The 129,585-nt window shown below is 41.1% G+C and overlaps 4 protein-coding genes across 7 annotated transcripts; 3 read left to right on the top strand and 1 right to left on the bottom strand.

Annotated features, from left to right (window-relative positions):
* Positions 1–15,735: 15,735 nt before the first annotated feature.
* On the top strand, positions 15,736–57,181 carry LOC147336498 (histidine N-acetyltransferase). 2 transcript variants are annotated; one of them, XM_086285420.1, is made up of 6 exons: positions 15,736–15,942; positions 42,622–42,797; positions 47,736–47,961; positions 48,346–48,570; positions 48,680–49,023; positions 49,545–57,181. In XM_086285420.1, exons 3-6 carry the CDS (start codon positions 47,746–47,748, stop codon positions 49,771–49,773), a joined length of 1,014 nt encoding a protein of 337 aa, XP_086141546.1. In that variant the 5' UTR covers positions 15,736–15,942; positions 42,622–42,797; positions 47,736–47,745; the 3' UTR covers positions 49,774–57,181. The 2 variants fall into 2 exon arrangements, with proteins under 2 accessions (XP_086141546.1, XP_086141545.1); XM_086285419.1 differs by lacking the exon at positions 42,622–42,797 and having other exon boundaries at positions 15,738–15,942.
* Positions 57,182–63,576: 6,395 nt separating this feature from the next.
* acox3 (acyl-CoA oxidase 3, pristanoyl) lies at positions 63,577–90,150 on the top strand. Of its 3 annotated transcripts, none has more exons than XM_086285416.1 (19): positions 63,577–63,699; positions 65,047–65,189; positions 66,988–67,085; positions 67,194–67,329; positions 67,756–67,830; positions 67,942–68,031; positions 70,646–70,789; positions 73,252–73,340; positions 76,619–76,715; positions 79,166–79,348; positions 81,850–81,969; positions 82,049–82,169; positions 84,659–84,781; positions 84,891–85,004; positions 85,678–85,793; positions 87,495–87,669; positions 87,749–87,816; positions 88,464–88,550; positions 88,744–90,150. In XM_086285416.1, exons 2-19 carry the CDS (start codon positions 65,067–65,069, stop codon positions 88,861–88,863), a joined length of 2,079 nt encoding a protein of 692 aa, XP_086141542.1. In that variant the 5' UTR covers positions 63,577–63,699; positions 65,047–65,066; the 3' UTR covers positions 88,864–90,150. The 3 variants fall into 3 exon arrangements, with proteins under 3 accessions (XP_086141542.1, XP_086141544.1, XP_086141543.1); XM_086285418.1 differs by lacking the exon at positions 63,577–63,699 and adding an exon at positions 63,729–63,938; XM_086285417.1 differs by lacking the exon at positions 63,577–63,699 and adding an exon at positions 63,729–64,046.
* Positions 90,151–91,805: 1,655 nt separating this feature from the next.
* Positions 91,806–96,462, top strand: LOC147336496 (uncharacterized). The gene is made up of 3 exons (XM_086286197.1): positions 91,806–91,824; positions 93,606–93,657; positions 93,774–96,462. The coding sequence occupies exons 1-3, from the start codon at positions 91,806–91,808 to the stop codon at positions 94,303–94,305; spliced, it is 603 nt and encodes a 200-aa protein (XP_086142323.1). The 3' UTR covers positions 94,306–96,462.
* A 2,161-nt stretch (positions 96,463–98,623) lies between these two features.
* On the bottom strand, positions 98,624–125,027 carry sh3tc1 (SH3 domain and tetratricopeptide repeats 1). The gene is made up of 19 exons (XM_086285415.1): positions 124,894–125,027; positions 123,377–123,451; positions 119,120–119,250; positions 116,626–116,731; positions 115,467–115,607; positions 114,350–114,548; positions 114,163–114,239; positions 113,397–113,592; positions 113,163–113,293; positions 110,305–110,343; positions 108,891–110,222; positions 107,521–107,661; positions 107,225–107,446; positions 106,961–107,141; positions 105,268–105,418; positions 104,708–104,830; positions 104,361–104,511; positions 103,083–103,279; positions 98,624–102,969 (listed from the first exon to the last, which is right to left on the bottom strand). The coding sequence occupies exons 1-19, from the start codon at positions 125,006–125,008 to the stop codon at positions 102,718–102,720; spliced, it is 3,960 nt and encodes a 1,319-aa protein (XP_086141541.1). The 5' UTR covers positions 125,009–125,027; the 3' UTR covers positions 98,624–102,717.
* Between the last annotated feature and the right edge of the window lie 4,558 nt (positions 125,028–129,585).

Here is a 129,585-nt window from a genome sequence, read left to right as displayed (position 1 = left end):
TAACTGCCACACGGGATCTTATCTTAAGCTTTTTAACCATAAATCATCCCTGAAATTTTAGCTATGACTTAAAAAGAGCTAAAAGTTCTATTGACTATAATTAAAGTTAAAGAAAAGTTACTTTTATTTACTGGGATTTAAGAAAATGTGAGGCAAACTTGCACACTATGAGTGAATATAAATGATGGAAAACCATCTTGGTCCTGGGTTTTTGGCCCAGTTTTTGAGGTTATTGTGGTTTTGTGGTTCAGTCTTTTGGAATTCAGGTCTCAGTGTGTGTTGTTTCCTGTTTTATTTTGATAGTCTCCTCTCTCCTGTGTATCATGCTGAGTTTGATTCCTTTGTCTCACTATTTGGATTAGTGTCAGGAGTGTGTGGTGCGAACTTTAGAAGTATTTGGAATTGGAGTATTTGATTAACTATAGCAAGTGGACTTGATCTGCATAACAGATACTGTATTTGATAAACTGTGTAGAAGGATAAGAGGAGTGGTGTGCAGGTTTCAGCCTGTACAGGCCCAGTAAGTTGAAAACTTGCAGACTACCTCTGGGCTTCTGTATTCCCCAAGAGAAAAACCATAAAAAGCAGCCACTGCCAGCATCATGTTAGGCTGGTTAATCACAAACTTCTGGGTGTACTATTGGAGCCAGACCCATCCGTGCAGGTGGAGAGTGTGATGGGGGAGGGTGGAATACAGCAGCGATGGGAATAATGGCGTTACAAGTAATGGCGTTACTAACGGTGTCACGTAAAACCAGAGTCATGATAAATAATATATACGCGTGTTTTTCCTCAATCGTTTCGTCACGTTTACTGTCTAAGGACAGCGCAACGAGCACTCTCTGCTTACAAGCAAACAAAATTCAGCCCTTTCGTGTTGGTGGAAAAATGCACCGTGTCGACCAATAAAAAATGATATGGCAACATGACATTTGGTTCTTTAGGAAGAGGGGGAAGTTTTAGGAGTGACGGTGAGTGACGGCGAGAGAGAGTTAGAGAGAGAGAGAGAGTTTTGAGATGTGAGAGATTTGTGACGTTTAGCGTGTTTGGAGTGTGTAGTTATTGTGTTGTCTTGTGTAGTTAGTGTGTAGTGTTGTGGATAGTTTTGTGTTGTGTGTCAGAACAATGAGGCGACTGCTGTCTCCAGGTAGAAACAGCAGTGACACACCTGCTGCTGTCAGACCTGCAGGTATCAGGCTGTGATGTTTCCTATATAGTGGACAGAAATATTTGTGTGGCATCATATTGAAGAACAGCTGATTGTTCTGTAAATAGTTTGAAATGGTTATTTAAAAAATCGAGGTAAAAGGTAAATGGATGCAAATAACTTTGTTGTTTGCAAAACTTGTGCATAGGATTTTAAAATTGACAATTTATTTTTGCATTTAAAGTTCTGAAATATGATCATTAAACATGTTTGTGGTTACAATAAAAAATGTAACTTTTTCTACTCGGATTTTATGTTTTCTGCCTGATTTTAGATCAATTGTGTTAATACAGTCTGTCAAAATGAAAACATGACTGTAAATTCAGACACGTGAGGTTGTGCTGAAAAGGATGAGACCAAACAAGACAAAGGAAATCATTTTTAACGGCGAAATGTGGAGGAAAATCAGAAGTAGTCAAAAATGGCCAATTATACCCTGGACCCCAGAGGGTTAAACGTTTTCTTCAAAGTAACACAATAGTTACTTTTCAAGTAATTAATTACTTTTAGAGTCTTGTAACTTAGTTACTAACTAAGTTACTTTTTTGAAGAACTAACTAGTAACTATAATTAATTACGTTTTCAAAGTAACTTGCCCAACACTGGAATACAGCCGGCAAAAGTAAAAGCAAAAGGAAAACTCATCCATGTCCTGAGATGGTGACATGGATGAGCTTTCCTTTTGGGACAGGACCAAAATAGAGAGGAGGGGTTTAACATGTTTGTTAAAGCACTGAAGATTAATAATTTGTTGGGTAAGAGTGTAAAAGTGTCCACACCAGTTAGTGGTTAAAGGAGTAAATTAAAAGGAGTAATATATAATGCATCACTTCCCGTGATGCATTGAGTTTTTCCTTTCCAGTCACCTTTCTCACTCACTATGTGTTAACAGACCTCTCTGCATTGAATCATATCTGTTATTAACCTCTGTCTCTCTTCCACAGCATGTCTTTATCCTGTCTTCCTTCTCTCACCCCAACCGGTCGCAGCAGATGGCCGCCCCTCCCTGAGCCTGGTTCTGCCGGAGGTTTCTTCCTGTTAAAAGGGAGTTTTTCCTTCCCACTGTCGCCAAAGTGCTTGCTCATAGGGGGTCATATGATTGTTGGGTTTTTCTCTGTAGCGCCTTGAGGCGACTTATGTTGTGATTTGGTGCTATATAAATAAAATTGAATTGAATTGAATTGAATCGAGTTATCAGAGTTATCAAACCCGTGGACAATGTGAATGGAGCCAGACAAGTTTATGCTGAACATATAAACATATAAACTGCTAGTGATGATTCAGTGGTGGTAAGTGGAAAGTAACTAATGGTGTTTATGGTTGAAGCAATGTGGAAATCAAAAATGGCCGCAAAAAATCAAATACCGGTAATAATAATTCAGATGTGGCAGGAAATCGCTTCTGCTGCAGAAAGGCTGCAAGGATGCAAGGAGATCAATCACAAAGGTTTGAATGAAAGTCACCATTTAGAATGAGACGACACAGACACAGAGGACTCGTTCTACAGAGGTTCTAATGATGACAACTAGCACTGTTTGCATAATGCTGTTTGTCAGAAATGGCCCTAACCAATCTGGCGCCCTAGGCAAGATTTTAGGTGGCGCCCCCCTACATCAGCAGTGTAGTGTAATGTTGTAACAAATAATATTTCTATTAAATAAGCTTTACTTTGCATTTTAATTAACGTGGGATTATTTTTTGTATTTAGAAATAATAGTACCAACTTTTTTTTTTTTTCAACATTTGTGGCACTGGCGTGGCGCCCCCCGATGGACGGCACCCTTAGCATTTGCCTATATGGCCTATGGCACGGGCCGGCCCTGCTGTTTGTTATGCAATGAATGCAGTAGCTGAGTGCCAGAAGGAGGACAGAAACAGTAGAGTTCTAGAGGAATCTATAGACTAACACAACTTGGTTGTTTTAAATGATGACCCATGCCCTCATGGTTCTGGACAAATCAAACAGTCTCATCATCTACTGACGTGACATTTGCATCAGCAGAACTGTTGATAAATGGGATGTACTGCATCAAAATACAAGATTCTGTTAAAAAATGTCAGCATGGTCAGCTGCAGCTCAGGTTATACCACAGAAGAAACCCGTCCAAACAACTATTACGATCCCGCAGTAGGATCTGAAATGTAATCTCGCTGTGAAAGCACGAAACATGGAACCTGGTGCCTTAGTTTAGCAGTTTCACAAGGTACACAGTAAAGAAAGGTAAGTGCAGAGAAAAGGAGGAGAGACTAGAGCAACAACAAGGAAACTCAGGTGCTATCAATGTGATCTTAATGTTAGATAAATAGAGCCATAACGAAAGGAAAAGACACATCTCCAGGCAGGGGTGGAAAAGGATTCCAGCTATTTAAACAGTCAGGAAAGCTACTCTTTAAAAAGTTGTTAGCTGTTTTTAATAATGTGTGGGGGAATGGGGGTCTTCCAAAAGAATGGAAACGTGCAATGATTATTCCTGTTGTAAAACCTGGAAAGGAGCCTAAGTCTAGCTTGTACAGGCCTATGGCCCTCACCTCTTTAATATGCAAGACAATAGAGTGAATGTTAACGGATTAGTAAAGAATTTGGAAAAGTGGGTTTTTGTACTGCACCAGAGCGGTTTGAGGTGGGGTCACTCAGCTATGGGTGCAAGTAGAAGTCTTCTTAGATACTGAAAAAGCAAATGACCGGCTGTGGAAGGAGGGCTTGCTAACAACATGTCATGATGCTGGAGGAGAAAGAACGCTACATGGGATCCAGAATTTCTTATGTAACCGGGCAACACAAATGAGAGCTGGCAGTGAACTGTGTGAGGAGCTGGAGGTGGAAAATGGTACTGCTCAAGGAAGTGCCATTAGTCCTTCTCTGTTCAACGTTCTGCTGAATGACATGTTGAATCGGCTGGGAAAAGAGTTTGGTGTCTCTCTGCTTGCAGATGATGGTGCCGTCTGGAAACAGGGAAGAAACCTTCCGTTTATTCTCTCTCAGATTCAGAGCATCCGAGCTTTGGAGGATGTGGTTACACGGGCTAATGATTCAGGCTTTAAAATATCTGTTGATAAAACTAAGTATGTGATATTTGGACATAAAAGGAAAGTAGCAACTAAATATCTGCAAGTATCAGGAAAGTACCTTGAGAGTCAAGCAGTTAAATTTTTGGAACGTGGTTGGATGAGAGAATGACTCGGAAAATATCTGCATAAGGTGTGAAAAGATCATTAATGTGTTTAAAGATAAAAAGTTTACTTTTCAATAAAGTACTGTTACATTACTCACGCAGTACTAACCTGTGTAAGAGAGCATAGAGGCCTGAGACTGACAGTGCTTGTGTCTGGCCTGTTTATTCTGAAGAAGACTTGTAAGTAACAAACAGCAGATGGCAGCATAGAGCATCGTTGCATCTAGCCTCCCAAACCCGAAGAAGAAGCTGTGTCCCACCTGTGGCCTGTGCCTTCACTTTCCCCTGTGTGTGTACACATGTCGCCAGAGTCTTGCTCTGTTCCTTATCAGGTTAGCCCTCCTTGTGCTTCCATCTAACTTACTGCACTTTTCTGCTCAACTTGAGAACTCAGAGCACTTTATACAACATGCCTCATTCACCCATTCATAAAATCCTTTTTTTCAATGCTTTTTCTACCTAAGTGCTTTCTCGGTTAATCTCACTCTCTTATGAACACTTCAGAGAGTAACTTGAAGTTCACTCTGTTGCCTAAAGATACTCTGGCAGACTGGAGCAGCCAAGGATTGAAACAGGGATCAAAATCATGTAAATCTAGTTGAAATTTAGTGACATAAAATAATATACCACGCATATAAAAAGTCCAAGTATTGTTGCAAAATTAGTAACAGGGTTTACAATTTTTAAAAAAGAGTACTGTTAATTTTTTCAAATCAAATGGGTTGTTTTACATGTAACTTTTGTGTACATTTCTTATACATTACTGATTTTATACTGATTATACTGATTTTCTAACACTGGAAAATAACAACATGTTAGAAATATTCCAGTGTTAGAAGATCAGCACTGCCCAGTGTTAGCCATTGTTAATCTTCAAAACTGACTAGGTTACTTCTAGACATATAACACTGTCAAAAGTGTTAATTTAACACTCAACAGTGTTGTATTTAACACTCAGAGGAGTGGCCCCATATAGACACGCTGTAGTGTTAATTTAACACTGGAGATCTTGCTGTGTAGAGAGGTTTTGGAAGTAGACTGTTACTCTGACACTAGCAGACACACGACTGGGAGCCTTCACAGGAATGGGGCCTCGGTCATAAATCTGCTCTTATGGAATGCACCCTTTATGCAGGTCCCAGGAGGGTCAGAGGTGGTTGCCATAGTGAAGTGGCCAGAAAGCTGGAGAAGAAGAAACCTGAGCTGACATCAGACTTGAGGTCACTCTAAACTGTTTTTGTGTTTATCGCACATAATATAAAGCACTTATTGTCTGGGTGTGGGCTTTCTGTTTGTTTGGGTCTCCTCCGTGAGCAGAGACACGGCAGCCTTTTTTTTTTTAACTTGAACCTTCAACTGCTTAATACATGTAAGAAAATGCACTTTGAGCATATTTGTCTTTCCTCTCTCATAAAATGAACCCAACATTATCCTCAGTTACGTTAACACAAAGGCATCTGCTGTGATGCTCACACCTCTGATGTTTGCTGATTGTTTTTATGCACAGATATAAAAATATGGATATGTACTGAGAATGATCATAATAATAATGATTCTGACTGACTGAGTAAAAACTGAATTGAACCGGGACCTTTTGAATCAGAAATGGAATCAAATTGATTATAGAAACTGAAATCAGTACCCAGCGCTAGTTGTTTAGCTCTGTATGCCAGCTTGATGCTTGAATAGAGCTGATCCGGTGTGTTAGCTCCTCTGTTAGCGTACTTGGTGTGCTGGTGAAGTTTAGGAGACGCTGCTTTTAATTCTTGCGTCAGTAAAGTCACCTGCAATGATGAGCACAGCGTCAGGATAGTGGTTCTGCTGGTTGCTAATGCTACTGCACAGGTGTCTAAGGCCCGAGTTAGCATTAGAGGAACGTAAACAACAGTGATCATCACTACAGTGGACTCCAAGTGTTGTTCAAGAAATGCACTTCATTATCTGAACATCTGCAAGTGGTGCGACACCACATCTATAAAAATAGGTTGTGGCAGTTTGTTGAATTATTCTATTGTGTGTTGGCACAATGCCCCAGTCAATTAGACTCAGAAAAAAGACTCCCAAGAGTTAATTTCAGACATTACAGGCCACATGAAGCAAATTAATTGTGAAAAATAATGACAGTACAATTAGAAAACGGCTGAAAAAGTATGGCTTGTTTAAAAGGGCTATCAAAGAAAGCCTTTTCTCTCCAAGAAGAGCGTGTTCACATGGCTTAGTCACACCTGAACAACCCACCAGCACGTGAACAAGGCAAATGTGGCTCTATTACACAGAAATGTCTATAAACATGCTCATTTACTCCAAATATCGATGCAGTTACTTCCGACCCTCCCGTCTTTGGACAGTCAACAATGAACCAGCTAAAGAACAACAACAGATAGATATAACATGATGTCAGCTAATGTTAGGCTAGAGTGTCCTAAAAACAGTCTCCTGCTGACAGTTTGTTTACATTCTCACATAATATGACAGCTTATCTGCAATTCAACAATTTTACATTTATTTAGGTATTTATTTTATTTATTGTCATTGTCAAAGAACAATGAAATTGCGTTTGGGGCTTCCGTACAACCCGTAAAAAAAAACAAAAAAAAAACAAATACCCCTTAAAACCCAAGTGTAAATATTTAACCCAGTGTGACTTCAGTGCAATGAGACAATCCTTAGCAACAACATGAGAACAAGACAGGTAATGTTCATAGGACATTCAGACAAAGACCTGAGAAACATGACAAACTGCAACAATGCAACCCGTTCAATATTATTGTACTGTGAGATATGATGGTTGTCTATTTAAGAAAGAGGGGGGGGGGCAGGGGGGGAAGAGAATAAAGATATAATGCACCAATGCAAACCAGTTCAGTGCTATTAAGAAGTTGGATATGGTTATTGTCCGTGAGAGGGGGGCAGAGAGGGGAGGGGGGCAGAATTCAGGAGCCTCACAGCCTGTGGCTGTTGGCCAGTCTGGATGTTCTGGCCTGTATAGACCTGTACCTGAAATCCCCTTCAAAGAAAGTCGTACTAATGCTCGCTAAGTTTGAGAGCCTGATCCAGAGTAAATACTGACAGCTGAGCCTTCACTCATCACAGATGAATGACGATCCGAGTTTCTGAGGTGACTCAGGGGTAAAAATTTAATTGCAACACATTTAATTTACACTTTTGATTGCTAAACTGATTGTTAAATGTTGATATCATTAAAACATTTTAAAATAAAGTGTGTACAAAATGGTTTTATACATAAACAGTGCTAGAACACACCATCCATAGCAGGGCCGCAGTCTTTGATGCATCTTGGTTGACTAAACTATGCGATCGTGGCTCAAGAGTTGGGAGTTCGCCTTGTAATCGGAAGGTTGCCGGTTCGAGCCCTGGCTTGGACAGTCTCTGTCGTTGTGTCCTTGGGCAAGACACTTCAGAGGGCCTGGTGGCGCCTCGCCTCTGTCAGTGCGCCCCAGGGCAGCCGTGGCTACAATGTAGCTGCCATCACCAGTGTGTGAATGTGTGAATGACTGAATGTGTAAAGCTCTTTGGGGTCCTTAGGAACTAGTAAAGCGCTATACAAATACAGGCCATTTACCATAAGCTTGTCCTACAGCAGCAACGTTATAAACTAGGAGGAGTAAGAAAACAGAATTCAGTTAACTGCAGTCTGCAATACAAATACCAAGGAATAAAATATCCATTGAGATTATAAAATGTCTTTTACATGGATGTTCTGATGAGAAGCAGCACAGAATCAAACCAAACAAACTGGGTGTGGTTAGTTAAGCTTTGACTGGCTGCACTTTCATGAACTTAGATTTAAATAATAACTGGACTTTGATTTTCTAACACCTGCAATGCTCATTTTAAGATTTGGAAGTCAGTTAGAAGGCTACAAAATCCATCTGCTTCCAGTCTTCCTCACAAGTTGAAATATGGTAACACTTTTATTGTTGATATAAAGGATATGTCAACTCTACTTAATGTCTAAGGAGCTTGGTAAGAAAAGTTTCTGGACTACTTTAAGTTTCCTTAAAGAAGCTGTTTCAGCTCTGTTGGAGGGATCAACTGTTGGAGAGTCCCAGATTAAAGCCCTGTGGGAGTGTCCCCTCAAGAGGGTCATGGACCCCCTGTTGATCCTCTACCTAATCACATGAGCCTAGGTGTGAAAACAGGTGTGGGTCCCAATCAGCAAAGCATTTGGGTGAGCTCACTGTGAGACCTAGCCCCACCCCCACCCACCCACTTGGTCATTTGTTGCTGAGAACAAATGACCAAGCATGTGAGTGGGCGCTAAAGCGTCTGGGAAGTGTCTCAAAACATGGATTATAGACAGTTGGTGTCGTAGGCTCTGTTCAAAGATGGTCGCTCACAGTGGACATAGATGCTTTTTTCACTCCTCTGTCCTCTCTGTCCAAAATGTGAACATTGGCATCCTCAAAGAGTGACCTTTGACCTTTAGATGCAGATGAACAGCAGAGTCTTGTCCTGTGGAGGTGGCTCTTCCATGTTGTGCGTTTATGAAGTGGCTGTTTGGTCTGAGCATTCCTCTACACTGTGCAGCAAACACCACATTGTTAAGTTTGTGTTCAGGAGTTTTGTCTTTGTGATGAACCAGTTTGTGTGTGAGTGTGTTGCTGGGATGTTTCTCTGATAAACCTGCTACATGGTGATAACAGTGTTGTTCTGTTTGTCCTTCTGATTCTCTGTAACACTTGAAAATAAACATTTTTGCTTGGCTGTTTATTGACCTAACAAGGTGTTTGGATCAATGTTATATTATCAGTATTATACAAAAGCTTGGTTTTAGTACAGATCAGATTAGTTGGATTAAAAGCTACTTAACTAACCACACCCAGTTTGTTTGGTTTGATTCTGTGCTGCTTCTCATCAGAACATCCATGTAAAAGACATTTTATAATCTCAATGGATATTTTATTCCTGGTTAAATAAAGATTAAAATAATTGAAATAACAAAAATAAAAATCTACTCAAAGTGATCTAATGTCATGGTCTGAGTGAGCAGACGGGCATTTCCATCAGTGCCGGAGCACCCTTGGCTCCGCCCGTGGGCAGGACTTCCTCAGCTTCACGCATCTGGAGCTAACTGGGACCATCAGGCCAAAGGGGATTTAAGCTCTGCGCTGCCATCTCCTCTCTGCCAGTTCGTCAGCTACCTGATGGTGGTAACCGGCTCTCACGGTCATGCTGCTATTCTCAAGTAGATTGACTCACGCTGTTTCTTGTGCTTCAGGACCTTTTCTCCAGTGTCGACTGCTGCTCACCACTTGGATCTCGGCTCCTGTCCACCTCACTGGGAAATATTTCCAAACCTGACCTGCCTGTCCTCCTGCTCACTCACCACTTTGGATCCAACAAACCCCAGGTCAGCCGTTTCACCTTTTTCAAATTCCGAGGAAGTGCCTCACCTCCCCCTCATTACCACACCTCCACCTCCTGCAAGTAAGCTGGAAAAACTGTTATACTTACCCTCTCTGGTTATCCACTTTAACCCAGCTCTAACCCTGCTCTCCCCATGTGATTTAACCAGTCAAGGACAAACGTACAGAAAATGCTGCATCAAGCCTTGTAATCATAGCTTTCCTAGTTTTGTTAAGCCTGGATTGACAGCTTGGTGTGATGGTTAGTGCTGTTGCCTCACAGCAAGAAGGGTCTGGGTTCAAATCCACAACCTGGCTGGTTTGCAGTGTGTAATTGTGTGGATGCCCTCAAAGGCATCCACACTATTGAGTTCCTGTTTCTCTTTATTATTCTTCATCTGCAAGTTGCTTCCGTACGTTTTTCGGCGCTTAACTACTCCCTCAGTTTTTGAGCTATTTTCACCATTCAAATCTTAAGAAATTCTGCTCTTTCCTGCTATGACTTTGGTGCTCATAACTTCTATGCTTTTTGAGATATTGAATTTTTTATGCAATATTTTTTGCCCATTTCTTCCACATTATCATTCTGGTCACTGGTTTTCCTTGCCCGGTTGAGCTGTGTTTTAGCTCAGTGAGATGAGCAGCCGTTCTCAGACTGGGAGGCCTGGGTTGAAATCCCGCTTATGGCAACATTTCTTTCAGTTAACAGTTAAACTTTTTTAACTCTTTTCAGCAAAATTTTCAGTTTTTTCTGCTGTTTTCAGAAAAAAAAAACTCTTTTCAGCAGAAATTCTGCTTATTCACCTCATTTCTGCAAAAATTTTCAGCCTTTTCACCTCTTATCAGCACACTTCTCAGCTGTTTTTAGAAAAACTCTTTTCTGCAGAATTTTCAGCCTGATTCACCTCATTTCTGTAGAATATTGAGCCATTTCACCTCTCATCAGCACACTTCTCAGCAGCTGTTGTGGATAGGCGTAGCTTTGGGTCACGTGTTGTCGGTAATAGTGATTGTTATATCACCTGTTCACGGCCCGAGGGGAATTTTTGTGAATGAGTGGGTGATGGGGGAAGTCGACTTTTGCTGACCGCTCAAGCTTAGGTTGTGTTTGATCACTGTTTTTCTACGGATTTTAAGGATTTGATAACAAATAAAGGAGTTTTAACCTGGAACTTTGACTTACGTTTTAAACAGCGGGCGCGTCAACATTATTCCCCTATTCAGCTGCTCGGCAACTCAAAGGCTTGACAGTCGCCAATAGCAGCTTCTGCTCATTTGAGCAGAATTGTCAGTCTCTCCACTTCTTTGTAAGAATGAGTTTGGCTCAGTGGAGGGCCAGGTTTGAATCTTGTACAGGGCAACATTTTTTTCACCTGTTTTCAGCAGAAATGTAAGTTTCTTCACCGCCATACAACTTTTTGCAAGTTTTCAACTTTTTCAGCTTTTTCAGCAGACAGCTTCAGCTTTAAAGCGTCTGAAGGAAACGGTTTCCAGGGCCTAATCCATGGATCGGCTTCCTTCGAGGCGTGGACGTCTATCAGCAGAGAATGTCCCTTAGTCTGTAACACAGTCAAATATATTCTCAAGTAATATTCAAGCATGCCATTCAGCGTGTTAGTACGAGCTCGGGAGCAGCTTGGGAGAACAAGAAAACAGAGACTGCTTCAGGTTGTCTTCCCAAATTGACTCAACTTTATTCCCAAGTAAAATTCATGAGACAGCAGATTATCAGTTTAAACCAGTACAGACCAAGATAAGGCAGCGTCTTCCTGCCCTTGGGTGAAGAAGCATTCTTTGTGTAGTTTATTAGTTCAGCTACAATTGTGATTATCTCAGCGACATATTTTCAAGGCACAAAACAAAGAGTTCTTTCATTAGTGAAATCTGAAACAAACCATTTGGCCTTCAACAGGCGTCTAAAAGATTAAGAAACGAATGTAGCTGAGGGAGTGATCTCTGTGGTATTTCAACCTTGTACCAGCCTGTGATTCTCACACATCAATTCTTGGGTCAAAGAGAAAAATAACTAAAACAAAGGGGCCTTATTGAATGACAGAGTTTTCCTGTATAATGTCACTATAAAACAATATCCAGTAAATGCTACCATGGTACTAAAATACCTAACAGCGTCCACACTGCATTTTCGCAGGAAATGCAATTTTTTTTCTAGTTAGAGTTAAGTTGGTCATTCTAAATTACCCATGAATATAAGTGCAAATGGTTGTTTGTCTCTATGAAATCATCAACCCCCATATTGGTTCATTAAGGAAGACCAGCAGTAATTGCCTTGATTAACAAAGTAGTTGTTCGAACAACAAGATTTCATTGTGTTTTCCTAAAGTTGTTAACTTGTGTAGAATGAATTAAAACAAATTTCACTCTGCATATTTAAATAAATCACTTCAAGTCAATGTATGTATACTACGTTGAGCCAACGTGATCTGATTACATCAAACCACCAAATGTGTTGGTTTTACATGGTCAGAAATCAGTTACTGTACTTGGTTAAAACACGTGGAAAAAGGTGCCATGATTAAATTGTGCTTATCCAACAACGGATGTAAATCGAAATGTGGTTTTCATTAAACTTTACCATCATTACAATCATTAGTTCTCAAATCAAATTAGTAGTTTGAACTCAGCTAATCTCATGTTAAGTGGTCATAACTGGCTATTTAAGATTCAGTAAGGAAGGAGCCGTTTATTTAACATTTTGCCAAGAAACAAGTTTGAAGTGGTTTGAGTTCAAACATGGGCTCATTTATGTGTCTGCTTCTTCTGGCTGTCTCCCCAAAAGCTGTCAGAAAGAAGCTTTATGCCAAGAGTAAAGGTAAGTGAAGGAAACGGTTTCCAGGGCCTAATCCATGGATCGACTTCCTTCGAGGCGTGGACGTCTATCAGCAGAGAATGTACCTTCACCTATCAGCAGAGAATGTCCCTTAGTCTGTAACACAGTCAAATATATTCTCAAGTAATATTCAAGCATGCCATTCAGCGTGTTAGTACGAGCTCGGGAGCAGCTTGGGAGAACAAGAAAACAGAGACTGCTTCAGGTTGTCTTCCCAAATTGACTCAACTTTATTCACAAGTACAACAGTTTATATAGAGGGTAAAATTCATGAGACAGCAGATTTATCAGTTTAAACCAGTACAGACCAAGATAAGGGAGCGTCTTCCTGCCCTTGGGTGAAGAAGCATCCTTTGTGTAGTTTATTAGTTCAGCTACAATTGTGATTATCTCAGCGACATATTTTCAAGGCACAAAACAAAGAGTTCTTTCATTAGTGAAATCTGAAACAAACCATTTGGCCTTCCACAGGCATCTAAAAGATTAAGAAACTAATGTAGCTGAGGGAGTGATCTCTGTGGTATTTCAACCTTGTACCAGCCTGTGATTCTCACACATCAATTCTTGGGTCAAAGAGAAAAATAACTAAAACAAAGGGGCCTTATTGAATGACAGAGTTTTCCTGCATAATGTCACTATAAAACAATATCCAGTAAATGCTACCATGGTACTAAAATACCTAACAGTAAGTGTGGTGTCTTTTTGGGAAAACGTATTACAACACACAAAGTGAGTTAAATAGTGGCTGTGCTTGTGATGCTAACACACTCTTATAACTGTTGGAAGACGTTAACTTAGAGATCAAAACTGTGTTTTTAAGGTCACACATGAGGGATTTGTTGCTTTTACAGCAGTAACTCGGTAAACTTTATAAAAGATGAGGTCGGTGGTCTTTAGCTGAGACTTCAGCCTCCTCTGATAGGACTGAGGCACAGAAGCTGCTGCTTTTTGTTTTCTTTTTCTCATTCAGAGTTTTAAAGAGAATACTGAGAAGTAAAAGCTGCACAACTGATCTACAGAAACACTTGAATCTCCAATCAGTCATATTATGGTACACAGCACAGATGCTGCTTCTAGGGTTAGGGCGAGGCAACGGGAATCACATTTTTATGAGTCGTTTGTATTTAGGTTGTTTCTGATAGTATCACTTCTATATATTGCATGTGTAAAAGAAAGCAACACCTTATCTTATAGTGAAGAACCATCATTAAACACTGGAATTCAAAGTTAAATCGAATAAATATTCTATAAATATTATTTTAAGAATTACTGTCATGTAGATGAAAAAAAGAGACAGCTCCATTCATTCATATCAGCACAGAGAGAGAGAGGTGCACTGTGCTGCATTAAAATTCAAACTGAGGGCAGATTTTTCAGCTCTGACACGGTTTGCTCTTCAGTTGAGTTGAGTTTTCTATTTTTAAAAGAAAACGTTATTTGCTGCACAAAGTGACTTCGTCCTTATTCATCCATCCACAGCTCTGACGTATAGAATATATTTATACTGCCAAAATAAAAGCTAGAAAAATACATCCAGTAATTACAAACAATATGATTCTTAACAAGTTTTTTAACATGTTTTTTCCTTTACGTTACCTTTTTTTTTTATTTCCTCAGAAATAAACCTGAACCTGTATCTGTGAGTGTTGTGACTGTCCTGCTAATCGGACCTTTTGTGTGTAGATCTTTCCTAAATCCTGGTTACGGACTACGAGAGGAGCTGGAGTTGTACAGAAAGTATGGAGCACCTCTTACCGACCCCTGTTCCCCCATGGACCTTGGAGACCCGGACCCCTTTCCCCTGCACATTGCATATATCCACTTGGTGTTTGTTGTTCACTGTAAATAAACGCACTGTCTTTCGCCTAAGCAAAGTCCCTTTAACAAACCTTATGAACAGTGTTCTTCATTTTCTTTCAATTTCACAATTATGCACCACTTTGTGTTGCATTGTGTTTGTATCACATAAAATCCTGTTGAAATACATATAATTTATGGTCTGATAGTTATGCTAATGTTGCTGTCACTACAATTATTACAGAGATTCAAAGAGTGAAGAACTCACATATGGCACGCACAGTCCTCAGCTGGTACAGGACTGCACTCAAAGGACTTATGATGCTTGAAGACAGAATAATAATAATACACAGAATAAAAATAAATATCAAACATAAAGAAAGAAAATCTTGGCTGCTTGTAAGTTATTTCATTCATACTGTTTGTGCATTCTTCTTCATAGCATGTAGGTAAACGCACACAGGACTGATTATTCAGTGACTTTGTCCTCAAACTGTGGAACCCGGTTTTATTCTAATCCAGTATTAATGTTCTCAAGGATATAATTTCTGGTTTTGTTGTTTTTCAATAACACATTTCGATGATACACTGAATGTTCTGTTAGAAATAAAAAGATTCTTTTAGTTTTGATATAGTGTTTTTAACACAGTCATTACTCAAAATTACAAAAAAAATACTAATTAGTAAATAATTTTTTTTATAATTAAGTGTTAAATAACCACAATGATTTTTTTTATATATATAATGAATGAAACTCCAGAAAATAAAAACTCGAAATAAATCAGCAAGTTATAAAAACTGAAACGGAAAATCGAATTGATTTGTTAACATTTGTGTGACTTTAATGATCCTTTGATGTCGCCTGTTTTCATGAATTGAATGAATGGCGGTGTTTTATTCCACGCTACAGGAGGCGAACATGACTGGATGTCCTGTCCGAGAAACTAAACAGTTCTTATGGCCGCCAACCGGATCCTTCCGGGTCACTGTCCTTAGTGAGGACCCTTCAGACCGGGAAAGGTCTGAAACACTAACAGACTTAAACATTTAAGGGGATCTGTAGTGATACACTGTTACAAAAGTCCTCTAATTGTCGCACACTGGGGAATGCGAACATTTCTGCAGCGTGAGAAGAGAAATCACAGCTCGCACCTGATTATCTGCAGCGCATCTTGACCTGAGTTCATTTTTGAGCCAGCAAAGGACAAACATGTCCGCTACACTGATGCAAAATGGCTCACTGCTGCTCCTGCTTGGAATTCTCTGCACGTCCCTGATGGTGTCAAACTCACGCAAACGGACACACAGAAATAGCGGAGGGGGAGGGGGATGCTGAGCCGCTCCAGTGAACCCAGTATGGATGCTGACGTAGGAAACTGGGATGGGCGGAGCTTGGGGTTCGTATTGAATCTCCGGGGACACCGGCTGGTCTGTGTCGTTCATTCATCGGTGGAATTATTCTGCTCCGAAATTAGCCGTTCCACCATCAGCCATCCTGACTCCTCCGAACACCGACTCTAAGGACGCTACTCCTGGCCATCCTCTGTGGTAAGACCCGAACAGCGTAGGGCTGGAGGCTCGGCAGCAGATGCTGGCTCAGCGCTGTCCTATATGTTGTCTAAAGGAAAATTACCAGCTTATACTACCATCCTATACGGGCTGCGGGGCGCGCGGTGCTCAGCAGGCCGGCTCGCTTCGTGATGACGTTTTGATGGATGCGAGTTATTTTAATGGGCAGTATTGCAGTATTCTATTTTTGGTAGTATTGTTGCAAAACAGACAACTGCATCGTGTTCTGCGTTATTATTCTTATTCTTATTGTTGTCCCTCCACGCATATGTCCTCCCGTTAATCGGTAATACCACTGTTATTACTCTGATTACGTTTTTCTCTTTTGGAATTTCGTAATAATTTGTCCGCATGATTTAAGGCCAGGGTTTACTTATTAATCCACAGCGTCACATAAGCAGAAAAATGTATTATGCTGTAACGCGCTGAACATTTCAAAATAAAAGCCCTTATAGTTAATTTTAGAAAATTCATCTGATTTTGAGAAATTGCCACATTTCAAACATAAAACGATCTTTAGGACTTCGTTAGTGTCAACCTGCTATCTCTACTCACATCTTTTAGACGACCTATTCAATTTTTTCACAGCGAGGAACAGAGAAGTTCTGACAGTAACACAATCTGCGTCCTTAAAAAGGACAGTGAGTGACTTCATGTAGACCTTTTTGGGCGTTTCTTGCTAATATTCTTGAACATTTTTTGTTTTATTACCTACCAGCTCATTAAGGTCTAGTCTAATTCTTCTGTGGTTTAATAGATGATTGATTCAAACTGAATCAATTCAACATTCATAAAAGGTGAAAGCCTTTCTACTCTTCATCACTCTGGAAAGGATGAAGAGTGGAAGGTGGTTGATCCAGATCGTGATGCCCAGGAGAGTGGGCATTGGACCTTTTGACCACATTGTTAAGCATAGTCTTAGAGAGGGTCAGGATGCCTGAGGAATGGAGAATATCTTTCCTGGTACCAATTTTCAAAAACAAGGATGTTGTACCGTGGGATAAAGCTTATCGCATCGAGGAAAAAGTTGTTGAGGCTATGCTAAGAAGAGAGGTGATGAGCAGTAATTAGCAGTGCGGCTTTATGCCCAGACAGAGCCCCACAAATGTGATAATTGCTTTGAGTGTTGAAGTGTAGAGATGGTCCGAAGGAGTTGCACGGTGTCTTTGTAGCTGTGAGAAATCACTCCAAGACACGCATGTGGGAACGAGAAGTGTCAGAGACATATGTCTGGCTGGTGCAGGACACGTATATGAGGACAAGGAGAAAGCGATGAGGTGTATGTAGAAGGGACAGTTGGGTTCAAGGCGGAGGTGGGATTACATCAAGGATCTGCTCTGAGCCCCTTCTGGTTCACAGTGGTGATACAGAAGAGGCCAGGCTGGACTCTTTGTGGACTAGGATGGTTTTTAGAGATGGTGGGACTAACATAAACCCGAGGCTGAACTGGAGCTGTCAGGGGTATGACCAATGGGAATGACCAGAATGGACAGGATTAGAAATGAGCATATCAGAGGGACAGCTCAGGTCAAGCATTTTGGAGAGGCAAGGCTGAGGTGGTTCGGACATGTGCAGAGACGTAGTGGACATGTAAGGATGCTGAAGATGGAGGCAGAAGAAAGAGAAGTTTATGATTCATAGATGCAGTGAAAGAGAATATGCAGAGGGCTGGTGTGACAGAAGAGGGTGGTAGGAATAGGATGAGATGGAGATGCAGATGATCTGCTCTGGGAACTCCTAAAGAGAGAAGCCAGAAGGAGGGGAAGTTTGAATAATTATAACAGAAGGACCTTAGTAAACAGCAGGATGAGGGCTCAGTCTGCATTTTCAACCCAGCTCATCTACCGTCACACATCTCAGAGAGGGATCCACGCTTAGTTTTTGGGATTGGGTTTTTCTCTTACCCAAATTAAGGCTTCCACTGAAAAGGTGTGGCCTTTCGTTACTGAGTAATATATAGCAGCACAGTTACTTCATGACTCAGTTACGTAGTATTGATTTGTCACCAGGTTTTGGTCATCTTTCAAAAGGTTTGTTTTCTTGCTTTTTCTATTCTTTCAGGAGTAAAGGAAGAGTGTTGATGTGATAACAGTGAACCAAACCACCGAAGTGTACATTTAACAAACATTCTTTTTTCCTCATTAAATATTTAAAAGCATTTTGCATACTGAGTCAAAACACCCTTAAAAAATAAATGAAATAAAACTGACCGAGTGTGCACAGCTCCACTGTTCCTCAAAATCAGCATTATGGCAGGTTGAAATTCATCATTAAATGTCATAGCATTTTTTTCTGTTCCTTTTTAATCTAGCACATTGTTAAGAATGATATGTTTACCATTCATTGAGTGTCTTGGTATTCAAACAATTTTCTAATGCTTAACTATAAATGAGTTGAAATTCTTGAGTAAACATGAAAAACATTCAGAGACTAGTACAAACAGCCATCACTTCACCCAGCATTCTCAGCCTGTTATAGGCCAATCTCCAACCTTCCTTTTATCAAACAAATCTCCAAAGAATTGTTAAACAGCTAACAGATCGTCTGCAGAGGAAGAGTTTCATCAGGATTCAGCTTTAGTGAAGGTTACTAATGATCTCGGCCTCTGACAGTGGACTCAGCTCTGCGCTTGTCCTGCTAGACTTCAGTGCATCGTTCGATACTGTCGACCAAAGTATGTTAGTATATAAAGTAGTGCATGCCATAGGAAGTAAAGGTGCAGTGGTTTGAATCATATGCAATAGACTCCTTTTAATTTTTCCAAGTAAAGTCACACACCAAGTTAAATTCCACAGGATCCCGTGATGGGACCAGTTCTGATTACATTATGCGTAAGAACTCGATGACCTCTAATTTCCTGCTTCTACATTTAGATAAACTGAGGTCATTGTGTCTGACCAGATACTTATTGTGCCTGGAATTAACTTCACTGCCAATAACACTGAGGAATCCTGGAGTCGTGTTCGGATCACCCTAGTGGAGCTAGGTTGCTCTAAGACTTACTTGTGGCCCCTTACTTGTGAGTTTTCAGCTTTCATGACACTGTTCTGTGAAATAAGCTTGGAGTTAAGAGATAAACACGTTCTCGAGTTTCACAATTAGGCTTAAAACGTTCCTTTTCGAGTTGGGGCTGGATCAGATGATCGAGAATCCTCCCGTTGTTACGCTGCAATGGGCCTAGGCTGCTGGCTTCCCAGGTGTTTGTTGCCCATACATTTTTGACTCTGCATTTAATCATTAGTGTTTAATCATCTTTGGCTCTCTTCTTCAGTTTGTCCACCAAAGATTTCTTCCAGTTAAAAAGGGAGTTTTTCCTTCCCACTGTTGCCAAGTCCTGTATTGTTGGTTTTCTCTGCATTATTGTAGGGTCGTCACATTACAATAGAAAGTGTCTTGAGGTATATAAGCTATATAAAGATAATTGAATTAAATTGAACTGAATACATTCCAGGGCTCCAAAATACAAGCTAGCTGAAAGGTTTATGTAATTATTCTGGACAGTAAAAATCACACGATGGTCATTAAAATGGGTTCAGACTTGATGATGATTCATCTCCCATATCATGACCGCATAAGATGGCTGAACAAGTATTGGTATCATCATCAGTATATTGATCCTGAATTTACATGGTATTAAATTAATACTAAAACGTCCATGATCACTAATGCTAATGCTCCCCACTTCAATCACAGATGATAATAATAAAATGGTAATAACTATTCAAAAACATAAAAAAGGGTAAAATCCGAAACAGCTGCACATGAGATTAATGCTGCAGAAAATCGTTTACTAGCACGATTTGTGAAATAAATATTTCAGTTAAATTAATTATTTTAACGCTGCCTGCGCTATCAGTGTTATTCCTAATGAGGGAGGCTCTACTTTAACTTTAAAATGCATGCTTTTAAAAATTAACGGTGTGTGTTCTGTGCTCCAGAGGCTGCACAAGCGCCAAAGAGACTGAAGGTTAGAAACATCTATAAAAACACTTTTACATTGTCTGCATCACCAAATACAAACGCACCCTGTGACGAATCAGCAGAGTGTGCATGTCATGCAGTGGTTTTAGTAAAATATGGCTCAACACTCGTACATATAAAACACCCATCAGCGATGACATGTTCCACTTAACACATGCAGAATAAAAGGATCAGTGACAACACGGCGCCTCCAGCTGATTTGAATAGAGAGAGAGCTTCTGATATGAGCTGATCTCTTTTGACAGTTTGGTATTTGGAGTTGAAAGAGAGGAGGCATTATTGTATTAATCATGCAAGTGAGAGAAAACACAACACGGACATCCTTCTCTGTCCACTTTTGTCAACAATCTTTTTAACACTGTTTCTCTGACAAAGGCAGTGGACGTCAACACGGGACGGTTATGTGGACAGAGATCCGCTCATAGTCTGCTACCCTGGGTTCAGATGGTTGAGCGTGAGCCTAACAGGTGATTAAGTCAGCGTGCACAGCTCGTTACAGTGATAGGCTTTATACTTCATGCTTGTGCTGCTTCCTCACCAACTCATCACCAATGATTCCAATCTAGTGTCTGATTGTGTGCTTGTTGTATGTTTCATAACGAATCATGTGACTATGTACATGGCTCTTGCGTAATTGGGCTAAGTGGATTTGTGCTTGTTTTAAAGGACTTTGAGACCTCTATAATATTAGCCGACAGAGACCTCACGCATAACAGTGTTTACACATTATTGATGTTCGAAGTCTTTATGTCTATACTGAGCTGAGCAGCTCACAAAGATGCAACTAAAAAGTGCAGGTGGAGGCTGCACTATACAGTGCTGTGAAAAAGCATTTCCCCCCTTACTTGCATTTTTCAGATCATCAAATAATTTGTAATTTTAAACAAAGATAACCAGAGCAAATACAAAATGCAGTTTATTAATGGAAAAAGCTAAAAACTGAACTGTGAGAAGTCATAAAGTAAACCTATAAACTGGTTGCATTGCTCTTGGCTGTCAAGCAGTTGCTATAACTGGCAATTGATATTTCACGTGTCTGAATGAATTTTGTCCCACTATAGTTATCACAGTTATTTTAATCCAGCTGCAGTGGATTCTACATCCTGTGTAAGGTGATGTCAAAACATCTCAATCAGATGTTTCTGGGTTTCGGATTTGACTAGGACTCTCCCCAACCTTTGTCCCTTTGGTTTTTTTTCGTTTTCAGTGGTTTTGAGTAGACTTACTGTTGGGTTTTGGATCATTGTCCTGCTGCAGGTGTTTAAGCAGAAAGACAGCCCAGGAAAACAAATAAACAAACAAAAACCCATCACAGAACATCCAGCCTGTTCTCACTCCCGAGGTGTTACATCCCGATGATTTGTCACATCCCGAGGCGTTCCTGAGAAACGCGAAAGGTGACCTTCCACGTTCTTATGCTACACGCCGGGTTATGGATGAAATCCAGTTGACTGATGCTCCCGTGGTAAAACACGTTCCAGCCATGTATTCCAGCCCAAACTCTAACCTTAACCAGCACATTAATGATGTTAGACAGTGTTTTCCCAAGACATTTAAGTAAAATGAACGTACATATTTAGATTCATTCCAAACAGTTCTCATGTTTCCTCGTTTTTCCGATCTCGTGATTGAGGGACGTGTTGGGTACCCAGAAGCGTAAGATGTTGACGGTTTGTCACCCAGCGTATGTAAATGTTACACTTTGGGAGACAGAACGTGTTGGAACATCACACGACGCCTGACTGTTGTATTTTGGCTGCTGTGTACTATTGGCTCTCTTCATTAGTTCCCTTTGTGTTGCTTGGTGTCCTAGTCTTTTCTGCGTTTGTCCATTGTTTTTCCATGTTCCCCTGTGTAGCAATGTTGGCTCATCAATAGAGGGCGCTAGGACGCCACTCCCATAAAAATATCGTGAGAAACAACTATAAAAATAAGTTTTCAATGGATGAGTTTGCTCGTATGTCATGTTGCCTGCCCTATTGGCCAAACATGATTACATTCTGATGATTATGTGACAGCCAAATGGGAGTCTGTGGACAGACTGCAGTTTTTTCCAGTCACAGGGGTCTGAGCCTGAGTGTCTGTTGGAGCTTTGAATTTGCCCCTCGGGCTGCAATTTTGTGCATCCCTGACCAGTTGGCATGGACTGCCTATCTTGTTTAAGAATTTGATTGGACAATTCAATGTTATTCACACATCATCACAGCAGGGGCACTCACTCGTTCGCTACTGCTTGCCTGAGGATGGCGACTTCAAGCGCTCCAGCAAGTGAAGTTGGTTAGCTGGATGTGGTGTGAGCAATGCCTTCTTTTGCATTATGTGTCTGCTGTTGATTTGTCCTGGTGCCAAATTGTTTTGGACCACTACAGGTGTACGGGGCTTAAAGCACTTAACAGAAAACTGCAAAAGACACAAAAGTAGCCACTTGGACAATTGCATAAGGCTACACCTCTTTGGCGGGTTTAGAACAGTCGAACAGCTGCATGAAAGCTGTTGAACTGGCAGAAGAAAGTACGATGAAGAGGTGACAAGAAATCAGCATATTTCTGTCTAGAGTCATAAGCTATGCAGAGCCTATGAGTTGTGTTAAGGTTCAAAATATTGGGGATGGAGACAAGAGAAAAACCACAATAACAACACTGGTCCGGTCGGGTTGAGTCAAACGATGATTTAATGATCACACACGTGGGAGATGGACACTGATGCAGACAGCCTCAAATCTCAAAGTGGTGGAGCATTGCTCAAACTCTTATAGCCTCTGGTTCTCCCATCTTATCATAAAAGCCTAAACATTCACATGCTTTCTCTCACAAGGCGCCTAAGCTACGACCTTGGCTCCCTGTTTATCTGCTCGTGCTGAGATGGGGCAGAAAACTCCAGCATGTTCTGTTCTCTTCTAATCAGACAAATAAGGCGATGACTTTCTGCGAACAGTATTCCTTATAACTCAACAGTATAATGCATCATAAACAATATCATTCATTCACAATAAATCAGCAGTCTAATGCAATGCAAATCAGTTTAAATACTGCAATAATTATCACCTTCTTCTAATTCAGGAGAATAATGCCAACTTAAACTACATAATAATTCACAATCTTTATTTCGGGGTCTAACATGGCATAAAATAATATCATAATTTTACAGTTGGCTTAGATATTAGTGTAGATATTTGTGTTTGCAAAACTGTGTTGATTTTAGATTTGTGTGTTTTCTCCTGACCTTTTGGCTGTTTTACACCTTTTGTTTCACCCGTCGGCGGGAATTGATTCGAGTTTAGTGATTCTGATTCCTTGTCGATTCTCTTGTCACCACCGTCGCTAATCAGCAATAAAGACATTACATTCATGCAAATTAAATGCATGCTGTGGGTCAAATTTTTGTGCATGATTGTTGAGGTGTTTCCCCTCTATGTTGTGATCACTGTTGGAGTCATTACTCACAATTATTACACGTATTGCACAGAACACGCTCCTTAAATGTAATGCAGTACTTTACTGAATTACTTAGAGACGCTGTCTCATAATCACCATTTAACAATATAAACCTGAGGCTACAACTCCACACAACAACACAAATCCTTAATGAGGACTCTAAGATATTTCTCTTAGTAGAATACAAAGCTGACCGCACAAAGCAAAGATAAAAGCTGTCGCCGCGGTGATTCTGCTTTAGAAAGGTGAACAGGTAGAAATGGAGGCTGCAGCCTGACTGGGTAAGGACCTGGCTGCTGGGGTCAGCTTTCACTCAGCTTTCACTCTGGGTTCTTGGCTAGCTTAGCGTTAGCATGCTGTCTTGGCAGATGCTTGCAAAGAACCAAAGTTGTGTCAGGAACATAATGCAGCTGTTTCTGCCCTGGATGCAGTTTTCCACCTTACCATGTATCTCGTTTTTTTTATGGAATAAAAATAAATGCCCTGCGACAGCCTGGGGACCTGTCCAGGGTGCACCCTGCCTTCACCCTGAGACAGCTGGGATGGGCTCCAGCACCCCCTGCGACCCTGTAAAGGATAAGCGGAAGTGAATGGATGGATGGATAAAAATAAATGTCCATATCCATGCTCTAGACTGCGTCGCTATATCCTCCTCTGACACGATAAGCGGGATTGATAGGCAGGCAGACTCATAATTCCAAGGAATTGGACTATCAGGAACCAGCTTTCTACAAGAACCAGTTCTTGATTCTCATCCCTAAGTTAGGTATGTTTCCTGTTCAGTTGTTTCTTCCTGTTTTATTGTTGTAATGTTGTTTTCTGCGTCTTGTGTTGTTACTTCCCCCCACTTCATTATGTCTATAGTTTCCAGCTGTGCTCCCACCTGCTTCCTCTTCCCGCATTATCTTATGTGTACTTATACCTATCTTTTCCCCGTTTTCTCATCTTGTTTCTGTGGTTCTTTTTTCCCTTTTCTCCTCAGCCTCCTCTGTGTATACCTGTGCATACTATTTCTTAGCTCCGTGTTCCCTACTGTACCTGTCAGGGCCATCGCACACGCAGTCACGCGCAGCGTTGTCCTTGGAAATTAATGACTGCACATGTGCTGCAGTGCAGCTTGGTCAAACAGAGAGGAAAGATGAGAGGGGGTGAAAGAGGAGAGAAGTAAAAAAAGAGAGTGGGGTAGGATTGCAAGAAGGAAGAGGAGTGGAGGTTCTTTTTTAAAGAAGCTAAACAGATGGTTCAGGGAAAGCTGAGGTTTGACAGAGTATGAACTTCAGATAAGCATTAAGACTTACACAGAAAGAAAAGAGGTTTTCATTGGTTGCAGATAGCCCTCAGTCGAGATGTACTACTGTGAAACAGTGCTTATTAAAACCGTGTGTAACTGAGCAAACTGCTTAACTCACGCCTTTACTCTTATCTGAAAATGGACAGAGCAGACCAGAAATACAAAACACAAAGCTGTCATTCCTGCAGTTTTCTCACCTTCTAGTGTTTCATCGTATTTATAACACCCACTGAAAGCTGCGGCAGTAATGACACAGATAATCCAAGCCCATCCCCCACACCAATCGCTGCCTCCCCTTGACCCTCATTCATTTTATAGACAGGCAGTTCTTCATTATTAGTCAAAAGGATTCGTTTTGTTCACGAGGTTTTCTGATTGCTTTGAAGGTTTTGCTAATGTAAGGTTATGGAGAGGTTATGATCACCCTCAAGACAAAGAATAGTGACAGAGGGATTTGCTTAGTGCTGTGTGTACATCAGACATATAATCCACTAAGGAAAGAGTAATACATTTGTTAGCAATATGGGTGGTGGTTTCCTCCATGCCAAAATATCCATGCATACTTCAGAAAACAGAAAACAATTCAAATGTAGCTAATTACTGTGACTCTGTGTAATAGCTTATCATAGGTACTTAATGGTGATGCCGGTCTTGTGCCAAAAAACGTTCTCAGTTTATAAAATTGTTCTTGAGTGGATTCTGTCGCTGGCTGATTCTGCAGGCATGTAATAAACTGAAGGGGTTAGTTAGGGGTGAGGTGAGAAGAAGAACGCACAGGAATATAGGACAAAAGATACACCGTGGAAGAGAGCCAGAGTTGAACAGTGAAGGTTTTAAGCCTAATCTTAAAAGCAGAGAGTCTGTCTCCCAAATCGAAACTGGAAACTGGTTCTACAGAAGAGAGCTGGTCTTCCTCTTCTTCTACTTTTAAATGTCCTGGGAACCACAAGTGAGCCTGCAGTCTGAGAGCCACGTGCTCTATTGGGGTGCAGGTAGCAGAGAAGAGAGGTCAATATGGGGAAATATCCTCTCCTTCTGTTACATTTGAGTCATTTGAGTCATAAAATGTTTCTTCCACTGAAAATGTCCAGACGAACATTTCTTCTTACCTGGATGACTAAACATTCATCCAGATGTATATAATGTAAATAGAATGAGTCTCAGCACTGGAACGCCATAATTAACCTCAGGGTGTGACGGCAACACTCAGCTGTTCATCTGCATCTAGAGGTCAAAGGTCACTCTTTCAAGGATGCCAATGTTCACATTTTGGACAGAGAAGACAGATGGTTTGAAAGAGGAGTGGAAGAAGCCATTTAGTGAGCGACCATCTTTGAACAGAGGGCGGGGCTTACGACACCAACTGTCTGCCATCTATAATCCAGATGCCTTAACGCCTGCTCTCATCCTGGGCCATTTGACCTCAGTAAATCACATGATAGGGTGAGTTCAAGTTTCACAGTGGGCTCACCCGAAACCTTGGCTGATCGAGACGTCTTCAAGGAAACTTAAAGAAGTCCAGACGCTTTTCTTTCAGAGCTTGATTGTTGTCATTGGTACTGAGGTGCAGAGACAGAACACTTCTGGGTGCCAACGAGGGCAGCAGGGGGCACCTTCTGGCGATTTGGCATTAGGCTGGTGTTGTTGAAGGTGACCCACAGAAAGATGACATAGACAGACTTTATTTAATCCCACACTGGGGAAATTTTACCCTTTATAGCAGCACAAGGAACAGGAGGAAATGGGGAATTAGAGATATGTTAGAAAAACAATAAACATAATAATAGTAGTATCCTGTGTTTGTATTATACAGCTTGATTGCTGTGGGATGAAGGATCTACGGTAGCGCTCAGTCCTACAATGGGGCTGTAACGATTTACTGCTGTAGGAGCGTCTCAGGGCCTCCACGGTCTCATGCAGAGGTTGAATGTTGTTGTCCATGACGGACATTAGCTTGGCTAACATCCCCCTCTCACCCACCTTCTCTATGGAGTCTAGGGGACTGTCCAGGACATAGCTGCTCCTCTTCATCAGTCTATTAAGCTGTTTCCTGTCCCTCTTCGTGCTACCACCTCCCTAACAGACAACCACATAAAAGATAGTAGAAGTAATCAAAGTGGCATTAAAGGTCCTTAGTGGTGTTCTTCACACCCCGAATGTCCTCAGCCTGCCCAGCAGATAGAGCCACGTTTGGCCCAGAGCATGAACATTGTGTAGCCAGTCCAGTTTATTGTTATGGTGAACAGCTGGGAATTTGTACATGTCGACTACCTCGATGTCCAAACCATGGATGGTCATCAGTGCGATGGGGGCTGGTTTTCAGTTAACCACCATCTCCTTTGTCTTATTGGTGTTTATGTGCAGGTGGCTGAGTTCATACCAGATGACGAGGTCGGTGATGACCTTCCTATACTCCAGGTTGTGCTGTATACCAGTTGGCAGACAGCATGGACTGTCAAATGTCCATGCAGTCATTTGACAGTCAACCCCTGCTGATTCCAGCTTCTCCCTCAGCAGTGCTGGTTGGATTGTATTGAAGGCACTGAAGAACTCCAAAATCATGGCCCTCACAGTGCTTCTAATAATCCAACGGTAAAAGTGGTCTGTGCAGGAGGAAGATGACTGCATCATCTACATGAAACAAACTGCAGGTGGTCCAGCAGCATGCGCACCAGAGGTTGGATGTGATCTTGAACAATCTTCTCCTGGGTCTTCTTCAGGTGGGAAGTTACGACCACAGGTCTGAAGTGGTTAGTCACCCTGGGGCATACAGTCTATGGCACTGGGACCACACAGGAAGTCTTCCACAGGACTGGGACTTTCTCCAGAATAAGGCTCAGCACCGTCAGGCCTGTTGCCTTTCTGGTTCTGAACTTCTTAAGTTTCTTCCTCACCTTGTCAGCACTCAAGGAGGGGGTGGGGTGCTATGGTGTGATTGGTCACAGGGAGAGGGGGAAAGTGTGTAGCAGCCTTGGGTGGTGTTAAGAGGGGGCAGAGCGGAGTCTCTGAGTCAAATGTATGAATGAATATCTCACAACTGACGGATTGTTAGGGCCCGGTCTGTGTTTGTGTAGTTGTTTGTCCTACCACACTCCAGTGAAAAAGGAAAGTTTAAAGTCCTGCAGGTATCTGTCCCACCATCAGAATCAGGGTCGTGTTTATTGGCCAAGTATATGTGCAGACACATACAAGGAATTTGGTTCCGGTAGATGGAGGCTCTCAAGCACAGCAATCACACACACACACACACACACACACACACACACACACACACACACACACACACACACACACACACACACACACACACACACACACGTCTATATATACATTACACATGCATAGACATACATACACAAAGCTGTGTAAACCAACTATAAATAACTAATCTAAACTTCTACATAGAGCTGGGCGATAGACCTCGCCGCTCTTGTCCTCTTAAAAAAAAAAAAAGAACAGCCAATCCAAATTAAGTACTGCAGAGCTGAACACGTCACGTGACTTGTTACGTACAGCACAAGTGCCAAGCCGCACCTGTATGTGTTTGGGAAGCAGCCAGTCACCGTGCCGCCCGGGTAATGGAGGAAATGAGTGTGCCGACTAGAGAAAAATCAACCGAGCGTGACCGAAGAGAAAACAGATGATGGTTCCAATGCCGGAGAGATTGTCGAACGGAAGAGCCACAGAAGCTCCGTAGTGTGAAGGTATTTCGGCTATTTCAAGTCTGACAAAAAGCAGAGTAGCGTGCACTGTAAATTGTGCCGAAAGCAAGTCTGGAAATACAATAAAGCGGTGCATGCTCAATCTCTGACTGGATGCGCTGATTCGTCATTCAGCTTTTGTCAGACTACAGTAACTGTTAAAACTGTTTGAAAAGCTCAGCTATACAACAAGGAGAGATTGAGAATTTCCTTTTAGTTCTCAGTTTATTTGATATTGACAAAAGTTAGTCAGTTTTGTCTGTTCTTCTGTAAAACAAACTAAGATTTATTTTTAGAATTAATATTTTGTTTCTAAGTGGAATTGACAATTTAGTCTGTTTCGTTTGTTCTATTTTGAAACTTAAACGCTTTAGCGGCTGCCTTTCTTTTGTAGTTTGCAATATTTGCCTTTATTTATCTGAAAAAGTCTCATGTTCCTTAAGTACATCTACCCTGTTGAACTTATTATGGGAAATAAATATTTAAATAAAAACAAGCTGCTGATTATTTCACATTTTACTTGTGAGCAACGGCACATTTAAATCTTACAAATATAGTTATTTGGCTTATATCGTGATAGATATAGTTATCGCCTGAAATGAAAAAAACATATCGTGATATGAAAAAATCTCATATCGCCCAGCTCTACTGTCATCTCTACAGTCTTAAGAGTGTTCAGCTCCAGATTGTGCTGACTGCACCAGAGTACCAGCCGCTCAACTTCCTGCCGGTATGCAGACTCATCACCATCCTGAATGAGGCCAATGACAGTGGTGTCATCTGCAAACTTTAGGAGTTTAACAGCCGAGTTCTTGGAGGTGCAGTCGTTAGTGTAGAGGGAGAACAGTAGTGGTGAGAGGACACATCCTTGAGGGGCACCAATACTGAGGGACCGGGTTTCAGAGGTGATCTCCCCCAGCCTCACTTGCTGCTTTCTGTCTGTCATGGAAACAAAGCTCTGCCTTCAATAAAGCAGTCTTACCCACTCTTGAAGTGGCTTGCCATGCAGTTAGCTGGACGTATGGAATCACTACTCTTCAGTGGAGGCCTGCTTCAGACTGCTTCATCCGTTGAGTCATTGTTTTACCAGATGGAAAAAAACCTGACCTATAAACAGGTCACAGGATCCATCTAGTCACATATACAGTTGTGATACAGTCTCACGTACTCAGAACATTCAGAGTGAACAATCAGTATCCGTGTAACCTTTATCTTAATTCAACTAGCTCTGCTGTACAACAAAATAAATCACTGCAGCATCATATCCTTCTATGTGAGCTGTAATTCTATCAACTTGAAGGCCTGACGATGTTCACAACTCCTAGATTTAACACTTAGCTGCATTTGGCAACTCACTGTAGCTCACTGGACTTGCACATTATGAAGATCTCAAAGAAAATAATGACTAACATGACTAAATTATTTTTCTGTTTTTCTAGCTGGGCTACAACCTCCACCATTGAACTCATGCATGCCATGTTGCATGGCAATGGTTGAGTAATTACTATCTGATGGGACTAAACATGCCAATCAAATGAATGATAACCTTCATCCAAAATATATGTAAAAACTGTGGTTAAACCCTGAAACAGAGACTATAACATTGCGGACCCCCATAACGCGCCAGCTGCAGGCCCAAGGCTGGAGCCGAACAATCACTCTCTGATAACGACTGTGTTACGGCTATTCTTCCCATCCCATGCAAGGACACCTGGGTTGGCTGGAGGACTGTTTACTTAGCCTGATAGGGCGAAGGACACTGTCTCAGCTGAACTATGGACACGCACACACACACACTTACACTGATAGGCACTCACTCATCCCCCTCCCCTTCCAACGCCTTCGATGCTTGTTTCCTGCGAGGGAACGCAGCGGCTGTGTGCCGCGCTGGAATGGTAGCGCTGTGCAGGGCGGCTGCTGTGTTCGCTTCGGATTACTCCTCACCCCCCACCCACCCCTGTGGCTTGTCATGTCTTCACAATGTTGTGCTGTGGACATTTATGTGCTTTTTGTGCAAAGGAGTTTTTTTGTTTCCTGTTCTCATGCTGTCCTACCATGGAAGCACAGCATGAGTAGGGGTCTCTTTTTTCCTCTTGCACTTTCCCCACTGTAGTGTACATTTCAATGTTTTTTTCTCTGATTCTACCAATCTCCGACCTGTATCCCCATGTAATGTTTGTGCTATATGTGTAAGGTCGGGGGGGGCAACCATTTCACTGCAGGGCAACCTGCATGTGACAAATAAAGCTTTGATTGATTGATTGATATACCACAGCTATTAGTGAGTGCCCAGGTTTCTCATACTGAACGCGTTTCGGCTGTTCTCAATCCCTAGTTGAACTCAAACTCCAGGCCTCAAGGGCCGGCTGCAGGTTTTAGATCTCATCCTGGGTCAACACACCTGAATCACACGATTAGTTCGATATCAGGCCTCTGGAGAACTTCAAGAAATCTTGAGGAGGTCATTTAACCATTTAAATCAGCTGTGTTGGATCAAGGACACATCTGAAACTTTAAAATACAACTCTTTCAGTCTGCAGCTCTGCTGGTGGATTTTGGTCTGCAATGACGATTTCTGTGTCACGACGATGGCTGTCAGATACTGGAAGAGTTACTAAATCTGGACTGTCAACAGGGAAGTTACATGACTGGTCAGTCTGTGAGATTTGGTCTGGATATTATTGATCAGAGTCTGAGACACGTTGCTGGCTTAAGTCCTTGTGTCTGCCTCACAGGCTTGTCACTACTCTCTGTGGATAGATAGCCTCAGGGGAGTAGTCCTGATGCAGTCTCAGGAGTGGAGTGGAGGTAACAACCAAAGATAAGTTTGCAAACCCAGTTATTTCAGTCTTGGTGGAATTGTATGTGCTGGGTTTTTGATTGTACGTTGCTATGGCAATTGCATACTTAGTAAAGTGATCAGCAATTAAAAGGATGTCTTTAGTTCCACTTTCGTCTGGTTTGAGAGAGATGAAATCCATACAGAGAGTTCAAGTGGCCTTGTAGTACTGATGTTGCCTAACAGTGTGGCTTTGTCAGGGAACGCCTTTCTGCGCACACATCTGCCACAGGTCTTTATTTCCCTCTCTGCATCATAGGCCATTCTGGCAACTAAAATGCCTGCTGGCAAGCTAATGTCCAGCGGATCCCAAAAAGCCCTTTGGGAGGGTGATATTGGTCTTGGCTGTCTCTTGATCTAAACCTTTTGGTAGATTGAGGATAACCATGAATCAGATCATTGAGGGACTTCACAATGCTGGAATAGTCTTTTAGAGACCTTCGATAATATCCAGCAAATCCAAGAAAAGATCACAATTCTCTGAGATCTCGAAGGACTTTCCAAGAACAAAGGGCAGAGATTTTCTCTGGATGTGTCAGCTCCATTTTGGGACACTACGTGCCCCTGGTACCGCACTGAGGTCTGGAGAAACACACACTTTTCAGGTGATAACTTTAATTTGAACTCTCTGAAATGAGTGAGGATCTCCAACAATCTTGCTTCATGATCTTCCAGGGTTTTAGAGAACACAATCAATTTGAGAAAAAAACTAGCACCCCTTTCAAATGCATATCCTTCATGCACTTCTCCATTAGTCTTCAGAATGTGTTTGGTGCATTTTATGAATGTGTGTGAATGTAGTTAGAAAGCACTACATACAGAGAAAGTGCTTGTGGGAATGGGTGTGATTGGGTAAATGAGTCATGTTGTATACAACGCTTTGAGTAGAAAAGCGCTGTATAAGAATCAGACAATTTACAATAAGTAGCCAGGGAGAGGGAGGTCTGGGCTCCTCTGCTTAGCCTGCTACCCGTGTGACCCAGTGCTGGATAAGAGGAAGAAAATGGGTGGAAGGGTGGATCATTTAGCCCAGAAAAAAGTTTGTTGCCCTATAAAAAAAGCCTCCGTAAAACCCATCACAGCACAGAAACAGCTTTAGTGAAGGTTCCAAATGATGTTGACCTCTGACAGTGGACTCATCTCTGTGCTTGTCCTGCTAGACCTCAGTGCAGCGCTCAGTACTATTGACTACGGATGTTCCCGGCGACTAACTTCTTAGCCGACTTATTGAGAAAAACAATTAGACTAACTGACTAATCTGAAGCTAAGAAACACTCAGATATTCTGTTACATTTAAGAACAATTAAATGGAAAATGTCTAAAATTAATAACAAAGGCATTTTATCCCATTCATCACATTCTTCAAAAATGAATCTTTCCAATTAATCGCGTGGCACCTCGCATCGTGCTAAATATAATTTGAAAGCATGTTACTGCACAAGATGTTCACGTGTTAGTAAAATATGACAATATGCTCAAAAATTGTAAATAAACAGTGTAGTACACTCTGCTGTGCATTATGAAGGATGCCGCTGTTTGAAAATCCATAACCACTTCAATAAAAGTTACAATTTAAAATAGCAAAACAAAAAGTCATGCAGCCAAGTCAGGTCACGGGTGCAGCAGCAGAGAAGCTCAGACCTGCCTCTCACCACCTACTCCTGAGATGTAATCTCTCCAACATGTCCCGGGGTTACTGTGCTTTCTGATACCAGCATTACATTTTGGGGGAATTTGAACCACAGTAGCACATCTGTTGAAATGGGCGACGCAGGCCAGCCTTTGTTCCCCACGTGAATAATTAAGCCGTATGCACCCACGACACTTTTAATAGTTCATCACTGCCCTTCTTTGGACTACTTTGGATTGCAAACCAGGAACATCCCACAGGAGCTGCAGTTTTGGAGAGTTTTGCATTCACAATGGGACATGTAAGGGGAGGGGGTGTGGCTATATGCTGCTGACACAGTGTTCACCATAGCATGTCTTATGTTTTATTATGCAGGTTTAATTGTGTGAAGATTATTCGGTGTTCTTGCCATGATGATCCTCTCATTTTTGGCACGTGGCGATCACATTAACCGGTCTCTGACACAGTTTATTACAAGAAAGCTAATCAGAGATTCCTTCTTATCAGGAGGCTTTGGAACCACAATGTGCTGGAAAGAGTTTAAGTGAGCTAGGTCAGAAGCATCCTTATGTTCAGTATTTCAGTCTGGTAACCCAACTGTGGCAAGTAAGAACTAAACAGGATTATCAGAGCTGCTGGAAAAATTACTGGCGGACAACAAACTTCGCTGGATAAGCTGCATCATAAGGCTGTTCTCAGGGAAGCTCGGTCTATTGTTGCTGACTGTGAACACCCTCTTTATTCTGACTTTGAATTAGCACCCACAGGATGACCTTATAGGGGTCAGTTGTGCAAAGAGCAATCGGTATACTGAATAATGAGATGCTGCGATGTGTTTTTATTGTTGTTGTATGTGTTGTATGTGTGCTTGTGTGGAAGTGTGAATGCAGGTTGATGTGAAGTTATTTGCTTGATTTGTTTATGGCTTCATGAACTGAAGACAATTTTCCACTGATGTGGATAATAAAGTTAATCTATTCAACTCTATTTTTTCTGTTTGATGAGAGATAAAAACAAAAAAAGTAAAACCCTACATATTCTGGTCTAATTAAATTACTTAACACTAGAACACCAATTGTCAATTTATCAGCACTTGAACAAATCATTTAATAAAAGTGAAGTTATGAAGCACAGAAACAAGAAGTAGAAAAATATTCTTTACTGTTGTGTTTTGTAACTCAGAAAAATAAGTGATGTTTCATCTAAACGAATCAGGTTGTAGAGCCCAAGAAAACCTTTTCTGAATTATCGATGCCATCTTAAATATCCCATTATTCATAACCAGTGCTTTGTTGTACAGGTAGTGGGCTTAAACTATTAATCGCACATGCTAGATGGATTCAGTGAAAGCTTAGAGGAATGGTGTTTTCTCTGATGCTGGTTAAAGGCTTCTGCAGTCCTTGCCCAGGTAAGGGAACATTCAGTAAAGTGCATGTTTTACTTTTATATGTGGTAACTACTTGATCACAAAAGTCAAAATTTGTAGCATAATATGTGTTTCTATATTTCCAGAAAAAAACAGGGGCAACTGCTTTTCCATTCAAGCATGGATCCAGATGACAGAGACAGCACGGCTGCATTGTTAATGAGCCCCTAAAACCTTGCACATAATAAAAGCTGCTGTTCTATTTTCTGTTACCAAAATCAATTAAAAAAAAAACCCTTTTAAACACAAAATGTTTTGGAGTCTTTTATACTTTTCTCACATTTATTTAAGCAATTCAAAAAGCATACATAACATTCATTCACCATTTCATTCATGGCCATTCATGGCCAGGAGCCCTCAGAGTCATTTACTCTGATTTTAAAAGAATAAATATGAGTCAACTATTGTAATTTGCCCTCTTTCTGCTAACAGGCTCCAAGCTATCCCATATGGAAAAGAAATAGTAAAAACTTATGTGATTTACTCATGAAAGCGGCCACTTTCTCATTACTTTCATATATTGTTTTAGGAAGTATCCAAAACATACAAGTTTCATTATATAATTTTTCAAGGGATCTTATATCTGTTTTCACTCTTGTATGCTTTTCATACAAGTTTCACACAAGACAGATACAAACTTTATAAGATTTATATATATCTTTTCCGTATGGGATGGCCCTGTGATAGTGTAAGGAACTACTGCCACTGGAACTCCAAGATGTAGTCCACCAGCATTTTAAACAATGTGTTGCAGACCAAATCGAATCTGTTAGAAAAATTACATTTATTTGAACTTTTTGAGGTTTCTTTTCAATTCTGTTTTATTTATAAAAAAAATAAATAAAATCACAATAAAAGTCGCCTCAAGGTATATTATATATTGTAAGGTAGACCCTACAATAATATGGACAAATATTAGGAATCATATGACCCATATGAGCAAACACTTGGCAACAGTGGGAAGGAAAAACTCTCTTTCAACAGGAAGAAACCTCCGGCAGAGCCAGGCTCAGGGAGGGGCGGGGCCATCTGCCTGAACCAGTTGGGTGAGGAAGAAAGAGCAAAAGATGTGTCTATTTGTTCTTACCACTGACCATCAGTGATATCCACATAAACATTAAAACGTTACCCAGCTGGAGGTGAAGCCCTAACTTTTGTCACATCAGCAAACAAATTAAGTTTGCTAAACGAAGTGTATTAGAGCCTAATCACTTTTAATAATGACCACTAGCCACAACATTAAAACCACCTGCTTAAAATTGCACAGACCTGCTTGTGTTGTCAAAGCAGTCAGAGCATGGGTGCAACAGATGTTGGGGGTGTTTGTTGTGTCTGGAACGTCTTCTGCTGTAGCCTGCAGATCCTTGATTAGATCAGGATCTGGGGAGTCTTTGTTGCATTTTCTTCCAGCGGAGGTGCATCGTGAATAAGCTGAATGAGACAGCTGCCATCAGGGGGCACTGTTGCTATGTGGAGGTGTGTTTGATCTGCAATAGTCTTAAGGTGCATTGTACATGTCAAAGTCACATCCACAACACTGCCAGAAACCAAGGTTTTTTAGCAGAACATAACAACATTACGGTGAGATGTTCAATTATTTTTTACTTTACCTCTCAGTGGTTTTAATATTGTGGCTAGTTTGTGTAACCCCAAACCACTGCATGGAAAGAGTGCTTCAGCGATGCGTGTGACATGGAACACACACAGACATATCTGAGCAGACTGAAGGACGAAGAATGCTCAAAGTTTTTGCATGTGTTCATATCAAACTGTTTTCCTGATCCTTTTGCATGAGGTTGCTGAATATTTAAATACGCTTTGCAAATTTGGGGCTTGTTTACTCCCCAGTCAAGCCTACAGAGCCTGCATGATTCTAAACTCTCCAAAGTTTTTTGGAACAAATAGCTTAAATTCATCAGATGCAATCTTTTTCAAAAGAATAATTTATTGGGTAAGTGTAAGAACTGCAATTTGGTTTTGATATTATGTTCATATAGGTAGTTATTTGAGGAAATTTCCAAATTAAAAAGACATTTTTTTAGGATTGGAGTAAACTTTTTTCTTGTTACAGTTGTTCAACCTCTGTGTGGTTAACATGAACAAAGTCACAGGCAGTGTGAGTACTTGTTTAATCAAGAGAACTATATTAAAAAAAAGACACTAAGCACATTCTGGTTAATTACAATTTGTCCATATATTGGTATGTCACCAGAATCAGAATCAGAATCAGAATCAGAATGGGGTTTATTGCCAAATGTTGAGCAGGTTTACAACATTAGGAAACTGATATGTTTCAGTGTACTTAATTTCTGCATTATATACAGTTGTGAATTTTACATACAATTATGATGGGCATGAATTTCATAGTAGTTGTGCTTTTAATGATTTCTTTGAACTTTTATATTTCCTTGCTGGAATGATTATAGCATACACCTTTAAAAGCTAAATTAAAAATTATTTAAAAAAAATAATTGGGGCAAAAGTTAGAATTTATTTAGTACATATATATATATTACTCAACACTCTGAAGAAATGGTGCTAAAGGTTTTACGATGTCTTTCTGTCAATCCATTCTCTTTCGCTTATCCTTGTCAGGGTGGCGGGGGGGGGGGGGGGGGGGGGGGGGGGGGCTCGAGCCTATCCCAGCTACTATAGGGCGAGAGAAAAAACCCTGTCCAGGTGCACCTTGGACAGGGTTTTTTAGAATTGCCAGTTAACCCAACTCCACTAACTGCATGTCTTTGGACTGTGGGAGGAAGCTGAACCCACACAAACATGGGGAGAACATGCAAACAACATGGAGAACACGCAAACTCCACACAGAAAGGCCCTGTCCAGGGCAACAGTGCTGTGAAGCAACAGTGCTAACCACCGTGCCACCGTGCTGCAACTTTATTTGGACTAGACAAGGCCAGTTAACTTCTCATTAGTGATCATGATTAACCACTACTGGTAGATTAACTACTGCTTCTCTTTGCCAACATAAAGAAGGATTTTTTGACAGTACTTACTGGTTGACCAATGCTCAGATCAAAGGGAAACTCCAAATAATTCAGTAAAGATGCAAGAAGCACGATTGTAGATGTACACAAGCTTTGAAGACCTCTTGGAGCCATTTCTAAACAACTGGAGATTCCAAGACCATAATTCCAAAATTAAAATAAAAAACTGTAGTAGTTATTCAGGTGTGTCACCACTTTGCTGGGTCTGGATGAAGACCCAGACTGCCACCATAAGATGTGAAGAAATGTTTGGATGGTTCGGAACAATCCAGGAAAAAAACAGGGCTCAACACTGCTATTAACTGGAAGCTGCTGGACAACCAGTGTCATTGTGTAGGGAAGCAGGTTTTAGATTCCCAGAGACTGAGAGGGTACCAACCAAGGAAGAAGATCCTGCTCCAAAAGACATCGACACATTCTTGATTGATTAAAATTTGAAGCTGCCAGTTTTTACCAGCTGTGTCAACCAGTCTCCTCTGGCAATGCCTTGGAACCACCTGCACCACCACACCTTGCCACAAACCCCATCGCCAGTGTGGGCATGATGAGCGAGCATCCGAGGAGTTAATAGCAAAGGAAGTCAACTACCCACTGGATTGTCTGTGACTGTACTGTGTTTCCCATTATGACAGTTTCTGGGTGAAACCCCCCTCACCTGCTGGGAGAAAATGTCCCATAGCCCAGGTGCTCGAGGGATTGATCTGCAGCACGAAAGGGAGGGAGCATCAGCATTAATCAACAGCTAGCTGGTGGGAACTCGGACACAGCTGGGAGTTCCAACAGGACAATGAATGGATAAAACAGACTAACATTGGGCTTATGGAATACCTGGAAAGCCCTGAGCTCAGCGTTGGTGAAAATTTGTGGACCATTCTTAAAAACCAAACCAGTGCTAGGAAACCAACCAACAAACTTCATGAGCTAGTCCACTGAAATAAACTGAAACTTCCAATTCTCCCATGAAGAGTCATCAAATATCCATCCAGAATTAAGCCAGAAGCTTCTTGATGACTACCAAAAACATCTGGTTGAACTAAGGGACATTTAACCAAATATTAGGTGTTTATATGAAACTGTATGTAAACTAACTCATTAAAGATGCACGCTGTACCATTCCATCCAAACAAAAAGAACAGTTCAAATAAATAATTAACAGATCTAATGCTACGATATTCATGCCAATGATAACTGCATGAAAACTTCTGACCGTATCTCTGGTCAGCACCTTGAGTGCTCTGTCTCTGCACACACACAGTGGTCCTCAGTGTCACTACAAAAAGAGGAGCATTAATTAATTGAATCCCCTCTACCTGGTCCTCAGCCTCCTTGGCACTGCAGCCCAGTGCACCACTGCAGCAGACCCAGAGAACACCCCCCCCTCACTGCCCGACTCATGTCAGAGCTGCATCGAGCCAAACCCGGGGGTGTCTGGCTTTACAACTAGATACCACCGGGCATTGAGACCCTCTAGCTCCATGAGGCACTGGAAAGTGGCCGGGGCTCTGAACAAGCCGAACAAAGTGTGACAAATTGGAACAAACCGTATGGAGTGGAGAAGACAGTGTTTTCCTTCGACTCTGGTTGGTTAAATCAAGTGTTGTGAAAAATCAAGCATTACCTAATCGGTCCAGGAGCTCATCGACCCAGGGCATGGGGTAGGCATCAAACCGTGACACTTTTTTCACCCTGTGGTAGTGACACAGAACTGTATAGACCCCTCTTTCTTCATACCAGAACTATGGGGCTACACTAAGTGCTGTGTGACTCTTCTCTCACTCCCATTTTCAGCATTTCAGCCAATTCTTTCTGAATTGGCTGAAATGTTGCTTATGTTCAGGCAACCTGAAGGGCTGTGAACTCCCGGTGACGCCAAGCTGCGTTTCAAAATGGTGCTCTATGAGCATCGTAAAGGCGGAGATCACATCTGCAAAACTCTGTTGCAATACAGCAACATCCGAACATCTGAATCACGGTCTTATTCAAGTCTTATTCAGCCGCTTCATCAGCCCATCAGTCTGATGATGGTAGACGCTGATTTAACACCCAATCATTCGTCCAGCTCTTTTAGTGTGCAAGACATGAACGACGTGAGCTGGTCTGTCAGTATCTCTTTTGCGATACCTGAAACAGCGCCTGCACCACTCTCTTTGCAGAAAAGGTGCACAGCGGCACTGCTTCTGGGTATTGGATTGCATAATCCACCAGAACTAGTACAAAGCGACAGCCATATACACTCTGGTGAAATGGCCCAATGAGGTCCATTCCAATGCGCTCAAATGGGACCTCCATTTTATTTTATATGCTGGAATATGAAGAATGGGATTATAGGATTACTTTCTTGGAAAAGTAATGAGTAACTAATTACTATTTTCAAGAAACTTGACCAACACTGGTCACATGACTGCTCCAGTGGGAAATCTCCCGTGGGGGTGAATCATTGACCCACAGCCCCAAAAGGTTCCCAAATTCAGGGATGCGATATAACTGCATTCTGCCCTTAAATTTAATCAGCAGCGGCACCATGAGATATTTGTGGACGTCCCCATGCACACATCTAACCTCCACCCACTCAGCCTCTAACAATACTCCCGGGCGAACCAGGGTTTGGTTGACCAGAGTCTGCGTGCAGCCTGTGTCTACCAAAGCCTGGTCTATACCCACTTGACACCTTAGCAGAATGCGGTAGTCCGTCTGGGACCGGGGGAGGGTGCCCGAGCCCCGGCGATGGGGAACACCTATCCCACTTCCATCAGCGGACCGTCAGGCCTCAGGTGTCCTGGCAGCCCACACTTCTAGCACTCCTCCCCCGGCATCTGTGATGCGCTCTGTTGCTCAGGAACAGTGCCGGCTGTTTCTGGACCCTGGGAAGGCAGATAGGACAGAAGTGGGTTAGTTGTCCGCCGTGGCCAGGTGATCCTCTGTGCAACAGCAGCAACAGAGCCAGAGATCACACACCCCCATTTGCCATATGTAGATACAAACGGAAGACATCAAATATATGAAGCAAGATATATGGGATTATGTAGTAAAGACAAAAGTGATAAATATGTTTTATATTTTAGGTTCCACCCTTTGCTTTGTTGGCAGCGCTGCAAACCCTCGGCCTTCTCTCAGTGAGCTTCATGATGGGGTCACCTGACGTGTTTCCCCTCACAGGTGAGCCTGTCAGGGCTCATTTGCTGAATTTCTTGCCTTCTTAATGAGGTTGGGACCATCAGGTGTGTTGTGCAGCAGTCAGGTTGGTGCACAGCTGACAGCCATATTTGACGACTGTTAGAATTCATATTATGGCAAGAACCAATCAGCTGAGAGAAACAACAGTCCGTCATTACTTTAAGAACTGAAGGTCAGTCAGGCTGTAAAACTGCTAAAACTTTGAATGTGTCCCCAAGTGCTGTCACAAAAACCATCAAGACCACGATGAAACTGTCTGACATGAGGACGCCCCAGGAAAGGAAGAGCAGGAGTCCCCTCTGCTGCTGAGGATACATTCATCCGAGTCACCAGCCTCAGAAATCACAAGTTAACAGCAGCTCAGATCAGAGCCCAGATAGATGCCACACAGAGCTCCAGTAGCAGACACATCTCTACATGTTCAGAGGAGACTGTGTGAATCAGGCCTTTATGGTCAAACAGCTGCTGAGAAACACAAGGAGTGGACATTAGACCAGAGGACATCTGTGCTTTGGTCTGATGGGTCCAAATCTGAGATCTTTGGTTCCACCTGCCGAGTCTTTGTGTGAGAGAGAAAAGGTCTCTACATGCATGGTTCCCAATGTGAAGCATGGAGGACGAGATGTGATGGTGTGGGGGGGTTTGCTGCTGACACAGTTGGAGATTTATTCAAAATTGAAGGCGCACTGAACCATCATGGCTTCCACAGCATCCTGCAGCCACATGCATCCCATCCAGTTTGTATTTAGTTGGACCATCATTTATTTTCCAACAGCACAATGACCCCAAACACACCTCCAGGCTGTGTCAGGGCTGTTTGACCAAAAAGGAGAGAGATGGAGTGCTGACCAGATGGCCTGGCCTCCACAGTCACCTGACCTAAACCCAGTGGAGATGGTTTGGGATGAGATGGAGCTCAGAGTGAAGGCAAAGGACCAACAAGTGCTCAGCATCTCTGGGAACTCCTTCAAGACTGTTGGAAACCGTTTCAGGAGACGACCTCATGAAGCTCATGGAGAGAACGCCAAGAGTGAGCAAAGCAGGACGCAAAGCAAAGGGTGGATATTACCAAGATATAATCTAAGATATAAAACACGAGTTATTTCACAGTTTTTTGTTTACTACATAATTCCACATGTGTTCATTCATAGTTTTGATGCCTTCAGTGAGAATTCTAAAAAAACACACACACACATACAAACACATATGTGTGTGTGCAAGGTATGCTCTTAAATATAGCAGAGGGGATTTTCTGTCTACTTCTACCTCACCAGCTTATCACCTACTTAGTGGGTTCATCAGACTTCTCTTCATTACCAGGAATTCTACTAAATATCCAGACACTTTCAAACAGCTCACTGTAAGAAAAAGCAAAAGTTTTCATGCCATCAATACACAATCATAATTAATAGTTAGTGGAAATGCTGAGGCTTTTACAAAGACTCTTTCATCTCCAAAAAAAAAAAAAAAAAATCTAACAGTTTCCATAACCCCATGTATGGATCCATCTTTATTGCACTGCAATTCATTTATCCTAAAAAACTGTACAGCTGCCCCCAGAAGGCTCTTAGATGCATTTTGGAATTCAGTTTTAGCCACTTTAGTATTTAAAAAGCTTTTCGATCATTTCATCTTTATTTACTTTATTAAACTTCATTTAATATAATTTGTGAAGGTGAAGTTTCAGGTCATCACTTCTCATAGTTTTACGATAGAAATCACTATTGATCTTTGAGACTGCTCAGTCACTGGCTGTGCTGTTGGAATGTTTTTCTTTATATAGTCACCCCACAACCACAAAAATGAGAGCACTAGTCATTTGTCTGTTGAGGGACAGGAACATCAGTGTCAATATAGAACTGCCTTTGTTAATAACTTTTGTTAAAATACATTAATCTCTGTAATCTTTACAAATTACAACTAGACCAGATTATGAGGCTCTCCACAGTTACACAACAACATCAGTTTAGCTGTGGCTATGATAGAAATGTGCAGTTACTTTATACATTTACTTGAATTGTTATTAATCCTACACAGAACCAGCCAGCGTAGGTGACATAGTTTGAGTGCAGGACACAGTTGTCTTAATGTCATCACAACAAGCACAGAATGATTATTGACAGATTTACAAACTAATGATTTTCTGGTGCCTTTGTGTCAATGGTGTGTTTCATGTATAGGCGGGGCTGCGTGGGAGAAACGGATCCTGCTATCATGCAACAGAGTGATATGCTAATGTCTTTGCATCAACATGGAGGCTACTGGCATGAAGCACTGGAGCCACAGATGCACCCAGGAGACATGAATCATTTTGGTGTCCATGTTGTCATCACTTGACCAACCAACTGAATCCATGGTGTGTTCCTTTGAGTTTTGTACTATTTGGGGTTTTTTTCAGTGTGATGGCCCAAACAATTCTGTGTTTAACTGGTGCAAAACACAAAAAAGACAGCTGGAAACATTCCAAATATATTTTCTTGCTTCTTAGCAGAGAAAAAAGATGGTATGTTCATTATGAATGTATGTGACATGTGACTTCACCAGAGTGTACTGACCATGTGAGCTAACGTTTTTCATAGGTTGTTAAAGAATGTCAGTGTACTTTCTCAGTTGAGTGCAATGAGGAGGCTGCATGTTTACAACATATAACAACAACAACGTGTGCTGAGCACATGGCTCGTTCTCTGCTTGTAAAGAGCAGAATATGTTCGTACATAGAAAATGTATAAAAATGTGTGCTGTCAGCGTTAATCTCGTTAAAATGACTTTAACACCATAACCGCAGTTTGAAACTGTTCTTCGTTTGTGAAATGCACAACGAGCTAACCGCGCTAACGCGTTGATGCCATGGTAACTCGCTAATGGAGATTTGTGGTTATGGCGTTAACGGCATTTTAATAAGCTTAGCGCTGACAGCACTAATAAAACTGAATGATAGCTATTGCTGTCCTTGCCTTTATGGAGGGCGATGTGCTTCGGTGGCATTTCAGCTTCCAGCATTTTCCAGTTTTTGCCACCTGTGCATGTGACAGCCTATACATGCTTTAAAATCGTGTATTGAGTGAATAACACATAGAGACTCCCAACAGTGGGTAAACCTCAGTACAGCTGCAGCTGTACACACTTCACTGTTAAGCATTACTGATGCATAAAAGCAAAAAGTTTGTTCACACTGTGGTTCACACCAAAGATGACCAGTGTAAGAAATTTAATACCAGGAACAGTCTTTTCAACTTATTGTCACCTTGGTTAAAATGCTGTGTATGTTTATTATAACCACTACTACTGCTCTGTGAGTGAAAGGCACACTGCCTACATTTCCAACAGCAGCCTTTTTTTTCTGAACTGAAATTACTGAATAATGCGTGTTCTTCATGACTCACCAATAAAGTCACATCATGGTCTGGTCCTTGTTTTTGTGAATCTTTTGGTTACATTTTTTCCCGCTGTGTTTTCATGCCACCAGTTCTAAAGCTCCTTTGGGCAGCTCGGACAAAAACTAGACGTAGGTCCGCACTGATAGTTGCACGTTAGATGGTCAGTCAGTGTTGCCCAATTCCATTTTGTCTGGAGAACACTGCCAGCCATTGAGAGAGAACCATTAGGAACACGAGAGAAGTGTTTGAGAGACAGAAAGGCAAAAATAAAATAGCATTCCTCTCACTGGTAGGACCAGGATACTCAGCCAAGCATGGCACCTCATCTCACAGCTTCAAAGGCATGGTGGAAAAATACCAGCGTCCCCAATGTGTACATTTCAATCTGTTGTGACCAGACAGTGTTTTCACTGCAAATGCCCTTGCAGCTCACATGGCCGATTAATAGATTGTAGGAACAAGTTTAGCATTTCTGTGTTAGCCTGCACTTCCCCAATGAACTGTCCACACTCCAGTGCTTCAGCACATCACAAACCCAGACAAACAGACTTATAATAACCCAGCTCAGCCACAATAACGAAAACAATAAATATATCATGCTTTACTAGTCTCAGTCTCTCTAGTCTGCCTTCCATTAAAGACATAATTATTTTGCATCAACCTTAATTAAAAATATCACCAACAACATGAATGTGTTTGGATTCATGGAAGAAACCAGAGAACACAAAGTTCTGAGGGGTTCAAATCTAGAACATTAATCCACAAACAAACATCCAGTTGTTACACAGAAATACGACCTAATGACGGTGCAACGTTTTACTACAGGCACTGTTTATTGTTAGCGTACAAATTAAGCATTCCTCTACTTTCCAGGATTCTCTCAGAGTTACGTCTTTATACATTTCATCCATATATTTTACTTTTCTTTAAATTTTCATCAAAGGTTATCTGATTCTCTTGGGCCATTTTTGTACATTTTTGACATTTTATAATTACAAGTGTTCAGTGTGAGCAATTCTAGTAGTACAGAATTATGTACTGCAGGTGTGTGGAGGCTGAAGACAAATGTATTGCTTAACATAGCAGCTTTGTGTTTGACAGATGCTGAAATATGTGGACAGGTTGTTGCTTCTCCTTAGTGCCCCTATGGCATTCTTATGTATTCACATTGAACAATAAATATTTGTTTTTGTAATGGTAGATATTGAATCAAATGTAATTTCTTTTTCTTTGTGTGTGATTTTGTCACTTTGAGCTTGAGGTTAATCTTACTGTGGAAAAGTTGTAGTCTACAATGGGTTGTTATGCAAAGTTTGCAACTGTTCTTCATTTGTAAACTGTACATTTCAGAATTTGTGATACTGCAAGACAAGTACAACAGAGTTTTAGGGCCACATTAAGAAAAAACATGTTATTGATCATTTTGAGAATAAAGTCGAAATTTATTCAATTTATTCAATATTTTGAAAAAAAAGTTGAAATACAATTTTGAGAAAAAAGTTGAAACATGCAGATTACAGTTGTTGTTTCAACACAGACCATCACAGTCGTTATGCAAAATGACTTGTTTACATGAGTCAGTGAAGCAAATCAGCCACTCGACCAGGTTTGTGTGGTTTCTCTGACCACATGTAGCTTCTCCACCATCTTTATACTTTTCAGCACCCTGTGTTTATGTGCTAAAAGAGAAACGACGTCCTTCCTTGTTACTAAAACCGATTCTGAAGAACAATTTCACAAACTCAGAGGGTACAGCAGCTGTCGAAACAACTGTATAATCTCCACATTTTGACTTTATTCTCAGAATGATCAATAATATTTTTTTCTTAATGTGACCCCAATACTCTGTCATACAAAAGTCTAATGTTTAAAAATAGACATAAATTAAAACATACCAAAGTAAAGCGATCTATCTCCTTTCATCTCAGACAGCGCTGGCAGTAATATTAATCTGTCAGTTAACATTACTGCCATGTTGTGGCCACAGTTGGTTGTTGCCACTGAAAACTGTGCTTCTTTCAATCTCATAGAAAACTGCAGCTCTCTGTGTTTTGACGGTTTTGTCCATCTCCTGTTAACAATGACTGGAGCTGTGCAAGCTGAGAGGCCAGCAGCTTTTTTCCTGGTGGCTTGCACATGATGGCATGCCTGGCAAGCTGCCGCTGAATCTGCTTTCACTGCTCTGAGATCAGTTAGGATCTATGCTTCAGATGGGAACACAGAGAGCATTAGCCAGTAAATGATCTTCACTAATTTAGATTCATAACAGACGAGTTTGCTTGGCCAACATGTGTGATGCAGATAAGATGAAGCTTGAAAAGGTTGTAGTAATGTGGTCCACACAGGACAGCCACTACAGACTTATGATGTTTAGAATATGATGTGACATTAAACAGTATTAAAAACGAGCCATCTTCTCTGCTTGCCCTTCTGTGATTCAGCCACAACTGTGGTTGAATTGGACTTGAGTTTTCAGAACCACAGGATTTCACCACTTCTGTGTCTGTAGTTGGGGTCATAACTCTGTGGCAACGATCTTTTCATTTTCTTCACTGTAGTTGCTCGTGGTTTGATGTGCAGTCTATGCCTCTGGCTGTACTCTGCTGCGAGTATGTTATTGTACTGTGAATCATCTTTTCCAGCTGAAAGTAAACTCTAAAACCCCGTTAACACTTCTTTCATGGCAACTGCTGGCAGATTGTTGACCAAGTTGCTCCAATCATGTTCTTTCAGAGGTTGCACAATCTGTGTCTTCTGAACATACGGCAAAATCCCTCTTTTTCCCTTTGTGGTTCAGTGTTTGAGGCCTTGTGGTTTGCTGTTGCCACAGTCTTGTATTTGCCACCCACTGCTACACAAATTGACATGCAATGGTATGTCTACCGAGGTGGTTGATGTCAGGTTGATGTAAGGTAAACGTCCCAATTCATGATCACCTCTCAAAGTGATGTGCAGCTATTGTTCTTCACATTCCTTGATGTTTCATTGGTAGTAAAAGAGAGATATTTCAGTCTTTGAAGTGGGGCTGTAATTTGAAGAGAAAGGCTTTATTGTCTTTAAGCTGAATTTTTTCTACTATGCATAGTAGGACATGTTCATCTTGGATTTTGTGCTGCAATGGCCAAAACCTTTCTTCCCCAAATCTGCACTTTTTGGGTTTCTTTATAATAATTTGATGCTATGCAGGCTCTTCCTTGAACTTTTCTTCGACTGGAGTTCTTTCTCCCGATCAACACCAAAATCTTGCTCAGCTTATTTCTGGGGTTCTCTCTCTAATATAAAGCACCTATAGTGGCTGTTTTTGTGAACTATTGCAATATAAGTAAAATTGGATTGAATTGAAAAATGTGTTACTTAACATCAGAGACGTGATCCGTAAAGCATTTGAGCACTGATTGTATTTGAATGGAACCAACGATAGACCCGGTCCAAACCAGGGGCTTTCCCACAGTGTTGTGAGAAAGAAAACATGTGCTGTTAAATAATTTGGTTAATGAACAAGGACTCTTCTGGACTCTGTCCGAGATAGAACCTCTTATTTTACATGCACGGCCTCTCCACTAATGCGAAAATCTGCAATCCAATTTGCAGAAGCAATCAGCTCCTAATTCTTCTTCTCATGTATGTTTGATTTCCTATTGGTTAGTGCCTTTGAATAATGAATGTGTGTCTCTTGGTGTGGTTAATACTAAAGTGTTTAATGTTTTGTCCCCTTTGCTAAGGATGGAATCGGTGAACTTGGTTCACCAGCCATACACCTTGAGGTCTGTTATATTCTGCTTTCAGAAAATGGTAAAATGATTTACTTATCTGTGGCTAATTATTTTTGATTACGCGAGAATGACATCCCGCTCTGAAGCACAAAATATGATTTAATATAGTCCACAATAATATCTCTTCCATTTTTATCTTATCAGTTGTTCCAAGATGAAGATTGATACCAGCCTGAATATGCCCCAGCTCCCAGAGGCCCTGTCCCAGGCAGGCCTTCAGTTTACTGTGGCAACTGAGGAGGACTTTGATGAAATCATGGCTATGAGCCAGGACATCTATGGAGGCCTTGACTATCTACCTACTAGATACACTAGCTGGCTGCAGGATACCAACCGTACAGTTATACTGGCACGCAAACATGGAAAAGTGGTAAGTTCACTCAGTAGTAAAAGTTCAGTTCACTGGATAAATGGCTGTAAAGCATCACCCTGATAAATGACCCAGCCAGCCTGAAACCTCAGCAGGTTGCATTCTACATATACATCTACTATACATATAAAACATTAAAAAAAAACATATATCTGAATGCTGTTTGTTGATTGGAGCACATAATTAAGTAAATTATCTCTCCTATTAATGGACCGCCAAACTTGCTACTATGAGCTTGAGTAAAACACCCGGCAACTAGATATGACTTCCTCACAAACTAGCAGAGTTGGCCCCTTAGATAAATAAGTAATTAAAGGTATCCATGTCAGCGTGATGGCTTGTAATTTCTTGTCTGTTATCTTCCTTTGTTTGATTGCTTGGTAGATTGCTCTGGAGTCTGTCTGTGTCATCGATGAGGGGGAGACCATGCTGGTGGAAGGTCTCCGTGTTGCCCCCCAGGAAAGGGGCAAGGGCGTGGCAGGTGTTCTGCTACGCTTTTGTGCTGAGCTGGTTAAATCTAGGTATCCAGAGGTCAAAGTATGCCGCTTGACCCGTGATGATAAGCTTGGACCAAAGGACTTTGAAAAGTACCGCATCATAACTAAGCAGGTAGAGTAAATAAATGCTTTGATCTGTCCTGATGTTAAATGGCTTCTTAGTCATCATGAGCCTTTTTGGGCTGTTTGCATGCTTTCAATGCTGCCTTTTCTCTCTCCAGGGAATCCTGCTGATGCGCTTCAGAGCTGAAGACCTCAAGCTGCATCTCTCTGAATTTGGTCTAGAAGGAGACAATGAATCCACTTTGTCCACCTTTTGCTCCAGTCCTCCTCCAGTGCATCTGGACCATACAGCAATCCAGCAGCTGTACTTAAACAGTGACCTGATGCACGGGGTCCTCCCTAACGCAACCATCATTCAAGACTGGCAGCCATTCAAGCTTTTGCCCAGTAACATGGCAATCCTACTAAAGAAGGAGATTGACTGGATGGTGGATGATGTGTCCAATCCTACTGTGGCCAGCCTCTGTACCTTCCCATTCAGGGTCCCCATTGGAGATGACTGGTAAATGTTCCTTCTTCATTTATTGATAGGACTAAATGGATGTTGCTGAAGCAAGTGTACTGACAGTAACACGAACCATTGTCTATAATAGCAACTTTTAATAGTATCACTAGGGAGCACAACAATTTCACTTTTTTCTACACGGTACAGATAGTTTCTATAGAGACCGTTCTTATTCCCAACGCGTAACATACTGACGATTTGTCACGTCCTGAGGCGTCCCATAGCACCTATGATATGCACCGTGTATTGCAGCCCTAACCTTAACCACAGTCTCAATTGTATTAGATAGTGTTTCCAAAGCGATTAATGATGAGAAAGCAAAATAAATTTACATGTTTCATTCCAAATGGTTCTCATGTGTCCGACTGCGTAACATACCGACGATTTGGCACATGGCGTCGAACGTTACGTTTTGGGATGAGAACGTGTTGTTTCTATAATGTGGTCATTGCATTTACAATCATACTGCTAAGAATGGGAAACTGTTTTCACACAGTCATGATGTTTTCTTTAACCAGGTATTACCTGAACATCGACATGTTTGGTAAAGACCTCGCCCTCGCTCGACAGCAGTTCTTGTACCACCTGCAGCGCCATACTGCCACCTTGAAGGGTCATGTGATGTGCCAGATGTTCCTAGACCCACCGCTTTGGAAGGCCATGGCTGAATTCTGCCACGACACCCTGAGTGTGGAGCTGGTGAAAGAGTATACTGAGCAATGCGTGGTGGAGTGTGATCTCATCTAGTTGCAGAAGGTGGATGCAAATAAGGAGAAGTTGTCGAGGCATGACAGGAAGGAAGACAAGGGTTTAAACAACAAGAAAGTAACACAAATACAAATAAACACAACACTCTGTACTGAGGAGCAAAATCAAGTAAACAAAATGTAGTTTTAGATACAAAACAAAACCTTGAAGAACTAACAATACACAGACACATGATGGGAACTTAAAATCATCTACATCATGTAATCAACTACAATAGGTCTATGATTAATGCCGAATTTATAAAGTTTATAGTAATTAACTGGTACACTGGACGCGTTGATTTTGCTACTGAGGTGTATTTAACATGTCGTTTCCTCAAAAAAACAAGAGAAGGAACAAAATAACACAAATACCTCTTTCCATGGATCTAAAATGGACTTGTGGAAAAGCACTAAAACACCCTGTTGTTTTTTTAAATGATTTTCAAAGAATGATCAAATCTGATAGAGTCCAACAGAGTCACATAGGATGCGAATACACGTGAGGATTATTGTCCTGACGAGAGGTCGTGAATTCAATCAGAAGTTAGAAAAGTTCTTTAATTTCACTGAATAAAAAGCAAACTGTTTTTGTCATTGCTATAAGTCTTGCGCGGACCCTATTGCAGTTGAGCTACAAAGATGTAAAAAAATTAAAAAGTGATGAACGTGAGGATACTTTTCCCACACACTGTCGTAAAGTAAAATTGTGCAAACAAAGTGCAACAGCTCATTTTCAATTCTGTTCTCTGTGTAAATATGGAAATTCTAAATATGTGTAATGCTGAATTGGGTTGTCAAATCTGCACATTTCTAAAGGCACTTTATTAAAACTACCCTTGAAGGTTGTGTCTACATTATATCGAGAATCAATCGTTTGGGATCAAAAACAGCGCCCTCCAGAATGTTCGGGGCAAAGACAGCACATTTTTGCAGCTTTGCCTCTAAACAGCACCACTGTGGAAATCACAAATCAATATGTTACTGAAGTGCAAGCTTTCAGGTTTAATTTAAGGGGTTTTACAAAAATTATGCATGAGCTGTATAGTATAAAATGGCGTAGTCCCCCTACCTTTCAGATGTTCAAAAATAAATGGAACAATTGACTGACAGATGCTTTTGTGGCAGGTGAGGCCTGCTTCACTGTTATTTAGTGAAAAAGAAAGCAGACATAATATTTGAAGGTTAATCATAATTCAAAGTGGTTCACTGTAAATTTACTGTAATTTTAAAACAAAATCTTGCAGGTGAAGAACGTCGACATTACCAAAGGTTGATTCTGTTCATCTGGACGTTTTCAGTGGGAGAAAAGTTTCGTCACTCATCCAGGTGACTCCTTCAGTCTCAGCTGACTGCAGGTTTCCCCAACCTTATAAATAGCAGGAAATTGGCTGGAAAGGTCCAGCCAATCCAGGAGAGAAGGACAACGGCTGACTAAGAGAAAACCTGTAGTGATCCCGTATGTGTCAGGAGTATCGGAGCAGTTGATTTTTTCTAAACACCGGGTCTCTGTGGCTTTTAAACCCCAAAACACGCTGCGCCAAAAACTGGTCCACCCCAAGGATCGGGTCCCCCGACACAAACAGAGTAACATAGTGTAGCTGTTAAGTGCAGGAGGATTGTCAGGATTTATTCATCGGGGAAACCAAACAACCTCTGGCTACAACACAGAAGAGCCACCTCGTCAGGCCAGGACTCTGCAGTCTGTTTACACCTACAGGCCAGTGACACTCTTTCAATGATGAGGATGTAACATCCTGGACAGGGAGGAACGCTGGTTTGAGGGCGGAGTCACGGAGGCCATTTACGTGAAAAGAGAAAGACCATCTCTGAATCGAGGAGGGGGCCTAAGGGTACATCTGTCACCATCTTACAATGCTGTGATTGCAGCCGTTCTCCAACTCTCTGTGAATGGTGCTCATGGTTATTGATCAGTGGTTGTTGATCAATGGTCATGAGAATCTGCATGATTAAGATTAAGGAACTGACCTCCCAGCCCATCGTTCCTTCAGTGGGCTGGTTTCAGTCATTATGCAAATGTCCTGTTTGACTGAAGGAGTCACCTGGTGATGACGAAACGTTTCTCCCACAAAACGCAAAAATCCACAGTGCTCATCCTTTAATAAACACACTCTTCACCAACCTTACAAGGTGAGTTGTGTTCATACAACCTGTAACGTTACTTTGAGTTAGGAGATAAAGATATGAGGTCCATCTCAGTCCATACGTCCATGTGCAAGCACACTTCTCCCACACTACAGAGAGCAGTGGCGCACACTTGTGACATCATTAACATTAACTTAAGTTGTCTTAAAGAGACACCACACAATTGTGACTGTTACACACAGCATCTGCCTAACATGGTGGAGCCAGCATCGTGCCAGTGAAACTGGGTCACTGACAACGTGACTGCTGATAGAAGCAGCAGAATTCATTGTGAAGTGTGCAGCGCTTTATTCTCTGCTCAGACCTAACCAAACGATGCTCAGACAGAAAATGATCAGACAGCACTAACAGTGCAAACAGATTAGGACCCAAATCATACTGAAAAAGCAACCCAACAGTTTCTCAAGGTAAAAGAAACGGGACGTTCTTCCATGCCCAAGTCTCACATGTCTCAACCCAGCAAGCACCAAATCACAACAGCCACCTCAAGGAGCTTTAGGTGTTAAGGTAAAGACCCTGAAACATAGAGAGCAAGCCCCAACAGTCAGCCAAGCAACCAGCAGGGGGTAGGAGAGAGAGCCAGAGCTCAGGACACACTGTGGAAGAGGGCCACAGTTTCATAATAACTGAGGATTAAATCCAAAGTGGTATGTCAGCACATAGAGGGAAATCTATTTTTGTCTTGAGTAAAGATCAAGCTGAGCAACTCAAAGGAAACAACATTTGCTGATGTCCATTGTTTCTAGACTTCAAGCAGACATTGGTTGAAAAATGCAGTCCTTCGTTTTTTAAAGTGTCTTAAAATTGATGTTAAGACATAAATTTATGTTATCCCAGAAATTTTGAACCTCTGAAAATGGGGCTTTGCAAAACAAGTCATTGAATTTTTCTGTTAAACCCTTTAAATTAGAGCTGACTGTCAGCTCATCAATCACAGTTTTTTTTTAATTTACAATCCACTGTGGAGTTGTCCAAAGGCAAAACTTTGTCCCAAACATTATGAAGGGCGCTTTAGTAATTTACTAATTTTGGGTAACATCATCTTTAACCAGCATTACCTTGGGAATGTCAACAGCAGGAATGGACAGGTCAAATATGGACAGGTTTATGTTTTTTCTTTTAAACACATGTTACTGAGTTCATATGTAACTGCTGCAATACCATTATTAACTTCTTAAAAGGTAAGACAAATTTAGGCTTGAGTACTTTCTTACAACAATGCCAAACAAAAATGCTAATGTTTCAAAAATACTTCGCTGATGACTGTGCAGCTTACTGGCTTTGTATAAAACAGAGACGAACGTTATGAAAGTAAAAGTTTGCGTTAACAAATGATTTAGTATATTGTTACATTTTTAATGTCAAGTAGCCTTCAAGGATTTTTTTCAAAGATAATATTAGTTTGTGTACAGCTAGACCTCGCCCAATAAAATCACAACACTTTAAACACAAACTCGACTGCTTTTTAATGCAAAATGTTTCGATCCACAATGAGAAACAGCTTTAGTGTTACTTTTATAGGCTATTTAAGTGTGCTCTGCTGGATGTGTTTGCATGATTGTCCTGAAAAGTGTTCTAAGGAAAAATCTTTGGCTTTTGAAATCAGCGCCATCATCATATAAAGTTTTTTTGGTCTATTTTGTCTAAAATGTTACTTTACCACCAAATTCCAGCACAAATGTGTTCAATTTGGTAGAGTCTCACCTGTCTGTACTGCATTAGTGCTTTATCTACAGCATATTTCATTTTTACGAGGAAGCTTTATGGCCTAACTGTTCTTTATAATTCTTCACCGAACAGAATTGAAATTACATCTGCATCTCCACGTATTATATCTCTATTTCTCTATTTAAATGACCAAATACAGAGAGAGAGTGAGACCAGGTAAATAGTGTGTATCTTTTTAGAAATACACTTTCATTTGTAAAAACTAGTTTCCTTGCCTTGGCAAGCTTTAATCTTGACTCTGACTACCTTCTTCTTCTGGTATGCAAATATACGTGAAAGGATGACTGTGTCTGTTTTATAAGAAAGATAAATCTTTAGTTTTACACAGAATTCATCCTGCTTTTTGAGTCGTCACATCCTCAGCACATTTCTAACAAGACAGGCAGTCAGCTTTTCACTCGATAGGTTGTAACCAAAGAAAGTATATCCTCAGCTAAGCCAGTGTGCCAGAAGAGAGTAACGTTGACAGTATCCCTCTGTCTCACACTGCTGTAAGCAATGCTTTCAGCCTGGCCAACCCTATAAACGTCTGCCTCTTCTGCTGCTTCTCAGTCTTACTCATAAACAAGACTCTTTGTTGTTTACTGGTGAACAAAATACTTTGTTACAATGTGACTGCTGACTGCCGGTTAATCCCGTATTCCATGTTTCCTCCACTTTTAAATCAAAATAACTGAAATTTGTTTCCCAGCTGTGACTCAACCAACCACTAGTTTTCATAATGTACCATAACTTTCTACTGCTGTTGTGTAATGAGAAGTCAGTTTGTTAGGTTGATTTTTGTAATCACAAGAAGTCATTGCAGGGAACAACTGAAAAAAACAACAATAAGTTCATTTTATAGTCTTAAATACACACTGAGACATTCAAATCTTTGAAGCATATATTAAATAAGTTGCTACGTATTTTAATCACAATCAAATAAACATTTTGATAAGCTTAAATGTATCTTTTAATAGCAACTAGGGCTAGCTTAGGCAAAGAAATGGATCAAGCTTAGTTACTTTTTGTCATAAAAAAAAAAATATGAACAAGGTGTTTGGCTCTGAAAAAAATCGTGTATTTATTGGAAAGCGACTGCAGAGAATGTGACCACATTCATTAGCAAACTGTGCATCTCTGCAACATGTTCCTCTCTACGTTGGTTAACAAGTTTATTAGGCCTCCTGTCAGAATAAGAACAAAACACAAATATTTATAAATCTGTCGAAACCTGTTTACAAATAAATTCATATTGTTATTTATAATAATAAACTAAATTAACATTTTTACACCCAAAATTAATCCAGCACATTGGACTTTCCTAAAAAGTCTAAAATGAATGAATCATAATATTCAACCAGTAAAACTTCTGTTCAGAAATGCAAGAAAAAAAATGTAATTTGGCAACTAAATAAAAAAGTGCATAACAATTATTACCATCATTATTATTATTTTGTTTTTTGTGTTAACCAGTAAATTTGAAAACCCATGGGTAACAACATTAATTATATTTTAACACTTAACATATAATTCTGATTACACAGCTTGTGCATACTGGTGGACTGACCAGCACAGAAACACAGAAAACAAATAATTACCAAGACTTTGGTATAAACGTGACATTTGGTGGTCTAACGAATTTGTTATACACTCAAACTCACAATTTGTTTAAATGCAAACGTTTGGGGTGTTAATTCACTGATACTTTTACAGATTTGGGCATAACATTAACATGTTTTCCATTTTGTGGTCCTCACACATAACTTCAAACTGCACATGTAGGAAATGCAAATGAAGCAGTTTTATCAATGCAAACACAAAAAGCTGCGTAGTGTTAGGCAAAGTTTGCAGATCTCCACCTAAAACTTATTTCCTTATTAACAAACTAAATCGACATAATCACAACAATTTGGTTGCTGTTGAGAAAACAGCCATGATTCTTCGGTATGCTAGCTTCTGTAAAAGACAGTGGTTGCACAGTCAATACACACGATTTTGTATTTAGTTATTTGCAGGATCCTGTGCTTGGAGGTTAGAAAACTACAGAAACATACACACAACCTAAGGGATTTTCATTGTCCATGTTCCAGTGGTTCATTGCTACTTTTGGACAATTAGATATTTAAAAAGCCGTTTGTCAGTTTAAGAATTACGACACTTTACAGCTGACACTGGCACAAATCACCAGCAAGCACAAATCAAATGACATATTTAATTGTTCGGACAATAATAACAAAATATTTTAATATCAATTCAGTCAGCTTAAGATTGGCTTCAGCACCTGTGCTGCTTTCAAGCCTGAGGATATGAATTGGGGACAGTATATTAAACGACTAAGTCATAGTTCAGACAGGCTTCCATCGTTTTCATGCCTTTTCTTTGCTTAGACTCATTTACGCAGTAAATACCACACAAAAAGAATATGTTCAGGCGATTTCGTGCTCATGACTGAGCCGTGTGTGCAACAGGAAAGCTGGAAAAAGTGCCAAATTTCATGCTGAACTGATTATCTGAATGAATTTATGAAAGAGCGGCAATTTTTGTTGTTGTTGTTGTTGTTGTTTTCAATGCAAGACTTGTTTGAAAATTCATTTAAACTTTGCCTGGTTTGTTAAATAACCTATAATAACCTATTTAATTTGAGGTCAGTTATATCACTTTGTCTTAAAGATGTGAGGATTGTTTACTTAGTATACAAGTAAATAAACAAAGACAAAGGCATTATAGGGCAAAGTATTATATTAATGTATGTTTTATGAATTGCTGTATATGCCATTAAGTTAGTGGGTAAGCAACATGCACTTTAATTGTCTTTGGCAATAATAGCTAAGCTCCCATCATATGTAAAGCAGTCTCAACCTCACGTTCTTGTCACACATCTCAATGTGCAAAAACAATGATGCAGCGTCATAATGTAAAACGTCAAAACTCTGTCAGTCTGTTCCTTCGAACGTGAACCACGTCACAGGAGACATGTAGAGCAGTTACACATGAAAATGAAATCATATATTTTATTCTCTAAACAGACTAACAGATTAACAGAACAAACATTGTTTAACGTGTGCTGAAACTATGATGCAGGTTTGGGTTTATTATAAAACCAGGAGATAACAAAATATACTCGTACATTTAGTGTTGTAGCTACTTTATGTGTGTGTGATTCCATTTTGTGAAACCCAATAAGTTTTCATTTCAGAGGAAAATATTATTCTTTTTACTCCCGTACATTAACAGCTGTGTTGTCATTAGAAACCTTGAAAACTAATAATGTTACATGCAAAATAGAAATAAGATACATTTTTAAGAAGTTAGATTAGCAATTGTGATGCAAAAATGTGTAGTATTCAAAAAACCTTTTCTTTTCATGTGTTCAGTGATGCAAATCTTGACTATATGTACTTTTCAGCCTTCCCTGTGCTTCATTTATATTGCTTGCTTAAACATGTCTTGAATGATAAGGCCAGGGACCTCTAGAATGACATGAACAAACCTTTCTCATTTGTTGTATTTTAAGTAAAGGCAAGTAACGAGTCTGTGTTTTCTTCGACATTATTTTTCTCTTTCTGTTTAAGATGTTTTTAAATACTCTGAGGATTAGCGAATAGCTGATATCTGTTAAGACATAGTTCCACATTTGAAGGAGTCGTGTTATTTCCTGTCTTTAGAGAGTGAGGTGACAGGAGTTTAAATTAAAACACAATTTAGCTGGCTTTATTTTAAGGCTACAAACATCAAGCACATCTATAAACGGAAAAGCTTTCTGAAGGTCATTTGCTGCTTTTTGTTTGTGTTTTCTCATTTTCAGTCTTATAAGCAGCTTGTTACAAAAACACATATTTTCCCTTCTTTAGTCAAATCTACAAAAAATACCAAAGATAAAAAGGTTTGATGGATGTAACATTGTATTTTTATACCTGCAAAGGGATTTCTACAGCGCTGGACAAAAACTTCTTAGAACCTAACTGGTGATGTGTTTATTAAAGTATGCTGGCATGTATACCAACACACAGAGGGTGGATCTGAGTAGATACACTAACCCAGAGCTATCTACAACAATGCTATTTATACAGGACACAAAAAGCAAGAGTGGAGCAACTTAGAAGAGTGGAAGGGACGCTAATTATATGCAAAGAACAAAAGGTAAGTGAAAAAATGTCCGGGCAATGACCATGAGGTATGCTGAGTGAGGTGGGATAGAAGTCCTCTCATTACATCTGAGAGAGAGACAACAGGACTTAATATCCAGGTAATAGAGCGCTATAACATCTATCTGCATGTGATCATGACAACAGTTAATCCTGCTCAAATCTAATCACAGTATTATTAAGAAATAAAGAATAAATATGATGAGTAAGAAAATTGGCACTGTTATGGCAACGATGTGTCCCTGTCTCTGTGTGTGTTTGGGAGCATGGTAGATATGGTGTGTGTGTGTGTGTGTGTGTGTGTGTGTGTGTGTGTGTGTGTGTGTGTGTGTGTGTGTGTGTGTGTGTGTGTGTTAGAGAGAGATTGTAAAAGACAGTAAGATGTAAGAATCCCTGACTTTTAACATGATTTTTAAAAATAAGTTGAGTCTACTGTGACTGACAGAGTAAGGTGAGGAAAAGCATTCCTGTGTAACTGAGCTAAAAAGAAATCATGTTAAAATGATTAAAGATGATTTTAATGAAGTAACCTCTGCTGTAGTTAAAGTGGTGAAAAGTCAGAGAGAGAGGATAATGTGTCTGGACACTGGGTGATTGTCATCTCAGGAGATGTGACTTTCAGAGAGAAAGAGGGGAGGAGGAAGACGAGGGTGCATGTGGGCGAGTATAAAAGAATATGCCTAGGAACATTTGGGGTTTCCTTACATGAGGAAGAGGACATAAGCGCTGCCCTGGGACTCCACAGCTGGAAATTACAGCAAGAATTGCTAGAGGAGCAGCCATCGCCCGAACACTGTGGACTCACACAGTAGTTTTATATCTGTGTCTGCTCATTGTTGCCATGTTGGCGTATAACCTCAAAGGAGTTTTCCACTGGATTACAGCTTCCAAGGATTTGCCTCCTTTCCTATTTCAGTGTATCTACAAGGAACAGAGATAACTGTGTCGTGGACAAAGCCCTTCTCTCCCCAACCTCCCTCCTCTCAGCATCAGATCAGACCTGGAGGGGCGTGACTGGGACCTGATCTGAACTGGAGCAGTGCTCTGTGTGCAGGGCGTGGTCTGCAGGGGAGGCAGACTCACCTGCACGGCATACAATACAATACAACTTTATTTATATAGCACATTTAAACAAAGTGCTTTACACTAGAAACAGCATCTGCACTCACACCTCGCCGGCCTAAAGTCTGTGCTGACTGACTGTTGTGGTTGTTGTTGGTATGTGTCCGGCAGTGAGCTGCAGAGATGTAGCTGTGTTGTGTGTAACAGCAACCGTGGTTTATAAAAGTATGCTGAAAAGCATGAGCGAGTGGTCGTGTCTGCCGTGCGTCTTTCACACTCTGTTATTGGACTTCTGTGGAAACTACAGTTTTTCCATAATGAACACCATGTTTGAACATAAGGGTGGCATCATATCATCAGATCTGCTGTCATATGTCGTGGACAATTGGGTGAAGAGAGGGGCGGAGCTGTCAACTGATCACCACCTGGTGGTGAGTTGGATCGGGTGGCAGGGAAGACGCTGGACAGACGTGGCACGTCCAAAGCTATAGCAGGCCTCTGCTGGGGACGCCTGGCAGAGGCCTGAAGAGCTTTGGTGGTATTTTTATGGAGGCTGGGGACACTGAACGGACCATATTCAGCACCTCCATTGCTGAGACTGCTACAGTCAGCTCCTGTCACAGTGGTAACCCCTGAACCAGACGGTGGACACCAGAGAAGGGGGCCATCAAGCTGAGGAGAGCGTTGAATCAGGCTTGGTTAGCCTACAGGACTTTGGCGGTAGCTGATGGGTACTGGCAGCTTAGCAGAATGCGGCTCAGGCAGTGGCTGAAGCAAAAACTCGGGTGTGGGAGGAGTTTGGTGAGGCCAAGGGAAAAGTTTAGATGCCTTAAAGCCATCCTGACAAAACGTCAGGCAACTCAGGGATAGAAAGTGGTGCTCTGCATGCTGAAGTGGCAGTTCAGCCCTTTGATTCATGTTACAGCAGCTCATGAGTGAATGAACATGGTGCAAGTATTTTAAAAGTACACTTTTCCTAACACTTAAATTTACTTGAGTAGGGTTAGAGGCTGCCACGTCAGCATGCTGTCAAGTTCTATACTCTAGTTAATGACTTACGGCAATAATTTTATTCAGGTGTGTTGCAACAGGGACACATGGAAAGGTTGCAGGACAGCAGCCCTCGAGGACTGGAGTTAGTGACCCCTGCTACAAAGGGACCCTTTGTAGGGTCTCAGCCTTTGTCAGTGTTAAAAGGATCATACCTATACTGCAGCAAGCCACTAGGGGGCAACTGTGATATTTTATCCATATTTGTGAGGCTGTCAAGTGAGGAAACTGATGCCACTGGAAGACTGACATCCAGGCCGCTGGTGACGCGAAGGCTGCTCTAAGTGCCTTTTGGATGGCTTGTCCCCAAAAGTATGACAAATATGTATGAAGCTTATGTGTAAATTCAATTAGAAAGATCTATGGCCTACATCTGTCCGCTCTCAGGTGCTGCTGGATGAATCTAAGGTTTATCACATTGACTTTCTCACAGTGTCAAGCTGTTTGTGTGTCCAGGCTAATCACCTTCTCCAGGCCAATCAGCATCCATGCTGTGTTCTTGAGATCTTACTGTGCATCTGTCTTTTGCACACACATTTTGTCCAATCCACCTCATCTCCACCTCTCATCACTCAAGCTCCATTCAAGCCACCTTCATCTCCACCACCAGCATGTAGGCTCGGGGGGATCCTGCTCTAATCCTTTTCACAGCTGGAGCTCCGTTCTGCTGAGACGGGCCATCGGAGTCTGTTATCTTTATGGTTATATATCTATATTCTGTTCATCAACAAATGATGGTGATTCTGTTGCTGCTGCTGTTGTAAATTTGGTAGAATAAAAATGAAATTAATTTGGTGAGTCAACAGCAAAGGATGAGGGGCAGTTTTACCAAGGTTCATCCTCCAGCACAAACTCTGAGTTATTTGACAAATGATGAATTTGTCCTTGTGAACTTTAGGTTACATGAGCAGTAAACCCACAGAATAATCGGAGACCTTTTTTTTTCTCGGTGATAAACTATAGAAATATATTCGTTTGAGCAATACAGTCTTTCAGAGAATGTTCTATAGTTCTTTCAAAGCATACTTGCTGTAGTCCTTTGCTGAGACTTGTTCAACTAAACTTAATCTTTCATGGTGCCTCAGTTCTCCAGAGCTGATGTTGCCAGCTTTTGTCTTCTCTCCGCATCAGTTTCTATCTTTCCTGTCTTTCTGTGATCGTTTGAGGTTGTCTGTGCTCCTGAGTGACACTCATTCCAGGTAGACATTATTTGGCACCTTAGCTTTTTGCCTTAAAGGAACTTTCTTTGTTGCTTCCTGTGTTCAGACCGTCCCTGGGTTTCCTCCTTTTACCTCTGGGGTCCCATTTCCCCTGCGATTTTGTAGATGTCCTGTTGAAACACTGGGAGTAATGCACTGAACTTTGATTGTCTCAAGGTCTGCTCTTGAGTCCACTCCATCATTTATAACTGCCATAATTATTACATCATTATTGCATGTGTGTTTTGTTTAAATACAATTTTAAGTAAGCCTATTTTTATGAATAATAATTTATTTGTGTTAACACTACATGAGAAAACGCAAATATGTTTACATTTTGTGTTGCCTGGGGGCCTGTTTTAGTGTCGCACTGCATTCCTGCCAGGAGTCAATATTAAATGTGGGAGGAGTTTACAGTCCACAAAAAAATGAATTATGCTTAACCCTTGTATGGTGTTCGGGTCTGTGAGACCCGTGTTCAGTTTTTTTCAAAAGAAAAATTAAACAATTAATTATTTTTTCACGTGTAAATGTGTTGTGTCTTTCCACTCACTCCACTTGATTATAACTGATTTATTTATAACATTTTATATAAAAGAAAAACGAGAAGCACATTAATTCATAAATGTGATCTAACAAAGGTAAAGGGAAAAAATTAACCATGTTTGCTGTTCATATGGCTTGTAATTGGGATGAAGTAAACATCTGTTGAGTAATTTAACATAAAATTGTTTGATAGTGTTAATTTGGAAAGCCAAAACTCTTGCGGGTCCACCAGACCCATGAACACTGGCTGAGTAACAAAAATACGAACACCACACAAGGGTTAAGGGGACATGGACCGCAGATCTAAGTCAAGAAGAGCTTTGCTCTGCAAACTGACTCATTCCCTCTTTGTTGTGTGCAGCAAGGTATGTTTGTTTATTTGTTTATTCTGCGTGGCACACGTTTATAGTTCAATTTGTGCCGTCTGTATGATGTGATGCATGCTTGTTTGTACAATATGATGCATTTTGCACAGTTTGATGGTGAATCTGATGACAGTGATGTTAAAGTGCCAGGTAGCAATTAAATTAATCAGTAACTTGAAAATCCTAGTGTCATGTATTTCTTGGAGGGAGTGATAATTGAACTTGGACCTGCTGAAGTTTCTGTAACCTGCCCGCACTCGATTGTCAAGATGACAATCACAGATAAGACACTCTTTAGCATTAAAGACACACAAGTCTAACAGTGTGTTATGAAGAAATCTATAAGACAGACACTGACATTCGTCCTCTGAAGAATAAGACTCTGAATTCCCTAATAACAATGTATGAAGATGCTCTCCTGGAGTACTCAATGCAACACGGCACATTCACCCATACTATTATCTATACTTTCAGTGCTTTCTAACTGACATTCATATTCTGACAACCTACAACCTACAATTACTACACAATTCCATTTGTTCATTCATAGTTTTGATGCCTTCAGTGAGAATCTACAGTGTAAACATTCATGAAAATACAGAAAAACCATTAAATGAGAAGCTGTGTCCAAACGTCTGACCGGCAGTGTGTGTCAAACACTACGTAACAATATGGCAAAAACCACAAGGATTTTGGAAAAAGCAAGGCACGTCCTGAACAATAAAACATTGCACACACACCTTACTGCACACTGTAAATTATTGTGTTGGAATCTGGGACAACACTTAGAAGAGTTCTCTACAAAAAATATACACAATGCAAAAAAGAGCAATAAGAATTATGCATAATGTTTGGTTTCGTGAACGCACAAATAATCATTTTTTAAACTCACAAGTTATTAAATCCATGGAATTGATTTGAATTTAAAACCGCACAGGTGACGTTCAAAGCAAGTAATAATATCCTTCAAAGTAACTTTCGAATGTATTTCAGAATAGTCTTCAGACAGAACGACTTTTCAAAATAAGATTACCCATCAGACCAAAAGGTTACTCAGGAATGTGCAATAGTAATTTTCTTCTTTTTGTTTTAAAGCACTGACCTATTGTACCTCTCTCCTTATTCATGACGTTAACCTGTGGTGTCATTGGAATGTTGTGGTTATGCTGCAAAGCATATATGTGTTGGTAAGGAGGGTGGGGGTGGAGACGGGGAGGAAAGGGACTCGTAGGGTTTGGGTTTGGGGTAATGTTCTCGATATGTTGTATGTTTGTGGTGTGCTGTATAAGACAGTTTCCCTTTGTTCTAAAACAAATAAATATTGCATTACAAGTTTACTCAAACCTATCAAACAGCATCATAAAATAGATTAGACTAATAATCAACTCATAAAGTGATATTTTAACGTTGGAGTTTTGCATATGTTACATCAGTGTAACATCAGCGTTAGTAATAAGCGATGTGATCACGTGATTCCGCATGGATTTCCTAAAATGTAACAAATGATGTTACTTTTCACTGCGCTAGAGGATACTTTTATTCTGAAGGATGCAGAGAGGAAGTGTTGTCGTCGCTGTTAGGAAGCGTCATTTTTCCTGCTTACCTTCTTACGCGTAGCTCACAGCTCAGTTGGGAAACTGACAGAGAAGCCAGCAACACGCCGGCGTGACAACCGCAGCGTTCGGTAAGATATGAGACGTGACGTGACGTGACGTGACGTGACGTATGCACCTAAAGGCTTATTCAAGTGAAGACTTTACTTTTATAATGTTGGGGAGACCTGCAGTCAGCTGAGACCGAAGGAGTTACCTGGATGCGTGACGAAACGTTTCTCTCGATGAAGACGTCCAGATGACCAGAATCAACCTTGAGGATTTCCTTTCGTCACTTCTCTAGTTTTGCACACCTGCCAGTCCACAGCAGGTGACGCTGAGCACAACGCCGTGGAACTCCTTCACGTGCATTAGCGGGTCCAGACGCTGTTAGCTTTGAACTTTGGTCCGCGTTTGGCAGCTGATAAGTTACAAAAAGGTATAAAGGTCACGCTGGTCTTTGATCGTCGGTGATGTTCTTGAGCCGTAAAAAAGTCCGTCTGTGCGTCCGATATCAACACGAAAGAGCTTATTTGAAGTGCAGTAGTCATTGTTGATGTGCTAGCTGTAAAACCTTTGCTAAAGACTTTGGTCGAATCTACAATCAGACTGTGTGCAAATAGACACTCAGTGAATGCCACAGTAGGCCTCCCGTGGGTGACTGACCTGTACCTGCATAGCGTCACTAAACCAACGAAGAAAAAACTTGTCATTAAAATTATACTTTAAATCAAGCGCGTGTGCAGTTTAAGATAAGATAGAACTTTATTAATCCCTCGGGTGGGTCCCTCTGGGAAATTCGATTTCCAAAAAGCACAGCACCGACAGAAGTTACAGTTACAGAATATTTTATATATATATATATACACACACACACACACACACACACACACACACACACACACACACAGACACATATAAATACAGAGACAAATATAAATAAAATATACGAAGGGAATAAATAGGAATAAAAAATAAAAATACAAGTGAATTGCACATTTCAAGTATTGAGGTCTATTGCACCATTGACTATTTACAAAAAAGTATTGCACAAGGTATTGTGCAATACTGTGCAATATTGGTATTTAGTTATCAGGTATTAATGCACAATTTTGAACCCAGCATTACATTTATGTTATTGAATCTTCAAGGCCACTAAAATGTGTACATTAATGCATTTAATCTGACTTGTACACTTTCTTAAAAGAAATATCTGATACTGCGCTTCAGTCAGCTTTCATCACAGCACAGGACCTGTCTTAGTAAGGCCTCTGACTCTGGACTCATCTCTGTGCTTGTGCTTGACCTCACTGCAGCATTCAGTACTGTTGAGCATAATATTTCAGTGCACACATTAAAGTGTGCTTTCACAGGGTCCAGTGCTAGGACTAGTTCTGTTCATTTACTGTCCCATTTTCTTCTGTCTTGTATCTCTTCAGAGTGCACAGTGCCTTAAAACATGATGAACCGTGACGTGGCTGACCTCCCCAGCGGCCCGCTCGATGTCTACAGGAACAAAGCCTCCTTCAGCTGGAAGGACATGGTCCGCTTTATAGATGGAGAAGATGTATATCTATTCAAGGTAACAGCACAGGCTGTACTCATGGCATTGTGTATTAAACAGCGTTTGCGTGAGATCAGGAAAATCATATGGTAAGCCTAAACTGTTGTAACTTGCCACTGAGAAGCCAAGAGATTTTCACTTGGAGCATAGACAGGATGATGTATTTACATCCTCACCTTTAACTATTGCGTTTTCACTTCTCTTAGAATAAATCATCACACTTCTCCATGATTCTGCTTCTGAGCACACACACACACACACACACACACACACACACACACAGGTCCGGTGCAGCATCATATCTTGTGTTCCTGAGACATGCTGGGGCTACTCTCCTAGCTTGAGGGCCATTGCACCGACTGGTTCGATTACCACTGGGACCACCGTTACCTTCACCCTCCACATCTTCTCGAGCTCTTCTCTGAGCCCTTGGTACTCCTCCAGCTTTTCGTGTTTCTTCTTCCTGCTGTTGCTTTTGATTCTTACTGCTGAGATATCTTTGAAGCATTGAAAGGTTACTCACGGTTTATCATTATTCAGAGTGTGGCCTTCTGTGAAGGAAGATTTGAAGTTGAACATCACACACACACACACACACACACACACTCACTATTATGCAATATAAAAAGTGACATACACTTCTAATTTCAACAGCAAGGCACACTTACAGAAAACAGTAAAGTGTGAAATTACTGCCTACGTTAGTAAACAGTGGTGCCAACTGGTGGATGAATATAAAAATGAAATATTTAAAGTGAGTAGTCCATCCATCTATCCAATTTCCTCTGCTTATCCTGGGCTGAGTCCGCATCGCTCCAGCTGCAGCACCACTGCGTCTGTTGATCCCCTGCTCCCATCACTCGTGAACAAGACCCTGAGATACTTAAACTCTTCTACTTGGGGCAGCAACTCGTCCCTGACCCGGAGTGGGCATCTGGGAAAAGCCACACAAGATCTGAGACCACCCAAGTGGAACATTTTGCTTCTTCCATTCAAATTATGAACCGGTCCCCCTATAGTTGGAGCACACCCTTCGGTCTCCCTCCCTGCCAATGGGAACTGTCTCCTCAGGTACCGCCCCCGTATCTCCACACAATATTGGAGAGGTGTGTTAACCAAGACAGCTCTACAACATCCAGAACCTTCAAGAACCTCAGTGAACCTCATCCACCCGAGGAGCTCTGCCACTAAGCATTTGTTTAACTGCCTCAGTGACCTCACCCGTCCTGGAGGATGAGTCGCCCCCTCGTCCCCAGACTCTGCTTCCTCTATGGAGCATGTGTCCGTGGGATTAAGGAGGTTCTTTGAAGTATTCCTTAGTGTTCCTAAAGTAAGTAGTCCAAAATAAAATCTTAACATAAAGGATAAGTTGATGTTAAGATGAATGTGGGATTCTTGTACGTTCTTGTTACCATTTCCAGGCTGAAGAACAACCTTTGAATTTGCTACATCTGTGCCGCTCGTAATGCCTTCCTCTTTGGCTAACACTTTAGCTTCTTGCAGCTCTTCTTCAAACGCTGGCAGTTTTAAGAGCTCGCAGGGCTCAACTTTCATCTGCAGAATTATGCGACAAATACTTTTCAATTATGAAAGCTCAAGCAGCTATCAGCTTAGATTTAACTTTGTGATATTGACATTTTTCATCCTAAACAACTGTATTATACAATGAATGTCATGCAAACAAGATCACATGGAGACATTTCACCTCTTTTAATGTTCATATTCTTTTCCATTAAGCCATGGCTATCAACTATGAAGCATTTTGTCAGGTGGATTTCACTTTGTCTTACTCTGTCTGGTCCTTTCCACATTACAGCAACATGTGTTCAGGACACTGGAGAACGACCCTCTGTTTGCCCGTCAGCCTGGTGAAGATGTCCCCATAGAGAAAAAGAGAGAGTTGACCTTTCTGAGGTATCTACTTGGTAAACTACAGCTGAAGTTATGTAGCACCTGTCGTGTCCTCTGTTCTGTAAGTCGGTACTTTCTAAAGACAATAAAACTCCATATGAAAATTCACAGAATGAAGCAGCTGCTTCGGTACAACTTTGTCACCAAGGAAGAGGCGATGGCCAATCCCTGGAAAGCGATGTACCTCGACGACTGTCTGGGCATGTATGACTGGGCCTTGGTTGCTAAGCTCTTCCTCAGCCTGGGGGTAATTGTGTTTGAGTAAAATGTCCTCACACAGACACACAGAGTGTATGTTATATGAGATGACTAAGATTGTGTTTCTGAGCAATGTTAAGACGGTTTATGACTGGCAAAGCCACAGCTGTTTTCACTCTAAAACAAGCAACACTGTAATTTTAAACCATAGAACGTGTGGTTTGTTTGTTTGTTTGAATTTCCACAAACATTGGGAAGTTTCTAGTTTGTGGATTGAGCCACTATTATTATTCTCCAGGATGCATTTAGCAAAACATCACTAAAAGGGTATTCTGCATAAAGATCGGTTGTGTTAAAATCAGTTTTTAAAATTGGGGGAAAAGCTTTCATTTGTTTAATATCTTCACATAGCTGTTATTATTTGTTTTTCTTTTATCGTGTCATTCAGTTAGATTCAAAACCTTTTATGTTTCAGATGTTTGGAGCAACTGTTGCCAACTCAGGGTCAAGCAGACATAAGAAATTTGTTGAAAACACCGAAGACCTGAGGGTAAGACAGCGAATCCTGAGTAAGAGGAGGAAGGAGTCGACTGCTCACTGTCTGCTATTGTGTTCATAAAACTTTGTATAGATTTAGCTCGAGTTACATATGTGCTTATAGATCTTTGGATGCTTTGCATTGACTGAGTTGAGCCATGGCAGTAACACCAGAGCCATGAGGACCACGGCCAAGTATGACCCCTCTACTCAGGTCAGTGCACTCTGAAAACAAACACACACACACACACACACACACACACACACACACACACACACACACACACGGGTTTTGGATGTCATTCCTGGGAACTGCTGGAGCCAACTTCCCATTTTTGGGATTACTGCACCAAATGCTCAGAGTACCACAGGAACCACTTCCTGGGGATTTTTGATATCAGCCACTTTTTCTGTCTGCTGGTTGTACATGCCATGCAGGGGCCTCTTCTTCCATGATGGTTCCACTTCTCGCTCTTCATCTTTCTTGGGTTTCTGCTGCCTGAGGAATTCACTAAACGCATAATCGGATGTGGCCATCTTCCTAATGTACTCATGGATCTTTGTAGTTTCATCTTGAAAAGTGTTTTTTACACACAGTAGCCCATAGCAACCTTACTTCGCCTTAGCGTGTAGTCTCAGGGTGCGTTGGAGTGAAACCCTTCATGCATGCTGAGGTCGGGCTTGTCCTCCTTTGACTAGCTGATTATTCCCTGTTTTTGTTACCATCCAACTACACTTCTCATGTTCGAATGACATTCCAGTGTCATTGCTGTAGATCCTAGTGGTATAGATCAGTTAATCAATGTCTCGTGAACTCTTGGAGTACAGTCATCCATGTAGAGGAGGTGCCTGACAATTACTCCATGCCGTAGTCGGTATCCATAGCCAGATTTGATGACTTCACCGAGGGGGTTCAGGCTTATGAAGAACAGTGGGGAGAGAGCATTTCCTTGGTAGATCGTGCACTTGATGCCACTTGCGCTATTAGCTTGAAGTTGGCCTCTAGTGTTGTTCTTCACATCCCCACTGTAGGTTCTGAGGGTCCCCTTGATCCCTAAGAATTCCAGGATCCATGTGTGGAGCATTGAGTCATTGAGGCTTTCTTGTAGTCAATACAGGCGGTGCACAGGTCGGTCAGTCTGGTCTTACAGTCTCGGGCTACTGCTCTGTCTACCAGTAGCTGCTGTTTCGCCTTTCGTTAGCCCTTCTGAGCATGTCTTTTCCATAGCAGCTGGTTCATTTGTGCTGCCAGGTGCTCATGGCGTGCAGTTTGCTTCTTCAGCCAGTGGGTTTGGATCATCAGGGCCTGGTGTTATCCAGCTGTTCATGCTGAAGACTCTTTCTTGGATGTGTGCCACTGTGATGGTTACTGGATCCTGTTCAGGAGGTTGCTGTGGTCTGCTCTTATGGTCACTGAGCGTTGTTGTTAAGTATCGTCCTTCTCCCATATGGTCTTCCAGTATTGCTCGGTCTCCAGGATTGGTAGGTGAAGGAAACGGTTTCCAAGGCCTAATCCGTGGATCGACTTCCTTCGAGGCGTGGACGTCTATCAGCAGAGAATGTACCTTCACCTATCAGCAGAGAATGTCCCTTAGTCTGTAACACAGTCAAATATATTCTCAAGTAATATTCAAGCATGCCATTCAGCGTGTTAGTACGAGCTCGGGAGCAGCTTGGGAGAACAAGAAAACAGAGACTGCTTTAGATTGTCTTCCCAAATTGACTCAACTTTATTCACAAGTACAACAGTTTATATAGAGGGTAAAATTCATGAGACAGCAGATTATCAGTTTAAACCAGTACAGACCAAGATAAGGCAGCGTCTTCCTGCCCTTGGGTGAAGAAGCATCCTTTGTGTAGTTTATTAGTTCAGCTACAATTGTGATTATCTCAGCGACATATTTTCAAGGCACAAAACAAAGAGTTCTTTCATTAGTGAAATCTGAAACAAACCATTTGGCCTTCAACAGGCGTCTAAAAGATTAAGAAACTAATGTAGCTGAGGGAGTGATCTCTGTGGTATTTCAACCTTGTACCAGCCTGTGATTCTCACACATCAATTCTTGGGTCAAAGAGAAAAATAACTAAAACAAAGGGGCCTTATTGAATGACAGAGTTTTCCTGTATAATGTCACTATAAAACAATATCCAGTAAATGCTCCCATGGTGCTAAAATACCTAACAGTAGATATTTTCTCATACTGCTTCTCCTACTGCTGATCTGATCGAGCAGTCTTGGTTTGGTGGTCGCCTGGAAAATGGCATTTGTCTGACTGCACTGTGGTTACGGTGTGGGGCTCTGCCCTGTAGATCCAGTTCAATTCAATTTTATTTATACAGTGGCAAATCACAACGACAGTCACCTGAAGGCATTTAATACTGTAAGATAAAGACCTTACAATAATACAGAAACCCCCAAAATCAGACACCCCTGATGAGCAAGCACTCTGGCAACAGTGGGAAGGAAAAACTCCCCTTTACAGCTACACCCTCCAGAAATGCTTCATCTGGGCTCTTATCTAGAAGTTGCTAAGCTTTCTCTTCCACTTCCAACCAACCACATTACATTTTAAGACTTTTATATAAGTTTGTTAAAGTTGTGAGCTTAATTTTAACTGTCGACTTTTGGCCGTTTCATGCGATCATGTCATAAAATAATGAAATCAAATAAAATTTTAATTTAAAATTATGAGGGCATTTGAGAGCGCACCCCTTAGGTCATACAGTGTAAGTCTCTAATAGCTGACTTTTCATTTGACTAATTGAGGGTCACATGGAGGAATTTTAATTTCTCCTCACTTGAACTGATTTCTGTTTCTCTTCTGTAGGAGTTCGTGATCAACTCTCCGGACTTTGAGGCTGCAAAGTTCTGGGTGGGGAACCTGGGAAAGACTGCTACCCATGCTGTGGTGTATGCTCAGCTCTACACACCTGATCAGGTGTGCCACGGACTGCACTCTTTTGTTGTCCCGGTGAGTTCTGGTGAATTTGAATATCTTTAAAGAAATGGCTGCTTGCATCACAAGGTACAAGGTAACTATCAGAAAGTCCAAGAGCTTTTGTGTTGTCAGGTAGCTATTCAAATAAGACCATCAACTACAACAGTGTTTAGAGCCATAGGAGACCTCACAGCTAAGTTTCTATTAACTGATAGGGATGTGAAGCTCACTACTGCTGTTTTGACACTGTGTCGAGCTTCTGAGGTGCTGATGTTTCAGTGTGGTTCAAATCATCCAGCTCACGCGACTCAGAGCGAACTAGATTTCGGTGCGCTTCAGCAGAGGATGATTTAGCTGATGGACGTGCATGAAATGGACTGTAACATTTGATCAGAATTAGACCCTGTAAACAAATGTTTGTTTTTCTGAAGAAGGAAACAAATTACATTTTTTCATTTAAATATAATTTTAAATTAATTAAAAATAAAAGTTAACACATGCCAGCTACTTGCTTTACTTGACAGTGTGTAGAGGAAACCTGATGACATGAGCTCCTAGAAAGTTCTGAGGGCTGTGAGCAAGCTAACAAAAAACCTGTGTTTATACTTAATATTATCATTTATGTTTTATTTTATTGTGAGCAACACAAATGTTAACAGAGGGAGGATTTTGCTGAAGCACTCTGTTCATTACTGGTGATGGGAATTGATAAGAATGTAGTGATTCTGATTCCATTATCAATATCAGTTATCAGTTTGATACCTTATCTGTTCTCTTATCGATTCTCACTGGGTTCTTGTTCACTTTGTTTTGAGAGTCACCGCCGTTGCTAAGCAGCAGGAAAGAAATGACAGTCATGCAGATTAATTCCATGCTGTGGGTCAGATGTGTGTCCACGGTTGTTGAGGTGTTTACCTTCTTTGTTGTGATTAGAGTTGTTAATTAAAAACGCCATTATTACACGTTTCACAGAACACTTTACTTAAAAGTAATGCAGTATGATACTTAATTACTCCTGGGAAAAGGTTATTTATTATACTACTTGTTACATAAGTTGCTCTATAAAAAAGCTAACAATAAAAAATAACAACGAGGCTACAACTCCACACGCCAGCACAAATCTTCCATCTCTAAGGTCTTTGTCTTAGTAGAATTCAAAGCTGACTGCAAAAAGAAAAGATGGCTGCTGGGCTCGGCATTCATTCAGCTTTCACTCTGTGTTCTTAGCTAGCTTTGCGTTAGCATGCTCTATTAGCAGATGCTTGCCAAAGTAGTGTGAGGAGTTTCCCACTTTACCGTTTATCTCATCCTTTTGTGCAATAAATGTAAACGTCCATGTCCACGCTCTAGACTGTGTCGCTGTTTTCCTCCTCTGACCCGCGGACTGAAATCAGCTGATTGTAGTGCGAGTGCTAGAACTGGATCGATAGGCAGACTAACAAGTCCAAGGAATTGGACTACTGGGAACTGGTTTTCTCAATTCCCATCCCTGTTCATTATGGTTGCAGCAGGCTCAATATTTTCTTGCCTTGTTTGTGCGGGGATTTCCCCAAAGTGTGTGGTGGTCTCCATTATTGACAGTCTGGTGGATTAAGTAGCTTTGTTAGGAATTGTGCTGGACTTGTCTGTGTTACGGTTTCACAGGGTTGCAATAGCCAAATTGGCCAGCAGGTGTCACTGTGGAGATGGGATTCAGATTGTTTTGAAACCTCCGTACACGCCTCGCTCTGCCCATCACTAGTACCTGATCATTGTTCAAGCTCAGATGGCGTCCCTCAAGTAACTTTTTTTCAGCTGCACCACAGCAGATATCTGCCTCCGTCTCACCCCGTCCCAAGCATCCTCTCGTTACAGCAGCCCTCTACACGTCTTCTCTTACTGGAGGACATGTAAATCTTTTCCGTGGTTCCTCTTTTCCTGTTGCTTGCATGTCTGTCTAATTTTGTCTCCAGAATGCTTGACCTGTGCTGTCTCTCTAATTTATGTCATTCCTAATTTGGTCCATTCTCTTCACTCTCAATAAAGAAGCCTTAGTATCTTCCACTCTGCCACCTCCAGCTTGTCATCCTGTCAGCAGGTCTCACTTCCACCAGATAAACCTTTCCTTTTCACTCTTAATGCTATTCTTCTGTCACAAATCCTCATGTCAACCTACCCTGCCTGGACTCTGCTATCGCTCACTTGTGCGCTGTGCATAACCTGCAACGTGGGCTGCACGGCCCTTACAGAAAGGAAGATGCATACAAAAGACTATTTAATTTAAATAAAAGCAAAATGGTGTGTTATTTTCATTATTTCTTAAAAATGATAACTGTCTGAAAAGACTTGAGAACACCACGATTTCTAAAAGTGTTAGAAATCATGTATGATCAGCAGAGTTGGTCAAATAAAGTCATACTGCAGGTATCTTATACTGTGTGTTATTTTCAGCTGTTTGTGTAGATTTGTGTATTATTTGACACACAGCCAGTTAAGCTGTAATCACTCTGCTCCAGCTGAGAGATCCCAAGACCCTGCTGGCTTTGCCTGGTGTGCTGGTCGGAGACATGGGGAAGAAGCTGGGTCAGAACGGACTGGATAATGGGTAGGTGACTGCAAATGCTGCATTTGTAAAATAAGATGGAAAACACAAGCAAATAAAGACATGATGCCCTTGATGTTGTGGAAATATGTTCTCACTGGCTATTGCAGTCACCAGGTAGAGTTGTTGGTGTGCTGGAATGGTACACAGTGTTTCAGAGTACTGAAAGAACATTACAGTTATCTTCATGAATCTTTTTAACCACACATTTGACATTTAGACTGTATGACGGTGTCTCAGGTAGTTCCGGAAATAAAGGAAATCGACTCTTTACAAAGTGGAGAATTTGTAAATAGCGTAAAAAATGCTCCAGAGGAACATTAAACTGCTTCAGGAGCTGCGTGAATGAGGCAACAATCCCATCTACAAAAAGGTCTTTGATATTTCTAAGGCCATTACTTTCCCATATTTTAAAGGCAGAGTCCATCATGGAGGGAACATATGATTTGAGCTGATCGGTGCTTTAATTGACATTAAGTGTAACCCAAACCTTTTCCTACATTGCACCCAGATTCTGAGCGTCATACAGCAAAGGGTTATGTTTATAGTCGTACAGTTCTAATGGGAGCGCTGCACTCAACAAAGCTGATAGGCACGTTTGACTCAATGACTCAATTTGGAGCCAAGATGGAGTCTCTGTAGCGAAACTACTCATCCACTACAGCATATTTCAAATATTTGCTTCCCAATAATAAGACTGAAAGTTTGGTTCTGCATGAAATCTTTACGAGTTCGTGGACTTTTGCCATTCCAAATAAATGCAGAGATATGCTTAGTCAGTGTTATAAAATACTTATTGGGTAAGTAGCAAGGGTTGCATTGAAATAAATAAAGGAACTTGGGTCGTATGTTCATTTTGGTAGAACTGATGCAGCCAGTTAATGACAGTGGTAAACTGGTCCATCTCTGAAGATCAGTCTCAGTATTCTCAAGCAGCGGGACAAAGTTTCCTTCATAAAGACCTTTGTATGAGTGGGTAACCTTAACTCCCGATAGGTCACATACTCTGATTTAACTTTAAATTGAAAATTTGAAAATGAAACCTTCCTGGCTACAGAGTGGACACAGAGAAGTTCACTTTTATGCAGGTTCAACTTGTAACCTGAAAGTTTGCCAAAACATTCAAAAATGACAAGAGCACAGGGAAGAGAGCATAAAGGCTCTGACATATGCAGCAGGAGAACGTCAGCATATGAGGATATTTTGTGCTCCTGGTCAGCTCTGATGATGCCCTTAATGCAATTGTCAGCTTGCAGCTTAATCACCAATGGATCAATTGATAACGCAAAAAGAAGAAGGGACATTTCATTGTTTTTCTTTACGCTACCTGTTCTGACCTGTCTCACCGATGTGATGTTTGTGTAATGTATGTATGGCTGGAAGAGGTCTAATTTCGCTGCAGGCAACTGCAAGTGAAAAATAAATCATCAACATCATCCGCATCCTCCTCGATTTCTCAGTTTTATCTGAATATAGAAGCAGAGGTCATCCAGGTCTTTTTTGGTTTTAGATGTCCTTGATTCAACACAGCTGATTTAAATGGCTGAATGACCTCCTCAACTGAACCCTTGGTTTAGTGAAAGTAATTGTTGAAGTTAATTCGATGATCAATTGGACAAAAAGAGTCTAAATATCAGTGGTATTGAAAGTAGCTGTGCATAACTAAACATTTGGAGCACTGAGCAGGAAAGTGCAGAAGGGACAGGTGGAGGTGCTGCTAGTGAGTAGGCTACGAGCTAAGCTGGTGAATCCCTACAGACAACGTGAATGAATACTGTGAAAAAGCAGGTGATCGAACAAGATAAAACACATGAAGATTAGACTTATAAAATAAGATGTTATGAGTTATTAATTAAACTGGCTACATAGATAAGGTTCACAAAAATACCATTAGTGTTGTAAAAGGAACAGTAAGTGATACTCTACTGCAGAGAGCCAATATCAAGTGAGAACGCCTCCCAGGAAGGGACAGATCAGAGATCTCTGAGGGCAAAAGTCCAATCATGTTTGTGTGTTTGCCCAGACCTTGTAATAACCAGCAAAGCCTATCCACAGATATAACTAAGCATCAGCACATAGGGGATAATAAACCATCGATGTGCTTCTGACCAAAGTAATTTAATGCTTCCAGTAAAGAGTAAGACTTTAAAATTACAAAATGCTGTGTCCTTCTGCAATGCACTAATTACTTTAAGTCATCTGGAACTGATAGACATTGGCCTCAGTCTGAACCCGGACTTTACTTCGGATTGGATCCACAGTATCCCACCCGGGATTAGAAGACCATCAGACGCTCCATAGCATGTTGTCCTTTAAAAAAGTATTGAGAATAATCTCATATCGGTAATGATAACGACAGAAGAGTCAGGAACATTACAAAAACATCACAAAGTAAGAGAAGAGGGAACAACTGACCACATGTCCATTTTGGATTTTATCTCTGAAGAGATGCATTGTGGGACTGCTGGTCAGTTTAAAGGGACACAGTACTTTTTATTGAGCAGGTGATGAGAAACATTTAGCGTGGACACAGTAATTTTCAATAAATTCAAATATTTTCTTTGGTTAAATATATATATATAATAATATTAGGCATAAATATAGAGATTTTACATAGCATGGCAGAATTATATCTGTTTTATATGATAAGGATTTTTATGACATTAACGAAAAACATAAAAAAATTGATCCAGACACATATTGGTGATGAGAATTTTGAAAAAACCCATTTATTCTTCGAGGTCTCTTTGGTTTTGGAGAATATGACCTAGACTTACTAACCACAGCTTTGTGGGAATCACCCAATTCAGTGCCCTGCGCTATATTTTAAATAATAGAATATAATCCGGTGCCACCTGAGGGCCTAAAGATGATGATCATCCAATATTGGATTGTTAATATAGTGTTAACAAAAGAAAACTGCTCCAGAATCTTTTGTTAACACTTTGTACTGTAGATGATGATATTCATAAAATTCACAATTTTATTTTAGCAGTGTTCAGAAATGGTTCCACCTCTGCCCATCTTTACTTTCTGAGAAAATGTACCACCTCATTTTACAGTCTTTTGTTGCCTCCATCCCAACTTTTGTTCTTTTAAATGTGTTGGTGCCATAAGACTAAAAATTAGGAAAAAAAAAGATGATGATGATGACAACAACAAATATCTGCCTGACCTGCCTGCACACCAGAAACAAAGAAACATTAGGATCCACTGAATGGCTCGCTCTTTGATGTGTAACAATTCTTTTCTGTAACATTTACGTCTTTCTCTCACAACAGGTTTGTGATGTTCCACAATGTGAGAATCCCACGCGAGAACCTGCTGAATAAGACCGGAGATCTGACTCCTGATGGTCGCTACGTGACACCATTTAAGGTCCGTGCAGATTTCCAGCGGCAGCCAAAGAAGGCACTTCAAACTCAACAGCCTGATTTCCTGTGCCTTAGCTTTTTTAGATATAACCTTTAATCATATTCTAGAGAACAATGGGTTTATTTCAGAGATGCTCTTTCTTTAAAGAACTAATTATTTATAAGTTATTGAAATTATTAGCGGTTAAAAACACTTATCAACAGCAAATGTAGAGATACAGTCACTTAGCTGGCTGCAAGCGGCATTTCTGACAACCGGCGGTTGAAAGCTGCTGGGAGTCCGCCCCCCCCCCCACATGTAATGTTGTTCCTTCAGTGTGTTGGTTTCAGACATTATGCAAATGTCCTGTTTATAAGATTGAAAGCTGCAGTCAGCTGAGACTGAAGGAGTCACCTGGATGAGTGACGAAACGTTTCTCCCACAAAACGCTACGTCCAGATGAACAGAATCAACTTTTGGAGAATGTTGGGGGCTCTTTATGTTCCTCCCTCGCCTAACCCCACAGCCCCCCACCTGATTCATCTCGCTCCCCGCTTTGTGCCTATTGTGTGAAAGGCAAGCCTGTGACCACTAGAAGTATGAGGAGGTGGATGAAGGAGGGCTTAGCAGAACTACAGGGCTGTTTTGAGGTGATAGGCTGGGCGACACTCTGTGAAAATCATGGTGAGGACATCAATGAGCTTACTGAGTGTATCAACACAACCTTTTGCACCTAGTCCATTGTCCCAGCTTGGACGGTCCATTGTTACCCAAATAACAAGAGGAGGTGAGAATGGTTCAGGTGTTCTTAAGGGCAAGATAAGAGAGGCTAAGAACAATTACAGAAGAAAGGTGGAGTGGAAAGTCCAGCAGCATGAGAGAGGTGTGGAGTGGCATGTCTGCTGGACCAGACAAGGTAAGTCCCGATGTCCACAAGCCCTGTGCCCCCCCAGCTTTGTGGAGTCTTTCATAAACTGTTCAAGATAAGTCTGAATCTGAGGGTCCCAGTGCTGTGGAAAACATCATGCTTCAATCCTGTACCGAAGACCCCCAGGATTACAGACCTACTAACTTCTTACGTCATGAAGCCCCTGGAACCATCTCCAACTTATTGTCAGGCCACTTATCAGAGGCTCTGGCGGGTGCAGCAAATTTTGAAAGCAGAACTGAGACGGAGAGCCGTAAGCTGCTCCAACTGTGTGTGCCGCCATCGTGGTATATAGTAGAGATGGACCGATCCGATATTACGTACTCAGTGCAGACTGAGTCTAAATCCCTGAAATGTCTCTGTCAACGCATTTCAAGCAGTTTGTCCAAAGTTTGTTCGTTCTGCGCTCCAGATGGGCCGAACGTGTTAACATGTTTAATTGTGATGACTGCGTTTAAGCCGCGTTAACGCTGACAGCGAGGTTTTTTTGTTTTTGGAAACTAGTTCGTCCATGTTTGGACTTCGTCCGTGTTGTAAATGTGCAAATCCGTCTGCGCATAATTACATTGCCCCGCCCATCAAAAAGAATATATAGCCCATGGGCGATTGTTGGATTGACTGTTGGTTGGAAAATTTTTACATATCGCCCGACCCTGGTCTGAATAAACTGTGCAGTCCAGCCACAAATCGAACACTTGTGTCCGACTCGTCTCTGCTGTGCACCCTCATCCAACACCACGCAGTGCAGGGTGCAGGGTATAAGAAGGCTCCTGCAGTGGTTGGGTTACGTTAGCATGGCTAATGCCAGGTGCACAGTATCATCACCAAATACATGCAGATACATGTGGACGGGGCTTTCATCAGTGCTGGTGATTTTAACAAAGCATGGTTAAAGACGGACTCACAGTACGTGGAATGTGCCAACAGAGGAAAAACACATTAGACCAAGTGCCCAGTGCAGTGAACCCAGTGAAGGCTGCCGCCTCTGATGGTATGTGTACTCAAGGCATGTGCTGACCAGCTTATGGGCGCCTTCACAAAGATCTTTAACAGATCCCTAACAAAGCCAACATCCTACCCTGCCTGATTTCTGCAATCAGGCTGTAATAATTCTGCCATCAGCAGACTGTGACACGGTGCTTAAAGGTCGATTCAGTTCAAAGCCTCAGGCCGTCTCCTACAGCAGTGTTTCACTGACCTTAATAATCACCTGAAATGTTTAGAACAGAGCAGCACATATTACTGGCATAAATATTCACGCACGGGTGTATATTTCTGTCAGTACTCTGTGCCTGCCCAGCATTTGAATGGCATGTAGTTGCTGGAACTGTGGGATCGAGAAATGAATGAATTCACATTTAAGTTTTGATTTTGTGTAAGAACATTAGCAGTGCAGTTAAATAATCATTTTATGTTTTCATATTCAGAAACGCAATTCAGCAATCCTGTGAAGGACCACACGGACATTTTATGAATAACTAATAATAATAATATCTTTGCTGTGTTTTTAATCAGTCCTCATCAGTGTCTCTTTTGTCTCTTCCAGGACCCTAAAAAGCGTTTTGGGGCATCTCTTGGTGCCTTATCAGGGGGCAGAGTGTATATCACCAGGATGGCTCTTATCAACCTGAAGTTAGCTTTGACAGTGGCTATCCGCTTCTCAGCTGCCAGGAGACAGTTTGGACCCACAGACACAGAGGAAATCCCTGTTTTAGAGTACCAGTTACAGGTAATAATATCAGGTACAGGTAACGTTTAGTGGGTAAAATAAGTTTCACCCAGTTTTCTAACTAAATATATTTGTAAAGGTGTTTTTGACATTTTCACTAGGTGTTGGGAACAACATATTCAATTTACTCAAAAAAATCAAACCATAAATGTCTATGAATTAAGCTACATGTGAAACAGGGGAAAGGTGTTGAACACATGAAGGAAGTGAGGTGCCAAATGCATGGAAAGTTAGGACACTGAAGCCTGACAGCTGCCACCTGTCAGTAATTAGAAGACAGCACTGCCACGATATCAACATTAATACCAGCTGATTCATTCATAAGCAGGTGTCACACAGGAAACCTCTCGATGTTTAACCCCAGGGAGCTTTCTCAACACCTTTGCAACCTTATTGTTGGGAAACGTACTGATGTCAACGAGAATTTCCAAACTGCTGAAGGCTCGAGTGAGCACATAAACCGTCCACGACCAGGTGCAAGATTTCAGACAGAGGGGTGAAATGAAATATGAGTTGTCCAAGAGTCAGTGACTACTTGTGGAGAGCTGCAGAAAGACCTGGAATCAGCAGATAGACAGCATGTTAGTAAGCGAGCTGCCTGCTCATGTTTGCCCCTCTGATGCTGGACAGGAGGCCCCGTGTGTTACTGAGGCAGGTTATTGGCCAGCAGATGGATGGGTCCGGTCCCTTCTCAGGATCCTTGGGGATTAGACCTTCCTGCCTTCAGTTAGACTTCCTGCCTCATCTCTTAGCAGCTGATTCATTGGTGCTGCCTGCACTAAGCTAGCCGCACAAAATGTGAAAGATAACACCAGAGTGTACTAATACTATGTAATCTATAATCCCCAGTTTAGTTTAATAATAATAATAATATAATAATGATAATGATATGATGATGATGATAATACATTTTATTTGAAAGCACCTTTCAGAACACTCAAGGTCACAGTAGAATAAAAAGCAACATAAAAGCATAAGACATAAACTAATAAAAGAGCAGAGTGGAGAGGTTATGTAGGATAAGTTATTTTGAACAAGTGGGTTTTGAGTTGGGACTTAAAGAGAGAGAAGGAAGAGATGTTTCTTAAATCAGGAGGTCGTGGAGCAGAGCAGCTGAAAGCCCTGCTCCTCATGGTGGCAAGACGGGGGGAGGGGACGGAGAGTGAAAGGGAAGAAGTAGATCTGAGACAACGAGATGGGGCGGTGATCTTAACCAGATCAGAGATATGGAGGAGAGAGATGATGAATAGCCTTAAATGTGTGCAAGAGTATTTTGAAATTGATGCCATATTTGACCGGGAGCCAGTGAAGCTGCTGCAGGACAGGAGTGATGTGGTGGATAGAAGGGGTCCTGGTGATGATACAGGCAGCAGAGTTCTGGAGCTTGTGGATGGATTTTTGAGTAAGACCAAAAAGAAGTGAATTACAATAATCAGTCCAGGAAGTAACAAGGCTGTGGACAAGAATGGCAGCAACGTGGGCGGAGAAAAGGACGGAGACGATTAATGTTGCGCAATTGAAAATAATCAGACCGAGTAACATTATTAATGTGTGAATTGAAAGATAGAGCACTGTCGAGGATGACACACAAACTTTTCACAGAGGAAGAAACGAAGACCGGCAAGGTATTGATAGTAACAGAGAAGCTGTTGGTTCATGTTGATTTAGTGCCGACCAAGAGGAGCTCAGATTGAAATGTTAAAGTTGCACATGCACACAACTGCTCCAACGTAGCAGTGGTGTGAAAACCTTTAACAGGACCTTAGGTTGATTTTTGCATCCCTGGTTTTATCAGAATGAGGAAGCTGTGCACATTTATGCATGTGAGCACTGTGATTGAAGGACTGCTGACAGTTACTGTTAGAGCCCATCAGACCAGCTTGCCTTTCTGAAGCGACTAAAACGTGGTCGGTTTTACAAAATAATCATTGCTTAGGAGCCATCCATAGATTAACATTAACCACTGTCAGAGCTGTTTTATTCATTCTTATTTTCAGTGTTAGGTCTGTGGTGAGTTTCTGTTTAGATTTAAAGTTACTGTTTGTAGCAGTTACATCACTATTGTGTGCAGCTTTTATTATTGGAATTAAAGTAAAATTGAATCATTAAAATATCCTATGCATTATGGAAATGGATGCCAAGTAACAATAAAACAAACGACTGAAGTTGGATGAATTATAAAATCTGGACTGGAAGCTTTGAATCTTTCCTCGGGGACACACCGTCACACTGCTGTTAATGAAGATGTAAAAGCAGTTCAACTACTGAATATCCAGAAATGATAAATCCTCACATAAGAAAGGATTCAGATACAGTAACGATTTATGTAATGATCTGTATGCTGACGTAGTGCAGAGTAAATAAGGTTTGGTATAAAGTTTCCTGAGTCCATCAGTGTATTGTGGGAATCATTTTTTTTAATATTGAACAGCAACAGTAAGTAAGTGAGTGAGTGTGGCTGCTGTTATTAAATTCCATCTACTTATTGTGTGTTTTCCCAGCAATGGCGTCTGATTCCGTACTTGGCGGCAGCCTATGCTCTTGAAAACTTCACCAAATCCATCTTAATGAACTTTGTTGAGTTTCAGATTGGACAGATGTTGAAAGACAACAGTGACACAGTGAGTAAGCATGCAGCATGTGTGTATTTGGAGTGCTCGGTTTTTGTGAAGTAAAGTTGAATATATCTGTGTTTCTCAGGCAGGGATGGGCAGAGAGATCCATGCAATTGGTTGCTCCAGCAAACCACTGGGATCATGGACTGCTCAAAGAGGCATCCAGGAGTGCCGGGAGGCCTGTGGTGGACACGGATACTTGGCCAGTCAGTCTCTCTCTGTCTCAATATCACTCCTGCACATGCTCACTTAGGGCTGGCTGTCTCTCAGGAGGACGGGCAGGTCATCTACTAATCAGAACATTGGTTTGATCCAAGTCTGCATGTCAGCTATTGTCCAATATATTAATGTTGATCTTAAAATAATCTGCAAAGCCCTCTCAAAAAAGATTAGAGAAGATAACGCCCGTCACAGTGCATCCTGACCAAACCAGTGCCATAAAAGGGAGGCACTCATCCAAAAATACAGAATCTTTTCACTTTAGGCAGCATGTTTCTGGTCCCAGTCATATAAAGGACACACACTGGTCCTTGTTCTCTCCTTGGATTTAACTATAATTGCTGTTTGTGTGGAGGGTTTGCATCTGAGTGACCACAGCTGCATATTTTTTATTTTGTCATTTTATTCCAAGACGAATTATAAACCAGGATGCTGCTGAAAGGTTCTCTGCCATGTTTGATGCTGATTTAAACTTGGTGATGTGGACTCAAAGGTTTCATCCTTCAGCAGTCAGTCTAACTCTATTTTAGACAAAGTGGCACCTCTGGAAAAATCTACTATCCTATGTTTAAATGTTTGTCTTTGGATGAATGAAAATATTAATAATTTGATTATTGGACAGCATATCAGTTTCTTAGACTCTTCTGTTGAATCGAACCTCAGGAACCTCAGTGTCATATTCAACAGTTCAACAGAGCATCACTCCAAACGGCTGGTTCAGAGCCGTTTTTATCATCTAAAGCAGGAGTGTCCAACTCCAGGCCTCGAGGGCCGGTGTCCTGCAGGTTTAAGTTGTCCTTGATCCAACACAGCTGATTTAAATGGTTAAATGACCTCCTCACCATGTCTTGAAGTTCTCCAGAGGCCTGGTAATGAACTAATCATCTGATTCAGGTGTGTTGACCCAGGGTGAGATCTAAAACCTGCAGGACACCGGCCTTCGAGGCCTGGAGTTTGAGACCCCTGATCTAAGGATCTTGAGATGATTCTTCATGCCTTTATTTCGTCCTGTTTGGATTATTGTAAAAGTCTCTTTGCTTGTTTCTTTAGACTGTGCAGAATGCTGCAGCAACACTTTTAACTGGCACAAACAGAAGGTCACACATCGCTCCAGTTTTAGCTTCTCTTCATTGGTTGCCAGTAAAGTTAAAGTTTGGTTCAGGGAGCCTCTCTCTCTGTACACATCACTGACCCTGGATCAGCAAACGGCCCCAGACCATCACACTTCCTCCTCCATGTTTGACAGTTGATGCCACACACTGTGGAGCTTTCACCTGCTCGACGGCGTACAAAGATCCTGCGTGACGAACCGAAGATTTCAAATGTTGATCCATCAGTCCATAACACCTTCTTCCAGTCTTCAGTAGTCCAATGGTAGCATTTCATGGCCCAGACGAGCCTCAGTCTTAGTCTGACGTCTGGCTTTCTTTCTGCAGCTCGTCCTGTCAAACCTGCAGCTCGAAGTCTTCTCTTCACAGCTGAAGCTGAGACTTGCTCGCTACGACCGCTATTACGCTTGAAGCTGTTGATCTGTGAGCCGCCATCACACAAGCTGTTAACTCTCAGAAACTTGTCCTCTGATTCAGCTGTGTCTGCCAGACCTCTTCCTGTCACAGTTCCTGAGTGCCTTTGATGGTGAAGGAATCGATTCACTGACTTTCTTTTAAATGTTTCTGTAGGAAAGACCTATATTTTTAAGTGTCATGATGGTCTGTCTCTCTTCCACTGTTAACTGGCTTTTTCTCACCATTTTTGTAGCAACATTGTTCTCTCTGGTGAACCTCCTTGGCTGGTCAAGGCTGTGAGTCGTTGCTTGGCAGTTTCCAAGGCCTCGGGAATGGACAGCTTGCTGTACTTGTTAGGCACTTTCTTTGTTGCACCTTTCTGCAGCTCCGATAGTTTGCTAACTTCCCTCTGTGCTACCTTGAGCTTAGCCTCTAGTCTCCTTCTCTATGGAGGGTACTGCTCTGTTTGACTGTTGAGCTTGTAGCCAAGCATCTCACTGATCACTGCTGCTGTGGTGTAGATCGGTAATGGTTGCAGTAGGTATCGAGAGAGAGCTAAATCACATCAATCTTTGGTGGGACCATCCTTTGCCTTCTTCTATGTCCACACACAGTTTTTAAAGGAGCTCTGCTGGTAGGTCGTTCCAAACATCTCAGAGAACTAAGCACAGGTCTGCTGTGGATGTCGGCGTCCTCACATCCTTCTGTCTGTAAGCCCAGACACACTCGATGTTGAGATCAGGGCTCTGTGGGGGCCGGACCATCCAGTACTTCTTGTTCTTCTTCACGCTGAAGATAGCTCTCCATGACCGGCTGTGTGTTTGGGCTCGTTGTCCTGCTGCAGAATACATTTGGGGCCAATAAACCATCATTTATTCTGAAAGCTTTCTTTGTTTGCAGCATTTTTCACACCTGCCTAACACTTGTGCACAGTACTGTGTGTATACGTCAGTGTTTCCTTTTTTATTCAGTGAATCGGTTGGGTGACCTGCGTGATGACAATGACCCAAACTGCACATATGAAGGAGACAACAACGTACTGCTGCAACAGACCAGCAGCTATTTGCTCTCCTGGCTCCATGCAAAACAGCGTGGTCAGTCCTCTGTTCACCAGCAGATTATAAATACCTGCAGTAAAGGTCAATAGATGGGCTGGGTCAGTCACTGAAGCTTCTCTCTTTGGTGTTTGGTTATGGGGGTCAGATGGTGTGCGGATTGAGTCTCCCTTTCACACCGTGGATTTTCTGGAGGAGTCTCAGGAGATCCTCAAAAGCAGGTTCACTGCACTCACAGTGGACGACTGTGTGGATTCTGCAGGTACGTTACTTTCTGCTACAGCTTCAAATCAACTTTTACATGAGATAGTGGAATTCCTTCCTTTCAGATCCTCTTATATACTAAACCTTTTAAAACAGCGAGATTTGCAAATGAGGTAAATGTATAATTTTCAATATGTTCCACAAACAAGAGTGTAGTGAACTTTAGTCACTTAGCCCTGATATTCAGCTTTACATTAAATGAACAAATGCAGTCTGACTGTGATTTGTTGTTTAAGTTTTGTTTAAAGTTAAACAGTTTAATTGAGCAAATATGACGAACTTTACCACAAACACCAGTTAAGTTAATTTCCCTGCTGACCCAGTAAGAAACAGGCTCCCTCCTCAGGATCTGGGGTCAGTTCTCAGCCCTCTGCTGTGGGTCTGAGAGGACCCCACACTGCACGCTGGTGCTAACCCAACACCATCGATGTGATTACAAAGGAGGGGAGGTGGGGAACATTTAAGGAAAAGGAACATAAATAAAAAGGGGAACTGATAGAGCCGCATGTGTCTACTTCTCTGCACTGTAAGCTGCCTGATTGTGATTTATAATAGTTGGCCATAAACATGTAAATGTATCTGCCTTTCTGCTGTGACTGGTTCAGCTTGACTACAGACTATATTACTGAAACCTTTCCAGTGTAGCTAACATCCTCCCCCTTGTCTGTCAGTGCCTTTGGCAGCCTATAAGTGGCTTGTGTGTTTCCTGCTGGAGGAGAGTCAGAAGAAGCTGGAACAAGAGCGAGCGTCGGGCAACGATGACTTTGAAGCCCGTAACAACTGCCAAGTAAGACCAACGACTGTGTGCAGACACACACACACATACATCCAAACATCTGATTCTGGTGGCATTCAGCATCACATGCAGCTTCACTGGCTGAAATTTGGACAGAAACTTGATGCTTTTTATCCAAATCAGACTGAGCTAAAGGTCGTTTGATTTGGATTCATCGATCTGAGATGAACTTACTCCAGACTGGCATGAACCCAGTATTTGAGATGACCTGTTACTGACACAGCCTGTGCTGCTGTCAGTGATGGACCTTGGAACTTGATTGCCTTTTTTTCTTAGTCAGCAGGAAGCTTTTATGGTCTGGGGAAAAGAGTATGAACACTATGAAATGTTCTGCCTCTAAGACTCTAAGATTTGTCTGTCCGCTCCAACCTTATATCGTCTACTCAGGATGTAAATCATAGTAAACAGATCAGGTCAGAAATACTCATAGCAGGCTGTGCAGCACCATGATGCAGACATTAGCCTGTATCTGCAGTACTGTGTGTGTGGGGGGGGGGTTCAGAATGAGGTTGAAAGCGACACGCTAACGTCAGAGAGCGTCTGACTTACAGAGAAGTTTATTTTAGGCAACAAGAACGGGCCTGAAATAAATAATAACCTAACAGAGTTTAAAAGTAAAAGAAAGTCTTACTCTGTATTTGAGTTGATGTTCATGTTACAGAAATGTTCATGTGAAATTACACAACTGTAAGCCAAGCATGAAGCCAAATGTGACTGAATGTTTCAGTGTGATGTGACGTAGAGAGAGAGAAGTAGAATAAAAGTGGGTGGACACTGATGGTTACATGGTTGGATGGTCAACATGCAAAGATGTGACGCTCAGTAGGAGAGAGGGGGGAGAAAGGGTGAGCAGGTACCAAAGTGGGATGTAAAATAGATTTGAGCTTCTTCCCTTTTATCTTGTGTCAGATGAGCAGTTCAGAAGATCTCAGACGGTCACAGCTGAACATTGCAGCAGTGGAGGTGGAGCTGCAGTCCGACCTGTGACGTGATTTTCTAATTTGTGGCTTTTTGTCTGCTCATTTGTTCTGTGCTAAAAGCTTAAATCAGAAGGATTTCGATTTGCATCATACGTCCAGGAGCTCGGCCTGGAATAACAGGATCGTTCTGTGCTCATCCCTTCTCCAACCTCTTGTTACCAAACATAACAGAGTCAGCATGAGCTCAGAGCAGATTGGTCAGTATAGTATAATAAGTTTAGTTCAGGTGATTTGATTGTTATTTTGTTCGTGCTAAGTTGCTTCAAATAGTGAACATTCACTTTTTCATCTTTGGTGAAACGTAGAAGTCTGAATATTATTCTTTAGTGGGACAAATACAGGTAAAAAATAATCCTTCCTTGCTGTCCAGGCTACTGAAATCATCCCAGAAATAACAAGTGGGCAGCAACCGCTAACAGATGGGACTGATAGGATCTGATTTAGGCTGGTCAGGTTTCTTCATACCAGGGTGAGCAGGTATGTAAGGCCCCTTACCCACACTGGCTCCAGTTAAACTCTGCTTTATCTACTGGGTGAGACTCAGAGGATCAGAGGTTTAGACTTTTTAAAAAGCCAGAATCAGCTTCCTGTAGAGGAGTTTTGTGGGCCTGCGGATTGACACGTCCAGATCACGTGCACGTGGTTGGATTACAAATCAGCTGTGTCTGTGTTTTTATGTCTTCAGTGTACTTAAATGTATGTATGTGTACAGGTTTACTACTGCAGGTCACTGGCCTTGGCCTACATTGAGCACACCTGCCTGCAGAGATTTCATGAGCTGACCACTAATCAGGACACACCAGCTGGTCTCAGACCAGTATTAAGGAAACTTTGTGCCTTGTATGGGCTGTGGAGCCTCAGCAGCCACATGGCGACACTGTACCAGGGTATGTAGTGGGCTCGATGCTGTATACACGGAGAAATCTTCATCGTAGTGATGTGGTAACACAGTGTTGTTGTTTCTAGGTAATTACTGGAGTGGACGTAAGCCTGCTGAGCTGGTCCAGATGGCAATCCTCACTCTCTGCTCCCAGGTACACGAGAAAGAGGCCGGATCTGTTTATGGCAGATATACAGGAATTTGCTCAAGTATACAGAAATGCATATACATTCCTATGTATAGGGCACAGCTCCACTTATTATCAAAGCAATTACAAATGCGGTTGCTGTAATAAGCACACGTGTGCATTTCGTACTGTCGTGTTTTTGTTCTTTATTCAGCTGTTTGTATTTATGAGTTAAGAGATGAGGAATAAAAACACATGAGTGGCTCCTTTGACAGAGTAAAGCAGATAATCTTACACATTCATCTTAAACTTGACATTTGACTATTTTGGTACCATGAAAGTCAAAACTCTGGTATGCTTCAGGGCGTGTCCACATTTTGATTAACGTGTCCACCGGAGAAGGCCGTATCCTGGGTCTCAGTCAGATTTGTGATTCACAACATTTGATTTCTAAACACAAAGACAGCAAAAAATCTCAAAGCTTCAGAATCTGTCGGTGACCTCAAAGCGACTCCATCCATCGTTTGGACCATGTAGTTATGCACTGACTCGTATGGTCTAACAGTGCCTTACTTGTGCTCTCCTGTACTTTGGGAATGTCTTCATGGAACAGAAGGACATTGAAGAAATGATGGCTTGGCCTGACTGTAAAATCTGCTCTGTCTCTCTCACAGCTAAAGGATGATGCAGTAGCCTTAGTGGATGTCCTGGCACCCACCGATTTCATCCTCAACTCACCTATTGGCTGCGCTGATGGACAGGTAAACACATACAAACACAGAAAATCCAGCTGTATCGTAAAAACGTTGCTGTCCGTCAAATTTCAAGGACATTGAAACATTTCCCTTTTATTTACATTTGGCTACATCGCAACACAAGTAATCTCAGATAATAAGCGTGAGAATCCGTGTTAAATACGTGAAGAAACACTTTTCCTTTGTCCTCTTCCTGCAGATTTACAACCACCTGTGGTCCACAGTAATGCAGGGCAGCAAAGTGCTGGAACGTCCATCCTGGTGGAAGGAGTTCTGCTCAGACAAACCTGTGCTTGGATCTCTGCGGCCTAAACTCTAAAACCCAGTCGTGCTCTGCAAAGGATCTCTGCGTGTCTGTGCAGTGCCTGAATTTGCTTGGGCTCAAATTCCAACAATGTTAGGAAATGTTGAACAAGTCCATTAAAAACTTTACAAACTCAAGATTTCAACAAGCTTTCATGAATCCTCTGCTCCATACACCGACATTTTCATTATCATTTAGTTGCACACGAGTGCTTAAACTTTAAGAAAACTGTGTGCTACTCAACAATAATTCAAATTAGTTGCAGCCCTAAGACCTCGAGCATTTCTGGTAACATCATTGTTGGTTGATAGCTGGTGTATTTTTATAGTTTAACCGTCTCTGCGTCCAGTTTTTCTAACTTCACACCAGAAATGTCGATATGCTGTTTTTTTCATCACATTTGTAGATCTACACATAGACTTGTGTATCACTATAACTAGATATAGAAAGATGCATTACACAGTATATACATGTGTGTATATCATCAAATAAAATGTGGCGTATCTTCTGTACGAAAACATCCCTTTTCACCCTTTGCTCATATAAATTTTACCCAATAAGAAGCTTTTATTTTTTTTAAAATACAGTTTTTAAATGACAATTTAATTAAGAAAAACAAACAAAACCCTGAAGCCTGATTGGTTTTGTCACTTCATGCAGCAAGAACATGAGTTTTGCTCTCTAACAAAGAGAAGAATGTTGGGCCATCAGTTCATGCTCTGAGGCTCAGGCGCACTCTGGCTATTCAACAGGACTATGATCCGTCCACCTCAGCACAGTTTCCTCCACTATCCACCTCTAAACGACCGAAAAAAACGATTTTGGCCAAAGTCTGGACTTAAATCTGAGGCTTTGAGCTGGAAAACACTCCAGGGTGGCTGATTTCTTCATTTTATTTTGTCTCATTGCAAAGAAGACTAGACCCAAGTATACAAGGCAGGGCAGGGATAGCTCAGTAGGTAGAGTGGTTGCCCCATGATCGGAAGGTCGGGGGTTCGATTCCCCTTAACAGCTACCCTGAGGTACCCCTGAGCAAGGTACCGTCCCTACACACTGCTCCCCGGGCGCCCAATGGCTGCCCACTGCTTCACTGAGTGAATGGGTTAAATGCAGAGAGCAATTTCCCCACGGGGCACAATAAAGTACACACAAAAGTTCCTCCACAGTAAGGTGAAAGACTCACAGCCATTGACTGGCATTCTTACTGCACAAACAGTTACCTGGTTCAGGGGGCAATTATTATTATTTTTTTTCACAGGCTTAGTTCAGCTTTTTCCCCTTAATAAATACAATTAATTAACAGCTGCATTTTCTTGGATCTTTACTGTCTAATATTAAAATGTATTTGATCTGGAACATCTTAAGTGTGACAAATATGCAAAATATAGTATAAATATATATACATTTATATAAATATATAAAGAAGAGCAAATACTTTCATAGCACTGTGTTAAAAAAGAAAAATGCTGTTTCTGTGCTGTGCTGAGCTCTGAAACCTGACTCTTCAAATAAACCATTCCTCTGCAGATGATCTGTTAGCTGTTTGACAACTACTCTTTCAAGGATTTTTGATATGAAAGGAAGGTTGGAGATTGGCCTATAATTAGCTAAGACTGCTGGGTCTAGAGATGGCTTTTTGAGTAAAGGTTTAACTACAGCCAGCTTGAAGGCCTGTGGTACATAGCCGATTATTAGAGATAGGTTGATCATATTTAAGATCGAAGAATTAATTAATGGCAGGACTTCTTTGAGCAGTTTTGTAGGAATGGGGTCTAAAAGACACGTTGATGGTTTGGAGGAAGTAATTATTGAAGTTAACTCAGAAAGATCAACTGGAGAAAAAGAGTAACTTAACATCAATGGTGCTGAAAGGAGCCAGCTGAGGTGGTTCGGGCATCTGACAAGGATGCCCCCTGGGCGCCTCCTGGGTGAGGTGTTTCAGGCATGTCCCACCGGGAGGAGGCCCCGGGGCAGACCCAGGACACGCTGGAGAGATTATATCTCTCGGCTGGCCTGGGAACGCCTTGGTGTTCCCCCGGATAAGCTGGAGGAGGTGGCTGGGGAGAGGGAGGTCTGGGCCTCTTTGCTTAGGCTGCTGCCCACGCGACCCGGCCCCGGATAAAGCGGATGAAGATGGATGGATACTAAAAGTAGCTGTAGATTGAGTAATTTTTTTTCTCTAATGGTTCAAATTTGATTTGTTTGTTGCTGAGTAGCTGTGGCAGTTAATCTTTGGGCGTTAAATGTCGTTGCTTTGTCCTTGGCTGCTGGTAAGTAAGGGATTCTTAGGTTCTTGATCCTTCCATCACAAATAGATGCTCTGAGACACGAACCCCTTTCACTAGTAGCTTCTACTAGCCACCAGCTATAACAACTGCTTTAATAGTAGTTAAAGCTAAAATTAAGCATTAGATACTGTTACAGCCGTTTTTATCTCCAGCTCTTTTCTTTCCTTTTTTACTTTAGCTTCTTTTTCCTGTAAAATTTGCTTTTATTTTAAGGCTCCTGATCTGGCTAACAGTGTCGCTTTCTCCGACTCTGCCTTTAAACCACCAGATGATACACAATGAGACTACACTGTAGCCATTTTAAAACCATGCTTTGATCATAGCAGCATATGTGAGAGTCACCTTTTCATTTCTTTATTCCGCTTCATTAATGCTATTCTCAGTAATGATCGGCCATCTCGTCCAAGTGCAGTCTGCAAAGTCCTGAAAAGAAGCATCCTTGAAACTTTCAAGCAAGGTTGTTTGATCTTTGTTCATTTTTTCTTTAGAAACCTGTTGAAGCATCTCTTTAACACTGTTCACAGAAGTCTCCAACCCTCCGAACTCAACCATCGGTTTGTTTTATCTTGAATGTCATAACCCCAGAACGAGTTGACATAGGATTTTAAAATTCATACCAAAGGTGCAGTTTCTAAAATTCTTGGATAAGTTACATGGCACTAGTCCAAGATGGCGGCCAACCAAACCGGTTTGACAACCGGTTTGACCGGTTTCGTGCGTGTGCTCATGCGCGTTCAGGTGTGGTGGGGGTATGGTTGTTCGTGTGGAAATACCACAGGGGATCAGAGGGGTTATATGAGTTTATAGGTTTTTAACGGGGATTTAATTTAATCAAACCATAGGGTTTTTAATTAAACTATTTTTATCACTTAGGTGTATCGCAACATTCAGTTATGCATGTGTTCTTAAAAGCAATTCTTTGTTTCTTGTTTCATTCTTGGCGGAGTGGAAGCTGTTTTGGTTCACAGTGCGCCTTAACAAAGAGGGGGTGCTCTAGTCAAAAGTGTTGGTAATAGTGTTTTAATCACACTAATTTTCTAAATCTGACAATGTCTCAGCTTGCAGTGAGGCATGCATTTTATTTTATAAATGGCACAAATGGGAATTTCTTCTGAATGGGTAATGTCAGCATGTTCACAAGCGTTTCATTTAATCAAACCCCTAGTTTTAATTTAACTAGTTTTTCTTTCCAGGGTTGATGCGATCATTTTATTTAAAAATCGGGATTTCGGAATGTTGAACTAAGAGTGAGACAAAGCCAGCCAGCTAGTTTTTAACACAGTAAATGTCACAAATAGCATTCAGTCCTTTAGAAAATAAATGCTATAAGCAGCCAGTATCGCTCTTTTCAAACTAATCGTCTTTTAAATACACTCATTTTGTGATTCCGGTGTCACACCTTGCACCGATGCAAGCATTTTATTTATTTAAAAACGGATCAAACGGGCCATTTCTTCTGTAAGGGGTTTCATGGTTTCAGAGTAGTTTTTAACACAACAGATAGTCGCAAATAACATTCAGCCCTTTAGAAAATAAACGCTACAGTGATACTTCTAAAACCAGTCGCCCAGACCCGCTCCAACTTTTCAACAGCTGGCTAATTGTTTGAATTTGTTCAGGATTGCAAAAGCCCACCGCTGGGTATCACTAGTTGAGTGTACCATGCGAACAAGGGCCCAGCCTATTGTTTAAAGTGGCCGGTATTGGCTCTTTTTGTAATTCCTCGACAAGGTAAATGGGGCAGGTGTAGCTACCAATCGGGTGGCGACCCCGCCTATTGTCTGAAGTATCGGCTCCTTTGTAATTCCTTGAGAAGACAAAAGCCCTGAAGGGTCTCATTTAAATTGGTTGGAGACATACCTTTTCTTTTTGGAAACACCCACCCTATATAAAAAAAACACGCTCAGAGCCTGAAACCCTGAGCCATTTACGCCTCAAGATTCGCTGCAGGGCACACCATTTTCTTTGCGATCATCAACACTAACATCGTTCTTTATAACATGGACATGTAAACGGTAAGTAAAACAAAACCTATTATTGTATTTTTAAAAAGTGTTATGTTAACATATTATAGGATATTCAAACTATTTTTTTTCCTAAAACAAAAGCTTAATTTTTAGGAGTTCGGGAGAACGGCCCAGGACCCTTTTCTTTAGAAACGGGCGCTTTTACAGCTGGAACTAGTTCTCTAACAGGCACAAGGTGTGTACAGCATTACTGGGTTTTAAAACGTATGTATGTTTTAAACTAGCGATTGTTTTAAATTATGTAATAACGTTTTTGTTTGTTCCAGGGTTAACAAACTGAGCAGGAAAACATTCAGACACCGCGACCACAGAGCCCAACTTTACATCAGGTGTGTATACAACGGGATGTATAGTTGTGTATTATTTTTTAAAAAGAAAAAAATTTTTAAAAGGGGTTTAAACAATTACAAATGTTCTAAACTGACCGTTTTACACACGCCAGAGAACCGTGTGTGTGGAGGAGCAGGACCATCCCGAATAACGCACACTACAAGGTAAGCATAGGCATATATAAATTAGATAAAAAGAGATAGAGAGGGAGACACGCTTATTCAGTTTGAAATGGGTACATGTATAAAATGTTTTAACACATGTCTATCTATCTTCACAGACTGCAGAACAGCACCCCTCCTCATAATGATCAGGACACCGTACGATTCCAGACGTTTTTGGAATGTTTAAGCAGTATCGACCTCCCAGAACAACAAAAACCTGGAGCTTTGTGCAACAGTGGAGAGTCAGAACCGATCTTCATCAGCGAACCTGCAACACCTCCGAGTGAGTGGCTACCTCGTGATTTCTCTGATGTTTTTGAGTACAGTATATCAGATTTTGATCTAGTTCATATACCCACCACCCCAGAATGTGACAGAAAGAGCGTTGATTCACACATAGATTTCGAAGAAGGCGGCATAACAGACTCTCAAATATCAGCGGCGTATGATGCTTACATGAAGCTTCCAGACGCTCAGCCTACTGAACAAAGTCATATAGCTTCAATAGCTGATAAATTATGTTTGATTGAAGCTAGACTCAATCAATACCACCAAGAAGCACAGGTACAAAGGCAACAGTTTACCAAATTCATAAACAAAGTGTGTAGTACATTAGACAACATCTGCAGCAAAATTTCAAGTCCCTGACTTTTAAAATCCAGACCATGGACCCTCCAAATAAATTATTTAAACATAATAACGGAACCTCCACTCCTGTTAGATGTTTTGACTTAGAGACTTTTATGCAGTGGGCTGAAGAAACAGATAAAAAATTAGACGATATTATAGCTAGACTTAATAGGGTGCCTGCATCAGCCTCATCTGATACACATCCTCGTCAGACTGTTCCTACGTCTGCTATTGCTGATGGGGCTATTGTTGCTAATAATAGTGATAGTACAGCAGGTGTTGCTCGGGCCGTTGCTGTTACTGATGCTAACCATATAGCTTGTGCTGCTGGTGATTTTGCGTCTGATGCACAATCTAGCCGGGTCACCTCTGCTGCAGCTACTGCAGTTGTTATTGAGCCTGTTACCGCTTCTACTATTACTTCAACCACACATGCGTGTCCGGGCTCCGCTGGTGATGCTGCAACACCACACACACCCTCAATCATTGTAAATTTCTCACAAACAGATACTACTGTAATTGAGCCCGTTGTGCAGTCTGGGTCCGGCAGTCGCTCTCAGTCACACATTAGAGAGATATCTAATTTTAATGCTCGCGAATTGCGTGAACGCCTTGATTTTAGAGGTCTCGATCATCCAGAACAAGTGCCTGCGCGAGTGCTTAGCCAATGAGATAGACAGAGCTGTGGCGGGATCCCAACAGGGCAGTGTTCTAAACGTGGTCCTGCGTGGCCCCTCGCTGGCTTCAGATGTTCAGGCTGTTTTAAACGCTGATGATCGGTATGATCCGGAGCTGTTTCTCGATCAAATTGCACAAGTTATGCAGAGTAATGATGAATCTATCGGTGATGATGAATTAGAGTTTATTGTCACGGTAGCTCAGAACAGTAGTGGTGGGTCTCGCTTAAGACTGGCGCACATACCTTATGATGAGATTCTCTGATGATCCCCTGTGATCATATGAAACATTGCATGCACTGTGGCACCACATATAGAGAATCCAAGAAATTGCCACACAAATGTGCGCAGCCTGGATGCGAGCACTGCCGCGAACCTAAATTAGCAGGAGACTCCGACCATCAGTGTTTCATACAGCCTGTTGAAAAACAGAAGCCTAACGATAAATACATTTTATATGATTTTGAGACGCGGTACCACAACGGTAAACACGAGGCTAACTTTGTGTGTGCGTCTGATCTGAAGGGCAATAAGTTCAGATTTAATACATTAAAGTGTGTGGAGGCGTTTGTGCAGCATTACAGACGCCCGAGGTTTCGTGGGTACACTTTCATAGCACATAATGCATCTGGCTTTGATAACTACATACTCCTCGAGTACTTTGTCAGACAGAGCATAACACCTAGTGTCATAATGAGCGGCAGCCGTGTGATTTTAATGCATGACAGGGACTATGACCAGCGGTGGATTGATTCGTTCAGCTTTTTGCCCATGGGCCTTGCCAAAATACCCTCTGCTTTAGGTTTTCAAGACCTGCAGAAGAGCCATTTCCCACACAGGTTTAATACGAGGGATAATGAGCGTTATGTGGGCCCGTACCCAGATCCCTCCTTCTACGGCTATGAGCACATGTCTGAAAGCGATAAGGTGCGATTCATGGAATGGTACCAGGTTGCCTCGCAGAATCCCTTTGATTTTCAGGCTGAACTCAGGCGTTACTGTGTTAACGATGTTGATGTCCTGCGTAAAGCATGCAGCATTTATCGTGACACGCTACTGGGTTGTACTCAAGTTGATCCATTCACGTATACCACCCTGGCTGCATTTAGTATGGGTGTGTATAAAACGCTGTTTCTGCCTAGAGACGCGCTCGCTCTCAAGGGGCATACGTTGAGCAGAACAAGACGTTTTCTAACGTCACTGTCTGAAGACCGTGGTTTTTTTAAAACACACACCAAAAAAGAACACCCCCGGTGGACCGCTGCGACATAGTACACTAAAAAAAATAAAGAATAAAAAAAACAAATTAAAGGGGGGTCCTGTAGAGTGGTTGGATTTTTGAATTCAGGTTTTTTTCTTATTGCAGAAATTGTTCTTCTGCTAAAAATATTTGCTGTTTGGTGTTTTTCTACTGTTATGGGTTTTTTTTCACTTATTGCTGCTAAATTGTTTTCTTTTCTTTTCTTTTATTACTGTTAACTATTTTATGTCTTTTTTTACTGGTTAATGTTTGATGTCTTTTATTTATGTTTAAACAAAGTATGTTATGAATCTATATATGTGTATATATATATATATATATATATATATATATATATATATATATATACATACGAGATTTGATAATAAATACCATTGACTCGATTAAATCATGCTCTCATGTTGTTTTTATTATTATTCTCATTAGTACATATCAGTATCCACATTGCACACACACATAATCACTGCATACAGCAACAGGTTGTATGTTGTTGACAAATCGACACACCATAGCATCATTACAAATTAAATTAGACCCATACATGTTAAGCAGGCGGGCATAAGATACACCATTTTGCATATGATATTAAAAAAAATACACAATGTTGACCGCATGTGATGGAGAAGTCCTTCTGCACTTGTTTTCCTGAATATAAAACAGTGGAACAGTTTTTTAGAAGAAACATCTTTATTGCTGGGGGGAAACTGTCTAACGAGTGTCTGTGAAGGTTCTCAGTCATCCAGGTCATCGTAGTCAAAGGAGCTTGCAAAGAAAAGCGTCTGGACTTCTTTAAGTTACTTGAAGACGTTTCACCTCTCATCCGAGAAGCTTCTTCAGTTCTAAGGTCAAATGGTGGAGAGTCCCAGATATAAACCTAGTGGGAGTGACCCCCCACAGAGGGACAAAAGGACCCCCTGATGATCCTCTAATCGCCTGAGACAAGGTGTGAAACTGGGTGTGGGTCCCAATCAGCCAGACTTTCGGGTGGGTTCATTGTGAAACCTGGCCCCACCTTATCATGCGAATTCCTGAGATCAGATGGCCCAGGATGTGAGTGGGCGTTAAGGCGTCTGGGAAGGGATCTCAAAACTGGATTATAGATGGCAGAGAGTTGGTGTCGTAAACCCCCGCCTCTGTTCAAAGATGGTCGCTCACAGTGGACATAGATGGCTTCTTTCACTCCTCTTTCAAACCATCTGTCCTCTCTGTCCAAAATGTGAACATTAGCATCCTCGAAAGAGTGTCCTTTATCCTTAAGATGCAGATGGACTGCTGAGTCTTGTCCTGTGGAGGTGGCTCTTCTGTGTTGTGCCATGCGCTTGTGAAGTGGCTGTTTGGTCTCTCCAATGTAGAGGTCTGGGCATTCCTCGCTGCACTGTACAGCATACACCACATTGTTGAGTCTGTGTTTTGGTGTTTTATCTTTCGGGTGAACCAGTTTCTGTCTGAGTGTGTTGCTGGGTCTGAAATGCACCGGGATGTCATGCTTGGAGAAAACTCTCCTGAGTTTTTCTGACACACCGGCTACATAGGGGATGACAATGTTGTTGCGTCTGTCCTTCTTATCCTCCCTCGCTGGTGTCTGGTCTTCTTTTCTGTGCCTCTTTGCTGACTTTAAGAACGCCCATTTAGGATAGCCGCACGTTTTGAGTGCTTCCTTTACATGCGTGTGTTCCTTCTTTTTTCCTTCAGGCTTAGAGGGAACATGTTCTGCCCGGTGGTGTAGGGTCCTGATTACTCCAAGTTTGTGTTCCAGAGGGTGATGGGAGTCAAAGAGGAGGTACTGGTCCGTGTGTGTGGGCTTCCGGTAAACTTCAGTGTTGAGGTTGCCGTTCTCTTCAATGTGCACAGCGCAGGAAAGGCAAACAGTTGTCCTTTGTGTCTTCCTGGTGAACTTGATGTTTTTATCCACAGAGTTAATGTGCGTAGTGAAGGATTCCACTTCTTGTGTCTTGATTTTGACCCAGGTGTCGTCCACATATCTGTACCAGTGGCTGGGTACTCTTCCTTTGAAAGAGCCAAGAGCCTTCCTTTCCACTTCCTCCATGTAAAGGTCCATGTAAAAACCCTTGTTGTATTTAAATGTGTGGTGGTGAGGCAGAGGTCTAACAGAGTGCTAACAGTCTGATCGGGGGTGATCGCTTCTCTCTTCTTGTAGGCGTTTTACCAAACCAAATCAAAGCAACTAGTACTGAGTCTCCCTGTCAATGTTGCTCCAACAGTGTCATGAGAAATGTTCATCAGCACCATCATTAAAACTGACCAGTACTGTCTTGTGACATCACAGCTATCGGACTCAAAAACAGGTCATTGGCAGCTAAAGTCATATAACATACTGCCAAGAGATGAAAATACTGAAAAATGGTGAAAGCAAAGTTTTCAGCCATGAGATTATTGTTTATGCAATTTTAGGAAAAGATCATAATTTAAAAAAAAGTCCTTGCTACTGGGGATGGTAATACTGTTATTAAAAATATGATTAAAAACATAAAAACCACTTGTCCACATTTTTTTAAGTTTATTTTAATCAGAATATGAATAGTGTAAAATTTGAGCACTTGAGAATCTCTCAAGTCTTGAATGTTTGAATTCAGTGATGCCACGTTAAAAAATACAGATATTCAGTAAGATACAGTTTTTTTTCATAGGTGTTTTTTAACTAGACAGAATGACCAGTTGGCACAGATGCAAAGGAAATGTGCAGCTGAACACGTTACATATTTTGGGCTGGTTAATGAACAGCCTCCAATTATCTGCATCATACTCAAAATTCATTGCAAACCACAAGATCTTCAACATCAGTGCAATAAACAAAGTTATGATCGGTTTAATAGAATAGAACAAGATCCTCCTCACAATACATATTAATAAAAAAACTGTGTTCACTGAGGCAGGAAGTGCTCGTCACAGAGCCTACACCTAAATAACTCAAATGCTTCTTTTGTCAGATCCAAGTCTCACAGTCTCATATAAGTCATTTAACTCTGACGAGTGAACTCGAAATTTCAAGTTAGCCCTGGCAGTCAGGAAGTGCTGTGAAGTTACGTAATGTCCTTGTCACTCTTGAAGCAGAAGCGGAAGAAATTACGTAATTCAAGACTGGCAATGCTCACTAGAAATTTTAACTTATTTTACTAACTCAAAATTTTAACTTAACATCAATTTTTTTTCTTAAATTTCTACTTGTTAACTTGAAATGTTGAGTTATTCTTGGAGTTACTCTTTTGTTTCCAGTAGCAGAAACCAGCTTCCACAGAATGTTTCAGACTGGTGTCATTGGAAGGTCAGGGTAACTGATTCATGACGTACAAACTGTGTTTGTAACTCCACCCACAGCATTTTTCCAAACCCAAGCTCTTTCCCGTCTTCTTAGAGCCAATAATGTAAACTACACAACGTGTGTCACTGACATCATTAGAAGCATTAATGGTTTTTCTGTTTTTTATATTAATGACTTTGTCCTTGTGTCAACTCAGAAGACAGAAGGTTGTTTTTCTGACATCCAAAAAGATTTATTGTTAACAAACAAACAAACAAATAAAAAATAAATCCAGGATTGATCTCCTGAAACACTAAATGTTTAAAGAATAAAAACTGAAAAGATTTAGAATTTAAAATTGTATGATTTACAAAAAAACCCCCAGCTATTTCCAGCACTATACACAAGTCTTGGGTCAATCGTCACTTTTTAATATTTTGCTAGGAAAACGGGAAATAGGTTTAATCAATAGCTGCACCTAATTTACATGGAAAAACAGTACATGAGGCAAAACCAGGGTTTGTACATTTCTGCTGGCCATCTCTATTCTTCAACACAACAAATGGCACTCTCTTAAGTGCCATTTGTTGTACTTCCTTTAAATAGTCTTCAGGTCTACAGTTTTCCAAGCATCTTAAAGGAGGTAGATGATCTGCAGACTCTTTCAACAATCTCTCCTTTGTTCCTGTCGGTGTCCATATAATCCCACACTACCTCAACGATGTTGAGATTCCAGACTCTCGGAAGGCTAATCCATGACTTCAGTCTATTCAACGATGATTTTACTGCGTTGGTTAGGAATGATTTCCAAACTACAGAATGAAGCTGTTGCCAACAAGATGTTTTCTAGATGGTACAGCATGACAGATAATATCTGACAGTACATTTATGCTTTCTCTTATGCTCCAATCCCAGTTTATAGTCAGTACCATTTGGTCTCCAGCTAGTCAGCTGCCACTAAGAGCTTACATAAAGAAAAATACAGCAGACAAAATGAACAGCGCAACACAAAATTCTGTCTGGCAGCCCCAAACCACAACAGAGGCTCCTCCAGGTTTTCAGGACTGTACTGGCAGTTGCTCTGCTCCTGTAGAAACAGGAGGCAAACTGACATGCTTCATATGACACAAGCTACCGTTTTTGATACTATACAAGATACTGTTGCTTTTTGTGTGTGTGACCTTTTGCAGGTGAAAGTCACAACTTTCAGATGTACCGTTTCAGCTTCGTGACTTCTTTTGTCCACTGATCCAGTTTTTTTTCAGGACCCAACAATATTTGATCACCAACTCTTTGGGAATCATCCGGTAATTGTTAAAAATACGAGAACGTCTTTAGAACTGTTCGTACTTGTCACTCATATAACTCATTTACTGCATTCAAACTATTTTCAGAAAACTTGACCTCTGACCTTGAGGCGGCTGATCCCATAACACACTCATGCAGTGTACACATAACAAACTGAGAGTAGGAGTGTTTGTAATTGACTGACTCTGTGGTGCACAGATTACACTGGGGTCAAACTGGCTTGTAGGGGATCAAAAACGCACAAATTAATTTTTAAATCAACTTCAAGTAACTGTAATGTTTCCGAGTTTTTTGAGATTCTGTCTCTCTCCATCAAACTGAAATTATTATAAAGAACTATTAGACTACAGAAGTAAAGGACTATTCATTTCATAAAAATTCAACAGGGGATTGAATAATTATTTCTCCCATCAAAGTCACATCAAAGTAGTAAGCAAGTGCACTTTAGAAAGTTACATGAATAAGATATTTTATAAGGCTTTATATTCTGTACTTTCAGTGATGTCACAGAGGCTTAAAGGCACATGGGAAAAGGAGTTAGGTATAGCAATTGATGATGAAGAGTGGAAAGATGTCTGGAGTTATGCCAAATCAATCTCAGTTTGTAATCGTACCAAAGCAATAGTTAAAAATCATACACAGAATGCATATATCCATATTTCGCAGACATCAGTATAATCCTACCCTTTCACCCATGTGCCTCAAATGCAAGACAGAAATTGGTACCCTAACTCACAGCTTCTGGTCATGTTTGAAATTGCAAGAATATTGGTCTAATGTGTTATCTCAAATGGAGAAGATTTTCGGTTGTGAATTGGAGATGGACCCTCTGTCTCTTATACTGGGCCTCCCCAGCCAGCGATTAATATCCAAGAATAATAGGAGATTGTACTGTGTTCTCACCTATGCGGCAAAGAAGAATATAATACTCCAATGGATTTAGGTTGGCAATGAGTAGTGTTGGATCTAGTGCCATTGGAATATCTTTACATGTGTATTGCACTCAAAAACAGATCATTTCTTTAAGGTGTGGGAACCATACTTGAATTATGTGGAATCTGATGTTTCTAATATTATGTTACAAGGATTCTCTTGAGTGTTCAAACTGCAACGTAATACTGGGACCACAGGTATTGTACTGTATTGTATTTTCTCTTTATTTATTTATTTTTTAGATGGAACTGAGCTGTCGTTCTGTGCTTAGTTATCAGTCTGTTTTTTTTGTTTTGTTTATTTGTTTTGTTTATTTATTTATTTATTTTTGGTTCTGAATTGTACACTTTATTATGTTATGTAATTATGTACTGTTTGTGAAAACAGAAAAACTAATAAAAAAAAAAAAAGAAAGTTACATGAATAAGATCCAGCCTGGGATGTTCACTAGTGACCAGCTGTCGATTTTAAACGAGTGAACAGTGTTTCCCTGTTTCCACGTGTCAGGACGTACCTGTTCACAGTTGTCTATTTAAATGAAATATGAAGTAAACACAAAGATAAAGTTAGAGACCCACAGGCATTCAGATTTCAGGGAAGCAAACAGCATCAAACACGGTGCGTCTCAGAAAGAAACATCGAATTAAAGAGCTTAATTAGGTTTGAGACAAAGATCCCTCTATGTGACCTAAAACAAACGATATTAAATAAATATTTCATTATGTATTTCATTTCAATGATAAAAAAATTTCAGTATATGCCTGGTTTATGCCGCTGGCACGCTCGTCTTACAGCAACGGTGGCTCAGAGTTATGACGTTTTATTATTTAAACTGCTGAAAAAAATCTGTTTTTTCTCTGGAATTATTGACTTTATCATCATGTTGGAAAACAAAACTGTGAAACTTTGAAAAGCATCTTCAGTGTGGAACGTTGCTTCATGTCTACTCTGTACCAACAAATAGCATCTCCTGTCTTCATGCAGTGTCCCTCCTACTGTCCTATATTCTTGTATTGTGCGCTGCTGTACTGCTGGCCTGGTGAAATATTTATCCTCTTTGCGTTCAGCTCTGCAGCAAATCCTCGTGCCTTTTGATAAAAGAAGAGCGAGCGCTCCCGGTCTATTATGAAGTTGTGGTAGATGGTGGCGAGTTGGGTGCACAGCTGCAACTGAGACTTTTTGTTGCCCAGATCCATGGCTGCAGCGAGAGCTAAGTGGTAGTATCCAGCAGCATCAAAAGGGTCCTGTCGAGGCAGGATTTCAGTTTAGGCATATCGCAGATCACTATGTTCATCAGATTCACATTTTATTGTTTAAAATACAGAAAACAACCCACATCTATGACCCAGTCCATTACCTTCAGATCAGTGAATATAATGTCTCCCAGTGTTTGGTACAGCCTCACATAATACAGTGGCTCCTCATCGAACTGCAGAGGTGTTGGGCAGAGGGTCAGGGTCTTCAGGTAATAGTGCTCAGCCAGTTCACACTGTTTCAGACAGTGGTACAGTGAGCCCAGACGGTGGCACGCCACTCGCTCATTCAGACGCTCACCTACATGTACACAGTTCATTTGGTTTTAGCACAGGACCTAATGTCAGCATGTAAGCCAGTGATACGTTTTCATAGGAGCAAACTTTGGAGTCTAATCATACGTGCTGTTCACAGCTGTCATGATTTATTATAATTTGTCATTACACACCCCAAAATTACTAAAACCAAAAGAAGACATTATAATTTTATCGTCATTATATTAATAGAGATTAATAAGAAAAAAATACTGCAAACACCAAGTAAATTACATTAAAAATGAAAATGTTTGTTTGACTGTTAGGATGTTCTCTGTATTATTTTAACGTCTTTATCTCACAATTCAAAGTACCTTGAGGCGCCTCAGGTCATACAGGAGATAATGAAAATACTGGACAAACTAATGTTTAGAACAAGTTAATGTTGAAAAGGAAAATGCAATCGTTGAAGGCAGCTTATCTAAAATAACAGCTGATACTGTTGTGGGCAGTGCAAAGCAGCTTAACTGGATTCAGGCTCTGGGATTTGTGGATGCACAAAGCACCACAAAAAAGCTACAAAACAAAGTTAGCAAATAACCTACTAACACTCTTGCTTTGAGTGGCAATAGACAGGAACAGAAAACACTAGTAAGCAATAATTGTGTGCTGAGGAAACCCTTGGTTGAGTGTCTATTCGAAGTTACCTGTAGGACAAATGGAAGCCCCTTACATATGTACAGTTTGTAAAACTGTTAATGTTACCGCTCCGACATGCCATTAATGCTTCCATAGTTCAGCATGTAGTCACCTGACAACACACCTATTATCCAAAGGGTTTTTAAAAATGGTTAATTTATGTTCTGTGTTATGTAGGTTAGCAATCAGTGACAGTACAGGTACACACTGGGTACTACCAACAACTCCTAAACCTGAATATTTTAAGTCAGCATCAGCACCTGACGAGCCTGAAAAAAGGGGACTGGGTGAAGCTGCATCTTTAAAGTGCTTTTAATTATAGTAGCAATAGTTTTGAAAAGTACAGAGAATATACTTTGGTCCAGTGCTGACACACTTCATGAAAGACAAAAGATGGAAACGACTTCGGTGTGTGCTGGTTTGCTTACCCAGACTCTTACTGATGTCAGCTGCAATGTGAGCAAACTCCACTGCTTCCCCGTACAGCTTGAGACAGAACATCACTTCAGTGAGCTTATTGCACAACCTCAGTCTACTGTGAATGCTGTTGCTCTTCACTGCGATTGGCAGAGCACGGTCCTACATGCAATGAACATAAAAATACAGCCATTTAATTATGATAATTACAGTGTTGAGCTTTTATTAGTTTGCACCAATTTTGGAGAAAGTACAGTAATATCATCATAGCACAATAATGCTGAAAAAGTTTTAACAAACATGGATAAATAATCTAATCCTACATAAGAATGACTGAAATCACATTATTCTAAAGTACCCTGTAGAAGAGGACAGCCTTGTCCCTGTCCCGGCAGCTGTCGAAGAAAATGTCTCCTGCAGTTTCAAGAAGCTTCAAGATAAAGCTTGTGTCTCCTGTGCTCAAAGCTACATCCTGAGCTGCCTGAAAACACCAGAAATACAGGATTTCAGTGTATGATAAACAAATTTCATTTTGGCCAAAGCCAAAATCGCTAAAATTGTGAAGACTGCTCTTTCATCCACACATTTTCTTTGCTGATTATCTGACTTAAGAGTTGTGGTAAGTGGAGTAATTCTTTTATAATACTTTTCTACTCTGCGCAGACCCAGGACACACTGGTGAGATTACATCTCTTTATTGGCCTGGGATGCCTCAGTGTGTCCCTGATAAACTGGAGGAAGTGACTGGGGAGTTGGCTGTTGTCCCCATAACCTGACCCAGAGTAAGTGGAAGAAGACGAATGGATGGATTGAATTTGAGAGATATTCATGATGGCTGACATAGTTTTCAATGTAAACTTGCAATTCTGAGAATAATAAAAGTTTAAGACAATACAAATGAAAACACTGGTATCAGACCTGAACATAAATGTCCACCAGTTCAATCTGGCCCAGCAGCTGGTAGATCTTCCCGGCTTGTAGCCAGCCATATGCTTCCTTCTCCTTGCAGCCCAGGTCAATGAAAATACCCAGACTGGTCTTGGTGTAGTCAAGAGCAGCTCGGTACGCCCTGAAACAATTCAAAGATAACTTTAAAGGTCTACAGTGGTCCCAGTGTTAATTTGATTCCATTCAATTTCATTTACCCTTCACAACAGCAGTTGCCTCAAAGCACCTTACACTATAAGGTAAACCCTACAATATTAGAAAAAAATCATCACAATCATACAGCCACCTATGAGCAAACACTTCGTGACAGTGGGAAAAAACTATTTTTATATACTCTTCCTATCTGACAATCACATGCATTCATATTCTGATGGATCCATCAGAGAGCAACTTGAGCAACTTGGCATGCAGACTGGAGCATTCGGCAAACAAACCAGCAACCTTCTGATTAGTAGGTGACCTGCTCTAGCACCTGAGTTATAGCTACCACAGGTTAAGTATACGCTAAATGGCAGGGGAACATGATGAAAACAGCCCCACCAAGGCTGGAGATGGAGCAACACTGGAAGATCACATGAAAGGAGGAAACAAGACATAACAATGCTAAATGGCTAGTGTAGCTAATAGCAGACCACAGCAACCTCCCTGAACAGGATCCAGTAACCATCACAGTGGCAGACATCCAAAACAGAGTCTCAAGCATGAAGAGTTGGACAGCATCAGAGCCTGACATGACACAAGCCTACTGGCTAAAGAAGCTAACTGTACTCCATGAGTGCTTGGTAGCACAAATGAACCAGTTGCTAACGAATGAGACACACCCAAAATGGCTAACTGAAGGCTGGACAGTCCTGCTCCCGGTAGATAGTTGCAGATTGTAAGATCAGACTGACCAACCTGTGCACTACCTGGATTGACTACAAGAAAGTCTGCTCATGGGATGCCTCACACATGGATCCTTGAATGTGTAGAACTATACAAGATCAACCAAGAGCCTTCATCAGGAATTCAATGGGGATGTGGCGAACAACACTAGATGCTAACTTCAAGCCAACTCATACAGTCATACAAACTGGCGATGGCTAACCAACCAAATATAGTAGTGGTGGAGAAGCAGAATAAGACAACCATGGTCCCCGTGGTCAACGGAGAACTCGGGGCAGTGACCCCCTAAGCTAGGTGAGTGGCTCCAGCAGATTCCAGGAATGACATCAGAGATCTCTGTCCAGAAGAGCGCAGTCTTAGGAATGGCTAAGATACTGCACAGTACCCTCAAGCTCCCAGACCTCTGGCAGAGGACCCGAGCTTGAAGGATAAAAGAGGAGCAAGCGGTGTGAAATTATAATGTGTATAGATCCCTTTGAGTTCTGTAGAATGGAAAAGCTAAACAAAAATATCCGAAACCAGCACTGGGCAAAACACATTTAGCACTGTGAAAGTAACATGACAGGAGTGTTTAAAATTCTTCTCCTCAAATGGAAGGTCTGGAATAATCAGGCCTCGTCTTATCATAAAGACCTCAATAGAGCACTTCGCTCTCAAACTGCCGGAGCCTTCAGCTTTCAGTCCCGATCTGATCTAAACCACAGAACACTGCACTTTGCTGCATAAAAGGTAAGTGAATGTCATATTCCAGTCATACTGCAAGTCTACATGCACGTACTGTTCTGTGCCAATAGAAAGGTAGATCTGGCTGATTGCTTCCAGTGCTTCTCCCTCCTGTTCTCTGTATCCGGTGCGTCTCAGCAGCTGGACTCGGTGCTGACTGTAGATTATCCACTGAACCTGGTTTGGAATCTTACACTCATACAGACGACACAGACATCGTGTTACACCGAGCTCGTCTGGCGAAGTGACAGAGAGAAAGAAGGACAGTTTTAACACAGAATATAAGATACTGCTATGGTTATGTGACATTCATACTTACACTCTAACAAGTTAGCATTGATTGCCAGAAGCAGAGCCCACTCATAGCATCCTTTCCCATAGTCCAGCTGCTGTTGCTTCACATAATACTTTCCCAGCTCCATCAATACGGGGATAAAGTTTTCCACATTGCTTTCTTCACTGAGCTCAGAGAAAAGCTGAACTGCCTCAGACAGATGCCTCTCTGCTAGTGTTTTCGCTCCAGCCTTCAGACACAACAACCCTTTATGAAGATGAGAAAGAGTCATAACATAGTTGGAACGAAACATTTATGCACAGTAGGATATTCTAGCTCACCTAGATTGGCCTGAGCTACGGCCCCGTTTGGCATATCTTCAAACTCTTGGCAGATGTCAATAGCAGCCTGGTAGCTCTCTGCTGCCCTCCGAACATCACCCATACATCGAAGTGCCACGCCCCGCATGTTGAGAACCACACCTTTGTATTGCATTAAAGAAATTTACTTTAACATTTAAGAAATGCCTGTTTGCTAAATCTTTATCCTACAGTACACTCCACATAGTTTTATTAATCAGTTGAAGGTCTGAGTCTTTCTAAAGGTGACCGCTTTCTTTAGTTAAAAGTTTCAGCTGTATGTAATATATATAACAAAATGAGTTAGTCAAGATCCCAGATACCAAAATAGTTATATGTGCAAAGCTGTGGTTAAACTCTGATGTAACTCTGAATGAAGACGTGGAAGAGAGGCAGAGGTTAATAATAACTAATCATTAAATGCTGAGTGATGCATGAGTGTGAAGCAGAAACACTCCTAAGCCAATTACTAAGGAAGGATTCAGAGTCACCTGATCCAGTTCTAACTAAACAGAAGTACAAAGGGTGTCATTTTAGATGAACTTTTCAGGGAATTTTAGGACATTCTGATAATAATGAATTACAGTAGAGCAGTCTGGAAGTAATGAAAGCATGAACTAATTTATCAGCATCACTCTGAGACAGGATGTTTCTAACTTTAGAGATGTTGCACAAATGGAAGAAAGTTATACATATTTAATACATGAATTAACGGACAAATCCCGGTCGAAAATGACTCCAAAATTCTTACTGTTACTGGAGGCCAACGTGACAACATCCCAAGTAAGCATCTGGTTAGACATGTTTCAGATATTTTTAGTACAAAAACCTCAGTTTGATCTGAATTTTGAAGCAGGAAATTAGAGCTCGTCCAGGTCTTTATGTCTTTAGACATTCCTGAAGTTTAACTACTTGTTGTGTGTTATCTGGCTTTGAGGTAGACCTTGGTTCATAACTACATTTAAGAGTGTGAAACAGCAGATTACAACTTTGAAATATGAGCTGCAGTTTTTAAAACAAAGTATAGTTTGAAGACAAAATGAAAAAGCTAAACAGCTCAGCACACACAGCTTTGCTTATTCCAGTCTCTTAAGGTCAAATGACACATTTTAGAAATGAAAACTCAGGAAGAGACGGTCCATACAGATCTGGGATCAAGAATATAAAAAGCAAATAAAATATGATATCACTTCCTGTTTATCAGCTTTACAGTGAACTTGCTGTAAAGGACATATTTGTAGAAGCAAATCTTAAACTTTTGTGAGGCTCAGTCTGAAGGGCATCTGTGCAAATTTGGGTGAAAACTAAAAAACACTTTAAATTTTTAATGCGATTTATAGAAACCCCCTCACCTTCCTGAGGAGTTGTGCAGTGCTCTGGAATCGAAGCCAGGATTGATTCCAGTATGTCCAAAGCAACTGCAGGCTGACTGTTGTCAATGTAAAGCCACGCCAGCCAGATGAGAAAACCTTTTCTTTCTGAAACAGAGACGCAAACTTGCCTCGAAGGACTGTTGTTGATGAGAGCCTGCATATGGCAAATCGCATGTCCCGTCATCTTGTGTTTGCAATAGAGTTGGCAAAGACAAACAGTGAGCTGGTGGCTCAAAATTTGGTAATGGTTTCTCTCTCTACTTTGGAGCTTTGGAAAAGTGAGAGCTTTGTGCAAATATGGAGCCATCTGAGGTGGAACGGGGGTTTCTTGTTCAGCGACAGTGTCCAAAAGTAATACCATACTGCCAAGACAGTCAGAGAGCGTGGCAGAGGGCAGCAGAGAAGCTCTCCTGACTGAACTGGCACTGAGGTGGGGACGGTGAAGTTCACTGTAAAGCTTTCCCAGTGCCAGATATCCATGACTGGGAGAGATCCTCCATGGTCTTTGAGCTTCATCACAAAGAATGAGTAGCCTTTCCAGATAAGGAACAACTTGAGCTCCCATAGCAGAAGTCCAGTGGTGCTTTGCCAACAGCAGACAAGCCCGGGCTTCTGCCATTTTGTTGTGAGAGAGGATAGCTTTCTTGAGCATGTATTTAAGAGAAGAGTTGTCCTCTAAGCTTTTCAGACAATCTGGGATTCCTATTAGTAAGGCAACAAGTCGTTCTGTCACAGCAAAGAAACTTTCTGTATTTTTCTGCAAAAGATATGTTGCAGCAAGGTTGGAGAAGATGCTGGCCAACAGCCTGAGGTCTGTGAAGCCTTCTCTTGGGACACTGAGAGTTTCCTCAAAATAAACCTGGGCTTGATTGAACTTTGACCTACCCACACAGAGCTTCCCCAACAGGAAGCATAAACGAGTTTGTGACCAGAAAAGGTGTTTCTTCCTGGCTGTCTCCCTGGCAACACCCAGAAAGGAAATCAGTTCATCCTCATCACAGTGACCAGTGAAAGTGGAGGAGGCCAGTTTTTCAGAACTCAGTCCGTACAGAATGCCAAACTCTACTTTGTAGTCTCGGCCGTCCAAAAAAGACAAGAGTGGAATCAATGTGTTCTTGTTCCCTTCAACTGGTTGCACCACGAAAGAGGGAAGTTTGGGGCTTTTTGCCTCCGCAGCCAGGCCCGATTCCTCTAGAGTCTCCCTCTTGGTTACGGTGTAATGAGGGGTCGACTGTTTGTCTTGATCAAGAAACCTGTGAATGTTTGTCTTGAACTCTTTCTGTTCAGACTCAACTTTTCTTGAAAAGCTGGCTGCAAAAGAATAATGAGAGAGACAATAATGATGGCATGCACAGGAGGCCAGTTAGTAAAGAAATGCTAATGTCATACTTACGTGATGTTTTTTTCTCAGAATCCTGATAAGTGACCATATCTAAGATTGAACAACAGCCATTATGAGAAAGTGAATGTGTAAACAACAAAATCCTCAGTAACTGGTAAATAAATGCTCAGAAACAAAACTTGGTGCAAATTATATACACAAATGTACTTTATACTTGTCTTTGAACCTTTATTTATACAAAACGGTAGCGACAGAGAACTGCATGCATCCAAAACAAGCGAGAAGTTGGACTGTGGCCACAAAAGTCTTGAAATTCATAGACACAAAGAAATGCCATAAAATTATTATATGCACGGTGATCTAACTGGAATCTTTGCGCGCAATAGCCTATAAAGGCAAAAAGAGTGTAACTTTGTCACAGTAAAGCAAAGGACACCAGACACAGGTTTCTTTCATCTGTGACAACATGGCAACAGTTTTTGTATATTTAATCAAACACAACCATAACCACAGCAGTGGCAGTTTACAGTGATCTGAATTATTTTAGTCATGCTAGCAGCAAGATTTCACAGATGGCACAGATGTTAGCAGGCTGGTTGGCAGAGGTGTGGACTCGAGTCACATGACTTGGACTCGAGTCAGACTCGAGTCATTAATTTTATGACTTTAGACTTGACTTGAAAAAATGTTCTAAGACTTGTGACTTGACTTGGACTTTTACACCAATGACTTGGGACTTGAATTGGACTTGAACCGGTTTACTTGAAAAGACTTGATATTTTACCCCAAATACAAAATTTAACATGCATATTATATAGAGATTGAAAATGTGACGTCATTCACGGGTAGAACCGCAAAGGATTCTGGGAACTCGTGGCAAGCGGTACTAGCGCACGCAGGCTCTCAATTAAAATCAGTTATACAGCGATAAAAAGAAACACAAGAAGCCGTTGTATTATTAACTGCAATAGCCGGTCGCATGACAGCCACGGGAAGCCGACGGGTAAAGAGATCGGTTGTTATCGGATTACGTCGTTGAAGAGAAATTGTTCGAGCCATGTTTCCGAAGTAACAAAGAGGCGACGGGTGGCCTGGATTGCAGCCATTCAAAGGTCAAATATAACGTCCCAGAACACTCCAGCTCACATGTTAGTCTGCTCCAAGCATTTACACAAAGGTCAGTGTTTTTTAGTAGTTAATACGTCATTTTCATAACATAACTGGTGATATAGGTTACAAGCAAGTCTGGCGCTGAACAGAAATTGTCGCGCTATGCTCCTTTATTTATTGTGCATAAATAGTGAATTGTCCTGACACAATATTGCGTTTCGCTTCTGTTATTATGGTACATTGACAAAAACACATACTTTTATTCACAGGATAAAACAGGTTTTTTGTATCACTAATTGCCCAGTACGATTACAGCATACAGTATTATTGTCACTGCTACATTTCTGTGATGCTACCAGAAATTATTTCCACTACTAATTAATTACCGTTGAGCTCAAAGGTCCTATTAATAAACGGTTAACGAATGTGTATTTATGACGACAATTTGTGAGACTGGTAAACTTATGATACGTACGATGGTCTTTCGTTCTACACGGTGCATTTCAAGGTCCTGCACCCATCCGTCGGTAAACTGTACCTGGGCTTGTTGCAGTGACCTGAAGTTACTAAACTTCATGAGTGTATGCACTCACTCCAAGAACCGTATGATTATAAATATGCATATAAATATGCTACGATGAGATAGCTGACTTCATCTAACTAGCAAATGTTGTCCAGGCTACGTTGGTGATACAGTTTTTTTAATGTGTATGATATTTTTGTCATGCGATTTTAAAGCTGGTCCTACAACCGCATCCAAGAATGACATGCAGCTTATCTCAGAACTGTCGGTGAAAACTATTCTTGGAGCTAGGTTTAATTGAGCTGCATTTTAAAGAGGTGCAATTTTACAATTTGTGTATATTTTCTAAGTTCACTATTTTGTCATGTGTTGAGAAAAACACAGATTTTAAAATTACATGGTCTAATATTTACATTTAGCATAACTGCAACATTATTTTTTCGTTGTTTTTTTTTTTTAAAGACTCGAAAGGACTTGAAATTCAAAGTTTCAGACTTGTGACTTGACTCGGACTTTTACACCAGTGACTTGAGACTCGACTTTGACTTGCCTGACATTACTTGAGACTTGACTTGAGACTTGAGGATAAAGACTTGAGACTTACTTGAGACTTGCAAAACAATGACTTGGTCCCACCTCTGCTGGTTGGTACGTAATGTTTTTAGACTTTTCCTCAAATGCCACCAACACGTCAAAAATTTACATTTAATAAGTAAGTAATCATTTGGAGGATTGCAATTTTTCATGTCCCTAATTCATATAACACCTCATTATGCTTGTAGATTTTGCCTCCATGAACTCATCAATGGAAGTTAAGCAATGCTGACAGCAGCACTTACAGGTCTTCGTGTTGGACTTGGATGGCGGTTCTTTGTCAGGTTTTTATTCTTGCCACAAACTTTGGCACACTAAACAACCTGTTGTTGGGCTGAGTTCATCTATTTGTGTCAAAATGTCTCAGACACAACCAATTGTAATATCTTATAACTTTCCTATCTTGCAATTTGGTGACCTAGATCTGCTCCATCGTTTAATACTTTTTTCTTCTCTTCCCATGTTACAGCTGCTCCTGGCTGGTCTTTTTTCCATAATCTTGCTGACATACAGACAAAATACTACTTGCACAGTCTTTATTATTAGTCATCCAACAATCACTAGCTAGCTTGCTAAACCAAAATATGGTATTTACAGCAAAGATTTTATTTAACTGGTATGTAAGCATATGTACTATGAGCATCGGTAGGTATCAGTAAGCCGTTTTCCTTTTCCTTCTCACCTAGTTTGTAATTATGCCCAATATCATTATGAGATTTTTTCTTCAATATGGCAATGGATTGTTCGATGACTTTTTCCTCTTGCGGACTCGAGAAAATCCAATCCTCTTCATCTAAAAAAATCTCTGCAGAGCTGGAGTGGTGACAGAGAAGAAAACAGGTACACACTGTCATCATCTCAACCTAAAATGGTGTAATACAATATAACTGTATACTGTATCGGCTGTTACACTCACTCGTAAGCGTCAGTGGACGGTTTTACCAAGCTTGTCCTGACCAGACCTATTTCTCCTGTTGCTTCCTTCTTCCCCGTGAACCAATCAAAACAAGGCACCAAAAATCCCACAATCGTGATGGGATCACCAGGTGACACACTCAGCTCGTCCGGGCCCTCAGCATCATACTCCTTTTTAGCTAGACAGGTTCCTCTGGCTAAACAGAGGAGACACTGCATGAAGATAGTCCCAAACTGTGAGAGAGGTTTCTGTAGCAATAAGTATCTCTGAAAACTGGAAAATCAACTTTACTAATGCATATTTGCCCAAATGTAATCAATGGTATACGTGGCGTATGTGTGGCCAACTGTCACATCACCAAACCCAATACATACAAAGTGTTAAGCATGCCACCTGACTGCTTTGTGTAAAGCTGGGTAAAGGGGGGGGGGGAATTATTGTCTGGGGGTGCTCAGCATACCGAGACATTTTGGACAATTTCATGCTCCCAACTTTGTGGGAACAGTTTGCAGATGGCCGTTCCTGTTTCAAAATGACTGCACCAGTGCACAAAGCATGCTCCATAAATGGTGTGGAAGAACTTGACGGCCTGCACAGAGTCCTGACCTCCATCCAACAGAACACCTTTGGGATGAATTGGAGGCGATACTGTGAGCCAGGCTCTAGTTGTAGCCCTAGTCCTAGCACAGTGACCTCAAGGCTAGACTGGAAATGATTATATGAGATAAATGAAAGTAACTGAAGTTAACATAATGCAAACACTTACCAAAGTGCAGAGGGAAGTCACAGGTAGATTTACCATCACCTATTAAAATGCTTTCTGCACAAGATTTGAGAAACCACCTGTGGACAGATGGGATTATCTGACCTCATTTACGGTGCTTCATGTTCACATCAAAGTTACTATGAGACTGCTTAAGGTCCACACGGGCCTTTATGTGGCTGTAACTCACTGATGGAAAGGGATGACTGGCTCCAGAGCAGGTCTAGGTGCAGTGCCCCGCGCTCCATCAGCCAGACAGAGAACAGTCCACCCTGAGCCTAGGAAGGGAGGCTCGAACTGGGCTATGTCTCCCTGCTCCAAGTACAGGTCTCCTCCAGAGGTTGAACTGTCAAACATCTGGCTAGCACTGCAACTGGCAAACAATGAACCTAACAACAAAGAGAGTGACCAGGCTAAGTTTACTTATATAATGACAGTAAAACAGCAACTCCGTACACATGTATTAAAAAAATTAAAAAACTGGGGGCAGCCCAGACCTCCTGGTGGCTGGGATACTCAGAGCCCTCCAGCTAGTCTGGAGGAACGCCTTCCCCAGCCAAGCTGGAGGTCATAAGGACATTAATGACATTAAAAATACAAAAAGCTCTTAGTGACATTATTGCACAAACTGACTGGCTCCTGCTGTTGTCTACATTCTGAGGGCTAGAAATGTCCAACAGAGAGGGAAAGAGAGAGAGAAAACATTTTGTCGTGGAAAACTGCAACAGCCTGAGCTGGAGCTTTGAGATCAGCTGACTAATATTCACTCACCTGCATTTATTGCTGAACATTAACTGTAAATAAACACACTGAGCTTGATCTTCCAAACTGGCCTCCTGAGCCCACCTGATCTCCTCAGCTATGACAGTACGATCTGGCCATAAATTAAATAAGCGGACCCATGACTAAATTGCCCCCCCCCCAAAAAAAAGCAATATCATGGGTTCCTATACTGTTTGGTATAGGAATGATACAGGTGTGGCTGGTCCTTTAAATAAATGGACCTCAGTCAGGCTGCTTGTGAAATTATTTCTCAGAACAAGTTTATATCAGTCCTTTAAATTCACTACACAACATGGCATTTGAGTGGGAGGATTTGTGTTTTCTCAATGCCTGCATATAAAATGATGTTGCGTTTGGTGTGAATTGGAATTATCAGCATATAAACATATGTAACTCATTTAAATAGTTAACTTATCCTTTCACTCATCTAAGATTTTACCAGGTAAATGCACACCTTTGTTACTAATTTACAGTTTCCTGATATCATGTCTAATCACCTTCTAAAATGATATTTTAGTGCCAACCTTCTTGTAGGAGGATGCCTCTGTAGAAAAGGTTAAGTGTTTCCTCCTGAATGGTCACCTCAATAGCAAAGTCATCCTTCAAAGAACTGAGCCAGAACGTCTGCTCTAGCAGTAGGTTCTCCATGCAATGGCGCAGGAAACCTGGAGGAGAGGAGGATGTTCACAGAAGGCAGTGTGAGGTATTTGGATAAGATGTACCACAAAACATGACATTTTACACTGTGTCATTATTTATTAACAAGAACTAAGACAAAATGCCAGAGCAGTGTGGAACAACCAAATACACTCCACTAATCCAACACCTTTAGCAACAATAACTTGAAGTTTATGTATTAATTTAAAAGGAGGACTTTTATCCTCATCTCTACAACATCTACATCATCTTTTGTCTGTTTATTGAGGTTAACAGGCGTTTGTTTATGTCCAGCTCTCTTAACTTCTTGTCACAGTATTTTAGTTGGATTGAGGTTTGGATTTGACTGGGCCAGTACAACACCTCGTTTTTTTCCTTCTTCAGTCATTCTGTTGTAGATTTGCTGGTGTTCTTGGGCTCACTGTCCAAGCTATAGCCTCCAAACAGAGTCCCTCACACTCGACTCCACACAGAACATAGTCTGTCTCCAGTTATACAACTTCAATTGTCATTAGCAGTGTTGGTCAAGTTACTTGAAAAAAGTAACCAGTAACTAATTACTGATTACTTCCCCCAAAAAGTAATCCCGTTATTTTACTGATTACATATTTTCAAAAGTAATTAATTACTTAGTTACTTTTATGAACAAGATTTAAAACCTGAAGAGGTGATAAAGCGATAGATCTCTCAGCTCAATTCTACTTTTTCTTTCCAAGCTCCTTAGATGACATCACATATACTTCCACCTGGTTCTAATATAATGCTTTGCTACTCTTCTGAGCGCTTCACACAACTTTGTGCATTCACCCCAGCACATTTTTTTTTCTGTTTTCTAACATTCACACTCTGATGGATGCATCGGAGAGCAATTTGGTATTAGTATCTTGCCCAAGGCATGCAGACTAGGAGAAGCCAGGAATCGAACCGCCAACCTTCCGATCAGTAGATGACCTGCTCTACCTTCTGAGCTACAGGTGTAGCTACAGGTACAGCTCAGGCGGAGCCGCGCTACAGTGTACTCCATACCTATTCTGTAATATGTGGTGAACTTCCATATGTCTTCAAATGTGGTGAACATCACATAAATGGCTTTTCTTTCACTGTTGATGGAGATGAGATGGGCGGACAGCTCCTGAAGAAAACAGAAAACAGTGTTAATACTGAAGTTTCTTAACTGTCCATCTGATCCAATTATCATTTGATGCTCACATTTAACAAACTGACACATAATGAATGTCATTTAAACATCAAACTGAAGGTTTTGACAGCCACTTTTCATGTCTCAGTAAAACGCATTTTACAGTTTTACAGCAGTTACAGGAAGTACAGCAGAAAAATGAGCTGTGGCAGCACAACAAGAAGAGAAGAGTTAATATTTAACTGAAACGTGGTCCAATAATGTTTCACAGCTCCAGCCATAAAAACTCTAAAGACCACCACTTTCCAGATGTTTTTCAAGTATGAGACAGAGAGTGAGCAACACCACATGAAGATAAGCAAACTTCAGAATAAGTATTTAAAAATAAACAAAACCAGCAGAAAACATATATGATGATGATCTGCCCAAAACGTGTCTCGAATAATTCAAACAGTGGCAGGTTGCTCACTGACCACAATCACATGGCTGCCAGTGCACACAAATGACTTCAAAACACAACACAGTGAAAAGAACACAAATGTCTGTTTTCTGTGGAGGTCCATAACACTCACTCACTCTTCTCTCAACCAACCTTTGTTTTCACCGGGGCGCTGCGACACAGAGCCTAGGATCACTGTAGTGACCCTAATATCACGGCAGAGCTGTCAGGAAGTGTTTGAACTCTTTCAATTAAAAAGGTTGAGGAGTTACAGATGTTTAAAAGATGTTGTGAAACATCTGTCTGACACCAGTGACAGGGTACGCTTTAGAGGGTTCAACCTCTGATCAGTTTGTTTGAAACCTTCTCACATGGCCACTCTCAGCTTTTCCGCCTCAATCGCCACTTAAATGAAAAATCATTTTTTACATTTGTATCACAAACACATGCTTTATAGAATACGAGGCTGCACAATGAGAAGAATATAAAGTATTTAAAATGAGTTCAATATTAATCTATTTAACAGCAATGGGGACAATTTTCTGCTGAATAATTATTTTTACTTTTGATAAACAGTTATTTATTTGTAAAAAATGTTTGGAATCATGTCTGATTTTCGTTCCACTTCTCACGTGTTCACCACTTTGTGTTGGTCTTTCACCTGGAATTCCAATAAAATTGATTCATGTTTGTGGCTGTAATGTGACAAAATGTGGCCGGATACTTCTGAAAGCCACTGTATTAAAGAAATATGAAGATGGACAAATATGTTAGCACAAGTCTGTGGGCTTACATTGTAATAAACAGATGAGTAAAATTACAGAAAAAGTTATGTTAGCTCATTGAATGACGGTGGTGGGGGGGTGGGGGGGGTGGGGGGTTATGAATAGGAAAAGCCATAAATCTACAGAAAATATAGTTTCAATACCAAAAATGTTTGCCCCCTTTCATATTTAACAAAACCGTCTCTCTCTTTGCAGGCCGATTGTGGCCCCTGAAGTAAAAACAGCTGTTATACTATACTATACATACTGCAGTGCTGCTGGCATTTCAGATGGAGTTAATAAAGTACTGTACGAACATATGTTTAAATGTGAAAGCTTTAATCTAAAGCACTTTAGGTGGTCAGTAAGAATATTCCCTCTGAAACATGAACGGTGTGGGTGTCAAGCATGCACAGGCATCACTGGCAGACCGTCTCCGGCCATTTCCATGGAATTCCCACAGAATCCTGGAGCTGAGCTCGCAAAGTGTCGGCGGCCTCAAAAGCCAATCCCTGCTGAATTCTACACTGGGAACTGTTGCAGCCACACATCACTTGATTAGGATAAAATGTTTCACCACAGAATATCAGTAGTGAGGTTTTGGGGCTCACTGAAACCTCAGGGGTAGAGTTTCAACCTAAACTAAAGGAGCGACCCCCTCAGGTAAAATTCAACATTTCATAACCTCTTTGACCAAAAGGTTTATCAGTTGGCAGCCCCTTAGAGACAAAGTACTGCCACCCCTGCTGCTACGTCAAGCCGTACATTCCACACTCCACGAGGAAGGAAACAGAAATCAACTTAGGAACAGTGCCTACCATGAGGCTCATGGAGATCCATGAGCACTTCAGGTACTCGTTCACTGCTCCCTCCTCCCCCCAAAAAGTACAAAGAAGACATTTTTTCTCCACACTGTAAGCTGTGTAATGGCCAACAATGTTCTCCATGTTCAGCACCTTATAGCTTCTGTGATGGGCAGGCCAGAAGACGGTTGCCTTCCTGGGATACTTCACTCACTTTTAAGTTTTCAATACACAAAAAACAAACTAAGGAGAAGATATTTATTGCATTGTTATCAATTCATGGAGGAACTTTGTGTTGGAGCACATATATAATGGACTAAAATACTCAATAGAAGGCTTTTGTGTGTGTCTGTGTGTTATGAGTCAGGAGTTATACCTTAAATAGGGTATTGACCTCGGAGCTGTCAGCCTCCAGCATGCACAGTTTCCCTCGCAGCATTTCCTGTGACTTTTCATCTGCAGGAAGATGGTCTGGACCCCTGACCACATCCAGCAGTACAGGAAGAGCTAAACACACAACACACACTTAATATAGACGTGACAGACAAGACTATGAGTGAATCAACTCTAATGTGCTGATTTCATAGCTTTCCTGTCCTGACTGGACAACACAGATTATAATGAAAATGAAATCAGCTAAAAAAATGTATCTGTTGACCAATTATTTCATATTTTATTAAATGAGTTTATGCCTCCTTGAATTTACATATATGGCTGTGTGGTGTCTATTAAAGATATAACCATACAACATGTTTTCAACCATGTGTAAAAACAAGAGTAAACGGCACAGAATGAATAATTAGGAAAATACAGTGTTATAAATGAAAGTCATTAATAATCTCCATATTCAAGATGGTGCAGCTGATAGCAGCCTGAATACTGCTCAGTGCTACTTTTCCTGCTTGTGTTTATCTGTTCAGTTTTCAGCTCTTCCTTCCTGTTCACACACACATCAACAAAGTAATCAGGTTGTTTTGTTTGTTTTTAAATAAAACTTTACCCTGTCTTTCATCCATCTGGAGAATTCTGCAAAACTATTAGTTGGAGCAGCTCTCAACAGGATTAGGAGATGCTGATGAGAAACTTAAACTCCTTCCGATCGTACATTGGCCGGTCCATGCTTCTTTCATTTCACCCAGCGAATGTTCAGCCCTGTGCCTCAATGATATCTGGCTGGGTGAACATGTCCCCAACAGCTCACTATATCTACCAGGCTTTCAACTGCAATACAGAGCTTTCTCGAAAAGCGAAGGGAGGCGCAATCATTTCCATATAAACTGTTTCCATATAGGCTTCAACCTACAAATAGGATTCCGGCCAAATTCCAAAACTGAACCCAAGGAGATCTCATAAAATGAGTGCTCTTGGTTACCTTTGATCTGGTATGGCCAAAACCTCTATTAAGCCTCTATAACAATAGAAGATCAATAGAAGATCAACTCACATGGGTTAAAATATAAACTGCCAGTGAGTTCACTGTAAATAAAATCATCCAATGATGAGCTAATGATGAAACTGAGTGTCTCTCTCACAGTTTAATAAGTGACTGAAGAGGAACTTGTGGGTTCAAGGTATAAACCACTTTAAAATGTTTCATAATTTTCTACTGAGGTCACTTCAGTTTTACAGGTTAGATTATTTCCTGTAATACTCCAGGATCAAAGTACCACTAAAAGCAATATGATTTGTTAGGGTGATTTGTCTTCCTCCTAAAATGTTTTATCATGCATTAAAAAAAACACTGACTCCTAACTCATCTAAAATAGACTTCATGAGACCATAGTGTGTTCTGACATGATAACCCTTGCAATCCCAGCATCTGACAATGGTTCAAAGAACTTCTATAAACATCACTATTTTTGGTGTGCAACTTTCTCCAGACTGACAGCAAAACAACTAGTAGCTCAGTGTTCAAACATTCAGAAGAAGGAATTGCTCTCACAGCTAGAGATTGACAAGGTACATAATAGGATCATGGGGAAACTTGAAACCTGGACCCTCCGTAGCCGCTTACCAAGATCAGAACACCATGGCAGCAGTGATCAGTGAGATGACTATAAGATGAACAGCCACAAGGAGCAGTACCCACCATGGAGAAAGAGACTAGAGGCCAAGACCAAGGTAGCACAACTAATGGAGTTGCAGAAAGGTGCCTAAGAAGCACAGAAAGCTGTCTATGCCTGAGGCCTTGAAGACACCCAGGCAAAGACTACCAGCCTTGGACAGCTGCTTGAAGAGGTATACACAGAGAAGTAGAAGGCAGGAAAATAAACCATCTATTCTGCACAGAACCATCCAAGGTGTACTCTCAGTAGGGAACAATATGAGAACAGCACCACCAAGGCTGGAGACGGAGCAGCACTGGAAAAGCATATGGGAGAAGGATGCAAACCATAATAACAATGCTCAGTGGCTAGTGGATCTAAGAGCAGACCACAGCAACCTCCTTGAACAGGATCCAGTAACCATCATAGTGGCAGATATCCAGCTGGTAGTCAATGAGAGACACCCAGAATGGCTAACCAAAGGTCCAAGATTCCTGATCCCCAGGGAACTCCAGAAATAACCGGTCCCATCCAACTACCGGCCAATAACCTGCCTCAGTATCACGTGGAAGTTCCTGTCAGGCAGGTTAAGAAAAACAGGCACATGGCTCAATACGTAAGCAGGGAAGAGAAACGAATTGGCAGGAATACCAGAGAACCGAAACACCAGGTACTGATAGACAGAGCAAGACTGTAAGACTAGGCTGACCAACCTGTGCACTGCCTGGATTGATTACAAGAAGGCTCATGACTCAATGGCCCACACCTGGATACTGGAATGCCTAGAATTGTCCAAGAATAACAGGACCTTAAAAGCCTTCATCAGGAAGTCGATGGGGATGGACATTAGAGACCAACTTCAAGCCCATCGCACAGGATCTATCAAGGAGATGCCCTGTCCCCACTACTGTTCTGGATTGGCCTGAACCCCCTCAGTGAGATCATTGAAAAGAGTGGCTATGGTTACCGACTATGGAATGGAACAATCCTGTACATGGACATCAAGCTGTATGCCAAGAGTGAACGAGACATCGATCACACGAGTACCTCAGGAAGATGGCCATGGACAGCTGCATGCTCAGTGAATGCCTCAAGCAGCAGAAACCCAATAAAGAGGAGCAAAAGGAGGTACCATCGTGAAAGGACAGGCCCCTGCACGGTATGTAGCACCGGCAGATAAAGGAAGTGGCTGACATCCGAAATCCTACCAGTGGCTGGACAAAGCTGGACTGAAAGACAGCACAGAGGCACTAATCATGGCAGCACAAGAACAAGCTCTGAGTACAAGATCCATAGAGGCTGGGGTCTATCACACCAGGCAAGACCCCAGGTGCAGGCTGTGTAAAGATGCTCTGAGATAATACATCACATAACAGCAGGGTGCAAGACGCACAGAAACAGAAACATGTGTGCCGAATAAGGCCTGGTAGTCTCAAGGTCAAATCGGGACAGTAGGGTGGTCGAGAATGGCCGAGGTAAGATCCTGTGGGACTTCCAGATACAGACGGCCAAAATGGTGGCTAAACAACTGGACATAGTAGTGGTAGACAAACAGAAGAAGACAGCTGTAGTGATAGACGCAGTGATACCAAATGACAAAAAAATCAGGAAGAAGGAACACAAGAAGCTGGAGAAGTACCAAGGGCTCAGAGAAGAGCGCGAGAAGATGTGGAGGGTGAAGGTAAACATGGACCCAGTGGTAATCGGAGCACTAGGTGTAGTGACCCCCAAGCTAGGCGAGTGGCTCAAGAAAATCCCAGGAACAACATCGGAGATATCTGTCCAGAAGAGTGCAGTCCTAGGAAGAGCTAAGAAACTGCGCTGGACCCTCAAACTCCCAGGGCTCTGTAAGAGGACGCGAGCTTGAAGGATAAAATGTCCCCTGCAGGGGTGAGCAGGGAATTTTGTATATAGTCAGCCACTGTTTACCTATTAGCAATGTGACTGTGCATCAAGGTTTTACCAGGACCTTTACCAAGGCTGTCTAGCCTCTAGTACCTGTTATTGGCTATTTTGTAATGACCATATGAGCTACACCTGACCCAGACAGGCATTCTCAGCTCCAAATCTCAGAGTTTGCTGAATGAAACAATAGATAGGTGAGCCTTACTCCCAAGTGGAATTCTTACAGGAGGGGAAAACGTCATTGACAATGCAGTGATGATGTGATATTAAAAAAAAGCCATTAACGTGCGAGTTATTCTAGTAGTTCTTAAGAAGATAGAATACCTACTAACCAGTATAAGAATAGTAAACTACTCTGATTCAGCTCTACTTTGATCACATCATAGATAAGCAACTTCATCACTGATACAGCATTTTCACGTTCACTAACACTCACGTTTACTTGTAGTGTTAACCAATCATCTGTCAAGAAAGTACTTACTGTAACTTGACTTGCATCATAACACTGAAAATTGTGGGGAAAAAACGTGTGATAGTTGTGATAGTCTCTAGTAACGCTCTTGAAATGTGGAATTTCTAAGTATTTCAATGAATGTTCATAATTCAATCACCAATTTTATATATTATATATATAATTAGTTAAAGATGGTTTGACAGCATTAAATTGGAATTGATAAACTCACCTACTGGGAAGTTTTCCTCATACGCTGACAGAGTTCCCTTCAGACTCACAGCATCTCCAGACAAACCATGCACTGCTAAAAACATAAAGTGTTATGTGTTTTTACATTTTACCATTATACAATCATTTGTTAATAACCTGTGAAAGATAAAGCATAATTATAGATGTGCAAATGATATCTAAAATACAGAAGACCTTTACAGTTGGATTTATCTGATTATTTGTTCAGTCACGCAAAATTAATTTGTTAAACTTCATATTTAACTAACAATATTCAATGAACAATTGAAGTTGTTTGCTCAAAGTAATTAAATGTTTAGCTATCGAATAATATTGTGAAATAGCAAACAACTGTTTATTTAATAAAATGCTTGAAGTTTGCATAATAAGTCTCGAAATAACTGAATACAACTAAATACAATACTCAATTACTAAATTACTCTACAAATATCCAGTGACTCTTTGCAATAATACATCTGAGAGGGGATTCATATTTTTATTAGTTGCTATGGTTAGGACTTTTGCACACAACATGTTTAAAATGTGGTGTTTTGTTCTACATGTAGCTACCTAACAGTTCATTCCTGCACATGAAACATTAGTTGAATAATCAACTAGCCAACAGCACCACTCTTTTAGCACAATTTAAACCATTTTTGGTGGAAAAAGTAATCAGCGAAAATAACCACTGAATGCAGTTGGACACAAAATGTCTGTGTAGGTTCTCAGTCATCCAGGTTCTGGTTGTCTAAGGAGGAAGGGAAAGCGACTGGACTTCTTTAAGCTTCCTGAAGAAATGGTGAAGATGCATTTAAATGGAACAACACTGTCATTCCTTATGTAGCAGGTAGAAACTCATCAAACCTCTGCTTGTAATGACCCACAGCCTTTTTCACACCTTGGCTCGTGTGACGAGGCACATGACCGGTAGTGAGTCAACACCCTCAGGGACAACTCCCACTAGGGCTTAAATACCTGGGCTCTGCCATTTATTGTTAGAACTGAAGATGCTTCTGGGATGAGAGGTTGAAGCTTCATGTGACTGGACGTCTTTAGGAAACTTAAACAAGTCCAGTCGCTTTGCTTTCCAAGCTCGTTGGATTGGACACAAAATCCTTAAAAATAAAAGTACCTAAACCAACAGTAAAATCCTGCTTTTATATGTTAATGTGTGACTTATTGCAATTTCATGATCTCATGTACAATCAGCTACAGCAGGAAATTTTCTTATTAGAACGCTACTTTTACTTCTAAATGTAATTTTTTTAGTGACAAAGAGTATCTGAACTTAACTTTAACAAAGAACTTTTAACAGAACACGATGTTAGACACATATTTTTACGTAAGTCACACAGTCAGCTGCTTTACAACAGATAATTTGCTTATATAAACAGAAAACAGCAAAACAAAAATTGTCTTTAAGTTTCAGGCTTTCACACAATTACTGTGAAAAAACAATATAAAACGCATCTGCTAATTTGTAGTGAACAGCAGCATGAGAAGGATCTGTCTCATTACCCATTCCGCTCGGCCGGTGTAGTATCTCCGTCATATGCCGGTACTGCTGGACGTCAGTGGAAAGCTGTCTCCGGTACTTGTGGCTCCAAGAATCCCGCTCCGACCGGGCTGACATTTCCAAGGCAGCTGCGCAACGTCCTCTGCGACCAGTCAGCAGCACAGCATCACATGCCTGTGCACGATGCACCTGGTAAACTCCCAGTGAGGGACACGGAGGTCTGCCTCGCTTTTCCTTTTCAAAGTAAAAGTCTTCAAAAGTTTGACTTAGTGAGCCTGTAGGTCAATACGAACGAGTCCGAATTAACATACTATTACTACTACTAATAAATATAAATCAATATAAATAAATACTACTAATAAATAAATCCTTCTGATTTTACTGTAGAATTAGGTGCAAATGTTTTTTGTGTATGTGTTTGTGGTGCGTTTTATGGGTAATACAATATGTTGACCTTGATGTAAGCAAAGAGGGAGATCTTTGTTTCATTGTTTGCTTACTTCCCTTTTCTCATATTGTTGTTATTTACATTTATAAATATATCACAAAATCTTTTTTCACTTAATGTCATATATAACCTAATTAACGGTATATTACATTATTACATTTTTCAATCAACATTTAACAAAGTATACTGATTATACCGAAGCAACTTTTATTATGACGTTAAATGTGGATTATTTCCTGTGTTGGTTCGGTGAGCTCTACACTGACGTATAGTGAAAAGCTGTCGCTTTATTTCAGTTTTTCTTTTATTATAAATGCTGCCACTTGTTTATCTGCACACCAATAACCAGAACAATTCAGTTACGTGTCTGTGCTTGAACATGGAAAGGTTGCACAGTTTTTCCTTAAAATTAAATTGCGTAGACTTCACGTTAATAATCACCCAGTGAGCAGCTGAGTCACATGATATTATTAAATCACTCTTTGCTTTGTCCCCTACCTCTACCCCAAAGCATTTTTTGGAGATGAACGCATTTATTCCAAACATTTTCCATCAACTTTTTCTCTCTGTTTGCTTGCACGTGGGTTTGACTTGAGTTTTTTTCCTCGTCAACATCCCAGGAAAAGACTCAGCACTTCCTGTCCTCCAGTCAGTTCCTCTGTCAGCTCAGAATTGCAGCCAACTAGCAGCAGTGTTGTAGAAACACAAGAACTGTCACAGTCATGAAATCAGACACATAAAGTGATACACATTCTGCAAGTCTTGCAAATGTACTGCCATAAAATACTTCAGTTCTTTTTATTGTACTCACTAGTAGTCAGATAAAGCACTATGTCAGCAACATGCGACCCTTAAATTCTCTTTTATGGTAAACTGACTAGTTGTTACTCTGCTCAAGCACTCAAAGCACCTTATGCAGCTAGTTTCATTCATGCACCAGCAAACTGTCAAAGTGCTGTCTAACATTCATGCTACAATGAATGCAACACATCTGCAGCAACCTGGGTTGAGTATCTTGCCTGGAACTGACCCACCAACCTTCCACTTAGCAGATGAGCTGCTCTGCCTCCTGAGCCACAGCTACCTCACAGACAGTTGGACAGATTTTTGACTGGTATTTCTTTATTAAATGCCAATTAAAACAAGAATGAGTTAAAAATGACAGCAACATGATACGTGAATAAAATTAAAGGTGACCACAGAACACGCTTAGTTACAGTTGTGGTCAAAAGTTTACATACACTTGTAAAGAATATAATATAATGGCTCTATCGAGTGTCCCGTTATTTCTAAAACTCTGATTTTTCTCTGATAGAGTGATTGGAACAGATACTTTGTCACAAAAAACATTCATGAAGTTTGGTTCTTTTATGACTTTATTATGGGTTAACAGAAAAAAGTGATCACATCTGCTGGGTCAAAATTATACATACAGCAGTGCTAATATTTGGTTACATGTCCCTTAGCCATTTTCACTTCAATTAGGCGCTTTTGGTAGCCATCCACAAGCTTCTGGTTGAATCTTTGACCACTCCTCTTGACAGAATTGGTGCAGTTCGGTTAAATGTGATGGCTTTCTGACATGGACTTGTTTCTTCAGCATTGTCCACATGTTTTCAATGGGGTTTAAGTCAGGACTTTGGGAAGGGCATTCTAAAACCCTTATTCTAGCCTGATTTAGCCATTCCTTTACCACTTCTGATGTGTGTTTGGGGTCATTGTCCTGTTGGAACACCCAGACCCAACCTTCGTGCTAAAGGTTTTAGGTTATGTTGAAGAGTTTGAAGGTAATCCTCCTTCTTCATTATCCCATTTACTCTCTGTAAAGCACCAGTTCCATTGGCAGCAAAACAGCCCCACAGCATAATACTCCCACCACCATGCTTGATTGTAGGCATGGTGTTCTTGGGGTTAAAGGCCTCACCGTTTCTCCATCAAATATATTGCTGGGCGTTGTGGCCAAAAAGCTCGATTTTTGTTTAGTTTCGTTTGAGGTGAGATCTAAAACCCTCGAGGCCTGGAATTGCCCACCCCTGCTCCAGAAGGTCTTATCTTTGTCCATGTGATCAGCAGCAAACTTCAGTCGAGCCTTAAGGTGCCGCTTTTGGAGTGAGGGCTTCCTTCTTGCACGGCAGCCTCTCAGTCCATGGAGACGCAAAACACATTTAACTGTGGAAAATGACACCTGTGTTCCAGCAGCTTCTAATACTTGGCAGATCTGCCTTTTGGTGATTCTTGGTTGACTCTTTACCCCCCTGACCAATTTTCTCTCAGCAGCAGGTGATAGCTTGCATTTTCCTCCTGATCTTGGCAGTGACGAAACAGTGCCATGCACTTTATACTTACAAACAATTGTTTGCACTGTTGTTCTTGGGACATGCAGCTGCTTTGAAATGGCCCCAAGTGACTTTCCTGACTTGTTCAAGTCGATAGTTCACTTTTTCAGATCCATGCTGAGCTGCCTTGACTTTCCCATTGTAGCGTTTGTGGGCGTTTGTATCCAGTGAGCCCTATTTAACTGGCCTAGGAGAAGTCACCAGCTGTAGTCACTCATAATCACTCACAAGAAGTTAAGAGGCCACGCTATGAAGCTCAGTTCACTGACAACTTTCTAAGTCACCAAAATTTCTAATTCATGTTGCTGTATGTATAATTTTGACCCAGCAGATGGGATCACTTTTTTCTGTTAACCCATAGTAAAGTCGTAAAAGAACCAAACTTCATGAATGTTTTTGTGACAAAGTATCTGTTCCAATCACTATCAGAGAAAAATCAGAGTTTTAGAAATAACGGGACCCTCGGTAGAGCCATTATATTATATTCTTTACGTATGTAAACTTTTGACCACAACTGTAAATATGAACTTTTCAGTAAATTGAAACCACAGCTAAAGTGACTCCATAATGACAAATGAACAAAAATAACTTACAAAATAGTTTTTTTAAAGAATGACAACAAAAAGACAGCCTGGATATGCGCTGGATTGTCTCAGTGGCGTCTTTGCACAGCCTGCACCCGGGGTCTTGCCTGGTGTGATAGACCTCAGCCTCTATGGTTTCCTTATCCTCACTCTCTCACCTGGTAGAAAGTTCTGCATGATTCTTATGATCAGCGTCATGCTGCATTTTAAACTGACATTTCTTCACTGAGTGACGTGCAAAGTCATCCAGTGGAGACACCGTAGAAGGCAAAGGGAGGATGTCCAGTTTAGTACACATCTTCCTGCCAGACAGGAGTTCATACGGAGGACGCGATAAAACCGTTCAATTGGTCAGTTTGCAGCTGGGTAGTAGACAGATGTTCTGCTGATGTTCTGGCTACCAGGTGTTATATTTGACATCCCTGGTCTGTATACTGCACATGCTGCAAGGTAGGTCTGGGGACCTGTACGTGCTTGACCATGAATCTCACAGCAGAAAACTCATTCTCAATACTCATCTACATTCACTCCTCACTTCAATCTGACAACTAATCAAAGCAGTTTGTACTTTTGTCACACACAGCTCCAGATTGCTCACTTTCCTGAATACTATCCAGCACTGCATTAATGTTTACAATCAAATTACTTCCACATTTTTTGAAGTATGTACGTAAGAGTGAATACAGTAACTCGCTGTCAGAGGTTTACTTGCAACAAATATAAATACATATTTTCAGTCTTGTGTCACAGCTGCTCATCCAAATTTCTCTTTCAAGTACATCCCAGGGACTACTGGAAACAGATCTGATGACTGAGCAGGCCATTGGAGTACAGTGTTGTCTATTATTGGTGAGTCAGCCAATAACTTCTTACAAGGAAAACATTCTGCAATTATTTGGAAGAACAGATCAAGTTGTTTTTTGAGATGAATGACAAAGACGATGTATCACCTCTATTATTGTGGGAGACGTTTAAAGCATATGTGAGAGGCTGTGTAAACGTAATAACATGGAACGCATGGTTCAAATACAAAAATTGGACTCTGTGAATGCCAGACAACCGTCTGTACAGCTACATAGTAAAATATCAGCTCTGAAGTATAAACTCAATAACTTGCTCTCAGATAAAATTTCCAGGGCCTTCATGTATGTTAAGCAGACCTATTTTGAATTTGGTGATAAGCCACATAAATTACTGGCCAATCATCTAAGGAAGAGAAAAAGTGATAGGGCCATTCATGCAGTCAGGTCAGACTCAGGGTTGTTGACCAATTCTTATAAGGATATTAATACTGCTTTTAGACAGTTGTATGAACATATACATCTC

Source organism: Aulonocara sp. 'chitande type north' Nkhata Bay, linkage group LG3 (assembly GCF_057382095.1).
Source record: "Aulonocara sp. 'chitande type north' Nkhata Bay isolate Kocher_YH1m ecotype deep benthic linkage group LG3, A_spYH_male_GT1.1, whole genome shotgun sequence".
Lineage (NCBI taxonomy): Eukaryota > Metazoa > Chordata > Actinopteri > Cichliformes > Cichlidae > Aulonocara > Aulonocara sp. 'chitande type north' Nkhata Bay.
The sequence above is the reverse complement of the archived record's forward strand: the minus strand, read 5'-3'. Positions and strand labels throughout refer to the sequence as shown.

What these genes read in the sequence shown, in the direction of transcription:
- sh3tc1 (XM_086285415.1), bottom strand. Translation starts at nt 125,008, where the DNA reads ATGTCAGCCCGGTCGGAGCGGGATTCTTGGAGCCACAAGTACCGGAGA. An exon ending in AGGTCAATACCCTATTTAAG is followed by an intron (nt 116,732 to 119,119) that starts GTATAACTCCTG and finishes TGTTTTCTTCAG; the next exon opens with GAGCTGTCCGCCCATCTCAT. An exon ending in CACCACATATTACAGAATAG is followed by an intron (nt 115,608 to 116,625) that starts GTATGGAGTACA and finishes CCTCTCCTCCAG; the next exon opens with GTTTCCTGCGCCATTGCATG.
- LOC147336498 (XM_086285420.1), top strand. Translation starts at nt 47,746, where the DNA reads ATGAAGATTGATACCAGCCTGAATATGCCCCAGCTCCCAGAGGCCCTG. An exon ending in ACCGCATCATAACTAAGCAG is followed by an intron (nt 48,571 to 48,679) that starts GTAGAGTAAATA and finishes TTCTCTCTCCAG; the next exon opens with GGAATCCTGCTGATGCGCTT. An exon ending in GTCCCCATTGGAGATGACTG is followed by an intron (nt 49,024 to 49,544) that starts GTAAATGTTCCT and finishes TTCTTTAACCAG; the next exon opens with GTATTACCTGAACATCGACA.
- acox3 (XM_086285416.1), top strand. Translation starts at nt 65,067, where the DNA reads ATGATGAACCGTGACGTGGCTGACCTCCCCAGCGGCCCGCTCGATGTC. An exon ending in TGCACTCTTTTGTTGTCCCG is followed by an intron (nt 70,790 to 73,251) that starts GTGAGTTCTGGT and finishes ACTCTGCTCCAG; the next exon opens with CTGAGAGATCCCAAGACCCT. An exon ending in TGAAAGACAACAGTGACACA is followed by an intron (nt 81,970 to 82,048) that starts GTGAGTAAGCAT and finishes TGTGTTTCTCAG; the next exon opens with GCAGGGATGGGCAGAGAGAT.
- LOC147336496 (XM_086286197.1), top strand. An exon ending in CGAATAACGCACACTACAAG is followed by an intron (nt 93,658 to 93,773) that starts GTAAGCATAGGC and finishes CTATCTTCACAG; the next exon opens with ACTGCAGAACAGCACCCCTC.